The 144179-nt window shown below is 40.3% G+C and overlaps 1 protein-coding gene across 1 annotated transcript; it reads right to left on the bottom strand.

Moving 5' to 3' along the window:
* Positions 1–34275: 34275 nt before the first annotated feature.
* Positions 34276–143030, bottom strand: LOC130914391 (forkhead box protein O3-like). Its single transcript, XM_057833536.1, has 2 exons — positions 141710–143030; positions 34276–37642 (listed from the first exon to the last, which is right to left on the bottom strand). The coding sequence occupies exons 1-2, from the start codon at positions 142175–142177 to the stop codon at positions 35975–35977; spliced, it is 2136 nt and encodes a 711-aa protein (XP_057689519.1). The 5' UTR covers positions 142178–143030; the 3' UTR covers positions 34276–35974.
* Between the last annotated feature and the right edge of the window lie 1149 nt (positions 143031–144179).

Below are 144179 nucleotides of genomic sequence, written 5' to 3'. Positions count from 1 at the left end.
TGAGTGTGGTTGGTTTGTCTTTGTACAAATTCTAAGGAGCCTTTCTTCTTTAGTATGCAAGCCTCTACTGTTGTGCTTGCAGTCTGCTGCATTGTGAGATGGTTATAATATTTCATCTCATTCAGCTCCGTTATAGAGAGAGTGTGTTGTACCTAATGAAGTATCCATCATTGGGAACACATCACTTATTGTACTTGTACAAAAATGACAAAAATGCACCTCCATTCTATGGTGTTCTCTACTTCTTGTGTGTACATGCACATGTGACATCTCTCGTGGTAACCTGCAGTACACATACACAAGGTGCTATTTAATGAACAATTTGTATGTGTGTGTGTGCGTGAGTCGGATGGAAAGAGAGGAGGGCAGTGTGCTCCTTAGCAGCCATGCTGAAAGTCTGCTCCAGTTGCTGGGAGGCCCCGCCTTAGTTCTCTTCTTTTTGGAACTCTGAATCATTTTGTGTTGCGCCTCTCTCTCTTCTTACCAACATCTTCACCCTTTCCTCCTGGGTGACGCACACACCTAGGGTCATGCAAGGGAGCGAACAAGGTGACTCACCTTTTGCTCTGATGTCTTTGTGGGGATTTTAGCAATGGAGGCCAGTCACGCCAGAAAGGCCTGAACACTATCAGAAGTGCTGGAAACCACTGAGAGATGTAGGGCAAGGCAACAGAAGACAGTTTTATTTCTATTTTGCATTTGATACAAAAGATAACTGTTTTTTTTTCTTTCTTTTTTTTTTTTTTTTACATGATTACAAATACAGAACAACATTTACCGTAATTTTTGGACTATAAGCTGCTACTTTTTTCCCTCATTTTGAATCCCGCGACTTGCGCGTGGCTTATTTGTTGATTTCTGTGGGTTAATAGGTAACACTTTATATGACGGCGGCGTGATAAGACTGCCAAATGACCATCATAATTATGACATGACACTATCATGGGCATTAATGTATGCTTATGACAGATATCATTAAGTATCATCCGGCAAATTATGTCACTAACTCCATTTATGTCCAGGTGGATCTTTTACATTCTTATAGTAAAAAATTAAGGTAAATATATTTTAGAAAGAAAGAAAGAAAGATGCAAAGAAAGGGACAAAGACACAACATCATCAACAACAAAATTGTCTGTTGTCGGGAAATCCACTTACAACCCCTGCACGCTTCTGCTAAAAGTAGATCGCGTAAACAGATCAATATGTAACATGTTGACTGTCATTGACGAACCAGATCTGCTTAAAAAATGAACTGTTTTGACATGAACCACACAGCATTTTTGGCATTTTACCAGATTTGCAACATTGAAACTGGGGTGACATCAAGGGCGTAGGATTGCCTAGGGCAGGGGTTCCCAACCTATTCCACTAAGGCACACTGTGGGTGCAGGATTTCATTCTTACCAAACAAGATGACAACACTTTTTCCCCAATCTGGTGTTTTACAAGTGCAATCAGTTGATTGCAGTCAGGTGTGGCTTGTTTTAGCAGAAGCCTCATTGGTTCAACTGTCTCTGCTGGATCGGCTGGAACAAAAACCAGGACCCACAGTGTGCCTTGAGGACTGGGTTGAAAACCCCTGGCCTAGGGACGGTAAGGACATAACACTAGCAACTTTTCAGGATGCTCAAATTGTTTTTTAAGCAACCTAATTTGCATTATACAATTAGTTCAGCTATAAAGGTAATTTAGATTGTCCTCCCTTGTGTTGTTAGGATAGAATTGACCCTACCATTATTAAGTGAATTACTTTCATTATGTTCAGACTTACCCCTTTTCACTTGCGGAATGTGCCGGTCCATTATTTTTTCCCTCTACTGCACGTTTGATTGGCTGATGACTAGAACCCCCACATTCACACAATCCTGGCAGAAATACATGTCAATAGGCCGCTACCTCTGCCCCCTTTGAATAGGAGGGATTTTAGAAGTTTTTTTGTTTTTTCGGCCAGCAGCAGCAGCAGCAGCAGCAGCAGCCACTTTAAGTAATGTAAAAAGATGTCACTGTTGTGTAGCACTAATTTTGCTACTGAAAGTCCAACCTGCATCACAGTTAGCATAACATTAAACTGTAAGAACTTGCTAACCTGTAAAACTAGAGTAGAAAGCTCTTTAGAGAGGTGTTGTCCTGTGTTTTTTATACTGTCAACTTTAATTCAACTGTGCATTTTTACATTTTTTCATCAATTGAAATGTATTTATTTTCTACATAATTTTAAAAAATATTTATTTTAGCAGCCTATACACATTTTAAGCCCCCCCCCCCCCCCCCCCCCCCCAAAAAAAAAACTACCACTGTAAATGTCCTTTATATGAAGCAAGCATTTTGAAAAATGACTTTCTCCTTATGAAAATAATTTGAACTTTTTTCATTTTTATGTAGTAACCGGCTATTTTTTAGAAATGTACCCAATCTGTTTGGTCTTATTAATGTCCCGTCCCCAGCAAAAAGTGTACATGCAGGTTATGCGGTAATAGCATCCCTACCAATGTTGAGACCAAACCTACGCCCTTTGGGTAACAGATCAACAACCTTTCTACTGTCGTAACCAGTGTTGGGAATAACGCCGTTATAAATAACGCCATATTGGCGTTATTTTTTCAGTAACTGTGTAATCTAACTAATTATTTTTTCCGCCGTTACAACGCCGTTACCGTTGCTGACGGTCAAAAGTGGTGCGTTACTTACTCTGAATACATTGAAGAAACTGCCAGTCGTAGCGAGTCTGCTCTGTTTATTTGTCATCCAAGACTTATACCCCTTTCCCACTGAAACTAGTGGGTCAACCCGCGTTTTTCCAAGCCGATGCATCCCACTAGCAATTGGCATTTGGGACCTTTCCCATTGACGAAAAAAGCCGTGTCTTTTTTTTTTTTTCCACCCGTCTAACCCCCACCCCTCCTCAGCCGTGCGTAAGGTGCGTGACGTCACCACGCTAAGATGCGCTTCGACAAGTGCGACCGAATTCATTCAGTTCAAGGAAGTAAACAATGCAAAGCAACATAAAAGCCTCCTTTCCGTTTGTGTTCTCTGTTTTCATGCTTTTTAATGCCCTCAAAATGGTCGAAGTGCAGCATAGGATCAACACTCTGCTTGTGCTGAGGCAATGTAGGCGACTTGAATTTTGGCTTGAAACTGAAAGGAGTTGTGTACGTCACAGAAGGAGGAGCAGAGCCTTTGTTTCATCTGTTATGGCTATTGCTAACGCTGCTACACCGACTGTTCGCCGTATGTGGATCTGGGCTAGAGCACATGGTTTTTCTTTTTTGTTATGACGCATCACGTACTAGCCTACGCCACCACGTAGATTAGCGTGTTGACTGTTGACCCGGGGTTTTGCTTTCACACTGCATGGCGATCAGAGCCGAGGTGATTTTAACGCGGGTCGCTTGGCGGGTTGATTGACACAGGTCGAGGCGGGTCGCTGCACCTTTCCCACTGCCACCAAAAGCCGATTGTTAGCGGGTTGACACGGGTTTTTTGGCCAGTGGGAAAGGGGTGTTAGGGTGCGTTCAGGTTCGGGAATAGTGCACATGTTTTGTTTTGTGCTTTTTCTTAGCAAAGATATACCACACAGGACGTGCTGGCACTCTGAAAGAAATTTAATAGCACATATAACTTCAACATTAACACAAACGTACGGCTCTCGGCAGGCCGTGTCTCTAACTCACTCCCGCATCATGTGAGCAAAACAATATTGGCGCCGTGTGCACTTTAGGGTGCCTCGGATAATTCTGTGTCAGAATATTACAGCACGTACTTCTCATGACTCCAGGCTGTTTGTCCCTGCTCATTCAATTAGAAAAGTCTTTCCAAAGCTTGCTAACGTTTCTGTGTTTGCTACACCTGAATGCTAGCCTCGTTCCCGTCCCCCACTGTCAGCCAGCAAGAATGCTGCTTCCATCTTGAGGACGGCAGACGCTTTGAGGGTGACGGGAGCAGTAGGGGACGAGGCTACCTGAATGCACCACCTGGATAAATGCGATGGAAGTGATTGTGATTGGCTGAGGGTTAGTCATGTGTCATGGTAAGCCAATCAGAGCCGGTGTTTTCCCACACAAACCGGAACAGCGCATGCGGCAAACACACACACACGCAAAACAGATGCAGAGGGATATGATGGCAGAGCATTCAGAGGAAAATTTGTCCTCTACGAGGTGGAGGTATAAACACTATTTCAAGTCAAAATACTTGAAGTACAGTAGGCCATGTCTACTTGACCAGTTGTCTCAGGTTGTGAGAGTTAGATTTAATTGATTAAACTCACTTTATATTGTTTACTGCTGATTGTTATTTTATTATATTGTTTACTGTTTATTTTTGTTGCACTTCAAGTGTAGATAAATCTGTTGCTGGTGAGGTGCAATAAATTATTACAAGGTTTTATAACACAACTAACTGTTCTTCTCTATTCAACTGACTGAAACACTGCTCAGAAAATTTCAAATTCTTTGACATTCAACAACTTCTTTTTAAAGTAATGGAAATAATTACTTTCCCTGGTAACTAGTTACTTTTACTATAGAGTAATTCCGTTACTAACTCAGTTACTTTTTGGAAGAAGTAGTGAGTAACTATAACTAATTACTTTTTTAAAGTAACATGCCCAGCACTGGTCGTAACTGATTTAATGTTATTTCATTCAGTGCCGTTGATGGCGATAGACAGCAAATCAATTTGGGCGAGGGGGGCTGGCAGCAATGACATTGAAACCTGATCATTTAATGCCAGCCAACCACTTCAAATTGATCTGTCAATGGCAGTGAAAGAGTTAAGACTAAAACAGTAATTTGATGAGTACACTTAATAAAGAACATTTTTTAAAACTTGTCCAAGCAAGTGAAAAATAGTCAGTGCAACGAGCACTCTTCCTGGTTTCAGGACAAATCAGTGTATTGTATTTGTAACCTTGAAACGTCGTAAATCGGGATTGCGTTTTGCATCGCTGTTCTTGGGGAAAGTATTTTACCTAAGTTCACCTTGCTGCTGTCGACGGGGGGGGGGGGGGGGGGGGGGGGGGTTTGGGAGGGTGGTCGGGTGTAGGGGCGGGCTGTTAATATTCGGAGGCACTATTGCGTTATTTATGCGCGCCTGTGCGTCCCGCGGGAGGTCGCAAACAGCTCTTATCCGCCGCCATCGAAGGCTGACGCTCCAAAGCTGCTGCCATCAGCCACAAACTCATTAATTACTCTTTAGTATCAAGCCGTAATTAGAGACACCAATCAGGATGAAGATGTGCCCCCCTCATTCTCCATCCACCCCCCAGCCCCTATTAGCACACAGTGATCTAAACTAAAGCTGAGATAGGGGCGTGAGGAAGTAAAGGATGGTGAGAGGAGGGGGAGACGATGAGGGACCGAGGAAGTGGGAGGCGATGTCGACACCGACGAGGAGCATTAATTTGACATTAATTGTGTCATCTTGTGCTTTATTGACCCCCTACCTCTCTCGTGCTCTACTCCCACCCACATAAACACCTCTCATCCTTCCTGAGTGGATCAGGAGATGAGCAAAGATCTGATTAGACATGTCTTGGGTGGGGGGGCTCAGGATGATGAGGGTGACACAGGGACAACAAGGCGATGGGGTGAGAGGGTTTTCACGCCGTCATTAAGAGATGCACCGGTTGGGATAATTGTCTGTTAATCATGACGTAGTTGTGCCGACCCAATGATGATGTCATCAGGATGTAGGATTGATTCGTTCAGTAATTTTTATTGGTTGCTATTTATGGTTGATGGTAATCATTCACAGCCAACCCCTCCTAGTGAAAATGGACTTGAAATCTGTAGCACCTGTTTATCAGCTCCCACTCGTGGTATGTAAAAGAATCACTCAATTATACTGCTTCAGACTGAAGATTCCGACGCTGCCTTCACAGTCAACTTAATCCATCGGGTGAAATAAAACATGTCGCTCGCACGTAGCCAAAAGGCAAAAGTTTTGTGTTCGCACAGACTTTACGTCGCCAAAAGTTGACCCCAAACAACTTTCTACAACTCTCTATTTACCGGTCGATTTACGTTCCTACCCTCACCTATGGTCACGAGCTGTGGGTCATGACCGAAAGAACAAGATCCCGGATACAAGCGGCCGAAATGAGTTTCCTCCGTAGGGTGTCCGGGCTCTCCATTAGAGATAAGGTGAGAAGCTCGGTCATCCGGGAGGGGCTCGGAGTAGAGCCGCTGCTCCTCCACATCGAGACAAGCCAGATGAGGTGGCTCGGGCATCTGATTAGGATGCCTCCCTGGTGAGGTGTTCCGGGCACATCCCACAGGGAGGAGGCCACGGGGCCGACCCAGGACACGCTGGAGAGACTGTCTCCCGGCTGGCCTGGGAACGCCTTGGATCCTCCAAGCAGAGCTGGCTGAAGTTGCTGGGGAGAGGGAAGTCTGGGCTTCCCTTCTGAAGCTGCTGCCCCCGCGACCTGACCTCTGATAAGCGGGAGAAAATGGATCGATGGATGGTCACCTTAACTTATAAAGACTGGCGAACAGAGAAGGACCGCCAAGATCGTAGACATTCTACAGCGATATTGTCGAGCCAGTTCACGGACGCAGACACCACGCTCATATTTTCCTATCATTTCCAACTTCATTTCAATGACAAGCCTCTCCCTTTGCCTTTTTTTTTTTCACTAACATTGTTGGAACCCATGTTGATTTCTCCCACAAGAAAATTTGCCGTAAGTCCGTTTTGCCGGAAAACAAAGAAACTGCAGGTCTGTCATAAATCGTCGTACAGTGATACCTCTATATACGTAGTTAATTAATTCCAGGATCTTGTTTGTAAGTCGAAATGGTCGTATGTCGAGCAGGGTTTTCCCTTAAGAATACATTGTAATTCCAATAATTTGTTCCACAGCCCGATAACCTGTACTAAATCTTTAATAAATATTGCTGTTACTATTGCAATTACAAAGAGCAAAACAAATAAATTATGCATAAAAATCAGAATAATAATATAATAATAGCAATAATGATAATAATACCTATAATACTGTAACGAATCGTGTTCTAATGTGACTGATGTATTTTGCGTGGTGTACCTGAAAGCACCGCGTGGCTGGCGACAGAGTAAAAATGTATAACAGTTTACTTTCACTTTTCATAATCTGTTGTTGGGCGTGAGCAGGCAAGATCTGAAATAAATGATAAAAAACCTGACGAAGCTTTCAATTTCTATGGCGATTTTGCAATGATAATAATTGTCACTTTAACTTATAAAGACTGGCGAACAGAGGAGGACCGCCGAGATCGTAAACATTCTATGGCGGTATTGTCAAACCAGTTCACGGACGCGGACACCACGCTCATATTTTCCTATCATTTCCGTCTTCATTTCAATGGCCCTTTTTTTCACTAACATTGTTGGAACCCATGTTGATTTCTCTCACAAGAAAATCTGCCCTGCGTCCGTCTTGCCGGAAAACAAAGAAACTGCAATGCTGTCATAAATCGTCGTACAGTTATACCTCTATATACGAAGTTAATTCATTCCAGGACCTTGTTTGCAAGTCGAAATGGTCGTATGTCAAGCAGGATTTTCCCACAAGAATACATTATAATTACAATAATTTGTTCCACAGCCCAAAAACCTCCACTAAATCCTTAATAAATACTGCTGGTAATATTACAAATGGCAGTTACACATAGCAAAACAAATAAATTATAAATAATTATCAGAATAATAATAATATAATAGTAATAATTCCTCTAATAATGTAACGGATCGGGTTCTAATGTGGCGGACATTTTTTGTTGTACCTGAACGTTGAGAGCTTACTTTCACTTTCAATATTTTCTTGAGAACACCGTCAAATGCAGCACACAGTAGGCGTTTTGTGTTGGGTAAGTTTTGAAATAAATGATAAAAACCTGACGAAGCTAGCGATTTCTTTGGCAATGTTACCACAATAATAATTGTCACCTTAACTTGTAAAGACTGGCGAACGGTGGTCGGAGGAGGACCGTGGAGATGTATTGTTGAGCCAGTTTACGGATGCGCACCCCACGCTCATATTTTTTTTATAATTTGCGTCATCATTACAATGGTAAGCCTTTTTTCTTGTTTCACCACCAACATTTTTGAAACCTGTGTTGATTTCTCTCACAAGAAAATCTGCCGTGCGTTCGTCTACGGTGCAGTCATGTCGTCGTATTTCAAGCATGTCGTTGGATGTGGAAACAAATGGCGAGTTAAATTTTACGTCGGATGTCGAAAAGATTGTGTGTCGAAGCGATCGTATATAGAGGTTCCACTGTTTTTTGAACATGTCATCGGATGTACAAACGAATTGCGAGTCAAATTTTACGCTGGATGTACAAAGAAATGGTGAGTCAAATTTTATGTCGGATGTCGAAAAGATCGTGTGTCGAAGTGATCGTATGTCGAGGTACCACTGTAAGTAATATAACGACTTTAATCTCTTTTTTTTCTTGTAGTATTGCTTTATTTCCTAATTTTACGCCGAAAGCAGTTTTGTGTTCATACAGACCTTACGCCGCCAAAAGTCAAAGGCTGTGAAACCAAACAACTTCCGGTTCACATAATTAAAAAACCAAACAATGAAATGACTTTAATCTCGTAATATTACGATCTTTCTCTCATAATGTTACGATTTTAATCTACTAGTATTACGATGTATGACTTTATTCTCGTAATATTTCAACTTTAATCTTGTCATATTACAATGTATGACTTCATTCTTGTAATATTTTGACTTTAATCCTGTAGTATTTTGACTACCGTATTTTTCGTAGTTTTTTTCATAGTTTGGCTTGGGGTCCGACTTATACTCAGGAGCGACTTATATGTGAAATTATTAACACATTATTATATCATTTCACATGTTATTTTGGTGTTTTGGAGTGACACTGATGTTTTGGAAAACTTGTTAGCATGTTTTTTATATTGTATAGTTATCTGAATAACTCTTAATAGCTATGTTACGTTAACATACTGGCCACGTTCGCATTTCGTTATTCATGCATCATGTAACATTATCATACTGTACACTTATTCAGCATGTTGTTCTCTATTGTATTTTTATTTTAAATTGCCTTTCAAGATGACCTATCTGTTCTATGTGTTGGATTTTATCAAATTAATTTACCCCAAAAATGCAACTTAAATTCTGGTGCGACTTATATGTTTTTTTTTCTTCTCTACATTGCACATTTTTGGGCTGGTGCGACTTATACTCAGGTGCGACTTATAGTCCGAAAAATACGGTATTGTTGTTGTCCTTTTTTTCTTTCTTTCTTTGTGTAGCCGTTTGTTGACTGGATGTTGAAGAAGGTTCTGACTCCAGCAGCTGAAGTCACATGAATGAAGAATGTTTTTTTTTTTTCAAATCCGATACGTCTGCAGTGTGAAAACTCATCCATACACATCCAACATATAGGTAATCAATAAGGAAAACCAATCACCACTGTTCAACAAAAACAACATGCTTTGTGCACATGTGTTCCATTCAGCTAAAAGAAGTGTACAAAGAAATCAGAAATAACGAAATATCCAAATTGCGCATCACGCCATACAGTGTGAACATAGCCGAAACTGTCCTTATAGACCCTACCCACGTGACGTCACAACTCCGCTCTCCTGAATGGTACCGCCAGGGGCGCCGTATAGGGGGGAAAAGTGGTACTGATTCTAAGGGCCCATGGCCTGAGGGGGCCCACAAAGAAAATTAGAGCATTAGGTAATCGTTTGCAAATTTAAATATTAATCATTATAATTTTAAAAGGTTTAAAACGAAGAGTTTCTTTTTCTTGTTTTGTTTTTGGCAAAAAGTAAACATCCAGAGAGCATATGTATTGCCAGCAACCCCTCCCCCCCCGCGTACTTTCATTAATTGGTTTCGTCCGCCCTTCCTTTGATCAGACCGCGCGCAGGCTGAGCAGCGGTGCATTTACGCCAGTCAATGACTCTGAGTACTGTGCGTGCGGTAGGCTACATCAAAAATGTTTTCAAAACAGAAATCAGGCTATCAAAAGAGGAAATAAAATTAAAACAAAAGCAGGAGAGGGGTAGAAAAGGCCAACAGGATGTGAAAAAGTACTTCACAAAGGAAGGTTGGTGTAAATTGTGTCAGTGTAGTGCTGAAAATTAACCTGTTATTTTAGCTCACGCGACGTCTATTAGAAAGCTCAGAAGCAGGTCCCAGCTCACTCCGTAAGAAATACGGGATTTCCCCGACCTCAGTGAGCGACTTTGACCAATTCAAGAACATGAATTCCAAATAATGACGGCATTTTTTGGTATCATACAGATGTTGAAAGTTGGTGTGGATTTTTTTTTTTAATCTGGTTGAATCCAGTTTGTCAAGAATTTATTGAATTTAGTTTGTCATCAATTAAATTTAGTTAGTTAACAAGGAAGGGACCTGGCTTCTGAGCTGTAGCCTATAGTGGAGATTGTAAGTTTTCAAATGGGGCTAAGCCTACTCCATAATGAAATACTGTAATTGTTTGCTAGCTAGTGTTTGCTCCACTTTTAGCTTACATTTAATTAGTACAGCAGGTTAACCCTTTCGCAAGCTCTCCACACCAAAACAGTTGTCTCTGCCCTCGCCTGTTGTAATAGGCACAAGCACAACTCCTCTTGCTGCGTCTGGCTCAGCAGCCCTGTCTCCTGACACCCTTTATGAGCCAGCCTCATCTTTACTCCCAACTGAAGGAGGTGAGGAATCAACTTGAACACTGCCACACCACACATAAAATATCAGTGGCTAAGAGACAAATAGTAATAAGTAATAATAATAATTATTATTATTATTAATTAATGATACATAATTAATAATTAAATTAAGATACTAGAATAATATAGAAGATATTGTTATATTTGTCATTTTATGTACACTACAGAGCCAGGACCATCTTCAGTTTTGCCAGGGAGGAGTGTAGGGAGCCAAAAAGACAGTGCTGCTGGCCCTGGCAATGTATGCTGTAGTATTGTTAGAATAAAAGTTTTGTTTTAACTTAAGTCATTCATTGTGGTATTTGAGAATATTTCTTATAAAAATATATTAAGATTGTAAAAGATGGGCTTCAGTACATTTCTTAAAGATGATATCAGTCTATTCATTATTGCTCTATACGCTGTATGTTTACATAAATATATTTTCATCTTAAATTAATGCAGAAAATGCACAAATTAGTGTGTAAAGATTCACCAGAATGCAGGAAATTACGTAGTTGATACTCTAAATGTGTGTGTGTGTCCCGGCACTGATGGTGGGGCCCAAAGTGATATCTTTTCATGGGGCCCAAAATCCCTGGCAGCGCCCCTGGGTACCGCCCACTTGTCCGTCAAAACATAGTGTTAACCTGTTACGGCTACGTACATTTCTCCTATTTACGGCGTGTTTTTCTGCTCCTTAACATTAATAATCAAAATGGTGAAGGCGTGTGTGGCTGTTGGTTGCACTAACAGAGAAGATGGAAGGAGAGACTTGAAGTTTTACCGTATTCCGAGGGATCCAAAGAGGAGAGCGAAATGGACGGCTGCAATTTGACGTGAAAACTGGGCACCAAAAAATCACCACAGACTATGTAGTAGTCATTTTATATCCGGTAAGATGCATTTAAGGTATACTTAGAGGGTTTTGGGCTGACAAATAACCACAATTAAGATCATTGCGAAGCTAATCGCCGACAACATACGACGTAGTACGACATAGTTTCAAATTCAAGATGTTTGTGACTTCCCTTTCTTCCACCATCGTTATTTTTTGAATAATATTTAGCTGGTACCAAGTGAAAGAAACTGGCCTCGTCTACGGGGCTGACAAATAACCACAATTAAGATCATTGCGAGGCTAATCGCCGACAACATACGACGTAGTACGACATAGTTTCAAATTCAAGATGTTTGTGACTTCCCTTTCTTCCACCATCGTTATTTTTTTAATAATATTTAGCTGGTACCAAGTGAAAGAAACTGGCCTCGTCTACGGGGCTGACAAATAACCACAATTAAGATCATTGCTAGGCTAATCGCCGACAACATACACGTATGTATGTAGTGAGAGTGCTATCGCTAAACCATATAAACATTGAAAGCCTTAACTCCATTGACAAACGGCATGAAATACATTAGACTTGACAGTGGATGTTAGCAATAACAAAAGATTTTGAATTGAAAATTTCGTAACTCACCTTTCCAAGCACAAGATAGATTCCTGCCGAACGAGGACCTGTTTCACCCAACCAGCAACGAAGTATTTATAAGCCTCCAAGCTCTTGAAGTTTTTCAAATTTTCGTGGGAATAGGCTGATTTTGTGTGGACAAGATAATTGTAAATATCAGCGTAGCAGATGTCAGGCAGACAGGGCGAAGACAGTGGGTCGAAAAACATCGATTTGGGCATCAAATATGGATCTGGCGACTGTATAGAACGAAGCTTTTCCACATAACGCCTTTTATGCAACACATCCAGTGAGTTTACGGCATCAGAAAGCACCGGGTCTTCCATGAAATGCATTTTAAATTCCTCGATCAATTGAAAACAATGCTAATAGAGACAAAATGACGGACAAGTGGGCGGAACCACACAGCGAGCACGTGGTTTTGTGACGTCGGTGGGTAGGGTATATATGTGAATGGTTCATTACCTTTGTGCGATCTGTAATTCGTTGGCACACCAGCGACTTCAATCAGCATAATGTAACCCAGTGTTAAATAACAAGGAAATTCATGTTTTATAAAATCGAATTATTTCCAATGCACCTGAATGCACCACGGCGAAATGTACGCCATCTCTTGCTCGCCCACTCATTTGCGAGAGAGAGAGCGGGAACGTTAGTCGTTAGGAAAGCTTCCAGACGTTTCCACGTAAGTAGTATAGGACAAAATAGCGTTCCCTGATAATTTAAGTTTGTTTATTCACATTTTATTTTGGGCTCAAAGGTGTTGGAGACGACTGCGGTACATATTGAGCCAACGAGAGAAAAGTAGAAGCAAAACTATCCTGGTGAGTGTTCCCATATATGCTAATGGATTAGCTGTCGATGTGTGCTAAACAATTTGGATATATCCACACGAAAAGTGATAAGATAAAACCAATCAGGACAATTGTTATGGACTGATATGGACAAAAGATTTGTGATTAGAGTTCTGTTATGTCATTTATGTTGAGTTGTGAAAAAAGAAAAAAGTGTTTTTAGCGAACTTTTCAATGCGTTTTTTCCTAGCATTAGCACATGAGCTGTGCCTGTGGGGGGGAATAATGGTGTTAACTATGTATATGAGAGTCCAATATATATATATATATATATATATATATATTAGCTAATTCCTTACTGGTATGTGTGTTGCATTGTTTGCACCTTGAGTAATGAAACTGCACATTTCGTGCAGGCTGTTTTTTTTTTTTTTTTTTTTGGATTGATTCACTCGTGGAGAAGAGACTACTTGCTGCGACCTGGACTGAACCCCAACAACGAACGCCACCAGAGGCGTAGCGGGAAAAATTTACAGAGGAGAACACTGACGTTCCTTGACCACCTACGTTCGTTGATGGCGGTAGGACAAAAGGATTCATCAGCAGTCATTGAATTTTTTTACTTCTTGAGATCTCAGATTTTTTCATTTTTTTGGGTCAGGCCTGACACCAGACTAAAGGGGAAAACAAACGATCGGAATTTTATTTATTTATTTTTTTCCTCACTGACTCTAGGTGTCGCTATTTAAAAAGTTTTCATTGCATTTATTGTTTATAAATTGTTCAAATTCAAAAAATACAGTTGTGTTCCATTACATGTTCTTTTGTCAGTGTGTCTTATGTTGTTGAGTGCCGCTGCCAATCTCCTACGGAACCTAGATTAGTCGAACCCTAAAATTATACAATTTACAACCCAGTCACACGGGTAGAAGGGTTACAGTAAGAAGTATGGAAAAATGTGTCTTTTATTACTATTAGTTTTTTCAATTATTCCATTTTTTTAGAGTAAAAAAAAAAGTACATTCCAACCCTAGGAGCTCAGAGTACAATTCATCATAATCATAAATGTTTTTTACAGGTTCTTTTCAGTAAGCTTAAGGAGGTCACATAATTTTGCGAACGATTCAAAGTTAGCACTTTATAATTAACTGTAAGTAGTAAATGAGTGTAATTATCCCAGTTCAAGGACGTAGTTGTTCACGCAGTGTTAACCACTGAACTCGTTTCAACTCTGCTGGTAACCGAAACAGCCGAACGAAACAATCTCTGCCTCCCGGTTTCAATGTAATAGAAACAGTGTTGTTCATGGAAGCCCTTTAATTTTTTTGTCTTAGTCTTGGGCTAGGTTCGGATCGCAGGTCTCAGGGTTATGGTCTGATTTTTTTTCGTGTTTTTCTGACTAGAGTGAGGCATTAAGTTGACAGTCTGAATGTGACAACTCTCATAGAAGTTGACCATTTCAAATACGATCTGGGTCACTTTCGTTTGTGGTATAAATCTGATCTAGGCCACATTTTTCTGAACTGTCAAATATCCCAAACCGGAATTCATGAAGCAATTACGTCAGCAAAGAGCAAGAGTGGCAGGAAGGACTGCAGCGATTTAGCTGTGCAGTAGCGTAATAAATAAAATGAAAAAAAAAAAAATAGGCCTGATAGTGCTCAATTTTCCTTCTGTGTGCCAAATGAGCAATACTTCAGTATTGCTTACATGGCTCAGTCGGGGCAAACTGCACGCACAGTGCGTGTATGCGTTCTATCAGTTCATATAAACTTTGGATATAACACTAAACGAGGATTATTAATGTCTGTTATTTGTGTCCTCTTTTTGGAAATTAAATTATGATCACCCTGGAATGACAACAGCCAACATGTGTAGTTATTTGTTTTGATGCTTCTGCGCATGCGGGTCAGTTTGCTCAGCGCATGTCGAACTGCGAATTAGCGCACATGCGTAATACTTGAACGGGCTCAATAGACAAAGTCAGTCTGAACGGGCATGCCAAAAAAACAGATATGACAAAAAAATCGGAGTTGTGCATAAAACCTGTAATATGAACCTACAGTAGTCTTACTTTGGACGATAATACATATTAATCTTGGTAGTATTTTAGTCAACTCAAAATGTGTTTGTCTTCATCTAGTTTTTTTTTGGGGGGGGGGGGGGGGGGGCGAAAATTTTAGACTAATTTGGTCTACTTTTAATCGACTTTCACTAAAAATGTTTTCATCTGTAAAATTAAAAATATATGTATTCCAAAAATAAATAAATGAATAAAAAAAAGTTCCCAACTACTGTATTTCGGATGAACATTGACAGACAAGCACACACAGTAATATCTACAAGGATAATGTCAACTTGGTGATCATACACACTCAGCAGGAAAATAGTACATTACAGTATATTCAATATACCCACTTAGACGCCAACAACTGTATGTAAATACAAGTTGTTAGAGTTTAAGAGGACATTCGCCATTAGCATTAGCCTATTGCTAATGTGAACGCAAATGCTATGCTAATGCTACAAGTTTTATTTAGTGTGTGATGAGTATAACGGCATTACTAACTCTGTTATTTTGTCATTAGTGAGTAATCTAATTAATTACAACGCCGTTACTGTTACTGAGGATGTGAAGGCGTGCGTTACTACAATTTGGTTGAATGACGCGAGAGATGTCTGAGAGACACGAAGAGAGCAGAGCGGGGGGGGGGGGTTGTGACGCCGTTGCAAACGTGATGCTAGGTGGCTTGGAGCGTTAGCATAGCATTTTTTTTCTCCCTAGCATTAGCATTTAGCGTGGCGAGCGTCATCTCAAACTCTCGGGCAACTTTCTTTTTTTTTTTTCCCACAGTTCGTGGATTCAGGTGGGTGCAATTATTTGAAAATAATCGACTGTTTCCTGTTGAGTATACATTATCATCATCATCAAGTGGGCGTTGTCCTTGTAGATGCTACAATATAATAATAATTTGTTTTTTAGGACCAAACATAATCACTTGCCCAAACTTTTCTTGAATGACGTGTCCATAAACCTTGTGTGACTTTTTTATTTTTAAATCAAAACAGCTTGAGTAAAGATAGAAGAGGGAAAAAACAAAAAGGCTTTTTTTTTTTTCTCCCAGCATTTGAAAGTTAGTATACAATTACACTCTTATATAGGTGGAATTTAAAAAGAAATGTAAATGAAAAAGACAGTTCAAGTCAATCAGTTTATATAAACATATTTGATGTGAGGGACGTTATAGAATCGATCATGTAATAACGTGTAGAACATGAAAAGTAACGTCAGTTACTTTGCTGAGTAACCAATTACTCTTACATTGAGATGATAACTAAATGACTTTTTGGGAGAAGTAATTTGTAACTGTAACTAATTACTTTTTTAAAGTAAGAGTTACAACACTGGTGATGATCGCTCAGCACAGACCTTTGAAGGCTAAAGCAACATTGCATATTCTCTCTCGCCAAGAAAGCAAATTGATTGATTGAATTTATTTCGAAAACATGCATCACATTATGGATATACAAGAATACAAACAAAACATAAGACTCGAAAAGGAGTAGGAAGAAGTAAAAAACGTATATGAATCCAACCCCAAATCTTACCGTGTGTGCAAGCCTTCGTGGAGAATGGAGACAACACACTAGTGAGTTGGAAAGGTGGGGGTGCAGCACGTCAGGAATGACACAATCAGACTCTGTTAAGATGCAGGCTAACTACACATAAAATGTCACATATTGTGAACATGTGACGGAAACTATGGCGTATTTTCATCTCATGCGCCTCGTTGTTTTAGTCTCCAAAAACACGTTTTTAGCTTGTTATCGTCTCTTCATCGTTATGAAAAAAAGCGTTCGTTGACGAAATATTTTTGTTTTCATTGACAAAAACAACACTGGATAGAGAGAACTGGTTTTACAAATGTGGACATATTGTTCGTTAGACAGTGTCTCCGTCATTCATAAATGCCTCCCTCAAATTGATGCGTCCATTTTCCTAATAGAAAAAGACGGTAACTAAATTCAAAGATGTTATCATTTACACGCACAGACTGCCAAACTCATTTGAATTTTGTTCACAAAAAAACGCAGTGCATCATTATCTCATCTGTCAGATGAATTCAAGTTTTCAAATGTTGCATGGTTTATGTAAAACTTGCATTGTTTGTGTTGGTAAAGGCAATAATTGCTTATATTGGACCTCATTAGACTGTAGAGGTACCTAATCAAGTGTCCTGCATGTTTTCACTACAACGCCAAGTTCTATTCACCGCTGATTGGGATTCAAAATACTCCAGATTCCTCAGTAGAGTTTTTCAGTTAACTGCAGCAACAAAAACACACTCGTAAAGATTGTCATTGGCACTCAGTCAGGAACACGCACACATGTGTGAGTGTGATTACGTCGACTTTTCTTACCAAATATAGACGCTGCCATCAAGCCGCCATCTGCGACAGATTATTGGACTAGTGCGAAGTACCTGGCACCCATTTGGACTTCGAGTCCAAATGCTTGTCCACACTCACACACACGAGCTCCGTTGAGAAAGTTTTACCAGCCGGTGGTGACTACAAAGGGAATATATACCATGATGCATTGCGCTGATACAGAAAAAGCAACACGTTGAGCCTGAATAGTTTTATATCACTGATGAGTGAACCATGTAAGAAACAATTTACTGTATATAAAAACCTCAACAGTGAAAATCATGTTTATTATAACAGTCCACCTTGTGCAATCTTGTCTATTGTATGTGTGTACATTTTCTGCTCTGGCAATTGTAAATGATGTCCTGGATGGAAATTAATGAATGAATTGGAGAAATAAAATCATTAACAGAATACTCGATTTTTCAAAAATTATCGTCGTTGACTAAACACTGATTAGCAGTGTTGTTAATAACGGCATTAGAATATAACGGCGTTACTAACGGCGTTATTTTCTTCAGTAGTGAGTAATCTAATTACTTTTCTCATCTTGGCAAAGCTGTTACTGTTACTGAGGCAGGAAAGCGTTACTATGCGTTACGATGTTGGTTGACTGACGCGAGAAAAGTCTGAAAAAGACATACTCACAGAGACGAGAGAGCAGAGCAGGAGTGGGGAGAGTCATTGCATTTTTTTTTTTTTTTTGCACACGCCATTGCAAACGCGATGCTACTATGCTAGGTGGCTCCAATAATACCTGACTGTAGCCGATAGCCTACAAACTACGCCCACATGATGCTTCGGAAGATATCACATATATACAGAACTAGATGCAAATGACAGACACGGCGGCATTAGCAACATGTATAAAGAACTAGATGCGTTAGTAAACAGCCGCCATCTTAAAGCAGTAGACTTCTCAGGAAGGTTCTGTTGTAGAGAACCTTCCTCGCGAACCTAAGTAACTTTTTTTCTAAAAATGCTCCCAAATCGGCAAAACTTAACAAATCTATCTTTAAATGATGAAACAGTTTTAAAACTTACACATGTCAAAAACAGAAGGGAACTAATGCAATAACGGGAGCAATTTTAACAACTTTAACGGTTGATTCACAACATTAAATGACTTCCACACATACTAAAGGTTACTATCTAGTTGTCGCAATATCCGCAATACCCCTGTGTCTAGTTAAGTTTAGGGTAAAGAATTGGGCTAGTGAAAATTATCACCAGTTACTTTGCCAAGTAACTAATTACTCTTACATTCAGGTGAGTTACTAACGCAATTACTTTTTGGGAGAAGTCATTTGTAACTGTAGTTAATTACCTTTTTAAAGTAAGATTAACAACACTGCTGATTAGACAGTGATGCATGAACTCAAAAGCACTGTGGCTACTGCGTTTGTAGTTACTGACGCACTTTGAAGTTGCTTCCGGTGATTGACAGCTCTTTTAATACACGTACGTGTGCTCGACAACAACTCTTGTTATTAATGTTTGCCCATATTGTTTTCGGGGGCCTTGTTTACGTTGATGCGATGGAATTTAAGCCGTCAGAGGTAATGCAAAGTCCCCTCCCTGGTCGACTTGACGGGCGGCCTTAATAACTTAAATGGCGAGTGTCGCGTCCACAAGGACAAGTGAAACACCGACGTCTGGCTAATTGTTTGGGCCTTTTGCGCACGACTTGAAATCCCCTCAAGGTTTCTGCGATGACCCCCTGACCGTCACTCACGTGTCTCCGCTGATACCGTTTTACTGCTCTTTGAATGCTAAGCAAAAAAAGAAAAAACATAATCCAGTGTAAAAGTGCTCTTGTTGTTTTTTCAAAAAGATGCTTATCGACCAAAAGCTCCATAACAGATGAGATGTTCCACTTTTTTCATAACTTCAGTGATTTTGTACAGTGATAACCTATGTAACACTTTCCTGCCTTGCTTACAGTATTTTTATTATTGTGGCTGTATCTTTGACACTGAAGGTTATTTTGACTCATGTAGTTCAATAAGACGAAGCAGCCACGATCAACCACACAACAAAAATGTGAATACTTAAAAAAAAAAAGAAAATACTGTACCTGTCGTTGCATAAGTTTGCAAGTAGAGGCTTTAAGAAGTGAGGCTTGGTGGAATGTTATGCATGCAAGGCTTTATGAGTATTTGCTATGTGCTTGTGTACAGTATAGCCTGTATGTATATTTGTTTATTGTTTTCTCAGCATTCAATAAATCGTTGACAACTGCATTGTGACTGTGGCTCCCCTTTCCCAGATGTGAAGGCATTACAGTAACTAATGATGAATTTTTATATACTGTATGTCAGTGGTCCCCAACCCTTTTTTGTACCATGGACAGGTGTGATGTCGGCATTTTTTCACAGACCAGCAATGTGTGGCTGAAAGTTACAAATAAATATAAAATAACACGACAGGGCTAAAAGCGAACATTAAGCGCAAGGAAAATGTAACTCGCCTTTTGCTGAATCAACCTTTTTTAACAGCGGCCTCTCGTAAAACTTGATGGCAATATTTTTGGTCGCAGGTAGGCAGGCGAGTTCTTCTCCAATCGTGAAAGGTTTCTTGGCTTAAGCAATACGGTTCACCACGAGCAGAGGTGGGTAGAGTAGCCAAAAATTTCACTCAAGTAAGAGTAGCGTTACTTCAAAATAGTATAACTCAAGTAAAACTAAAAGTAGTCATCCAAAAAATGTACTCAAGTACAAGTAAAAAAAAGATTTGGTGAAAAGAATACTCAAGTAATGAGTAAAATTTTGAGTAACTGCAAATTTTTTTTAAATGGTATTTTTTTTCTCAACACAGTAATCTGTATGAACTATTTTTATAATGATACTGTATAGTAACCCATTACATAACCACATTAAGCCAAAGAAACACGAAAAAAAGAAAAATAGACATTGAATTCCGCCGAGAGGAAAAAAAAATGACAGTAATGAAGCATTATTGCTCCATAGAGCATGAGTGCCCCCTAGTGGATAAAAAAGCTCCTTGCTTGAATAGTAATTAGTTTCTTCATAGTTACTATAATGTAATTAAAACGATCATATCTCAGTTTTTCCGTGGTCAATCAGCGCCAAATAAAAACTGGGAGAGAGGTTTAAATCCGCGCTCTATTTCAAATACTTCATTTTTTACAGTGCTTTAAAGACGCCACGTGATTGAACAGGCTGGATTGATCATAGAACGGCAAGCTGAATGGTATAATTGAGTCATGTGATTATTGTTGCGGCCAGGGGTCGCGTTAACCGAATATTTTCCGTCGTTGACCGATTTTTTAAAACGGTGACGGAAAAAACTGAAGTCCATCCGTCATTTTGACAGGTTGCAATTCACACCCCAGACCACAGGGTGGCGAGTGAGCGTATTAATTAGCTATTGTCTCTCTTGATGCATGACGTCGTTGGCCTTACTCTGAAAAATGTCAAGGCAACTGAGTGTCCGAAGTTTCTTCAAAAAGCCACAAAACGACGATGGTGTTGATAAAAGAGGTGAAAAAACAGGGACTGCACAAGCGGGCACGCAATTCAAGTCCATGCGCGCCAGGAGGAAGGAGTGAAAACTACGTTCAGGCCACAGCAGGTGAACTGTTAATTTAATTGTTCCATATGCTACATATGGTAGGCTACCTACCTACTGGGGCCACAGTCAGCTGTTTTTGTCACTGCGGAGAAAAAGTTACATATTCATCTGCTTGATGTGTGATGGCACGGTGTGAATTCTCTGTTAAGCTTGTTCGGACAGAATATTAATTTAAAATGAATGAAAACTGTCACGTGACTGTGTCGTAGCCGCTAACGCGCTCGGCCAAATGGACACACAAGTACGGAGGTTAAATTATGCCAAACAAAGGGTCACCACAATGTCATTATCATGATTTTAAACATTTAAGTGACGGGTAAAAATAGATTATGACCGGATTTTTATGACCCTGTCAGTCAAAATGACAGACAACGAAAAAGTCTAGCGCAACCTCTGGTTGCGGCGTTGCTTTGGTGAAACTGGTAGAGCTACTCTTGGCATTGTCACATCTCGGAAGTGTTGTTAATGTTTTGCGTTGGTTCATGTCAGATTCTTTTATTTTGGCAGTGGCATTCCTCCTTGATTTAACTTTACTTCCTGCTCTTGCTAATCAGGCTGATCGTGCCCACCTGTGACCCTGTGCATAAATAGCCTGCATCTAACCTTGCCCTGTGTCAGTTTGTCTGCTTTCCTGCCATGTCCCATGCCACAGCCTTGTGTAAGCCCTTTTTGACCATGATTGATGTTTTTGAACCAGCGACTTTTGTTTTAGTGGAATTGACTCAGTTGATTGGTGTGCAGCTGTTGCTGTGATTTTTCGTTCTTTTCCTTTTTTTTTAACATTATGAACTGAAAAATAAACTTTTGTTTCAACTGAAAAGTGAGCATTTGGGTCCTTTGGTGCATCCTTGTCAGGCATCGCTGGCCAAAAAAAAAAAAAAAATCTAACATGTTGAATAAAATGTCAGGGTCCTTTTTCTTCACAAATCTACTCAAGTAAAAGTATGGCTTCGTAAAACTCTTAGAAGTATGTTTTTTTTCCAATAGTTACTCAGGTAAATGTAAGATGGGTACATGCGACGCATTACTACCGACCTCTGGGCACGAGGTGTGATATTCTCACTGCATTCACTTTTGTTGCCTTGTTTGCTAGCTTTTAACCACATATTATGTAAAATTGACTTGGTTGTAGGCACCTCTTCTGGCTCAGCAGTTGGCCTTTTCCCCCATATAAAAGCTATCCAAAGATGTTGCTGCCTGCAGCACAAATACAACAGCAGCTAACGTTACTGTTTACATTGATTGACGCTGGATTCGTTCCAGGACCGTGTTTAATGGTCGTATGTCGAGCAGTTGTTTCTCATAAGATTACATTATAATTCCATTAATTTGTTCCACAGTCCAAAACCTACACTAAATCTTTAATAGATACTGCTGGTACTATTGCACATAGCACAACAAATAAATTGTAAATTAAAATCGAAATAATAATATAATGATAATAATAATTCCTGTAATAATGTGATGAGTCGGGTTATAATGTGGCGGACGTTTTTTGCTGTACCCGAACGAGGCTGACTTGACAGAGAGAGAAAGGTGCGGTAAAGATTTTACTTTCTCTTTAAATGTTTTGTTGTTGGCGACAACTGCAGAGGACAGTAGGCGTGTTGTGTTGACAAGTTCTGAAAAACGTAAATGATTAAAAACCTGACGAAGCTGGCGATTCGTTTGGCGATGTTACCACAATAATAATTGTTACCTTATAAAGACTGGCGAACAGAGCAGGGCCGTCGAGATCGTAAACAATCTATGGCCGTTCATGGATGCGCACACCACTTTCATATTTTTCTATCATTTCCATCTTCATTTCAATGGTAAGCGTAACCTTTTTTCACCAACTGCACTAACCTTCTTGGAACCCGCGTTGATTTCTCTCACAAGAAAATAATCTGCCATGCGTCTGTCTTGCGGCAAAACAAAGAAACTGTGGCGCTGTCATAAATCGTCTTATTTCGAGCATGTCATCGGATGTGGAAACAAATAGCGAATCAAATTTTACATCGGATGTCGAAAAGATCGTGTGTCGAAGTTATCGTATGTCGAGGTACCACTGTATTTTGTTATCCAGAGGTGAAGACAGGTTCTCGAAAAAATGTTTTCAATGTCGACCCATCTGCTGCTCGCCTCTTTCTTTTATGTCTCGCGGTCTCAGCGTGATGCTCTAGGCCTTTTTGGCCCAATTGCCGCCCACGTACACCGTGCAGAAACCGTGGAACGAGCCTTGTGCTCTTTCGTCCATTCAAAGTTAAAAAATGTCCCCCAATTTGGCATATTTGCTAGCACTGTTGTAAAATCTCGGCGAGGAAATGATGTCGCCACAAGTGATGCTTTGTTTACATTTTATTGAACCAATGATATAGTACCCTATTAACTGTAGCCACTCTAGGCCAATCACAGACCAGTTGTGACAACCGTGAGGCTAAGTTGCAGCACAAAAACTGAACCGCGGCCCATTTTCTTTAAAAGGCAGAATAATGGCGTCCGAACACATCACTGAAAAGGTTGAGTGTCCGTCCTAAAACCAGACAGATGGTGACCCTAGTCCAAATGGACTGGACGTGTATCGCTGTTAATAACAGCTAATGAGTTAATGGACAGTAAAGTAGAGAGTAGGAGTGTTAAGAAAAGATGAGGAATAAGGATAGAAAATACAACAGAAGCAGAATTCAATTTACATGCTACATGACTAGGTTCAACGTTACAAAGTAATCGTACCAGTCCAGATGGATTGGATGTCTATCACCGTTAATGGCAGTGAATTAGTTAATCAATAGGGCCAATAGACTGTAAGGGCCAGGGGTTAATTTGTGCCGGAACAGGATCCGCCACCTCTTGATGTTGGCGTCCCTGCGTTCCAGGACTTATTTGGGCGGATCCGGTACCTTTCGTGTGTAGAAAATGATAATAATATAAAAACTTTTTTTTTTTTTAAATGTATTTCACATACTCCGAAACACAGGGAATGTCGCGGCATTAACCCGTGTAGCAGTTGTGTGTGAAAACAATTTCCCGACTGACACGGAGATTACGCGTACATTTCACGGGTCGCCTCCTAGTGTCATGTCCGGGACTTACCCGGGATGCGGTGTGCGTGAAAGCAGGCGTTAAATTCCAGGGTCACAGCACAATGGCTCATAAAGGTAAATATCATAGCGGGCCGATCGTCACTTCCTCCTTCTTCACAGTTTATATGTGAAGCGGTAGACAAACATCGCAATTATAGACATAGCAAGCGGGAAATAGCTAAATTAAACTGAAAACATAACGAAATTAAAATGTCCAAATATTACGTTCGTGTCGGACCGGGCTGGGGTTCTCACTCGCTAACTTTTTAAAATAAATATATATGTATACTCAAACGATTTATGGATGCTAAACTAAGAAATACTTGTTATAAGTAAATAATTTGGATAAAAAAGCGAAGGCGCTGTATGGTCATTGCAAACAGTATAAGTGTAGCGCCAGAGCGTCCCGTGCCCCCTTTTTGATCTTCTTCTTCATCATCTGTTTATTTATATTTAACAAAGTTTTCCAGCCTTATTTCATTGTGTAAATGCATTTAAAATGATCATAAAAATATGTAGACTATTTAAACATTGAGAAAACTTGCGATTTTTTTCTGCCAACTGAGAATTCGTTACCATAGACAGTGTTTTACGCACAGACATTGTTACAAATGTGATCCTTTTTAATCTTCCCCTTTGTGTGTCCGCAAAACCGCAGCTCTTTATATTTAACAAACTTTTCCAGCGTTATTTCATTGTTTAAATGCATTTATAATGATCATAAGAATATGCAGACTTTATAAACATTAAGAAAACTTAAGTTTTTTTTCTACCAACTGAGAATTCATTACAAAAGACACATGCAGGCATCGTCACAAATGTGATCACACAAAAACGACACCAGTCCGTTTTCCCAAGCAGCAAGCAGTGGTGTCCAGGCCTGACTGGCGCATCCCATCGTTCTCATCCTTATTCTGAGTCCTCACAAATAAAACAGAACATTTCGGGGGTTGGGGGTTTGGGCTTGAGCCTACAAATAAAATATAACATTTCGTTGTTTTTTCGGGCTGGAGCCTACAAATAAAAGATAACATTTCGGTGGTGTTTCGGGCTCGGGCCTGCAAATCAGGTTAATTGACCTGGCTCGGGCTGGGTCGGGCTTTAATGCCCGCCGACTGGCTCGGGTCGGGCTGGATTTTTTTAGGCCCCATTTTACCACTTGCCACCACTTACAGTCTTAATGAGCTTAAATTGGCTGGAGTTGCGACGTTGGGAACGCTCCCTCCGGAACAAAACATGATTTGACCAACGTTGTGACAGCCGATGCCAACCAAAAATGACGTATATGTCCGGTTTATAAAATCGCGTCATGCAGCAGCCCACCCCGCACAGAGAGCGCCACTGGGCAACACGGGACAAGTCTGTAGAAACGTCCAACACGATTCATTCTCGGGACATCTTTTGTAATACATTTGGTGATGAGTCCCAAGCCATGGGTTAATCATCTATAGCCATGTTATATCGCTGACTGTTTACCAGGGGTGGAAGTGGCTAGAATTTCTTGCCGGAACTCCTCGACGTGAAGTTCGCCACGGAGCCAGAAATTTAATTAATTAATCTATTTATTTATTTATTTTCTATTTATTTATTCATTTTTTTCTGAGGGGGGGGGGGTTGAAACCTCCTAAAACTACTAAAATGCAAAGAAAACTGTTTTGGTACAGTTCTTTCTAAAACACATTCAAAAACTGATTTTAATTGAAAAATTGTATTTTTTCAATGACTTGCAAAATAAAAGATAACAAAAACAGCAATAAACCTCCATCTCCTAATTTTTTTTTTTCCTCATTGCCTCACATACTAAATGCCAAATCTCAATTTTAACTACTGGTACTTAAGAACATAGGATATATATTAAAATTGAAGTCAATGTAAACATTTACTTTTTTTAAATTTTTTTTTATAAATATATATGTAACATACATTCAGAAAAATAAGTACAGATGACTTATACTATGCAGAGTGAAATGGAATATATTTTGAGGCTCGCGCAAACTTTGACTTTTTTAAATCATAAGGAAATGAATAAGTAGCCTAACATAAATGAACAAATATAAGTCCAAAGTCAACATTGACACTAAGATGTTTTAAACCTCCCCATCAGAGCAAATAAACTAAATATGATAAATAAGCCTCCTCAACTCTTTCTTTGCTCTTAAAGATTTGATCAGTTTTTTGTTGCATTCCCCTCTTTTTGTTGCATCAATTCACTTTTTTTTTTTTTTTTTTTTTTCTGTTCCAGAAAACATGCACATTTGAACAAATCTGACGTCATTTGACGTAATATTTTTGGAATCAAAGCACCATGTACCGGAACAGCATTCCGGCCCTGAATCTTATACCGGAACTGCGTTCCTGACCATTCTGGCCCACTTTCACCCCTGCTGTTTACTGTAAGTCCCACCTGTGTTTATATGGGCAATTGCCCGTGCTGTGCAGAGTTTATCCTAAATAATTGTAAATTGTTGTTATAACATTTATACCATGGATATTATCTGAAATTGAGGCTTGTAAGTCCCACAGCATGGCAAGTGGGCATTTTCTATGTATATTCCAGGATCTGTACCCTCTCGGCTCCCTTGTGCTGTCATATGTACTTTGCGTTCCGGCACCATATAATTTACAAATCAAGCACTGGTAAGGGCCAAGCTTAGCTTGATTTCTTTCTTTATTGAAAACAAATGGGTGACGTTGAGCACGGTGTGCCTTGCCGTTTGCGCATCTGCCTCGAAGTCCTGAGGTCTCAGCTTAGAGTTTTGGCTCTGGTTTGAAGTCAGGATGTTTTTTCCCATGCTTGCCATGCTTCCCATGACAGATGCAACTGATAATGTAGGAAACAGGAGAGAATTGTACAAAATCATTTGCATAGATGCACAACAACATCTGCAACTTGCTCAAAGAAATGAGAAACTGCTTTTTTGATGTGCACTACTGATAAGATGTGAGGATTTAACAAGCAGTTTTGAGAATTTCAATTCTGATCTGAAAAACGTACCAAAGCAATTGAGAAAAACTTTCCCAGTGAAGCATGGTGGTGCGATAGGCTCCATTTTACCCCTGAACCAAATTATGATGAACGCCATAGAAAATGAATGGATGTACTGTATATCTTTGATTAATTGACGTGCTACGGTCTGACAAACTTTCTCAAAGTCATCGTCACTCTGTTCATGGTTGGCGCTTAGCAGCATCACCATCTAGACCTTAGCTTGGAGAGGGGTCTACATTCACGACGGAGGAGGAAGGACCTGCTCCCAGATGCTTGAGTGGATGAGTAATGACGCGCTAATACTGCTTTGCTCACTCTCTTTCTCTCTCTCTGCGATAATGAGGAACAGAAGAGCAGACCCTCCCCGAGGCGCAGCACCTGGACCGAGCGGACTGGCTGGCTGTCTGCTACACCCCACACACCTCCCGGGAGAGTCTCGCTCTGGATCAACGCCAAACTCCAAAGCGGACGTTCTCATGCCCAACAGAGAAATCGCTTTAGAAAGTTGTAGCTTATCAAAACTAGATCGTTTTTGTCTCCACATTTTCATGTGCTCCTCTATCCTTTCCCTGCGGGAGGCCTTTGTCTAGCGGAGGTAGTAACCTGTTTCGCGCTGCTTCCGCCCTTCCCCCCACTTTCTTTTGGGTTAAATTTAATCATGTACATGAAATGCACTATAGCCTTTACACATGAACTCAATCTGACCTTCTTTAAGCGTTGCACATGTCTAACTCAATGTTTCTTTACTTCTTGCACAACAAGCTGTTTTTTTAAAGAGGAACTCGATGACAAAAGTCTCAATGAGCGTGGTGTAATAGAGCAGTATTTAAATACCAGTTCTCCAATTCATTAATCAAACACCTGTTTTGAATTCTGACATTTATATTCTTGTTAAAAAAACAGTTGTGCAAAAATACTGTGACAATAAACAGGTGGAGGTGGGAAAGTTTAGAGAAAGTCAAATTGAGTTCACCTGTACCACTTTGGGTGCTTGTTTACATGACAAGCAGGGATGAAAGTGGGCAGGAACGGTCCGGAACGCCGTTCCGGTAAAAAACTCGGGGGCGGAACGGGGCAGAACGATGCTTTGATCTCGAAAATATGATGGGAACTGTCAAACCTCCTTGTTAAAAAATGCCAGGCTGCCACATCTATATCTCCAAGAAGAAAATAATTTACTAAGGTCAGATTTACATACACAATTGTTAACAACAAGCCTAATAAAGTGCATGAAATGTAGCGTCATCTGTTTCCACTGATATTTAGTACGGTATTTATTCCACGGACAGCACGGAGCACCACAGCTGCAGCAGATATCTGAGTCTGACGAGTTGCGTCGATGTGCCTATGCGCTTAGCTAACGACCCTCCCTGATCTGGACTACAGTTATCCGTTCAATTGGCTGACATACTGTTAGCTATGTAGTTAGCTAGATAGTTAGCTCTGTTTGGTTCAAATATAATTGATTTCTGAGACGAAGAAAACAAAAAGAACAAGCTTATTGAATTAATGCCATAAAAAAATGCAATGGAAAGAGAGAAAATAAAGAACTGAAGAGACAAACCTAGGTTCATACTGGAGGTCTTATTGCTCATTTCTGATTTTTTGTCATATCTGTTTTTTTGGCGTGCCCGTTCAGACTGCCTTTGTCCATTGAGCCTGTTCAAGTATTACGCATGCGCCCTAATTCACTTATAAGCAATCTTGAAATATTGCTCATTTGGAGCACAGAGAGAAAACCGAGCATTCTCATGCTTATTCTTCCTCCATCCCATTTTATTTTTTTTATGACTGTTGTCAAGCCCGCCTCTTTTCTAAAAGCCACTTTCAAGCTAGGTGCTCGCTACCGTAGCGCCCTCTCTCTCTAGCCCCAAATCGGAATTCATAAAGCAATTATGTAAGCAAAGATGCTTACATAATTGCTTTATGAATTCTGATTTGGGGCACTTGACAGTTCAGAGCGCAGCGCGCATTCTGGAAAAATGTGGCCCAGATCAGATTTTACCCACATACGATTTGAAATGGTCCACTTTTATGCGACATTTCCCGTTCAGACCGTCAAGATAATGCCTCACTCGAGTTGGAAAAAACACGAAAATATGCGATTCGTGCATTAAGACCTGCGGTTCGCCTAGCTTTATTTTATTTTCTCTATGTTGGGGAGGTTCCGAACATCATGTTAACCCTATAATGCCTGACCCCAGAAAAAATGAATAGAAAATTCAGATTTTTTTTTCAATTTCAAAGCTTTATGTGGTCCTTAAACGTAATTTTAAAAAATGTGAACATGTTTTTAATATTAATTTGTACACGTATGTTCTCTAATTTGTATCATAAATGATACATTAAGCATTACATGCAGTTCTCGTAAAACAAATATAACTAAAGTGAGACTGAACACAATAAGGTTTCATTTTTATTTATTTATTTTTAATTTTTTTACTGCAATGAGTTCCAGAAATGCTTGTCTCAAATATGATACATTTGGCAATATAGTTAATGTGCACTTTGGACTTCTTTTTGTTCTTTTACCTATGTTAGGCTACTTATTTCCTTATAATATAAAAAAGTCAATGTTCTTCAAAATTTATTCCATATCACTGTACATAATATAAGTAAAAAGAAATCTGGCTCCGTGGCGACCTTTTTGACAGGGAGTTCCAGCAAGAAATTCTACCCCCTTTCGCCCCTGACAACGAGTAAAGTTTTGAGACTGAAATGCAAATGATTTTTTTTTACCCATCACCATCCTTTTAACCAAACTGTAACAATACCCACAAATATTTTTAACACGCAACTATAATTCCAATTCAAACACAGAATAATTTCAATTTTGTCTAAATTCAAAAGTGAACCTCGTTTTACAATTGCAAAAATTTTGCATCATTTACAAATATACTTGTGTGAATGTGTATTCGTGGGAGTGGGATGGGGGAAGTATATGTGTCGTTGGTTCCCCTGGGGCCTGGCAGTATGGCGCTGTAGTGCTGCTCACTCCTCCCGCAAAAACACCTCCAGTGGGAGCGGGACAGCTGTGGCCAACCTATCCCCGCTTCGTAGGCCGTAACGAGCCTCATGACACACAACTATTACTATGACACTGACAATCTGGCTGCCTGTTTTGTGTGTGTGTGCCTGTCTAACACATACATATGTAGTCACACATGCACATACAGCGTTTTTCACATAGAGACTGAAAAACAAATGATGCTCCCAGACTGTCACAGTTTTAATTCTCATCCTCACAACAATCTTGTACACTACAAACCCAAAGACTACACTACAAACCCAAAGACTAAGAGTGCCAGGTAAGGACAGCAAAGATTTATCTGATGGCATATCATAACCAGAAATTACCATGTATACCATTTATAATCATATTTGTTACAAATATGATTATAAATGTATTATTAAAAGTTATTTGAATGAATGAATGTATTTTTCTGACATATAATTATTGTCCTTAATCATTTTATGTTATATCCCAGTGCTGTTCATTTAGGGATCCAGATCAGTGGATAACTGTCAACTGTGGGCCTGTAAAGCCCTTTGAGACATTTGTTACGAACGAGTTCTGTTCCAATACTAGCGTAACCCAGATTTCGGCGTAACTCGGAACTAACCCTTTAAGTACCACTACAAAATAACTATCCAAAAAGTCCAAAAGTATTGTATTTTGTTTAGTGATGGAGGATACACTGCCCTTTGTTGACATGTCTCCAGCAAACTGTTTGCGGGCTTTCTTGTGTACCGTCTTCAGAAGAGGCTTCCTCCTGGGGTGACAGCCATGCACACCAATTTGATGTAGAGTGCGGAGTATGGTCTGAGCACTAACAGGCTTATCCCCCACCTCTTCAATCTCTGCAGCAATGCTGATAGCATTCCTGCGACGATCTTTCAAAGAAAGCATTTGGATGTGACGCTCAGCACGTACGCTCAGCTTCTTTGGACGACCAACCTGAGGCCTGTTCTGAGTGACTTTTAAAACTCTGGATGATCTTAGCCACTGTGCTGCAGCTCAGTTTCAGGGTGTTGGCAATCATCTTGTAGCCTTGGCCATCTTCATGTAGCGCAACAATACATCTTTTAAGATCCTCAGAGAGTTCTTTGCCATGTGGTGCCATGTTGGAACTTTCATTGACCAGTATGAGAGAGTGTGACAGCTGCAGTACAAATTTGAACACACCTGCTCCCTTTGCACACCTGGACCTAGTAACACTAATGAGTCACATGACATTTTGGAGGGAAAATGACAAGCAGTACTCAATTTGGACATTTAGGGATGTAGTTTCAAAGGGATGTACTCACTTTTGTTGCCAGGGGTTTAGATATTAATTAACTTAATTATTAGATATAAATTAACTTTATTATATAAACTCTAATATATAAGCTTTTGGCTCATCTCGATCAAATTATAATCAACAGATGGCTTTGCAGTGACGCTTTGTCGTGGCTCTCAGCTAAGGTACATGTACGTAAAGCGCGTAGCGGTTTACCCTGTGTAATAATTTAACTTATTTTTCTCGTAGTATCAGTACGACTTTAATCTCCAAGTCCTTTTTTTTCCTCTTCTCCTTTATTTGCCACTAATCCTCCGTCATACTCAAAAGAGACACCTCTGCACATGTGTCACATATGTCCATTAGTGGAGTTTGACTAAAGTGTAATGTAAAGATCCGAAGGTCTCTGCAAAAATGTTGATTATATGCTCTACCTATATCAAGCGTTGTTTTCGTCAACGATAAAAATATTTCATCCAAAAAAATTTTTGGGACGAGCTAAAAACGTGTCTTAAGAGGCTAAAACATAATAAGATGGATGCCAGTTGTCGTCTGACGAGACGAAAATTCGCCATAGTTTCCGTCATAAGTTCAAAAAGTGTGATATTTTCTTATCGCATGTGTAGTCTCTACACATTTTCGCAGTGGTCGTGTCACTCATGTGATGCGCTGGACCTCCCCCGACGCCCCCGACCCAACAACGGCTTAAGCGTGTGCCCGTTCCAGACTCCTTCTGTGAAACGCATGTGTCAGGTGCTGCTTGGTAAGTTTTGTTTACTTATCTTGGCAATACCATGTTTCTTTAGCCTTTAAAGGTCTGTTCTGAGTGAACATCACACACTATAGTAACTTGTAGCCAGTGTTGTCAGTAACGCGTTAGTTAGTAACGCGTTACTGTAATCTGATTACTTTTTTCAGTAACGAGTAATCTAACGCGTTAATTTTTCTACACTAGTAATCTGATTAAAGTTAGTTTCCTTAGTGTCTCTGCGTTACTATTTTTTCATTGCCTCATAACGTATGTAGAATAAAGAATATTGTAGTCATGTATGAAGAGCATTTTGAATAGAAAATGCAAAAATAAAATGTTCCCGGTACATGTTTCCATGACAACCTCTTAGCTATTTCCTGTTTTGGTCTCACGTTACGTGTCGTGGGACTGAGGCGGGTGGACATTCGCGCCGAGTGTTGAGACGTTGCGAGGGAATGTTGAGCTGTAGGTATCCATGAATGAAGGTGAGTATTTTTCCTTCATTCTGGAGGGTATCAGCAAAAGGTTGGACCCCCTACATGCGCAGTCGTTTCGTAGCTTTGCCGTAGCAACGACGGGCAGTCATGGCTCCCAAGTTGGCAAGCTTTGTTTACATCATATGCGTGTTGCACATTTATTTATTTATTTATTTATTGTTTTCGTCAACGATGATGATAACTAATTTTAAAATAATATTTTAAATTTAAATATTTCTTCAACGAACAAGATTTTTCATGACGATGACGTCATGATGACGCGCTGAAAACATGTCTTGGGAGACTAAAACATAACGAGATGGATGTCAGTTGTTGTCTGACGACACAAGAACGAGATGAAAATTCGCCATACTTTGTCATAAATTCACAATGTGTGGTATTTTCTTATTGTATGTGTAGTTAGAACACATTTAGCACTGTTTGGTCGTGTCACTCATGTGACGTGCTGCGCCTCCCATTGGAGCTTGGTGGGGTCAAAGTGCATCATTCTCTGTCGCCCTGTAAATCTAAAGTGCCCCCTGGGGCCTGGCATGAATAGTGCATCGTTTTCATGCGGAATTGCAACATTGTTCAAATGGAGACGCAAATGCGAAATTTTTCGCATTCTCGGAGAGTTACCATGTAAACGGCCCCTAAATCATCGTGAAAATGGTGATGTCCTTGTAGACTACAGTTATGCGCTCATTTGTCATGTTCATTTGAAATTGTTGGAAACCTTTTATTTATGTATTTATTTATTTATTAATTCATGGACTAAAACTTTTGAAGTTCGAAGACAAAAACATTTAGAGAATTGTCGACTTAAACTAGATGAAATTTGTCTGAATTTTCGTTGACTAAAACTAGACGAAGACCAACATATTTTGACTAAAATTTGACTTTAAGACTTATATGTATTTTCGTCCAAAAGACTAAGACTAAGACGAAAATTAAAAGGACTGCCAAAAACAACTCTGTAGATTACCTGATAAAACTTGTGATATGTGTGTATGTTCTGACAGTAATGACAAACAGAATGGAGTTCTTTCTTTTAAATGCATTTATTTAACAGTCACCAGATGATGAGATACATTCTCTTGAAAAAAAAAAAGAAATAGACAACAAACTGATATTCTTTTGAGATTTTTTTTTAAAAACTATTTTACAATATTCTTAATATATAGATTTTGTACAAAATAAATGTAAGTAAAACAGGAAGGAGGGGGGCGGGTTTGACATCTTAAAAAACAGGAGGGAGAAGAAGGATAGGAGTGTACAGGCGTTGACTCAAACAACTACCACATTTAGGATTCCAATCTCTTTCATAAATAAATATAGGAAAATTAGACATCACGTATAGCTCTCTTCTCGGATAGAATTGTGTCGCGAGTTCGAATAACACGACTTACCCATTTTGCTTACAAGACTCCTCACCTTATCCACCAGCATGTTTGACTGGAACCAGTTCTACCTAAAAGCTCTGCAATTGGAGGTGTGTTTACCTCACTTAATGGTCTGATAGTCTCTGCCATGTTTGACCTTTGGCTGCAACAGTAACCTCACCCCCGAACCCACCTTTTGCTTTTGTCAACAAGCCGAAATGCAACAGGGATCTCCTTGGAGGAGCCAGAGAAGAAGAAGAAGCAGAAACAAGGTGTCCTCTCCATGACTCCCTCAAGGCCAATGATAAAGAAGCTTCAGACTAACCCCCCCACCCCACCCCCATTCCTTTTTCTCCACCTCACACACACTCCAACACCCAGCCCCCAATCACAAACACAGACAATTGAGCAAAGCACACACGTGGGCAGGCGACCGACCGACCGGAGTCTGGGAAGAAGGTCACACTTGCACTACTGCCGACATCATTTCACCGACAAGAGCTTCCTCAGTGCTAATACGTCAGCGCTGTTGGTCTTTAGAATTAGCAACGACACAACGACAACTACACAACAACAGAATAAAGACACAGGGGGAAAAAAGTGGGCCAGGGGTGGGGAGTGTGTGCATGGCTTCTCATCAAAACTAGCCCATTTCACACTGGCCAATTCCTATCTTGCTGTTCTACGTGTAAGGTACCGACTGATGTTAGAGCGGGACTTCTTGGGCGTAACAATACAGGGTGTGAAGCTTGGAATTTTGTATCGAAAACAAAGTGTCGCTGCAAATACAGGCAGTGACGCTGGCAGTGATGTAGCCACGCATTTTGAAAGGGACAGATAAATAGACAAATGGCTCTGTGTTTAAGACTTTGATGCAGTAATCTGGCGAGACGGCAATGTGGGGTAAAAGTGTCGATTTGCTCCTCAAATCAATGAAATGTTAATGTTTAAGGCCGAACTTCTTTCACATTTGCCCAAAGTGGACACTGACTTTGGCATCACACTGTTTCGTCTAGGCTTTCTGAAACCCCTATCCACCCACCCCAACTCCGCCCTCGGGTGAGATATGGGAGGACAATGTGTTAGCTTCTCAATAATGACGCATCGCTGCCGCATCACTTTGGAGATTAAAAGCAAGATGCTGAATTTCAATCAAGACCCATTAATGGCTCGCTGTGAGTAATGGCCACTTTGTCTCCACTGGCAGGCAGGGAGAGAGAGCCACTTCCAGACAGTAGGACAAGAGTGAGGAAGAGCGAGAGAGTGAGTGCCTCCAGAGGCCCAGGTGAGACAAGGTGATACAAGTTTTTAATTCACCAAATTGCATGCAAGCGAGTAATGATAGAATCCATTTGGTGATGTAGTGACAACACGTCTTGGCCGAATGGCAAGAGGACATTAACTAAACATCGCATCCAACAGAAGAGTCAAAGTGCCAAGGTCTGGATGTATGAAGCTATAAATAACAGAAACGCAGCGCTAAGACGTTGGCGAGAATTGATTGGATCTCATGAGCATGAATTTCATTAGAGGAAAAACGGTTCCGGATCAAAAATTGATTTGCATTTATTGAATTTTCACAAAGGTTTCTGTGTTAACGTAGTGAGATCATAATGCAGCTAGGGGATTTTTTTTTTGTGTGCACTTTTTGGTCTCTACTTCTGACTATGACTCATTAGCGGTCCTGTTTGAGTTTGAATTTTGACAGTTTATCAACTCACAAAACATGCTGGGTTCTGCAAGAGCTGCTTTGTGAACACACTTGCGATAAAGTGCATGGAGAGTTCAGCTCTCATGGTAGATGAGAAGCAATGATGCTGAGAGATTGTCATCACAGTATAGCTGATATGAGGAAATATCAAATGAGACAAGAGCTAGTTCTCAGAGAGAAGGGTAAGGTGGGCGGGGGATCAAAAAAGAGAAAAAGGGTGACAGACAACAAAGAAAGACATGGTCATATAGTCTCTGTGTCAAGTCAGGAATGTCACAGTTGAGCACAGTGCTTTATGGGTAAGATTGTTCTTTTGTGGCCTTCAGATGGGTCATCTCAGAGTTTAGCCGGGCACCCAGCTCTGGTTGCTGTGGGTTTGCTGTGGACCGGCCAGTCCGCTCATTCCCATTCCCATACCCATGGTCACACCCATCCCCATTCCCATTCCGATGCCCACCCCTTGGGCAAGAGAGCAGTCAAAGTTGAAGTCCATCTCCTCTCCAGAGTCCATGATGTCATGGAGGAGGATAGACTCCACATCACAGTCCAAGCTGCCCTGGAACATGTCGATGTCCAAGTCCGCGGGTAGTCTCTCGTGCGGATGGGGTTGGTGATAGCCGTGGTGGTATCCCCCGGTGCCGTTGCTACCAACCATACCCTGACCGTGGTGGAAGGGTCCGTTCACCATGGCTTGGTGTTGTGGGTCAGGGTAATGGTTGTGACGAGGGTGTGGATGTGGCGCGGTAGCCAAATGGCAGGAGTCCTGGGGCATGCCGAGCATCCCCGCCGGGTTGGGGGGCAGGGTGGTAGACGCCGGTAAGTGGGCGTGTGCTGGAGGGCTGTACAGGTAAGGAGATTTGTGATTGTAGGTTTGCAGTAAATTACCGTTGCCACACGGATTCAGGGGCGGTACTCGAGATGTGTGGTTATGGCCGATGCCGTTGTGGCTGAGGCTGTGAGATGAGTTGTGATTATGAGCGTGTGCATGGCTGTGAGTTCTGTTGTGGCTATGACTGTGAGGTCCATTGTGATTCTGGCCATGTCCATTGTGGTGACTGACGTGGTGGCTGTGAGGGTTAGAACCATTGCAGGACATCAACGTATGACCTTCTCTCTTTAGACCCAGCATCATTTCCTTGGGGCAGTAAGGCTGCCCGGCTGCTCCCCCTGTAAGGAGGCTCTGCAGGGCATTGGTGCTGGAATACGTTCGCATTGTTCCAGAAAACCTTGCTGGCTTATTCTCTTGGATGGTTTGCATGGGAGAGTGATGTCGCATCATGCCCATGCCTGTCGTACCATACCCACTTGTACCATAGGACGTCTGGCCTTTCACTCCAGAACTGTAGTGGTAGACTGAGGTTTGGTGCTTATGTCTCCCAACAGAAGGATGCTGTTGGTGTTGCTGCTGTGAATGATGGTGATGATAGCCGTCCTCCATCAGCTGTTCATCAAGACTGATGGCACCTGTTAGGTTTGTCAGCTGAGGCAATTGCTCAAGGGGAGGACAGCGGTTGCCTGCCCCCATGGACGGAGAACGGGCAGTGGGTGACGGGTAGAGGTGGGGGGAAGTGGAACATGACAAGCCTCCCTCATCAGGTTCCTCCGGTTCCCCTTCTGCAAGAATTGGTGACAGACGGCCGCTCAGGGTAGATGCTGACGAGCTGGCTCTGGAGTGAAGATCAGTCCAGGCATCAAACTCACTGTCCGTACCTGAAGTCCCTCCAGAACCAGGTAGACCTTTATGAGGTGGGCTACTGTGGTCCGGGGATCCCTGTAGGCCCACGACAGTTGAACCCGCTCCAATTCCAGGACGACCAACCCGCTTGCCTCGAATGCGACCTTTGCTCTTGAGATACTTGGTGCTGTTGTCCATGGAGACAGCTCGTCGTCTTGGAGCCTTGCCCATTTTCCCTCCGTCAGGGTTCAACATCCACCAGGAGCTCTTTCCAGTGCCCTCATTCTGAACACGGATGAAGCGTGTGTGTAGGGATAGGTTGTGACGAATGGAGTTCTGGAGGGACATAAATGGAAAAAAGGATGTTAGCAATCGATTAAAGACAATCTAAATGACAAGGTTTAAAATATTGCTTTTATGTGAATTTCAGTTTCTGGCATTTCTGAGTTAAATATAGAGGGCGTTCAGTTTACAAAAGAGAAATAGTTCCAATGACAGCAAATTTTCCAGAAATCAGCTCATGCCAGTCTGCTATCAACCTATGCCAAAACAATTTAAAGTGATTACAGCTAATATTGCTATGTAAGATACATGTACTCTATGAATACAAAACAATGAAATAGAAAATTAGGTATGATAGTAACAGAAGAGATTATGTGTTCTTTTATGACTGTGCAAACCACTGCTTTGTGTGCAACCTGAAAGACTGTATATCAGGACAATTGTAAACCTGAGACACATGTTGTGCCTTTATTTCCCTGGGTGATTCAGATTCTAAAATGATAGGTGTGAACAGTTGTCCGATTCTATATCATGGTTCAGTCGAGGTTGTTTCCTGTCCGTCATACCCGTTAAGGTGGGATAAGCTTCTGCCCTAGTTATTTAAAAAAGGACGGATGTCTTCAATGAAATTGAAACATTCTGAGTGGCGAGTCCAGCTCTTCGGGTCACTTTCATATCTGTTATTACTGTAGTCAAAATTCTGTGCAATCAGTGTCAATCCAAGTCATTGTGTCTTAAAACAGTGAAAAACACAAACACCTTCAGAGGACAGCCAGAACTGACGAGGCGCTTAGACCCTGTCAGCCACCGCCAACCTGAAACGACCCGCAACTCTGTCTTTAGAAGCTCTCAGCACGCACGTCAGTCCTCCCACTTTCATTCCCATCAATCTAGCTGTCCTCCTCTACGTCTCTATTCAGACTGGGCCCTGATGTGGGCTGCAGTGGATGGGTGTACTGTATGTTTGAAGTCTGTGCCAGTCTGGCCTAGTGCCAGCAGCCGTTGCTCTCTGGAGCGCGCCTTGAATGGGAGGATGTATCAGGAGATTGAGCCAGGGGCAAGGAAGGCTAATGGATGTATCCCAATTTCCAATATCTATTGCCACTGCCAATCTCCTTCCTCACATCCCCTCTATTTTCTTCTGTCTCCATCACAATCCCCAGCTTCTATTTTGTGGCTGAGTGCTTTTTTTTTTTTTTGTGTCATTTCTTATTTCTCACATTTCTGTGCCCACAATAATCATTTTTGCGAGTCTGCTTTCAATCGCTCTGCCGTCAATTATGCAGTGTGTCACCAATTACTTTCCCATTATCCTGGCAGCGTGTACAGTCAGCGACTCAGTAATTCTGAGGATCTAATTTTTGTATTATCATTTACATTTCAAGGGTTGCTGGATTCTGAATTTCCCGATGCACAACAGAGCCACTCACTGCAAAATTTGGCTTTTTTTGTTGGCGTGCCAAGCGTTTTGGCGGTGGAGTAGGAAAAGAATCAAATAAAAAAAAACACCCCCTGTGGTTTGGGAATATAGTGTTACAATGGTTTTATTGAGATTGAGGGGTACGCACACTTGCACCATCTCCATTATGTCGCAGATTATTTGTATTCACGGCGAAGTGCGCGCCAGGGAAACAAAATAAATCAAATTCTGGCAGAGAACACACAGCAAGAGAGAAGAGATGGGGAGGCGAACTGAATTCAGGTGATCTGTGAATGCCTCCTTGGGTTATCTTGCTGTGACACCTCCGGCGGCGCATTGCCATGGCAACCGGGTAAACGTGCAACAGCAAAACTATATCATATTGTGGTGTGTAAGAGAGAGCGAGGGAGAGAGAGAGAGAGAAATGGAAGGAAATTGGGGGATGGGGAGTGATAGAGGATGCGAGAGGTTCTTTTGATGCCGCTGCTCCAACACTAAACAGCCTTTCATCTCGGCTGTGCAAAGGCCCGTAGGGGACGCCTGCTCTCTGCTACTGACGGCTTCTCGATGTGCCAACTTCCCCCCCAAAAAGCCCCTCATCTTAGCCCTCAACCTATCACACCACGATAAATTATCCCCATCATATCATGCTGAAAATGAAATATACCATCACCCACTGAACACAATCTTGAATGTCTGCTTTTGATGATTTCCAAGAACAGACTACACCTCCTTCATTTGCATAAGTGCCTTTACGCTGACCAACTATGACACTATTTTCAAGGTTCATTCTGTGTGTAAGATACCAATGTAGCATGGGCCCATTTTTGGAAGTTGAGGCCAAGAAGAGCTTTAACAACTCGTGAGCCATTCATTCAGTCCAGGATTCAACCACCTACCCTAAATTATGGGTCATCGAACAACTTCTTTAATCAATCACTGCAAATCACTGCAACCTTTTTGCAGTTTTGGTCAGTCACCACCAATTTCCCCTTGATTCGCTAATATTGGTTTATTTTGTCACAAATTTGTACACCAACTGACTTTATAGAATACAGTAATCTTGTGTTTGCAACTGTATTCATGTAGGCTATTGTGTTCAGACCCGTACCAAAATTGGATTGTTTCAGTATCTAAGGAATGGAGGTCTGTTATTAGGGCCCGAGCACTAAGCGTGCGAAGGCCCTATTGTTTTGCAAAGGATTATATATATATTTTTTTAATTTTTAATTTAATTTTTTTCAGGGCAAATGAAAACGGCCAATTTGGAGGCCTGAGCATGCACGAAAAGTCACCAAAATTTGCACAGACGTGCGGAAAAATGTAAATTTCGATAATTTTGCAACGTTGCAAAAAAAAAAAAAAGTAACAAAATGGCTCAGTGGCGCCCCCTTGAAATTTTAAAATTGGCCTATAACATTAGGGTCTGTCAGCGTAGAGCGATAAAATTTGGGGAGTCTATACCTTGTCCAAAACCGCTCCAAAAAAGCATTGGCACCCATATTCCAAACCCAACAGGAAATCAGTTATTTTGGATCGAATATGAAATTTTTAACGATTTACAGGGTGCACATCTGAGACCTTTTCGCCGAGGGAGTTAGTTGGATCATCTTAAAAATTGGTGAGACTGTTCAGGAGACATATGAGATCTCAAGTTTTTAAAATGGTGCGTTTTCATTCATGGGTCTGACCTGGGCATGGTGCCAAAGTCGACCATTTTTTCGGCAAAATGACAAATTCAGTAAATGACTAATAGCTCCTTGACACAACGTTCAATCTTTTTCATATCTGGTATGTATGTGCGGGTTCCCACCCTTTACACAAGTGCACTGAAACATTACCCATTAGGCCTAGTGCCCCCTAGTGAGAACAAGAAATGCCTTTGTTTACTAAACAGGCTCCCCCTCCAAGGAAAAAAAATATATTCACCTGAAACCTGCATCAGGGGAGCCATAAGACGTGTTCAAGTGCCTGATGAAAAATACTGAGGTTTGGTTGAAGCAGAAGAGTCCAACAGGAGAAGTGAAAATGACTGAAGCCATTTTGTCTCACCACAAGTTTTGAACAGTCATAACTTCTACAACATATCTGCACCAAACATCTCATGCTTGTTGAGTCATACTATGAAGGGTCCTGTAAGGGTCATTTGCATCAACCCTGCAGCGCCAACTAGTGGCAATAGAAAGTCACTCATTTTTCTATTATATGTCCAGTTCTTTTCAGGTTGGTCATTGTAGTTTCAAGACCTTTTGAAATACTTATTTTAGGGCCCATGTCCACATGTCTCTGTCTGTTGCCGTGACGACCCTTTATTCGCTCCTTTTTTGTAGTACTCTCTCCAATAGGGGTTTTTATCTCTTAGATGTGTGAATGTAAAGAGGCGACTTTCGAGCATGTTAGGTTCTAATGAGATGATTAGAGAGGACGATCTGCCACCACCCTGACCTGCACACTGTCCTAGTTGCGTGACGTCCGAGTTGCGCTAGATTGCGAGGGCCCGTTCAGTCCTGCTTGCCGGCCTAGTTAAATTGTGTTTTTCCATCTTTCAATACATAAAACAAGTTTTAAAAGCAATGCAACTTTAGCAACAGTCAGCTGTTTGAGGTCAATACAATTGTGGTCTTGCTATTATTACATTCACACATTCTGTACTTTACACATTTGTCCTTATTCTGATGTTTTGGAAGAGTCCAATTGCACGTTGAAATCTGTATTAAAACTGTCATTTGTGATGTTTTTTAGAAAGAACTTTATAGTAAACCTGGTTTTACATGTTTCTCATGAGAGTGAAGATGTGGTTTCAATGGTTTCAAGCCACCACAGCTCATCTGAGAATAAATGGGGCCAACTCTGGCCAAGCAGCACTTGCACTTTAGGCTAAAACTCTGTGTGACCCGTCTGATTCAAATCTCAATTTTATCCCCGTGTGAGGGAAGAGCAGCCATACTAAACTTGGAGGGATTTGCCATCATCCCAAACCCTCTTTATCTGATGAATCCACCTGCTAGAGAGATTTGGGAGATTTCGGACGGTGGTCAGCCGTGACCGTGATCATCAAAACCACTGAGGCTCTTTGCGCCGCATGTTCTGGTTGGAACATCTGAGAGTAAGACAGATTTTGTAGGTGTTTCCACAGTTTGAGTGCATGCTTCATTTCTGCTCCCCCCAAGACTGAGCTAGCAGGGGCAATTTGGCCAAACGATGGCCCTCACGCCCCCAAAACAGGCAGTCACTACTAATCCTTCTCTATCCCAGCGTAATCCCAGACAATCCAGGGCTAATCCCAAGTAGATTCAGGGGCACTCCCAGCTGGGTGTCTCACACAGAGCCATGCCAGGTCAGTTTGGATGCAGTGGGCGGCACAGCGACACATGGATTAAGCGGCATCAATGCATATACAATAACATAACTTTTCTATTTCATGGGATACTTTAATTGTAAACAATTGTCCTCATTCGGGGTCAGGTGAAAGGCAAAATTTTAAAGAAGAGACTGCACAACCGACTTTTAGGCTTGTTGCCAGCCAATTCCACGGGCACTTACTGTATTTTTCGGACTATAAATTGCAGTTTTTTTCATAGTTTGGCTGGGGGTGCGACTTATACTCAGGAGCCACTTATGTGTGAAATTATTAACACAATATGATATCATTTCACATGTTATTTTGGTGTTTTGGAGTGACACTGATGGTTTGGTAAACTTATTAGCATGTTCTTTATGCTGTAGTTATCTGAATAACTTAACAGCTATGGCCACGTTCGCGTTCTGCCTTTGGCAATGTGTGTTCAATTGTATTAATGACTTTTTTTTTTTTTTTTTCAAATTAAATGCATGCTTTTAGTTTGTGGCGCTTTCACGCCCAAGTGGGGGCGCACTCGCACTTGTTTACGCCAAGAAGAGCGCTCACACGCCAGAAGAAGACAGCTATGCAGCGTCTCTGAGTGAGTGGGCGAGAGAGCGTGAGAGAGAGAGAGAGAGAAAGAGAGAGAGAAAATCGGCTGCGAACCTACCTTCATTGTTTATGCTTGTAAAATATCTCTAGCTGCTAGCGAACGCGTGCTAACCGTTTGTCATTGCTGTAATAGCACCTAATTATCATTTATTTACGTTGATGCAAACCTGTTTGGTATCGAGGACGAAATTGATTCAGCAAATTATACGGAGGTCCAGCATTGTCATTTGGGAGTTTAGCTCGCTGTATAGCCAGGACCTAGTCGCAGCATCCTGGTGAGGACAGTATATTTGCATTTCGTTGTTCATGCATCATGTAACATTATCATACTGTACACTTATTCAGCATGTTGTTCTCTATTGTATTTTTATATTAAATTGCCTTTCAAGATGACATATCTGTTCTATGTGTTGGATTTTATCTAGTAACTTTCCGCCCAAAATGCGACTCATACACCAGTGCGACTTATATGTTTTTTCCTCTTAGTTGGGCATTTTATGGCTGGTGCGACTTATACTCAGGTGCGACTTATAGTCCGAAAAATACGGTATATACAAACATCGGCACTCTTTACCTATGGACAGAGTATTTATACAGTATGACCTAACATCCATCTTGTAAGCAGAGGGAGAACAAGCAAACTGAACACAGAATGGCTGAAGTGCAGGTATAAACCCACGACCACAGGTGGGTATTAACGCGTCATATGTACTCCGTTACATTTACTTGAGTAACTTTTGAGAAAAATGTACTTCTAAGAGTAGTTTCATTAAGCCATACTTTTTACTTTTAATTGAGTAGATATGTGAAGAAAAAACACTACTCTTACTCCACTACTTGGGGCTACACAAGAGTTGTTACATTTTATCTCTTTATTCTTCATATTATTATTATTTTTTTTTTTTGCCAGTGATGCCAAGAGTAGCGCTACCAATTTCCCCAATGAGACATCACAACAATAATCACTCCATTATGCCAATCACGCAAGCTTGCCATTCAATGATTACGCCAGCCTGTTCAATCACGTAGCGTCTTTAAAGCACCGTTAAAAAAAAAAAAAAAGTATTTGAGATAGAGCGCTGCTCTCAACATACTCGAAAGCGCAAATTTTAACCTCTCTCCTAGTTATATATTGACCACGGAAAACCGGAGGCATTGATCCTTTTAATTTCATCGTAGTAACTATGAAGGAACGATTCAGTTTCAAACTATGAACTATTTACTCCAATAGAGGGCACTCATGCTCTTTGGACGAATAATGCTTCATTTCTGTCATTTTTCTATCTCGCCGGGATTCAATGATTTTTTAAAATTTATTTATTTATTTATTTATTTTCGTTGGCTTAATGTGGTAATGTAATGGGTTATTGTACAGTATCATTGTAACAACTAGGAGTGGAGACCTCTTGGTACCTCAGGATACGATACGATTTGCGATACAAAGCGGACGATAACGATGATCTGACGGTATGGCGATACAACGATTATTGATACATTGGTCAGGAAATCATTCTAAGATATTCTACCAAAAAACAATAACCAGAAAAACAAGCTTCTGCTGTGAATTGGAATGAGTTTGTCACTAGTAGATGTCCAATCCATTTGACGCTGCCTCCCACTTCAAACAGATTGAACGTCTATGGCCGTCAATGCCAGGCAATGAGGTAATTTTGGGCCATTTAAGGTCATTTATCAGTTGATTTTGGGGTGTTTCATGGGTCACTTCCTATTTATTTTGTATTATAGCACAGGAAGTAATGATAAATGGTGTTATACTTGTATAGTGCTTTTCCACCTTTCAAGGCGCTCAAAGCACTTTACACTACATTGCCATCCACCTACTGGTGATGCAGCACCAGGAGCAATGTGGGGTTCAGTATCTTGCTCAAGGATACTTAGGCGAGTTCATCAGGGCAGAGAATTGAACCCACAACCTCTGGGTTGGGGGACAACAACTCTACCACTGAGCCACGCCATCCCAAGTGACCTGGGAATCACAGGAAATAACCTGCAAATGCCCTAAAATGAACAGCATGTCACCTGTAAATGCCCCGAAAATTGGACCGAATGACTGTGAATGCTCTGGTTTTGAATGAACGAACGTTCCCAGTCTAAATGGATTGGGCGTCGAGCACTGTCAATGGCAGCCTGTTTTTTTTTTTTTTTTTTTAATTATTAATTGACACCTTTTTAAAGCGATATCTCAATTCTTGACAGGAGCATATCGATAACCTTTGGGAAACAAAGTATCACGATATATCACCATTTCGATATTTTGTCACACCCCTAGTAACAACAGTAACAAAAGTTCAAATAGATACCTTTGTGCTGAGAAAAAAATCAAACAAATTTGTAATCAGTTACTCACAATGCTACTCATTATTTAAGCATTCTTTTTACCAAATACTTTTTTACTTGTACTTGAGTACATCTTTTAGATGACTACTTGTACTTGAGTAATATTATTTTAAAGTAACGCTACTCTTATTTGAGTACAATTTTTGGCTACTCTACCCACCTCTGCTTACGACCTCTGAACTGTGAGGCTGTCGTGTTTAACAGTTGTTTAACGTGCCACTGAAAGACTTCATGTTCGAAAAGTGAAAACAAATATAATTTGAACAATACCTGGAAAAGTGGAGGAATGCTCAAACTATCACCTGATTAGCACATTCAACAGGTGAACAGGTTAGAAAAAGGTAAGTGTCATGATTGGAAATAAAAGGAGAATCCCCACTTAGCTTTTCACAAGCAAGAATGGGACAAGGTTCACCACTTTGTGAACAACAACATGAGCAAAAAAATGAATTTTGGAATTTCTGCATTTTAGCAACCCAAAAGACCAAACACGGGCATGATTCGGAGTTCGTATAGTATTTCTAATTATTTTAGTTAACATTGAAGCTTGGCTTTGTAATTACAAAAAATTGATTTTATTAGTAAATAAATAAATACCCTTTTACAAGCACAGCACTAGTGCAGCCTTCCGTCCTTGAGAGGGGTCTAGCTAGCTTTGCCACATTTTCACCCCCTTCAGATTGAATAGAATAAAATCAAAAACTTTATTATGTATTAAATATTCATAGAATGGAAATTTTTCCTCCAGCCCCCTGGCTCGCCACAGCAGACAAATGAAGCCGCAGAAACATACAATGACAGGGGAACACACACATCACACGCTCGGGTCCGGGAAGCTACTTCCTATTCAAATCATTCCCTCCCTTTAATACAACGGGCCTTCGAGAAGACCGCTAAATAATTAATGAAGCGGTGGCGGGTCTATACAGATGCACTTTCTGCTCCCATAATATTTAGGGGAGGGGAAAAAAACAAGAGTTATAAGAAAGTAGTTGTTATGGTTTGAAGGCCAGCACACACAAAGTGAATTAGGTCAAGAGGGGATACTATGCCTATAACTTAAAAGCGGATAAAGTAATTGAGAAGGACCAATCACAGCCAATTAAAGTGAACAAGATTCTAGTAGCTGATCAGGGTCAACTCTCATTAGGGTTTAAACATCCAGATAGCTGATTTGGCTATAAAGAAATCCACCTGATCTGATTCTTCTTACTCAAATTAAAAGCCTGACAGCAAAAACGGAGGTCTGGAGATTTGCCCAACTATGGCGAAACAGACATTTCTATGCCTGACTAAGTAATGTAATCCAGCTGCTTTAGCATCACACCAATGCTGATGCTCAATATGACTAACATCGTAGAAATGCTCACCATGTTTGTCATCAGTTCAGGAATAGACCAAAATCCCCTTTGAGGTCTGAAGTTTCTTCTTTTTTTTTTTTTTTTTTTGTTTAAACGACTGTGGACAAATGTTCAAATAACTGGGAAACTGGATTTTTTTTAAAATCACATTGATATGATAGCAAATTTTCACCTGTCGCAGTTAGGTTGCAAACATAACGACCGTACAAATGGGCTCCTCTGAAAAATGCAAGCTTCAAATAATAAAAGAACTCACTACTGTTCTAATATTTTGAATTTCTTTAAATGTAATTTGCAAAATAAAACTTTATTTGAATTATTTGAAAGATTTTATTTTTGATACATTGGTGCCACCCAAACACAAAAAAGGCATTTATTGAGGAAGATATAAAGGCTTCATTATTAAAAAGTTTAGTGGTCACCTAGTAACAGCCTTACTCTTAAAAGTAAACAATCTTGTATTTTCATGGAAATGCCACAGAGTGACCCCAATTTTTTGAATAGTTTATAATACAGTATTAACAGAAATTATTATAACAACGACAAAATATGAATGATTACAAAATGTATGTGTACAGTTTTGACATTTTCTGTGTCTTTTGGTTACAATGGGCATACAGTTTTTACATTGCAATTCACCTTCAGCGAAATATTCTTGACAAATCGGTAAAATTGACGTTAAAAAAGTGCAAGTTTGTAGTTAAGACTGTTGACAGTCTAATTATATATTCAAAAACAAAGAAAATAATAGCTTCGTGTGGTCATTGTCTATGTTTTTGTTTATGTTTTACTGAATGAAATGCTTTGAGGTTGGACCTCGTGAGCTCCATTTTGCATAGTTCTGATTCCCAAGCATTCTTGAACAAACCAAAAACTCAAGTCTTTGGATGTGGGTGTCACAAGATAACAGAATAAACACTGTATAACTATTTGAGTCTATTTTTGAGCACTAGAAACTGATAATTACGTGTCCAATCTAGTGTTTTCAAAAAATGTAGTCGGCGTAACCTTAAGAGTCTGAATATACTGTTTATTATATTGTTTTCCAGCTTCTCTCGGTGTCAAATGCATCAATGACTGTACAAATCACAAATACACTTACCGCGCTTGTTTTTCTATGGAACCAACCTTCTCTATCCTTAATGTGCTAAGATGCTAAAACATGCTGCCAGTACCCTGGCTAACAGGAAAGTAGCAATACCTGTCAAGGAAGTATTTTAGAAGCGATATAAAGTGATCCCTCATTTTTTGTGGTTAATGGGGGCCAGAACCCACCGCGATAAGTGAAGAACCACAACGTAGTACCGTATTGGCCCGAATGTAAGACGGTGTTTTTTGCATTGAAATAACACTGAAAAAGAGGGGGTCGTCTTATATTCGCGGTCTAGACATTATACCCATTCACGACGCTAGATGGCGCCAGATATCATTGAAGTGATGTTCTGTCATGACAGATCTCAGCTACTCTCCCCATTCACGAGGCTAGATGGCGCCAGATATCATTGAAGCGATGTTCTGTCATGACAGATCTCAGCTCTTTTTAGTTTAACCAGTTTGCATTATTGTATTGCAATGTCTTTCCTTATTCAGATTTGTTTCAAGACTACAGTTACAGTTAGACTTCACTTTGATGGTTAATGCAGTTATTGCAATTTTGTTGTTTTATCACAATAGATTGGTTTATTTACATTTCAAAAATCAGAAGCCATTTATTTACAAATGTGATTGCACTTTAGTTTACGTATTTAAATATTCAGATATTAAGATTTGAATGAGGCAAAATAACATGCTTTTTCTTTCAAATATATTGTTATAATCATTTGTTTCGGATGTACTGTAATTATTTTCTATATAAAAACTAATTTGGTGTTCAAAAAGTCTTTTTTCAAACTTGAGTCTTGAAAAAGAGGGGGTCGTCTTATAATCAGGGCCGTCCTTATATTCGGGCCAATACGGTAATATTAGTAAAAATTATAAGTTTTAAACATGTTGCTGTCCCACCGAATTATTTTTAAACAAGAATAAAGTGGAAAAATGCTTGTCTTTATTAAATGCTTCATTGAGTGAGTCCACTCATATCTGCTCAAGCTGCTCACTTACACACAATGAGATGCCTAAGCAACTGCTTAACAAGTTAAACGATGATTGACGCATGCGGCACTTTGAAGTTTCGGCTTCCAAGCATCTCTGGCAAGATCAAACATTAATGTCTGTCAATCATAGTTAACTTTATTAAGCAACTCCAGTGCACTGCCTGACCAAGAAAAGCAGCAGGAGAGAGATGAGACTACTTGATCAGATCGAGACAGCTCATCTGTATTTATTTATTTATTTTGATTTTTTAAAAATCCGCGATGGACCGAGGGTGCGAAGTTTGAAGCGCAAAGTAGCGAGAGATCACTGTATTTCAACTGATACAAAAATATCTTTATAAATTGAGATTAGCCTGGGTTGTTAGTGGAAGTTACCCAAAATCTTTTTTTCCCAAAATCAGATCATTATTTGTAAGGATGGCATAAGATGAGTTTAAAGTTGTATAAAAATCTTTCGGCAATTTTAACTACTGTACAAATACAGCAGAACCTTGAAATAAAATTAGCATTCTTATTGTTACTCGTCCTAAAACTGCAATCTTATGTTGTTCTAGATAGATGACTTGAAACAAAAATCAACTTGGTGTCGACTCGTAAGTCGGAAAACTCATAGAGATTCATAAATGAAGCTTCAGTTGTTTCGCAACAGTCTGGAACTCCATTCATTGCAGTTAACAATTTGATCCGGGCCTGCCATGATGTTGGGGGGAGGCACCAAATGATGTTAGATCTGCAATTTCAAGGTCAAATGATCACACATTTTTGCTTCAAGTGATTGTCGCAGTGATTTGGGCAAGGGTCGCTTATGTCCGGTTCAATGATTTGTGTGGGATAACCTGACTGGCATGGCGGCAGCTGCGTTCCGAGGTACATGGGGGGTGGGTAAGGGATGGGAAAATTGAGGGACCGTAAGGGGCCCTGTCCCAGGCGCACAAAGGGGTGCCCTCGAAATGCCCCCCGCTCAACCCACTCCCAAAGAAGAACCCGAGAGGGGGCGAGAGGAAGCGGGTCAAACGCTCTCATCGGGAGGCGCCGAGGTCTGGGAAGAAAGCACTCGGCTCCGATTGAAGCCGGCTCAAGGGCGAAGCGGCGTGGCGCGGCAGGCCCCGCGCAGAAACGCAGCAGCTGCTCTTGTAGTGGCAGCGGGTAGAGCCGCTTGCCACACTCCACTGGTATTACTCCAGCCTTTTTCACACAGAATGGAGCCATTATGTCTTGGTCAAAAGGGGTATCCCTGCATGGCGCGCATTCATTTGACGGGGCTAAATCAAGAGGGACTAACACAAGCGCTAACTGTGTTTATTGTGAGTTTTTTCCATGCGCACAAGGCGGCAGGGATCAGGGGAACGGCGGAGGGAAGAGAGGGGGTTCGGTGGGGCAAGGGGGGTCTCAACACAGGCACAGTTTTGTTCTGCGCAGGAATGAGTTTTGTCAGCTAAGCCTGTCTCCGGGCTATTGGTGGAAATTAGCGCCGGCTAAATATTCGCTTTCCCTGATTGATGTCACGGCTGGCGTTGTCCCCCCCTTTGAAGGGAAATAAAGAATCTCGGGGATAAATAGGGACAGGGTCGAGGGAAAGGGGAGGGGCGGGGATTGGTGTCTGTGGGAGCCTTGAATGAGGTCTAAAGGGCCTAATGGTTGCACAGATATGACACAAAGGAGCCGAAACAATATGTTGTACCAGCGACAAGTGAGACTATGAAGCGAGAACACGGGGAATGTTTGTGTGTGCCTGTGTGTGTGTGAGCAAGCAAGAGATGTAGCTATTTGCCTGAGCAGCTCCGAGCGAGATGATTAAAATCCCTTTAGGAGGCTTCTTTAAGAGAGACAGATGGGCAGGGCGGCCTGTTTTTGGAATGCAATCAAATTGAAGAGATTAAAAATAGGCGAGTCGTCTATTAGGAGGTGAGAAACAGTTACTCCTCCGCCACACGACTCTGTCACCTTTGTAAGCGGCGTACAAGCCACGTAGGCCGAATAAACTGCTATTACTGGCATCAGGGGCCGAACTGAATCAGAGTGGAGTGTGACAATTGCTGTCAGTGGCCGGAGTATCTCCAGACATAAACTCTATTGAGCGTACATGAGGCATATTAAAACAGAGCAACGTTAGGTTGCTAACATCCAACAGATCCATTACGTGGTCGGTTTTTCGTCATCATGTTTTGACACTTTGGGCAAAATTTTGTCTGCTACTTTTTCCAAGAATTTGCTCGGACTGTTTTCTAAGTGAAATCTTTGAAATCAAATAAACTACCAACTCTGTTTTATTTCAAAGCCAGAGCTATTATCAGGCTTGACTTTCTTTTTATTTGACCTTTGTTAGTTGCATCGCACACATTTTTAACCCATTTTTCCTTGTGTATTCAACTTGTATTCTCATTACACATTAGCATTCACCACTAACACTGACATACAGTACTTGCAATAGATGGCAGTCCTGTGCTTTTAATGTGTCAAATATTTTTTTTTTGTTTTTTTACAATGAACATGCTTGTATTGGAAAATATAACATCGGAGGAGAAAATGCAAACTTCACTCAGAAGTATGAATAAGACAAAATGCCATTAAAAAATAACATGGATATGGCGGAAAACACTCAAGTGACTTGAAGTTCCGCTCTGAGACCCCCAATTTGGCCAAATTTCGAAATATTTCGATATGCACGTGTGATACATCATTGGAAAGCTTAAAATCTCAATTTTCTGTGGAAAGAAAAAATTTGAACAGCAGGGCATTCAAAAAAAATGTTTTTTAAACAGCAAAACCCTATCTGGAGGTGAGCGCACGCGTGAGCAGAATTACAGACGTCATGACTCTAACGACATATTATCGCGTACTTACCTTGTTTTGATCCAAAAACTCCATGTAGCATGTATCACTGAGTGTCAAGACACAGCTGTGAATGGCCATAGCTGGATTTTTGGGGGGATTTTATGGGTGAAACATGGTAATATAACAAAGGTCGCGATGCAGAAATCGCAGACATCAAGGAGAGGTCAAAATTTTCTTTTTCATATATTTACCCTTTTAAACATTTTCTTTCAATTTTTCTTTGTTCGGAGCGATTATTTATCATCAAACATATCAGAGAAAATGTGACAGTAACAAAAAAAATACAATTAAACGATAGTTATGAGGTAGATATCCGTGACTTTTTTACAGACGCCATTTGTTTCATTGTGACATAATTTGTTTAAAAGTTTAAAGTATGTGAGTGAATAATTTTTAAAGTCGTCTTTTTTAAAAAAAAATTTTTAAACGAAATATGAGACATCAAATAATGATTCTAAGCTAAAAATGATAGACATTTTGAATAATAAATATAATTAATTACCTTTGTTTCATGGCTGGGTTGAAACAAAGCGGTTGCGTGACATCTGTAAACGGGGGTTTTCAGGGTAAAACGGACAAATTAAAAATAGTTCGGGGGCTTAATGCACCATGAACCTGCTATGGCAACATATAGTCATATTGCTCTATCAGACACAACAGTTCTTTTGGCTTAAAATACAGCAGTTTATTTTATAAAGGAGTGCGAGAGCAGAAACTGCTTTTTCAGCCTTGTCTGTTTTCCGCCATATCTTTAAAATGTTTTTTTTTTTTTTTTTTTTATTAAAGAAAAATTAAATATGACTTACAAAACTACCCTTCAGTTACATTTTTTTACCAGGTGCAATACAAAAAAAAAAAGGTTTCCCATCAAAACCACAGCGCACATGACTGTTATTAGACAGCTTAAGCAGCAGATATGTAAATCTATCTTTTCACAGCCATCGCTTTTAATGCTTCTTAAGCGGATTTGCCTGCAGTGTCCGCTTCTGAACGAGGGTGTGTGCGTAAATGTAATAACGGCGTCCAATAACCAACTCATTCAAGTGCCTCTCAGCTTGTAAAATGACGAGTTAGCACAATTCTCACAATGTCATTAAAGCATTGCATTGATATTTGGGACCTAATACATTTTTCGAACAATGGATAGAATAAGCCTCACAACTCACTCAGTAGTGTTTTTACTGCAATTGTGACTTAAGTACTGCATTAGCGTTATTAATGATATAGTGCGTTACAACTTCAGTACATATGTATTTGAGGTTGCTACCATTGTAACAGAACTTAAACCCAGAGGTAGGTAGTAACTTGTTACATTTACTCTGTTACCTTTACTTGAGTAACTTTTTAAGAAAAATGTACTTTTAAGAGTAGTTTTACTCAGCTATACTTTTCACTTCAGTAGATTTGTGAAAAAAAGTGAGTCTTACTCCGCTACTTTGAGCTACTCTAGTCGTTACAGTTTTCCTCTTTATTCTATATATTAGATTTTATTCATTCTTTTTTTTTTTTTTTTGCCAGAGACACCACAGTGGCACTACCAGTTTCATCCATGAAATGTTGCAACAATCATCACATGACTCCATTATATCAGTTGGACTTCAGCTTGCCGTTCTATGATCACGCTGGCCTGTTCGATCACGTAGCGCCTTAAAAAATTAAGTATTTCACATAGAACGCTGCCGTCAGAATGACTGGAAAGCGCAGATTTTAATCTCGCTCCCAGTTTTTATTTGGTACTGATTAGCCAAGGAAAACTGGAGATATGATCCATTTAGTTTCATAATAGGAAATATGTTTTCTTCACTAGAAGTCACTATGCTCTTTGGATGAATGATGCTTCATATCTGTATTTTTTTTTTTAATCGCTGGAATTCAATGATCCCCCCCCCCCCCCCCCCCCCCTTTTGGCTTAATGTGGTTATGCGATTGGTTTTAGTCTTGTTCTTAAAAGTATAATAATAACAACAGTTCATAAAGATTATTTAAGATTTATTTAACTTGAGTACATTTTTTGGATAACTACTTTTACTTTTAGTTGAGTAATATTATTTTGAAGTAACACTACTCCTACTTGAGTAAAATTTTTGGGTACTCCATCCACATCTGCCAAAAAATACCAAAAAATACACATCACAACTCATAAATAACTTTTTGTGTCGACAAATCAGTAAAGAAATGACTATTCATTATTTTTTTTATGCTTACAGAGCCAAGCCTAATGAATTTTGTTGACGAATGATTGGATCTACAAATTGAACTGTACCACTTTTGGGAGAACCACTGTAGTAAAGGTGAGTAAATCGTCGAAAACAAATGTTATGATAGGTGTTTTAAATGGTGCATAATGAACTACACAGACAAAAAGAATTCTTCACTGAACTTGAAAGAAAAAAAAATCATGCAAAGAATTTCCACATAATTATCTGTGTTTTCCAGACTATAAGTCACAGTTTTATTCATAGTTTGGTGAAGCTTGTGACAGGTGCAATTTGTGTATATGCCTCTCTCCCCCCACACTCCCTTCCCCATTCTGACAGCAATGAGAAGGTCACTTCGAATTGAATGAATTTGGTCGTGATTTGGAGTGAGACCAAGTAATTGGGGAAAGACTTATGTTCCGTTGTTTAGGCTATATAGTTAATTGAATAATGGTCAGTATATTACATCAACAGACACCTATTTAGACTGGTTTTCTCCATTTTACTATTATTACTATCATATATGAAGCCTCTTCTTGGTCTCTAATGAAAAACAATTCCCCACAAAAATTCTACTTTTACTCCATTTGGACTTTGTTTTTGTTTTTCTTCGTACATGTGCATTTTTGGGCTGGTGCGACTTATAGTCTGAAAAAAAACGGTAAATTGGTTTCTCAAAACATTAAGCTATTGTTATCACAACTTAACCCTCTGATGTATGAATAATGAAATCCTTGGTCAAGATTTTTTTCTTCTTTTTAGGACATGAAAAAAAATGTTCAATTTTATATTTTTCAAAAAAATATATATATATATATTTTTTTTTTTCATGAAATTACAGACATGTCTAATCCAGTGGACTCCATGCACCTGCATACTCAACATAAAACAATGTAAATTTACTATCAAAAAATTACCGGTAATTAACTTCTACTGTGAATATGGAAACATTTGATCCCTTTTATGCTTTGATAAACATTTCAACAATTTTGGGGACATTTCAACACTTTCAACACTATTGGCACAATGTATAGGCCTGAATAGGAAAACCAATGAAACCTCTAGTTATGACAGCTACACCTAAGCACCAATGTCTCAGTTGTTGTGTGGCAGCCAGTCCTCATCACTGAAGCTGGATGTACCTTCCTGGGCTATTCTGTAAACGTGCTTTATTCTTTGCTGCTTTTGAAGTCGACAAAATAAGATAAAATGTAGGGCTGCAGCCATCGATTATTTTAGCAGTCGATTAATCTATATTAGTTAGTTCGAATAATCGAACACATTAGCTCAAAAAAAAAAAAAAAAAAAAAAAAAAAAAAAAAAAAAAAACCTTATCATGGTCTTAACAGGGAGCAGCTGGATTCAGTCATGTTAAATGAGTTGTCATATTCACTGTTGCCACTAGAGGTTAGTATATTTACCCTACTCAATAAAACTAAATGCAAACACTATCAAAACAAACCATTACCACGACACTCTAATTAAACTAATACTCGAATCAGCAAAATGTGGTTTTTCCTGAGCTTTTTCCTAATCTAATTACTCAAGTTAATCGATTAATCGTTGCAGCACTAATAAAATGCATATAGTAATGCAAAACACAATTATGTAACAAGTGCTCAAAAATATATTGGGGGGGTGCATGATTTCCACTTCATTTGACACATGGTTAGTCATAAATTTCTATCTATTATACACAAATACTGTATTTCATATTCCAAACAGATGTTATCATTCCCTAGATGTTACTGAATACCATTATACATTATACATTATATATATATATATATATATATAATATATATATATATATATGGCGGAAAACACAGACGACTGAAAAAGCAGTTTCTGCTCTTGCACCCCTCTTTAAAATAAACTGCTGCATTTTAAGCCAAAAGATTCTTGTGTTTGATAGAACAATATGTCTATATGCTGCCATAGCAGATTCATGGAGCATTAAGCCCCCAAACTATTTTTTATTTGTCCGTATTACCCTGGAACCCCCCTTTTACAGATGCTGCGCAACCGCTTTTGTTTCAAACCAGCCATAAAAAGAAGGTAAGTAATTATATTTATTAATCAAAATGTCTGTCATTTTTATCTTTGAATCATTAATTGATGTCTAATATTTTGTTTAAAAAAAAAAAAAAAAAAACGACTTCAAAAAATTATTCACTCGCATATTTTAAACTTTTAAGCAAATTAAGTCACAATGAAAAAAATGGCGTCTGTAAAAAAGTCACGGATGTATACCTCATAACTATCGATTAATTGTATAAATATAAATTAATTTTTTTATTATAAATAATCGATCCAAACAAAGAAAAATTGAAGAAAAAAGTTTAAAAGGGTAAATATATGAAAATGAACATCTCGACGACTCCTTGATGTCTGCGATTTCTGCATCGCGACCCCTTGTTATATTACCATGTTTCCCCCATAAAATCCCCCCAAAATCCGGCTGTAGCCATTCACACCTGTGTCTTGACACTCAATAATACATGCTACATGGAGTTGGATTGAAACAAGGTAATAATATTTCGTTACAGTCATGGCATCTTTAATTCTGCTCTCGCGTGCTCTCGCCTCCAGTTAGGGTTTTGCTGTTTAATTTTGTTCAGTTTTTTTTTTTTAAATGTGCCCTCCTGTTCAAAATTTTTCTTCCCCCAGAAAATACAGATTTTAAGCTTTCCAATGATGTATCACACATTAATATAGGACAATTTTGAAATTTGGTCAAATTGGGGGTCTCATAGCGGAACTTCAAGTCACCTGAGTATATAATAGTACGTTTCTTTTTTTTTTTTTTTGTAGCTCTTCAGGCATAGATGTATTGACAGGATATGCCAGTTGCACACAGTGGCAAATTGTAAGCTATCTTGGATTCAGACGATATTTACTTGCAGTTACACCAACTGACCTCTGAATTGACCTCAACAGAGTATGGCAGCAGAGAGCACTCTTGAGGTTGCTATGTATTTAAACCATAGATACCAATGCAGCAAAAAGAAAGGTACGTTTCAGTAGATGTCCACTGTATTGACCACGATGCACTAGAGGGTTAATGTACTTAATATACTCGATTTAATTGTACTCATCTTACTAACACGAAATTATTGAATGGCAATTACATATCATATCACTTTTTCGAGTGGAGTTACCAGCGTGGCGTGAGAAAATATTTCGCTTTCAGGTATGCGACTTATGTACATATTTAAAAGTCCCTTACTGAGTACCCCCTTGAAGAGGTAGGAGGAAAAAAAGATTAACGTGGCATAAGGTGGGCAATTTTATTAGACGGCAACAAATATTCTTCAACACAGCTACGACCCATTTAAAGCATCAACTGTTTTATCGCAATGCCGAATGTGAGCAGGTAAAAAAAAAAAAAAATCCCAATGCGGTTTCCCTGGGCTCCCATTGTACTCAAATTGACCGAGTTTGTACAGTTGAGTGATTCAAAAGGTGCTCCATATCCGACCCCATTATTCCGCAACACCGCGGGAGTGCCATTTATGAAAAGGCTCAGAATGGAAAGCCAAAAGCGTGCGCGTTTGTGCGCCGGATCAGGAAGTAGCTGTGGAGAGGGGCCTGTAATGGAGTTGGTGGGGGATTCCTGCCTGACTGTGCACTAATTGCAGCCAACGGTTGGCGAGCCGTCAGCGAAGCCCGCCCCCGGTGCCAAAGGGAAGCATTGGCATCGGGGCGGCGGCAATGGCGGCGGGGCGAAGGGCCGCCACAGCTTTGGAGGGTAAAAATAGACGCGGACAGATTAGCGGAGCATCTGAGACCCGGACAGGGGATCGGAAAATCCACTCGGCTAATGCCAGGGACAGCTGAGTGTTGCCGGTGGGCGTAAAGGGGACACAATCTGGGCCTCGCATCTGACGCCCACGCATGTTAAAACAGAAAAAAAGTGTGGTGGACACGCAGAGCGGCTTTTTTTATTATTATTATTTTTTTTAACGCTGATACCTGCAAGGGAGGCCGAGCTCACACCCACCCACAGAGGATTCACACAACAGGTGTTTGGGCTCGGCCACCTGTGGGGCCGGCAGCCTGCTCGCACTTCACACACTCTGTGCCGAGGGAGCAAACTAACATTTTCCACTGGGTTTGCCATGCCTTTGTTCACATAAAGCAACACGGAACTGGAGAGAAGGTGCTTTATAAGCCTTGTTGGGGTTTTTTTTGTTTTAACAAGATGGGCATGATCTGAACGTGCGAGCCTTCACGGGTCCGCCTGTGCACCTGTGTGTCCAAAGGCATCATTATTTATACATCAGAGTGCTATAATAGCCAGCAGACGCGGTGTGGATTTGATTACGGTGCCTCTGCATCTGCGTTTGCATACAGACTCAAGTTAATGCTGTTTTCTTGAATTTAGTTTAGTTTTAATCGTTATGTACAGTCATTCAGAACAGTGTGAATCGAACGCCTCACATTGTAAAGGTCAGCAACTCCATCACAAAAAGCTAAGCTGTTGAATGTGTGGATGAAAAGCCAGCAGAATAAACACTGTATGAACATGTTCGAGTTTGTACCACAAATCAACGCTTTTACAGTGATAGCTTGACTTAGGGCCACAGCACACCAAGCAAATGTTGACTGCACATAAATTTCAGTGATAGAGACTGTCGTACTTCACTTTCTAGGCACAGGTTCGGATGAAAACATAAATAGTATTAACTCATTTTCTGCCTCTGACAGCAGCGTCCTATCCGTTTGAACTGGGAGGGCTAGCAGTGAATAATCATGTTTGATTGCCATTCACAGCAATGGACTGGCAAATGGATTGGACGTTTACCACTATCAATAGCAACCAATAAATTGCACATTATTAAAAACACTACTGTATTTGTATGCTGGATATATTTTGTACTACTTGTACAGTTTGGTGGCATTTAGTGGTATCTCATTGTTAAAGATGTCAAATTCAACTCAGTTACTTTTCATTTCCAGGTACAGTGTATCACAAAAGTGAGTACACCCCTCGCATTTTTTGCAGATATTTAAGTATATATTTTCCTGGGACAACACTGACAAAATGACACTTTGACACAATGAAAAGTAGTCTATGTGCAGCTTCTATAATAGAGTTAATTTATTTTCCCCTCAAAATAGCTTAAATATAGCCATTAATATCCAAACCCCTGGCAACAAAAGTGAGTTCACCTCTTAAAAACTACGTACATCCCTAAAGGTCCAAATTGAGTACTGCTTGTCATTTTCCCTCCAAACTGTCATGTGACTCATTACAGTAGTGCTGTCAGCATTGCTGCAGATATGGTTTAACTCTTTGGTTTAACTGTCTGTGCTGAGTCAGTTGAAACAAAGACCAGGACCCACTGCGGCAGGCCCTTGAGGTACGGTTTGCCCACCTCTGTCTTAGGATGTCAAATTCGCCTCTTGAAGGACGTTTCGCCGGTGTAGCACATTTTGGCAGAACACCATTTTTTTTTTCCTACTCTCGTCTCGTCTCATCCCGTCTTTCCTGTTCATTTTGCTTTTGCTGCTCGTTTTGTGAAATATCGACAGTGCTGTCATGATCGTTAATGTTCCTCTCGGGTTTAAATTGAAAGGGTTGAACTGATGACATGTTTACGTCGCTAGAGTTATACTCTGGAAGCCCAGCAGCGTAACCATGTTACGTCACCGCCCTGCGACGTCAACTACAATAGCGACCTACTAGTTAAACTAATTTTACAAATGTGATAAAAATGAAAACATCAAGAGGGGTTTCAATATCATCCATCCTTCCATCCATCATAATAACGTTTATGTTCGAAGAACTACAAGTCTTTTTATCTGTACATCCCTTTAAGACTTTTTAGATTTTTTAAGAATGGGAACCCTGTAATATCAATATCATCAGCCACATTTTATGCATTTTATATTCTAATGGATTGCAAAACAAAGCAAGAACAACAACAACAAAATGACCAAGGGACAGCTCATATCTTGAAAGACAACATTCCACTGTCAGAAGGTTTCGATAATTTGTCATATAAACATTTTCCCTTCATGCTTTTTTAAGCCTCCCCATAATGTCATTTATAACGATGAGAATCTCATTTCCCACGTTCCAAAGGTCAGCGAACACCTCTGATCACACTTTAATGAACATCATTCTCAGCATTTAATTCAATTTCGTTGGCTGCTGACACGCCTGCGCTAGAATTCCTTGCATTGCCCCTTTAATCGCATTCCGTCATGTCGTAATAAAACAATACCTTTCGCGTGCACATATGCGCACACACCCATACACTGAGGGTGAAGATAAGTCACTCAAATGCTAGGTTTTGTTACGTGTTAATAAAATAAGCTTCTTAATTTTGCGCTCTAAGTTAAAGTGGCATGAATAAAACACACACACGCCGGTGTGACACAAAGCCTGGCACACCGGGCACACTCATTACCGCAATGCCAAGCTACTAGTTGCTAAGGAGACCTGTGGGAGAAGGAGGGTTCCGTGTTGTTGCCATAGCAGCCAGCTCGCTCCCTGCCAGCCTGCTCCCTCGGGGTGGGGGAGAAACAGCGCCAGAGGTGGTGGTTGAGGACGGTGGGGGTGTGCGAGGAGGGGGGCAGTGAAGAGGGTACAAAGGTAGGGGCACCAGTTTAATCGGGCTATGAGGTGCCACGAAACTTCATTAGGCCCATCCCACGTGACCACACGCACACAAAAAGAGGACGAAGGAACAAAGGAGGTCTTGAACAGAGGGGACCGCCTGCTTGGAAGTTTGTTGGGAAGCAGAGGTCGACCAAGGCCACACGGAAACCTGCATGTGTGCGTGTGCATGTGTTCGTCTATCTAGATGTCTGTCTTCCGCGCAATGACCTTGACCTTCATCAACAGGATTCTCCTCCTCCACCCTGAAAAGGCAGAAGTGGTCGCATATCAACACGTCAACGCACGCAACGGAGTTGTGCAGCGTCTCATATGTAACGACAAATAGTTTTAGGCATCTTCTGCTTGTCAAAATGTAGCATGTTTTAAATGCTAGCATAACATTATTGCCAAATTGATTCTTTCCCTCCATCTCCGAAAAGTCAAAGCCAAAAATTAAACATTAAGTGTTGCATTATTAATATTTCATTTATAAATAGAATAATAAGTATCGTTACTTGCAGTGATTTATTTTGAATTTTTTTACTTATTTCTGTATCATGACTTATTTATTAAGTGATTTTAAATGATTACTTATTTACTGTTATTTATCCGTTTAATATATTAATATCAATTTGCAGTTTATCACAAAAGTGAGTACACCCCTAGCATTTCTGCAGATATTTAAGTATATCTTTTCATGGGACAACACTGACAAAATGACGCTTTAACACAATAAAAATTAGTCTGTGTGCAGCTTGTATAATGGAGTTCATTTATTTTCCCATCAAAATAACTCAAGATAGCCATTAATATCTAAACCCAGGCAACAAAAGTGAGTACAACGCATGGGAACTACCTACATAACTAAATGTCAAAATTGAGTACTGCTTGTCAATTTCCCTCCAAAATTTCATGTGACTCGTTACAGGAGTGCTGTCAGCATTGCTGCATAGATTGAAGAGGTGGAGGGGTGAGGGGGTCATTCCCACCACCATGCTTGACTGTATGCACACACACTGATCTTTGTACTGCTCACCTGGTCGCCACCACACATGCTTGAGACCATTGGAACCAAACAAATTAATCTTCATCTTATCAGACCATAGGAGATGGTTCCAGTAATCCATGTGCTTTGTTGACATGTCTTCAGGAAACTGTTTGTGGGCTTTCTTGTGTACCGTCATCAGAAGAGGCTTCCTCCTGGGGTGACAGCCATGCACACCAATTTGATGTTGAGTGCGGTGTATGGTATGAGCACTAACAGGCTAACCCCCCACCTCTTCAATCTCTGTAGCAATGCTGACAGAACTCCTGTAATGAGTCACATGACATTTTGGAGGAAAAATGATAAGCAGTACTCAATTTGGACATTTAGGGATGTAGGTATTTACTAAGGGGTGTACTCACTTTTGTTGCCAGGGGTTTATTTATTAATGGCTATATTTTGAGTTATTTTGAGGGGAAAATAAATTAACTCTATTATACAAGCTGCACACGGACTACTTTTTATTGTGTCAAAGTGCCATTTTGTCATTGTTGTCCCATGAAAAGATATACTTAAATATCTGCAGAAATGCGAGGGTTGTACTAACTTTTGTGATACAGTATATGTCCGAATGTGGTCAATTTCAAATTCACCATTCATGAGAAATTTTTGGTCTGTCCCCATCGTATCTATTATTTTCAAGCAATAGAACTCCTTTAAAGTGTTGGAAATAGCTTCAGAACAATTCTGTTAACACTTTTGAACTGTATGAGTGTTGTAAACTTGCCCTCTTCACTCACTCCGTGGGAGCTGTGCGGCATGTTGTCTCCACATTGAAAGTCTGGATGTTTTTAGACAAAAACAACAGAATCGTGGATTTAGATATGATATGCTAAATATTACTATTGATCCTGAACGTATAGGTGACTAACTCTGCATTTGGTGATTTTTGTGCATCGAGTGTAAAAACTGAGAATTTTATAGCCATTTTAAGTTTTGTTGTACTTATATTAAAAAAAAATAATTCATCGGGATTTTATTAGGGAACGAACGACTGAATTGTTTTATGCCGCTGCTCATGGAGACTCAAATATGCCTAAGGGAGGTGCTTGTTTTGGTTTTAGGTCGCTAGCGGCTTTGATTTTGAAAATATTTGAATTTTAAGTTTATGAAAAAAGGCTCCCTACAGCCCATTTCCCATCAACTGATAGTGAAGTCTATGCTTAACTTGTATTTACTCACTTTCATCGGAATATAAGGTGTGGCAGACCACAGTTCCTGTTCAAATTTGCACGGAGTAGTGGACACTTTAGGGATGTAACGATTAATTAATCTGGGCCAATTTGAAACTGAAAATACGAAACATCGATCGATACAATCATCTTTTTCAAATTCCATTTTATTAAAAAGTTTGTTTTCATTCAAATGTCTGAAATGTTTCAGCTAAAAAATTGTCAAAAACATCAAAGTTGCCTTGTAATTTTTGACTGCCTGATTTGAACTTGAACTGATTGTGAAATATCGTATTAATTGATCAAAGGCCCTTCAATCGTATCGAATCATGGCAGACTTTGTAATATCGGCGAATATCGTATTGTTGTACTCAATATTGGATCATATCGTCATGAAAATGATGATTTACACCCCTGGTGCATTAGTGGTCAAGCATTCAGTAAACAGTTGAAAAGTGCATCGCCAGCAGTGGCTTTCTTTGCCCACATGCAAGGGCATTACATCAAGTGAATGATTTACTCAAGGGAAAGATTTTTTTACCAAATTGAAAGTAAATTTGGGTTCTCAGAGCTAAACTACCTTTCTTTAGTCCCCACTAATTAAAAGTTGTATTAATTTTAATTAGCTGGTGAAATGGGTGCACAAATTATCATCTCATCCAGTAAAGTCATTGATTTGAATTTGCAGGAAGCTTCTCGGGCCATTAATCAATTTTCCTATTTGTCCTTTTGTGGTCATAGCCGGGATTTTAATACATGGCGGAGATTACGGTAAACGCGGCTTCGTTAATGAGGTTCAGATCAACATGATAAGTGACTTGCCGCCACAGCGACTGCACTCATTATCTTTTCGAAATCTGATGATGTGCCAAAGCTTTTTCTGTTAAATTCTATTTTGTGTGTGTGTGTGTTAAAGGCTACCATCAAACAGAGGGAAATGTCAAAATGCCAAATGTCTCCTCTTGGACTAAAGCGAGAGCCTTAAAGTCAGCGAGCGGCTAATGAGAGTCTCCTTCTCGACAATGCCGCCGCTGCTTTTGTTTACGGGTTCCGAGACAAGAATTGTAAAAAACAAAATGGATGGTTGGGGATAATTCACGACAATGCGGTGGCGTTTTTAAGAGCCACGTTACAACACCAGAGCGGTGCATCCTTTGAAATGTGATATACGAGGTTGTTCTATAGTCATGATGAGAACATTTAGACTGGATTTACACTGTGTGGTTCAAGTGACATCATTCTGAGTTTTTGCTCTCAAGTGGCATAATTTGGATATGCGTTGAGGGGCGGGATTTCATATGAATGGATATTTTTAGATTGGAATGAGGCCTTTTCCAAATGTGATCCAAATCAGACATCTCTCAGTGCAAGTATACAAAAGTTGCGGACGGATATACTGAGCTTGAGACTCAGCAACAAAAATAAACGCGTTACAAAAACACACTGTGAATAAAAACAACAACAAAAGCAAAGACAGTTTTACTCATTGGCTGTCACTGGCGGCAATTGACGTCCAATCCATCTGAACCGGAAGGGCCTAATGGGAGCCAATGAGTTAATATTTAGGTGCGTCCATCATCCAATAAGCTAAATTACTGCTGACAGTGGCCAAATGGAGTAATGAGATTTTCTCATTTCAATCAATAGAAGTGGAATATTCAGCCAAGGTCAAAAAATGGCAAGTAACATGTCTTTGTTCCGGATATATTTGTGTTGAGTTTGGTGTTGCACTGACTAAAAGTGACGCTCAAGACGTGATTTACATAAAATTGAGTACCTCACTGTTTTCTGTCAGTTTCAAAACATTGTGTAACATTTGTTACTTCAACATGCGCATCGAAAAATTATATTCACTTGTGCCTTGAGAAATGAACCTTACTCAATCTTTGACCACCCTCGTAACTCAAAACGTATCTTAATTATCTTTCCCCAGTGAAATGAAGAGGCGCCATTATTCTGTTCCAGCTTCCCCTGAAAAAATAAGGCAAACCTTATAAAACAAGTGTGCAGATATATATGTTAAAGTGCTGCTCATATGTTCTCAGTAAACCAGATTACCGTATTTTTCGGACTATAAATTGCAGTTTTTTTTCATAGCTTGGCTGGGGGTGCGATTTATACTCAGGCGCGACTTATGTGTGACATTATTGACACATTATGATATCATTTGACATGTTATTTTAATGTTTTGGAGTGACACTGATGGTTTGGTAAACTTGTTAGTATGTTCTCCATGCTATAGTTATCTAAATAACTCTTAATAGCTATGGCCATGTTCACGTTCTGCCTTTGGCAATGTGTGTTCAATTGTATTATTGACTTTTTTACATTGAAATGCATGCTTTTAGTTTGTGGCGCTTTCACGCCCAAGTGGGGGTGCACTCGCACTTGTTTACGCGAAGAAGAGCGCTCACACGCCAGAAGAAGACGCAGCTCTGAGTGAGTGGGCGAGTTAGCGAGAGAGAAACACGGTGGCGAACCTACGTTCATTATTTATGCTTGTAAAATATCACTACAGAGGCAACGCCTGTGTGCATCATCTTTTCTGTTGTTGTTCTGTGTTTTCCACCCACGATCGGACACTTAGAGGCAGTTGTGTGGTTGTTTGAATGATGTGCTAATGCTAGCGAACGCATGCTAACCGTTGGTGTCGTTGCTTTAATAGCACCTAATTATCATTTATTTACATTGATGCGAACCAGTCTGGTATCGAGGACGAAATTGATTCAGCAAATTATACGGACATCCAGCATCGTCATTTGGGAGTTTAGCTCGCTGTGTAGCCAGGACCGAGCCGTATTGTCCTGGTGAGGACATATTCGCATTTCGTTGTTCATGCACTGTACACTGTACACTTATTCAACATGTTGTTCTCTATTGTATTTTTATATTAAATTGCCTTTCAAGTTGACATATCTGTTCTATGTGTTGGATTTTATCAAGTAAATTTCCCCCAAAAATGTGACTTATACTCCCGTGCGACTTATATATGATTTTTTTTTCTGTCCGTTGGGCATTTTATGGCTGGTGCGACATACACTCAGGTGCGACTTGTAGTCCGAAAAATACAGTAATTAGATTACTCACTACTGAAAAAAATAACACCGTTAAACTCTAACGCTGAGAGTGGTACCTCGACATACAAACGCATTGACATATGATCCTTTCAACAGCCAGCGTAAAATTTGACTCGTCATATGTCTCGACATATGACATGCTCAAAATACGACGGTTTACAACAGCGTCGCAATTTTATTGTTTCCCCACGAGACTGCAGCACGGCGAATTTTTGTGTGAGAGAAATCAACATGGGTCCCAAGAAGATTAATGCAGCTGGTGAAAAAAAGGAGAAAGGTTAGGCTTAACATTGAAATTAAGATGGAAATAATAGAAAAATATGAGTGTGGTGTATGCATCAATAAACTGGCTCGACAATACAGCTGGAATATGTCTACAATCTCGACGGTCCTACTCCGACTTCCGTTCGCCAGTCGTTATAAATTTAGCGACAATGTAGAACAATTTCATCGACTTATAATGTATTCCTATGGGAAAATCCTGCTCGACCTGCGACCATTTCGACTTACAAACCAGGTCCGGGAACTAATTAAATTTGGATGTAGAGATACCACTGTACTTTGTTTTAAATTTAGTTTGTCACCAAACCTGAACAGAATGGCATTAAACGGCCTCAAACATCTTTTTCAGTCACTTTAACCATTCAGCACTTGCATCTCAGGTTTTTGCTTGCAATTTAAATAAACAAATCTGTATAACGACAAATAAGATGGATCATTTGTATTTCAAGACACCCCTGTATAGGAATTAAATCAGGATCGGGTACTTGGCCCTGCAGACGGTGTACATCCAGCCTTTGATAAACCACTTAGCAGTGTCAGCAGGGTGAGAAAGGGCTCATTAAAATCTTGATTAATATTTTTCTCATCATATCAACGTTTTGAACCGGAGTAATGACATTGTGCACAAGGCATCCTTGACCCTGCTTATCATTTTCTATGCAGCTCCAGCCAACGTTTCTCCATTTACATAAACTGGCATATGTACTCGCGATGAGTCCTTTAATCAACTCGGGGCCCATGCAAGCCTCAGGGGACGATCCGATAAGCCACAATCGATCCTTCGCGCTCGCTATTTTTATCCACTGCTAGTATTTGGCTTTTTGTTTGCTAAACCAATTTTACGCAGATCAGATGAGATTTAGTTTAAAAAAAAAAAAGTTCGTAACAAGTTGTTGTTGCAAAATTCTCATTAGCCCGCACATCCGCTACACAGACAAAAAAGGAAAAAGCGGGGAATTCCTGCCAAGGTTGAATTCTGCTGTAGGCAAATTTTATCATGTGGTTGTCTGGCAGATTTTTCAGATAACATCAGATGACAAAGTACCACATCGCCAAACATCCAATGAAAGGACATTTTACGGCACTATATCTTAATTGATTGAATGCTACAAGATCTCATGCATCCATCAGTTTTTTTTTTCTGTGGCACATGTTTTTATAAGGGTTAAGACTGAACTCCTATTATATCTAAATTTGGCCGGGAAGTGGGTTACACTCAAGACAGGTCGACAGTCTTGCAGGGCACACATACACTGCTGGCCAAAAGTATTAGCACCCCTGCAATTCTGTCAGATAATGCTCAATTTCTCCCAGAAAATGATTGCAATTACAAATGCTCTGGTAGTAATATCTTCATTTATTTTGCTGGCAGTGAAAAAACACAAAAGAGAATGACAAAAAAATTAAATCGTTATAATTTTATTAGGGGTGTCAAACGTTTAAAATTTTTAATCGAGTTAATTACAGCTTAAAAATTAATTAATCGTAATTAATCGCAATTAATCGCAATTCAAACCATCTATAAAATATGCCATATTTTTCTGTAAATTATTGTTGGAATGGAAAGATAAGACACAAGATGGATATATGCATTCAACATACGGTACATAAGTACTGTATTTCTTTATTATAACAATAAATCAACAAGATGGCATTACCATTATTAACATTCTGTTAAAGCGATCCATGGATAGAAAGACTTGTAGTTCTCAAAACACAAGTTATAGAAATTTTATATCAAAACCTAATCAAAACCCCTCTTCATGATTTCGTTTTAATAAAATTTGTAAAATTTTCAATCAAAAAATAAACTGGTAGCCCGCCATTGTTGATGTCAATAATTACTTACACAATGCTCATGGGTGCTGAAGCCTATAAAATCAGTCGCACCCAAGCACCAGCAGAGGGCGGCAAAACCCCGAAAAACACAACAAGTACACCTTTCACTGTGCTCTCATTTTAATGTTTGAACGGGGCATTTGTGCGTTAATTGCGTCAAATATTTTAACGGGATTAATTTAAAAAATTAATTACCGCTCGTTAATGCGATAATTTTGACAGCCCTAAATTTTATACAAACCTACAAAAAATGGCACAGACAAAAGTATTGGCACTCTTTGAAAAATCACGTGATACTTCTCTAATTTTTGTAATTAACAGCACCTGTTACATATCTCTGGCACATAACAGGTGTTGGCAATAACTAAGTCACACTTGCAGCCCGTTAAAATGGATTAAAGTTGATTCAACCTCTGTCCTGTGTCCTTGTGTGTACCACATTGAGCATGGAGAAAAGAAAGAAGACCAAAGAAATTTTTGAGGACTTGAGAAGCAAAAACGTGAGGAAGCATGGCCAATCTCAAGGCAATTTCCAAAGACCTGAATGTTCCTGTGTCAACCATGTGCAGTGTCATCAATAAGTGTACAGCCCATGGCACTGTGGCTAACCTCCCTAGATATGGATGGAAAAGAAAATTGACGAGAGATTTCAACAAAAGATTGTGCGGCTGGTGGATAAAAAACCTCGACTAACATCCAAACAAGTTCAAGCTGTCCTGCAGTCCGATGGTACAACTGTGTCAACCCGTAGTATCTGTCGGTGTCTGAATAAAAAGGGACTATATGGTAGGATACACAGGAAGACCACACTTCTGACCCAGAGACATAAAAAAGCCTGGCTGGAGTTTGCCAAAACTTACCTGAGAAAGCCAAAGACGTTTTGGAAGAATGTTCTCTGGTCAGATGAGACAAAAGTAGAAGTTTTTGGGAAAACTCATCAACATAAAGTTTACTGGAGAAAAAACGAGGCCTACAAAGAAAAGAACACAGTCCCCACAGTCAAACATGGCGAGGTTCCCTGATGTTTTGGGGTTGCTTTGCTACCTCTGGCAGTGGACTGCTTGACTGTTCATGGCATTATGAAATCTGAAAGACTACTAAGAAATTCTGCAGCATAATGGAGGGGCCAGTGTGAGAAAGCTGGGTCTCCCTCAGAGGTCATGGGTCTTCCAGCAGGACAATGACCCAAAACACTCTTCAAAAAGTACTAGAAAATGGTTTGAGAGAAAGAACTGGAGACTTCTTAAGTGGCCAGCAATGATTCCAGACCCAAATCCCATAGAACACCTGTGGAGAGATCTCAAAATGTTTGGCGAAGGCACCTTTCAAATCTCAGAGACGTGGAGCAGTTACCAAAGAAGAATGGTCTAAAATTCTAGCAAAGCATTGTAAGAATCTCATTGGTGGATACCGGAAGCGGTTGTTCGCAGTTATTATGCCTAAAGGTTGTGCTACCATGTATTGGGCTGAGGGTGCCAATAATTTTGTCCAACTTTTGGAGGTTTCTGTAAAATTGTCTTTTTTTTTTTTCATTCTCTTTTGTGTTTTTTCATTGCAAGCAAAATAAATAAAGATATTACTACCAAAGCATTTGTAATTGCAATCATTTTCTAGGAGAAATTGAGCATTATATGACAGAATTGCAGGGGTGCAAATACTTTTGGCCAACAGTGTCCCTATACAACAGCACTGCAAAATTGAGAGTATTTAATGAACCGAATTGACTGCGGACATCAAAAAACGCAGTAGACAAACACTGGGAGAATGGAGAGAAATGGTGATGATTTAAAGAGAGGGGTTTTTTTTGCTGCCGTTGGTCCACTCAAGTCTGCATACAATGCAGTCATCTAGCAGTAAATTCTAATGCACATCATGCTTCCCTCAGTTGACAAGCTGTATAGAGATGATGATTTTATTTTTGAGCAGGACTTGCCACCTGCCCACACTGCCAAGGGTGTCAAAAGCTGTTTTAATGACCATGGTGTTACTGTTACTGTGCTTGATTGGCCAGCAAGCTGACCCGAACCCCATAGAACAACTTTTTTTTTTTTTTTTTTTTTTTTAATTAGGTTTATGCAAGATATGTTGAATTTTAGTTCAGAATATGTGCCTAATCTCGAGATTCATACAGTACAGGCCAAAAGTTTGGACACACTTTCTCATTCGTGCATTTTCTTTGCTTTCATGACTATTTACATTGTAAATTCTCACTGAAGGTAATTGAACTATGAATGAACACATGTGGAATTATGTACTTAGCAGAAAAAAAAGGTGAAATAACTAAAGACATGTATAATATTTTGGTATTTTTAAAGTAGCCACCCTTTGCTCTGATTACTTTTTTTTCACACTCTTGCAATTCTCTTGATGAGCTTCAAGAGGGAGTCACCTAAAAAGTTTTTTTGACTTCACATGTACACCTTTTCAGGGTTGATTAGTGGAATTTATTGCTTTATCAATGGGGTTGGGACCTTCATTTGTGTTGCATTGAATGAGGTGAACGTCTCTACATACAGAATTTTCAGGTTAAGACATGCCTCAATGGGAAAATCTTGCCTCTTTTTACGAAATACGATAAACAATACGAAAGGCAAAAATACAGTATGAGTGGTACTCGCAGCTCCTAGAGTTTACTGAACGTAACATACTTATAGCTGCTCTGCCATTGGCTGTTGCCTAGCATTCCTGGCATCCAGTTGGCTAAGAGGGGCCTCGACTGTATGTGTATGTGTGTATCCCAGCATCCTCATCATTCGTCCCTCGTGTTCCAACAGCTTTAAATGAGTGTATTAATTTTTATTTTTTACTTTATTCTTGGTTTTTTTACGGTATGCACAACTCTGATTTTATGTTAACAGTGATCCCTCGCTACTTCCCTCCCTCGTCCATCTCAGATTTTTTTCAATTAAAATAAAAAAGGGGAAAAAAACAAACAGATGAGCTGTCCAGAGCCGATCGCGTAGTCTCATTCTCGCTCCTTCCTTCCCTCTCTCTGCTCTTTGTTTGTCAGCCCGTGCACTGGAGTTGCTTATTAAAGTTAACGATGCTGACAGATGTCTGGGTCTGATCTCGCCAGACACGCTAACTTCTAAGTGCTGCATGCGTCAATCATTGCTTAACTTGTTAAACTGTTTTTGTGGCAACCAGGGGTGAAAGTGGCTAGAATTTCTTGCCGGAACTCCCTGACGTGAAGGTCGCCACTTAGCCAGAAATTTTATATATTTATTTTTCATTCAAAATTGTATTTTTTCAATGATTTGCAAAATAAAAGTTAACAAAAACAACAATAACTCCAACCTCCATTTTCTAATTTTCATTTTCCCTCATTTCCTCACTTACTAAAAGCCAAATCTCAATTTTAATTACTTAAGATAGGTTGTATATTAAAATTGAATTTAATGTAAACATTTTCTTTTCTTTTTTAGTAATAAAGATATAAGTAACATACATTCAGAAAAATAAGTACAAATGACTTATATTATGCAGAGTGAAATGGAATATATTTTGAAGATCGCGCAATGACTTTTTCAAACCATAAGGAAATTAAAAAGTAGCCTAACATAATGAATAAATATAAGTCCAAAGTGCACATTGACAGCTAAGATGTTCTGAACCACCCCATCAGAGCAAATACAATTAAATACGATAAATAAGCCTCCTCAACTCTTTCGTGGCTCTTAAAGATTTGATCCATTTTGTGTTTTGCCCTTTTTTTGTCGCATCAGTTCAACAACTTTTTTTTTTTGCTGTTCCAGAAAACATGCACATTTGAACCAATCAGAGCTAACTGTCTCTGCTGATCACATGTCAGTATGTCACCCAATTGAACGGATAAATGAGTCCAGGCATTTTGCTTTGCTGCGTGCATTCGCACATTGATGTGACTCATCATCGTCAGACTCAGATAAATGCATCAGCTGCGGAAACCTCCATGCCGTCCATGGAATAAAATAAATAATACATATCGGTGGAAACAGATTATGCTACACAAGCACCTCATTATGCGTGTTGTTAACACTTGTGTACGTAAATATGTTGTTGGTAGATTGTTTTCTTCTTGGAGATTAAATGCATGTGTGGCACCTTAGCATTATTATTACTTTTTTTTTTACTTAGCGTTTTGACAGTTGCTGTCATATTTTCTGAATCAAAGCACCGTGTACTGGAACAGCATTCGGGCCCTGAATCTTATACCGGAACAGCATTCAGGCCCTGAATCTTCTACTGGAACTGCGTTCCTGACCGTTCTGGCCCACGTTCACCCCTGGTGGCAACTCAATGTGTGAGCAGTTTGAGTGGACTCACACAGTGAAGCATTTAACAAAGGCAAGCATTTTTCTACTACAGTACTTTATTCTTGTTTAAAAATAATTTGGGGAGGACAGTAAAATGTTTAAAACTTATCATAATTATTACATTTGAAGTCTCTAAAAAATATTTATTAAAATATTTATACACATATTTTATATATTTTACATTTTTTAATTAGACTTTGGGAAAAAAAGTGGAAAATAAACATGTCTTATATGTATCTCTATCCAGTGCTAAATCTGAATGAATACATTTTATTCATGCTTATAAAACACATAACTGGTGTGATACTATATTCATTTGTTAGACTATTCATCCAGGTTCTGGTGTTGTATTTCTTTGATCATAAGACAGTCAACAGAACCTCTTTTAGACTACTCATCCAGGTTCTGGTGTTGTATTTCTTTGAACATAAGACAGTCAACAGAACCTCTTTGTATGATCAGATTTTAACTCCCTTTTGTTGCCATCCACGGACAGGTTCAAGGTTGTAAGTCACAATGTTTTTCTGTGAAAAACCACCAGTTGATACTTAAGTTTCACTTTCGTTTTCATAGGTATCGTTTCACAGGAAGCATCATTAGGTAACGCCCTTTCAACAGTATAAATGTCCAGCCTCTATTGTACTTCTTTGTACTTCTGGGTGATCACAGGACCTGACTGAATCACATCATTTTGTACCCTTGATATATCATGTTTATAAAGTCTTCGAAGTATGCAAACTTTGGTTGGTCTGATTCTTTTCTCATCGAGCTATCGAGTTGACACTTGTCTTGGAGTTCAAACTTGAGCTTCCCTGACAACATTAATACTTTGAGTTTGTGCCAGCTAATGATGAAAATGAGATTAATAAGTGAGTGATCACTGCCTTTAAAATAGAATGGACGTATACCTGTATCAAATAAGGCAAATGACTTAAATTCGGTAACTTCTCGTGGCACACTGGTTGGCAACCAACACTACAATTAACTGTTTTGCACCAGCAGATTAGTGAACAGGGTCTTTGACTATGGTTGTATCGAAGAAAAACAGTTTGATCTTGGCGTAGGTATGCCACAAATAAATGTGACACACTTACAATAAGGACTTGCTTGATGTTATTGTTTGCAGTAAAGTCGGAAGAAGATGAACTCGCTACTTTTCATCAAAGTGTTCATATTAGTTTTAGGGCTTTATAAAATAAAGTTGTCCTACGTGGTCATGGTGTGCAGCATAACCATCGCCTGACATCGTTTGATACCCCATCGGACCACTGCCCCCCGCCTCGCTTTTGCCCGTTTTCCCTCCGTTTGAAGCTGGCATGAGGACGATGAGATCCAGGGAGGCGCCTCTCATCTGAGAGGAATGAGGATACTGGGGAGAAGCGAGGGGGATGTTGTAAGGAAATGCACAAGTACCCCCTCCCCACTGAGCTCCATGAAACAAAAAAGCGCCCAATTAAGTCAGTTTGAGTTAGGGTCTTTTTGTGTGTGTGTTTATTGTGAGGGGGGCGGGAGGGATGAACTGTGGATGCAATAAATGGAAATAAGGGGGAAATACGCTAAGTAGCTGAGACTATCTAAAAGGCGGCAGTGTATATGTGTGGGGGGGATTGTGTGAGGCAAGAGGGGGGAGGCTTTCCCTTTGCTGTTGTGTACCCCCCCCTCCATTCTCCCGCCTTGGAGGGCCAAACTCAGCTCTCAGCTCCTCGACGGGAGACGCTGAAATATTAATCGCCACGCTCCAGCCGCCGACGAGCGAACACAATCGCTTCAAACTCCCACCCTAATGAGTGTGTTCATGAATGGCTAATGCGCACAGATGGGTGGCTGATGACGGGATGGCTTGCAACGGAGAGGAGGGGGGCATACGGAAGAAAAGGTGGGGGTTGTGGAAAGTGAAATTTAGGCGGGGGTGCTGGTTGTGTACAGGAGTGCGCAGGCATGCCGTGACCTTTTAAGAGCCTTCTGAAAAACTAATTAAGACTAACCCTTCTCTATACACTGACTAACGCACACATTGGAGCAAACTATAGTGGTAGCGTCAAGCCACCACAATAATGGAGTTGTACTTATTTGCAAATTACACTTTTAATGTGTAACCTAAACTTTTGTTTTTTAATCTTTCTATAATAATTAATCTTTTTATACAAAAAAATAGTGAGATCGGAAATAGGGAAAATATGGGTTTAGCCTGGGTTCTTTGTGGAAAAGCTCTTTTTTTTCCTGTAAGAGCAATGTAACATGACTTTCAAATTCTAAAGTTTTTAGATCATCATTTTAAGTATATTTATGGTTTAAATTATTAAACGAAGCGATTATAGTACATTGTAAAAATATGTTATTGTAGTCCAATGACTATTAAAAAAAACACAATAGAATCTGAACAAAATTGCAATGAAGAAGGCCCGCTTTCGCTTTCTTGGGACTTTTTCGAGGCTCTTGTTTTTTTTTTCGGTGATAGTTTCACTGCAGAAAAACATTATTTCAATTCACTCTGTGCCAGAGAGGTGTCAATTGCAAGTCTGTAGACAAGGTTTACTCATTTGCTGATATGGACGGCAATGGATGTTCAATCCATTTTAACCGGAAGAGCTTACAGTGATCATTCACTGCAAGCTCTTCCGGTTAAAATGGATTGGATGTCTATCGACATTAATGCCACTGAATGAATGCACAAAGCTATTCATTTGAATTTTTATCAAACAATACTGGAGAAAGTGATTCAGAATAAGCCTTATTTTGTCATTTTGTCAGAATCTGTGTTGTTAATAAAGACGTTGGAGTATTACGGCGTTATTTTGGTCAGGAGTGAGTAATGTAATTAATTACTTGTCCCATCTTTGCAAGGTCATTACTAGGGTTGGTCATCGAGCATCGATGGGAACCGGTGCTCCCGGAATCGTTCGAACTTTTAAATTTCGATTCCTCGTTTCGATGCCCTGAGCGCCGAGCGGAAAAAAATTGCTCGAGTTCAAAGACTGATATTTATATAAGAGTTAAAATTAGCCCCGTGAGAAGTTCATTTTATTTAAAAAATCATCGAGAAGTTACGACTTTGATATAAGCGATGCAATTTTTTTTACCCTGCATTTTTTTTTTTACCATGCCTCTTAAAAGAATCGAAATCGAGAATCGTTCGGAACCGGAATCGAAACTTGGAATCGGAATCTGAACCAGAATCGTTCAATTTCAAACGATACCCAACGTTAGTTATTACGGTTACTGAGAATGTGAAGGCACGCGTTACTACAATTTGGGTGAATGACATAAGAAACAAGGAGAGAGCAGAGAGGAAGATGGGAGGGGGTTGTGACACCGTTGCAAACACGGTGCTAGGTTGCTCGGCGCATGAGCTTAGCATTCACGTTCTCACTAGCATTAGCATTAGCAAGCGTCATTTTAAACTGACAATTTTTTTCTAACCTAAAGTTCGTGGTGTTCAGGTGGATACAATGAATTGAAAATAATGGACTGTTTTCCTGTTGAGTATGCATTATTGTTGTCCTTGTAGATGCTACAATATAATAATAATTTGATTTTGTTTTTATTACCCCCAAAAATCATTTGCCCTAAACTTTTCTAGAATGACGTATCCATAAACCTTGCGTGATTTTTTTTTTTTTTTTTAATTCAAAACAACAAGAGCAAACATAGGAGAGGGAAGACATTCGGAGTTTCACCTGCATATTTGAAAATATATCAATATGTATTAGGGGTGTGACGGTACACATAAGTCACGGTTCAGTATGTACCTCGGTACGGGGGTCCCAGTTCGGTGTGGGTACAGTACAATAGGAAAAACATGAAGGCTTTTTTCTCACAGCATTTGAATGTTAAAGTTTGTATACTATAACACTTTTATATAGGTGGAATGTAAAAAACAATGTTAAAAAGCGTGACCTATGTTTTTTGTTTTTTTTTTGAATGAAAAAGACATTTCAGTTCAATTCACTCAGTTAATATAAACATATCTGATGTAAAAGACGTTATAGAATGAATCATGTAATAATGTGTTGAACATGAAAAGTAACGCCAGTTACTTTGCCAAATAACTAATTACTCTTACATTGAGGTAACTGAGTTACTAACTCAATTACTTTTTAGATGAAGTCATTTGTAACTGTAACGACTTACTTTTTTTAAAGATTAACAACACTCCTTAGAATTCATGTACACTATACCAATACCCAAGAAACATGGCCATGACAATGACAGTTAAAAATTAACACGTTAGTAATTATTCATGATTAATTACAAATGAGAGTCACTAAATATTTGAGTATCACTTTTATTCATACCGAGATGACAATTAAGGCATAGACTGTTACACAAAAAGCAGCACGGTTAGTGTAGTGGCATATCTGCAATTCTGGGTTTAAATCCCAACTCAGGCATCTGTGTGGTGTTTGCATGTTCTCATTTTGCTCGTATTGCATCCTTTGAAAGGAAGTTTGTGTTCCCAGTATTTAGTTGAAGTAAAAAAAATTGTATTTTCAACTCATAACCTGAGAACATTCTGCACCGCTTCTAACACTCTAACACACACACACATCCCCTGCAAGTGCATACAGAGTTTAGCCCTTTGCCTCAGCCCTTCGAGTTGTCTCCAAGGACAAAACGTCACAAAAGGACTGGCATAGACTTTTCATGTTCTCATCCCGAATTAATTGAATACACTGCTCAACATTAAAACTGCACGAGCTGCTAAGTATGTCCTCATGCGCCCCCCACATGGCCCCAACTCAACAAGAAAAGGGAGATGACCGACTATGGAGTTTGTTACACAAACTGACGTTTTGAGTTGTTATAAACAAAGAGTTCCTTGGTTTATGATATTTCTGACATACAGTGTGCAATGAATATGTGCTAACGTGGCACAATCAGTTTGCATTTTATTTACCAGCTTTCATTTTAAATTTAATAAAGATATTCACGCGATAAATGATTTCCCCATGTAGGCTGCGTGATGTCACCATCGTAAACCGGAAGGGGGTCAACATAGAAGCGCGTTCGCATACAACCCATGCTAGTACTGCTTGTAATCTTTCAAAAAAGAACATGCCGAGTAAACACTGCTGCTATGGAACTTGTAGAAACGACTCTAGACATTACGACATATGAAGGATGTTTTCTTCATACGTTTCCCGAAGGCGAAAAATTTGAACAATGGATCAACTTGTACAGACGTCCAAAAGACCAGTTTAACGCCAGCAAGGTGAAGCCATTAACCTTCATATGCAGTGAACATTTTGTTGGGGGCCATGGTCCAACAGATGACAATGCTGATCCATTGCCTGCCACAGCCTGCCCCGAGGAGGTAAGCAATTTTAATATTTTTACTTATTTTTTAGTGTGGCGTTTTGAAGTGCTGTATCTGTCTGACAATGGATGACCTGAAAAAAATTAAAATGTCGTCTGACTGCCACTGCTGTCACCTTTTCTGTTTTAAAGGAACAACTTTGGTATAATTAATAGAATTAAGATTTGTTATTAATGAGAAAATTAACAGTGCTCGTTGGATGTCACTGAGTAGCAATTGCGATCGCTACACAAAATTAGCAATATATAAATTACCCCCAAGAACGGTCAGAGACGTAAGACAACCGGAGGATATAATATTTAAGAAAAACAGGGCATATGGTGGTAAAGGATAGCTTTTGAAACGGGAGGCAAATCACACAATTAAAAGGTGTTGATAAAAAAGCTACCTCTGGATCAGGTCTGCTCTTTTTCCCGTCTTTTCAGCCCTCAACACTCAAGCCATCTCTTCACCTGAGCATTTCATCTTCACCAGTGAATTTGGCACCAGGGGCATCATTTTCGAACAGAATTGGTAGGTTTAGCTCAGTAAACATCTCGTTCACACACTATTTACATGCATCTAGCACAGTGCTTCTCAATTATTTTCTGTCACGCCCCCCCCAAGGAAGACGTAAATGTTTCGCGCCCCCCCAAACTCTCTGCCGCCACTGTAAATAGTATCATTTGTCTATAAAATTACTATTATAAATACGCATCTGCCTAACATTGTGTCCTTTTTTTCTAATAAAGAAAAAAGTAACATAGATCAACTTATAATAAAGTATAACTTTATTATAAACATTGTTTTGTTTGTAACAGAGAAGACTTGATGTGCATCAATTTGCCTGAATTAAAAAAAAAAAATCACATCCAAACTAAAAAATACACTCAAGGTACATTTTTGACCATTTGATACAGAAAAATAAAATGTAATAAAATCAGTAAATAATACCAAATTAAAATTGATTAGAAACATTCACTCATGAGGACAATGTGCCAAAAAATTTGACCGAAAAAACAAATCTGATTAAGGGGGGGGGGGGGGGGGGGGGGGGGAGTGTCCTTGGACAGGACAGTTTTTATTTTTGCTGCTCACAGTATTTACCTCCTTTGCAATGATGTGGAGTTATTTTTCAATTAGCATGCTAACAATGCTCACTGGCTTACTGATATAACACTGACAAAGCAGGACGATTGTTGGCAATATTCGGCACGTTTTCACTGAAAAAATCAAGCGGCTTAACAATGAGATTGGGGTCTAATGTCTTTAAGTGGCGTCTTAATTGATTTGGCTTCTTGCTGTCTGCTATAATTATTTTTAGACACAGTAAACAGTGGTCTTTCATCATCACCCACTGTATTAAAAGTCAAAGCTAAAAGGCAAACGGCACGAAAAAAGCGCATTCACGATGGCCGAGGTAGAACCGTAGGTGAGGGCAGTCGTCGTGACGATCCCAAGCCGAAAATGGCACTTCTCGGGCGGCGACGTGAGAACCGGTGTTCTGCCAAAATATGCTACATCGGCGAAACGTCTACATTAGTCGAATTTGACACCTAAAGTACTACCGTGCGCTCTTAACTTGTTTTGTTTAGATGCATACAGGAATAAGGTACTAAAAAAATGCCTGCAGAAAAGACTTAAATGTAGTTATATAAAATAAGGACGGTTTAAACACGCTACGTGACTAATGTGGTTAACTGCTTCAAAGCTAACACAAAAAAACAATGGTTAAAAGTATGAGAGGGTAATACATGCAAAAAGTATCTTTGAGGCTGTGAAAAGGTTCTAAATAACTAAATAAAAACAAAAATAGTGAGTAATCACCGCCTCTAACCGATGTGCGCATGCGTGTGAATGCATGCGCAAGCGCCCTGAGCATTGTGTAGGACGTTTCGCCGCGTAGTAAGGAATGGCCGAACACCGGACAAGACAGTGGGTCGCTGCGTGAGTGAGTCCGGTCGGAAAACGGCTTTCGAAAACGGCGGTGGCACACTGCTCTTCATATCTGTTGTCTGTGTGTGCTGAGTGCTCTTCCTTAGTTCAAAAATACTGCGCGCACTCTGAAAATGAGAGCGCCACTGCCACCTACTGAGTGGATGTGCAAGTACACTTTATTCCAGTACGGCAAAAAAAAAAAAAAAAAAAAACACATAAAACATGTTCCCCGAGGTCACATGCGCCCCCCCTGGCATTGCTCTGCGCCCCCCCAGGGGGGCGCGCCCCACTATTTGAGAAGTACTGATCTAGCATGAGGGACAAACGCAAGTTTGACCCCCCTAGCAACATTTGCTAACGTCATTAATATTAATGAGCAAAGGTGACGTGTTACATGCGGTACGCTATTAAACTCCATTAATACACCAAGGTTTTCATAAACTGTGGTCATTTACTTCAGTCACACGACTTGACTCGAGTCAGACTTCATTAAAAAGATTTACCTTGGATTGGCATTGAGGCTGGCTTGACTTGAGCTAATCTGAACAGACTTTACAATTATTCCCTTGCTTACTTTTGAACTCATAATAGTCTCTGTCGTAGTGTGTTTACATATTCCATTTCATTCAGACAATTTGGGTGATGTTGGCGCCATAATAGGAGCGCAGACAGGGACAATAGATGGTGGATAACACGTTTGTTTTGGGGAGGACTTTCACCAAAGTGCCCTCACCATGAAAGCACGCATGTGCACTCATTTACATTTGGAGGTCATGTGCTCGCTGACGTCACGCGCAGAAAAATGCGGGTTAACGCGTCTTCCCAGGACGTTACCATAGAGGCCACCTGGGGATTAAGAGCAGCCACGCACATGCAGACATACAACACACACATATGCAACAAACTGCATCTAATTAGAGGAGTACGATGCTCTGACCTAATTTCTAACCTCTCCTACGTTGTCAGGGCCTCCACTCGTATCGGTTGGATTAGGCGGGAAGATGGAAAGTGACGCGCTGTGTGGGAGTGGGCGCAAGAGTGGTAATGGATTCATACGGAGGCCGTTGACATATTGTGAATATCATATTTACGTTAACAGTGGCCTGGGCTGTTACTCAAACTGGCGTTTATGGGGGGGTAGGAATAATGAACAAAATCATCAGTGTTGCAATTTATGTCAAATGAAACTGGAGTGTAAAAAGGAAAAAATATATTTGGCAGATTAGGTGCAACAAATAAGTGGCATAGATGACATGCACATACAACTCTTTTACAACCTGTGTACTATTTTTAAGAAATGCTTTGGTGCTGGTGTTTTGGTTAGCAACAAAGGTATAAAAAGACACTTTAGTGTCCCTGTCTCATAGTGGTACAAGCTGAGACAATTTACACTTATTCATGGACTTCGCTATCAGATAGCTCCTACAGATATTGCACCACGGCTTCCCCTAGGGGGGCCTGGCGAGGCAGAGCATCGTCGCAGCTTTCACTGCCATAAACTCAAACACACGCTGCGTTCTAACGCCGGGTTTAGGTGGAAAAATGACAAAAGTTTTGGTGCATACAAGCAGGCAGGAGTGTCTCAACAGTGATTAGGTCGAAGATATAAGGTAATTATTATGTAAATAGCACCATTCATGCACTTTGAAATGTTGTGGTGACACTTTATAATAACTATCCATTTTACTAGTTAATAGATCATAAGTAAACTGTTGATAAATGATTTATTATTGATTTGTGAAGTATTTGTTAATAGTTTGTTAAGCATTTACAGGGTGTTCCAATATGGTTGACCCCATTCTAAATGCCCATGCTAGTTGATGGATCTTAATAAAACTATATACACTTTATGTTTGTTGAAATTCGCCCCCCCCCCCCCCGGCCCAGACGCACCCGGGAACAGCACCAGCCAAAACAAGTGCCGCTCGGCTGACGCTGCTCCGTGTGCGCCTGCCGGGAAGGCCGAATCTCGCGCGTCCTCTTATTTTAACCCTTTGTACTGACTCCATGTTTCAAAAGCTTGAAGAACACTCACCGAAAACAGGTTGACAATTTATTCGTCGACAATGGTAAAAACAAGGCAAAAACAGACGACGGAGGGACAATTCTGGATCCAAAACAAGGCTACATGTTTCCGAGCAGAAAAAATCTGTGTTATCTCAGTGTCCAGTCTTTTTAAAGTCTTTGCTGAGGCGGGCCTTGTCGAAGGCGTTTCTGGGCGTTGCTTTTGGGTCATCCCCTCTGTGGCCGGTTTTGGGCGGCTTAGGTTCGTGCGCGGATTGGGACGCCCGCTATCAACTTTGCTGTCCGGGCTGGTTGTACTTGTTTTAGGACAAAGCGCTTTGTCCTTGGAGTTTGCTGGGAGAGCTGATTGCCAGAGTTGGTGCGTCAATCTTGTGATAAGACGGCATTGTGTATCTCTTCTATTCCTTCTCATTAAACTATGGTGTTCTATTTATTTTATATTAGTAGTGTAGTCCTACCGTAAATACGAAAAGGATACTATTTCCTGATTAATTATATTACGTGTGTTAGAGTAATGCAAACAGTTAGACGGTGCCTATGAGAACCTGTACCATATGTATGTGTTAGACTATATATATGTGTTAGACTAATGCAAACAATTATATGGTGTATGCGATGATGATATCCTTTCCCCTTCATGTTGAAGGTCATAAGTTTTATTGGTTAAATATACAAAGAAAAGTACAAATATTTGTTGGTTCTATGGCAGATTTTCATAAATGTGCAACATGAGCGCTGCCTGCAAAATGCATTATCAAAATGCCTTTTCTTTTGAGGTGAACGGCATTTCTTAACCTGAAAAGATAGATATGCCAAATGTTAAACACAAAAACTTGAAACGTTTCTACACAAACTGTGTTACAGGTTAAGAACACCCCTGTAAATGCTTAACAAACTGTGAACAAATACTTCACAAATCAACAATAAATCATTTATCAACAATTTACTAATGATCTATTAATTAGTAAAACGGATAGTTATTATAAAGTGTTACCAATGTTGTGAAAAATATGAATGGAAAAAATTAGAGTAACTTTAGCTTGAAATATTTACATAAAATGATTGATAACTGCCCGTTTAGAGTAACTTTAGCTTGAAATATTTACATAAAATGATTGATAACTGCCCGTTTTTTTGCTTTTAACCAAGAATGTAAACTGCTTTATGTTCATATATATAGAAATTCCGGCATTTACGCATTTATGTACGGGAATTTTCAACTTAAAAAGCTCTTTGTTTTGTGATGGCCACCATGTCGGATTTTGTATCCATACACAGTACTTTAACTTCAAATAATCAGGTAATTTTCAGCTAACTGCCCGTTTTTTGGGCAAAAAAAATTAAGAATTTAGACAATTCTGCGTCCATACAAAAAACAAATTTGGCTTTTACGTTTTATTTTATATAACATTTCAATCTAAAAATGATAAGGGCCTGATAGCCAGCAAGACGGGCTGAGGCAAGAGTGACATTGGAATTCAACCTAAATAAGTTGTGATTGTATATAGAAAGATGCAAAATTTGCTTTTGTTGAGTAAAATTAAGATGATTCTGCATGCTTTCCTCAAGTATTAAGTTTTTGATGTGAAAATGGAGTGATTTATTAGCTGTTGAAAACTTGCATCAAAATTGCACTAAATTAAGAAAATTTAAGTCGCTATTTGGGGCAAAAACTTATATGTTTAATATTGCTATGGATCCTGAAAATATAGGTGATTATCTCTGAATCTGGTGATTTTTGTGCATCTAGCGTTCTGAGAATTTTATAGCCATTTTAAGTTTTGTTATATGAAAAATAATTAATCGGGATTTTATTAGGGAACGACTTTGAATTTTTGGATGCCGCTGCTCATGGAGACTCATATATGCCCAAGGGAAGTGCCTGTTTTGGTTTTAGGTTCGCAAGCAGCTTTGGTTTTGAAAATATTAGAATTTTAAGTTTTTGAAAATGGGCCCCCTACAGAGCAGCCCCGCGCCCCATTTCCCATCAACTGATAATATAGTCTATGACTTATTATACACTTTGTTTTTGTTCGTAAAGGGAGTACAGTGATCCTCGCAACTTCAAACATTGCGCCCTCAGTCCATCGCGGATTTTTTTTCAATTTAAAAAAATGGAAAAAAAAAATGCAGGATTTTATAGACCCCAATCACGTGACGTCACAACTCCGCCCCCCTGACTGGTGCCGCCATATTGTCCGTCAGCTCACCGTGTTTGCATATTACCGCTACGTAAATTCCTCCTATTACTGTGTGTTTTTCTGCTTGTCTAAGGAATCACCGCCTAGTAAACGAACCCAAAAACCTTCCTGACAATCGTTAACATTGATTAATCAAAATGGTGAAGGCATGCGTGGCGGTTGGTTGCAGTAACAGAGAAGATAAACGGTCATTTTAGTAGTTGCTGTGTGCTCATTGTTAAAAGGGCAAATGTGTAAAGCAGCACGGTTTGTTTATTTCGGTCCATGATGCGATTGTGTCGACAGCCGTCAGAGAACGGCGACAACATCAATATAATGCCAACACGATCGCAGACATTATCAGACGGAGACTTCCACGGTCGTGCAGCAAGAAGGTGAGCGCAACAACAGGTGTTGTGCCGAAAAATAGCCGCCCTGCGTGAAATGTCCCCCCTGACGGGAGCGTCCACATGGATACGACTTTCTTGTACCGTGAATATGTAGTATTTTACTCTGCTTGAACTAATAAATGTCATACCTGTGTGATTGTCATTGGGATATGGTCGTGAAAACCTGTAGACTAATACATTTCTGTTCAAAGATGGTTATGTGGCCCAGTCCACAATTTCTTACTAAAATACAATAGTAATATTTTGTGTAATTTAATGATTTAAAACTGATCTTACAGTCGTAAATCCATTACTGTAATGCGTCCATGAAAACATTTGATGTTTTCACGTCAATAAAGCGTTATAAATAAGCGCTCCCGTCAGTGGGGACATTTCACGTGGGGCAGCTATTTTTTGGCACACACCGGCCCGTTGTCGATCAAGTTTCATTTTACAATCGGGACAACGGTGACGTTCAGCTGACCAAATGTCGGTTTATTTTCGGGCCGGTGCCGATTTTGGGTACCCGACTCCTCATCGTGACATAAACTGGAGTATGATTGGAAATTTTGTGGTCTCAGGACGAGCTCTGACGCACGGGACGGGACCGGACGGGAGGAAACATCGGTTTGGGCATCAAATATAGATCTGGCGACTGGATCGTCCAAATAACGGCTTTTATGCAACTCATCCAATGAGTTTACAGCGTCTGAAAGCACCGGGGCTTCCATAATTTGCAAGTGAATCCACCTTTAGAAACTACGATCATTGACAATACGGACCCACAATGACGGACAATATGGCGGCACAATACAGCGATCACGTGATTGCGTGACGTTGGTGATTGGGGTCTATAGAGATGTTAAAGTAAACGATGAGGGACAAGGGAGCTGCTTTTAAGTGGCCAGACAACTACCTTTCAAAGGCCGTTGCCTCGTTTAACTTTTTAAACATGGGCTGCAGTGGCTGTGGCAACTCATTGTGTTGTGTCGTGTGCTGTTCTAAGCAGCATGAGTTGAGGACTCACTCAATGAAGAATTTAATAAGGAATTGCTGTACGGAGTCCATTTTGTCCACACTTATAGAGTAGTTGTTGTTTTTTCTTTTATCACAGACAATTGTTTTAGGTTGTTTTAGACTCTCTGATGAAGGGGGAAGTATTCGCGGAACATATCATGTAATTAAAACAACCTAAAATAATTGTCTGGGATGAAAAAAATAAAAAATAAAAAAAAATTCAGTTAATAAAGAATTATACTTTGGAGGAAAAAGAGAAAAATCATGTCTTATATGTACAGTTGTGGTCAAAAGTCTCCATACACTTGTGAAGAACATAATGTCATGGCTCTCTTGAGTTTCAGTTATTTCTTCAACTCTTGATTTTTCTCTGATAGAGTGATTGGAACAGATACTTCTTTGTCACAAAAAACATTCATGAAGTTTGGTTCTTTTATGACTTTATTATGGGTGAACAGAAAAAGTGATCAAATCTGCTGGGTCAAAAATATACATACAGCAGCGCTAATATTTGGTAACATGTCCCTTGGCCATTTTCACGTCAATTAGGCGCTTTTGGTAGCCATCCACAAGCTTCTAGCAAGCTTCTGGTTGAATCTTTGACCACTCCTCTTGACAGAATTGGTGCAGTTCAGTTAAATTTGATGGCTTTCTGACAAGGACTTGTTTATTCAGCATTGTCCACAAGTTTTCAATGGGGTTTAAGTCAGGACTTTGGGAAGGCCATTCGAGCCATTCCATCACCACTTTTGATGTGTGTTTGGGGTCATTGTCCTGTTGGTACACCCAACTGCGCCCAAGACCCAATCTTCGGGCTGATGACGTTAGGTTATCTTGAAGAATTTGAAGGTCATCCTCCTTCTTCATTATCCCATTTACTCTCTGTAAAGCACCAGTTCCATTGGTAGCAAAACAGCCCCACAGCATTATACTACCACCACCGTGCTTGACGGTAGGCATGGTGTACTTAGGGTTAAAGGCCTCACCTTTTCTCCTCCAAACATATTGCTGGGCATTGTGGCCAAACAGCTCGATTTTTGTTTCGTCTGACCACAGAACTTTCCTCCAGAAGGTCTTATCTTTGCCCATGTGATCAGCAGCAAACTTCAGTCGAGCCTTAAGGAGCCGCTTTTGGAGCAAGGGCTTCTTTCTTGCACGGCAGCCTCTCAGTCCATGGAGATTCAAAACATGCTTGACTGTGGACACTGACACCTGTGTTCCAGCAGCTTCTAATTCTTGGCAGATCTGCTTTTTGGTGATTCTCAGTTGAATCTTCACCCTCCTGACCAATTTTCTCTCAGCAGCAGGTGATAGCTTGCGTTTTCTTCCTGATGGTGGCAGTGACAAAACAGTGCCATGCACTTTATACTTACAAACAATTGTTTGCACTGTTGCTCTTGGGACCTGCAGCTGCTTTGAAATAGCTCCAAGTGACTTTCCTGACTTGTTCAAGTCAATGATTGTTCAAGTCAATAATCACTCACAAGAAATTGCTAATTCGTGTTGCTGTATGTATATTTTTGACCCAGCAGATTTGATCACTTTTTCTGTTAAACCATAATAAAGTCATAAAAGAACCAAACTTCATGAATGTTTTTTGTGACAAAGAAGTATCTGTTCAATCACTCTATCGGAGAAAAATCAGAGTTGTAGAAATAACTGGAAACTTAAGAGAGCCATGACATTATGTTCTTCACAAGTGTATGTAAACTTTTGACCATAACTGTATGTCTTTTCAATGTTGAATCTGAATAAATACATTGAACACACACACACACACAAAATATAATATATATATATATATATATATATATATATGTGTGTGTGTGTGTGTAAATAAGCTACACCTACACCCCATTAACCATGAAAAACAAGGGATCACTGTAGTCTAATACAAATAGCTCACACGATGTCAAATGCCACCCCAGGAAGTGCTCAAACACTAAAACATTCACAGTATTGTGTGTGTCTTCATTTACATGAACAACGTGTTTAAAAGTGTGTTTGTGTACATATTTTTGTTAAGCTGTTAGGGGAAACCTCATATAATATGTCAGAGTATGGTCAAATTCACCATTCATGAGACACTTTTGGTATGTCCCCATTTTATTATTTTTAGGCAAAAGAACTCACTTAAGGTGTTGGAAATTGCTTCAGAACAAATCTGTTAACACTTTTGAACTGTATGAGTGTTGTAAACTTGCCCTCTTCACTCACTCCGTGGGAGCTGTGCGGCATGTTGTCTCCAGATTGAAAGTCTGGATGTTTTTAGACAAAAATAACAGAATAGTGGATTTAGATACACTTGAGTAAGCCTGTTTTTTTAAGGGATAGCTTTAATGCTTCGGTGTAGAGGGAACCGGTCTGCCACAAAGGTAAGTACATACAGATTTATTTCAGAGTATTAAAACTGCTTAGTCAGCTCATCTTTTTATTTATTGCATCACTCAGTTCTTTCAGAAAGAGTTTGGGAAAATTGCATAACCCCAATCGTTAACTTTTTGTGGAGTATTAAGGGATTTTTGTGGTCAGTGGGTCGGCAAGAACTTAGACTTTGTTGTGGAGGGCTGGCGATGTGAACAACTATTTTTATGAAGGTGTTAAAAATAGCTATTTAAAATGTTATTTATGTAAATCAGCAATTGAGAAAGATTTTGGGGTGGTGTTGTGTTGACGGGGTGGGATGGCATTATCAGTTACTTGAATAATGAGATGTTTTTGAATTACAGTATTACCTCGACATACGATTGTTTCGACACATGATATTTTCGACTTTTGACCTAAAGTTTGACTCGCCATTTGTTTCTACATCCGACAACACGACAGCGCCGCAGACGGACGCACAGCGGATTTTCTTGTGAGATAAATCAACAAAGGTTCCAAGAAGGTTAGTGCAGGTAGTGAAACGAGGAAAAAGGTCAGGCTTACCATTGACATTAAGATGGAAATGATAGAAAAATATGAGCGTGGGGTGGGCATCTGTGAACTGGCCCAACAATACGGTCATGAAAGTCTACGATCTCCAAGGTCCTCCTCCGACCTCCGTTTGCCAGTCTTTATAAGTTAAGGTGACAATTATTATTGTGATAACATTGCTAAAGAAATCGCCAGTTTCGTCAGGTTTTTATCATATATTTCAGAAGTTGTGCAACACAACAGTTTTCAAAATGGTGCGTTTTCATTCATGGGTCTGACCTGGGCAGGGTGCCAAAGTCGGCCATTTTTTGGGCGAAACGACAAATTCATGAAATGACAAATAACTCCTTGATACGAGGTTCAATCATTTTCATATCTGGCATGTACGTGTGATATCTCAGCCTGAACACGAGTGCATTGAAATGTTACCCATTAGGCCTGGCGCCCCCTGCTGGGAACAGGAAACTCCCTTTTTTACTAGACAGGTTTCTCCTCCAAGGGTCAAAAAATCAATTGACCTCAAACCTACATCAGAGGAGCCTTAAGACATGTGTTCAGGTGCCTGACTAAAAATATTAAGGTTTCGTTGAAGCGGAGGGTTCCAAACAGGAAAGTGAAAATGACTAGCCATTTGTCTCACCACAAGTTTTGAACAGTCGTAACTTGGCAGGTATACAATATATATGCGCCAAACTTCAGGTGCTTGTTGAGAGTCATACCCTGAAGGGTCCTTTAGGGGTCATTTGCATCAATCCTACAGCGCCAACTAGTGGCAGCAGAATTTGTGTCTTTAACAAGCTCGAAAACTCACCAAAGTTTTCACATACATACCGTTTGGCATATATTTCAATTATTTTGCCACCTCTCAAAAAAAAAAAAATTAACAAAATGGCTCAGTGGCGCCCCGTTGAACTTTTTCAAAAAGGCCTCTCCTATTAGGTTTTTTCAACGTAGAGGAAAATACATTTTGGTTTTGAATTAGGGCATGGCTGCACAGCTCAGTAGCGCCTCCATTTTTTTAGGACCGTCTTCAATAGGGTTTTAAATTTTTAATCCCCCCCAAAAAGAAGTGACTTTCGAGCAAGTTAGGTTCTCATGAGGTGATGTGAGGGGGACAATATGCCACAAACCTGACCTGCGTGCCCTACGAGTTTGCGTGACGTCCAAGTTGCGCCAAAGTGCAAGGGCCCTTTCAGTCCTGCTTGCAGGCCTAGTTGCCTTTTGTTATAGTACTAGCAGTATTTTTTAAGGATTTAGTGTCGGTTTTCAGGATGTGGAGCGAATGAATGGAATTATAATGTATTCTTATAGGAAAATCCTACTCGACATATGACCATTTTGATTTACAAACACTGTCCTGGGACTAATTAATTTCATATGTAGCGGTACTGTACTTGAAAAGTAGTGATCTAAAAAGAAATATAGGGATTTTGCCCAATAGACATTGCGTATCTTTACCTATTGCGCAAGTGCACGGAACTTTCACTGTACTTACCATACTGTTCAGACTAAAAGCCGCACCCACCAAATTTTACAAAAAAGACGGTATCCGTCTACAGTAATTTCCCGAATATAACGCGCACTTTTTTTCCCCAAAATCAACTTGTAAAATCATGGTGCGCATTATAAACGGGTACATGGATGGAGACAGAAATAGAAAAAAAAAAAAAAATATATATATATATATATATACAGTATTTATTTTTATATATACATATAAACCTTTTTTTTTTTTTTTTTTTTTTTTTTTTTTGACACGGACACGTTTTGTTGAAGAAACGTATGCGGCGATCCGTTGCCGACCATTACGGTACAAGACGTCACCATTTTGTTTTGGTAATACGAATGATTTCGTCTGTGTTAAATTCTGCTTTTTTCACTCTTCGTAAAGCACCGAATTTAGTTTCTTGAACTCATTTGAGTCAACGTTTATTGCAGCTCCGCAACTCGGACCATAACAAACGTAACAACACAGACTTCCTGTGTGTGTGTCCGTCAACTATATCTGTCCCTCGGGAAACTCAAACCCAAATAACAATAGTTTCTATTGTTACTGTCGTGTCGACAGCGATGAGCTCTCTCGGATTTACGACTCACGTTCTCGCTTTCATTTTACCGTATCAATCCATGAAAGAAACATTTATTCATCATGATGAAACGAGCAAGTTATACAGCAGCCTTTAAAAGATAAATCACATCTGTTTTGTTTTCTCCTAGATTCTGGTAAGTTGGAGAAGTTGTCAAATCATATTATTACTGTAAATATTGTCAGTTCATGGTAATGTTTTGAACTACCAATATGCTATGCTTGTGCTGTGTTTCACCTGTCAGTAAAATGACATTTCTGTATCTGTACTAGAGATGTCCCGATCCGATATCTGGATCGGATCGGACGCAGATATGGGCAAAAAAATGCGTATCGGTATCGGATCGGCCGACACGGAAAAATTCCGATCCAGACTTCCGATCCATTTTTTTTTGAAAGTCGGGTCTCGGTTTTCCAGTGCACCGACTTACATAATCCATTCCAGTTTTTGCTTTCCCTAAAATCCGGTCCGCATTTTATGCACACCTTCAACACAGTCTTACCGTCTCCCAAATGAGTGAGAGACTATCAGTAAAAATGTCAGCTGTGTGGGATTATTTCACTTTAAAGGACGACAAAGACGAAGAGGCAGAGTGCAACATATGCCACAATTAAGTCAAGCGTGGTGGTAAAGCTGTTAGAAGTGTTAATACAAACAAACTAATCAAGCATTTATCGAAATACCACCACAAACAATACAAGGAGTATGAGGACTATATGAGGAGTATAAAGAGAAAACCGAAGACAGAAAGAAAGGTCATATGCAACGAACACTGGCAGAAACTTTTGCTATGCGTGACAAACTGGCACTTGACAGTCGCAAAGCCCAGGGAAGAGTCATTGCCGAAGGAATCATTCTGGATGACGAGCCATTATCTCTCGTGAGTAAGTGGGATTTAGACGCATCGGGCAGACTTTTTTCAAAAAATATATATTCATATATTTATACTAAAACGATGTATGTATGTATGTACTTTTCCAGTGTTATTTCGCTGTGTAAATGCATTTATAATGATAAAAATATGTAGAGTATTTAAACATTGAGCAAACTTGCGTTTTTTTTTCTGCCAACTCGAGGAGATTAAAATAAATGTCAAATCCACTATCCACCTGTTAGAACACACATGCAAATATAAAATATATAAATGTTTATTGAATATCCATCTTACAGTCTTGTTTAACTGGGAGAATTTGTTACAAAAGACAGGCTATAATTTGTTATCATTATGCATATATGCACTGGCGTCACCAAACGTGATCACACAAAACGTAACCACGTATCGCTCCTGAGTCCTCACAAATAAAGCATAAAATTTTGTTTTTTTCGGGCTCGTGCCTACAAATAAAACATAAAATTGTTGGGTTTTTCGGGCTGGGCAAGCAAATCAAAGGGAGTGTGTAATAGTTAATAGCTTGAGGTTGTTTGTGTGTTTTGCTTTTTTAAGACAGTTTACAATATTATTAGCATGTTTTACTGTCTGAATATGTCATTTCTGTTTGTTATTTATAATGTTTTGTGTTTATCATTTAATAAACAGGTCAGTTTCTTGTTACCAACCATTATGTGTTATTCCAACTCACCTAATTCAGCTGGCAAGTTGTTATCAAGACTACTAAAACCCTTTTCAACATGAGTCTGACAACTAAGTAAGGAGGCTAAATAACTTTAAACTTTAATACATGCTCAGAGAGGCCGGTATCGGTATCGGCCAGTATCGGTATCGGATCGGAAGTGCAAAACAATATCGGTATCGGATCGGAAGTGCAAAAACCTGGATCGGGATATCCCTAATCTGTACACGAACTCTGTTTTCTTGTATTCTTCTATTTACTGGTGCTAAAATTAGGGTGCGTGTTATAAATGGGTACAATATTTTCCGTAGATTTTACAAGTAAATTTGGGGTGCGAATTATACACGGGTGCGCCTTATATTCGGGAAATTACAGTATATCTGAGCCACACTAGACTATATGCCGCAGGTGTTCATACTTTATTATAGGATAATGAAAACAAAAGATATGGCGCTAATCAGCCTGTAAAAATCCATATAAAAGCCGCACTGGACTATCAACCGCAGGGTTCAAAGTGGGGCAAAAAAGTAACGGTTAATTATCTGAAAATGACAGTAAATGTAGTCCAGATTTATGCACCATCATGCTTTCAAAACCCTCAGTGAGCTTGCCAGATCACCTTGATGTCCCTTGATTGTCCGTCTGTCGGTCACATGGAAATTTACTGACAAGATGTGAGTGTATTTATAGTGAAGGTGCGTGACAGGGTTGGGGGCGGCACAGGGGTGGGCAGCATGTGCGCCAAGTGAGAGACCCGGCGACACACATCTGTCAGCATCTTTGCATGAGCTGATACATGCATGTGGAAAGGTGCTGCACCTTTGCATCTCGGGCATGTGTGTGTCACTGTTCTCCTGGAAGGAACGGAGGGAGGAAAGGAAAGAAAAGGGTGGCTGTGCGGTTGGGGGGGTAGGTTGCAGCAGCAGCAGTTTCCGCCTGAGTGCGACTGTCAGTGGGCATCAGTCAGCCCAGCAGTGTGGAGGGACGCGGGGATCATTAGTGGAGACGGAGGGAGCGAGAGAGGACGGCAGAGTGGAGATGGGGGGAGAAATGGGGGTGAGCGGCTGTGCGAGTCGGCCGCCGCGTCTTAATATCCCGTCTTGAGAGCATTACGCACACGGCACTGCACTTTCCTCTCAGTCACGCAATCGGCCCCTCCGTCGAGACCCCGGCCTGGCCCGGGCCTCCATCCCGCCTCCCCTCTGTCGCTCTCCTCGTCTGCATCGCCGACCGACCACAACTGTCCTGGCTCCCTCTCTTAAGACATGCTCTCACTTAAGGAAGGGGTGCGTCGCAGGTTTGCGTCCCTCCCCCGCCTTCCATCTCGGCCCACAAAGCGCATTTTTGGTCCGCTCCACATCCCACCTTGCACTTATCCTCTCCACTACTTGACCTGCTCTTAACCGCGGCCAGGTGGAACAACTGTGCGACACATGTTCGCAGATGTACACCATGCAGACAGAAGTGATGGGGCGCCAGATCGTGACACAGACAAGGGAGTGAAAAGGGGATGAATATGAAGTGTTTGCAGCTGAGAATTTGGGGACTGTTGGAAAGATGAAGCTGTTGTCATTCAAAAGTTGTTGTCCAACATGAAACTCAATCCATGCTTTTTAAAGACTGTGCTGGGTGCAGAAAAGACCCACACTAAACTGTCCCTACAAAGTTATAACTATACAATTTCCCAAAATGTTTAAACTTAAATGTTGCCTTTGAAGTGTGAAATCCATTTGAACTCACATGGGGCTGCCACTGAGGTTGATAGACATCCGATCAAATTCAATTTGGGAGGAATTGGCAGATCATGAGTTGACTCATTCAATGCCAGCCCTCCCATTCAAAGCGGAAGTTCAGAATTTTTGACATTAGGCTTAATCCTCAAGTTAGCGGGGGTTTAATTAGACGGTGGAGTTGATTTCAAATGCTGTGCAGTTTGTTAGGTATTTATCAATTTCAGGGCGCCGGAGTGGTTAAGCTAGCACGAGACAATGGTCCAATTCTAGCATGATAATAAAAAAAACGACATTAACAGATCCAACATAGTCAAATAAATTCAAAATGCATATCGTTGTTCCAAATGCCCATGCGGCCAAAACAATGTCACACCAAACTGCCGTAATTAGTTTTGTTTCTGCGGGACAATTTTTTAAGATGCATAACGCGACCACAATAGAGAGGAGTGCTTCGGCCACTGGTGGTCATGCTGCATTTGAGGAACGTGGAAAGTCAGATTTATCCCACTCGGATGGTACCAGTTGCGACCTCAAAGTGTTCCAAGCGCTTTTTATTTTGGCCATCAGAAGACATGTTGACCTCCAGCAAATCTGCCTTCTTTAGTTTTAATATTGACAGTCTGCTTTTTGACTGGCAGCGCATTTTGTCGAGTGACGTCTGACTGAAGCAACTCGTGAAGTCGGGGTACTTTTTTTTCCTGACGTCCCGACTAGGGCCTCCCAGTTTGGGTGGTGTTCCAATTATATTTTTCCTGGTCGGAGGTTAGAAAACTCTGACTTCCTACCTTCCTCGAATTTAGCATCAGTCTACGGAGTCTTGACTGAGGAACGACAACATAGTGAAATGTGCATTTAGAAGCTGTGGAAACAGACAGAAGAAATGGGCAAATGAGAGTTTCCACAAACTCCAGATGAAGAACGAGGAACAATACAAACTGTGGATACTTGCTGCTGGCTACGGCATAAACACACCGATGCAAAAAATATCACTCCGCTCTGCAGCCTGTTACAAACAGAGCTACTGGATTACAAATTTTGTTGTTCATACAAGAGGCGTGCGAAATTTCCGATTCTTAGATTATTCACGATTCGACCGTGTAAGATTCCACAACGATTGCCAAACATCCAAATTCCGATTATTGAATTATAACAGGTAGAGCGGAACTAAAACATAGTCCGCGCGGTCTTCGGGACGCAATGAGGAACGGACCGGAAGTAAATATCATGTCCGACTCAAGCCGCTAGATAAAAAAAACAAAACAATAATACCTGACTGCGGCTGACAGACGCTACAAACAATGCCCAGTTGCTAGTTTCAACAAAAATACGGTCACGTACTGCTACGGTAGATATCCCACATAAGTAGAACTAGATGCGAAATGACAGATGACGGCGGTGTTAGAACATGTAAAGAGAACTAGATGCAAATTGACAGACTTGCCGGCGTTAGTAAACAGCCGTCATCTTAAAGCAGTAGACTTCTTTAGAAGGCTCTGTGGTAGCGAACCTAATTAACTTTTTTATCAAAAATACTCCTAAATCGGCAAAATCATGACTTGAATCTATCTTTAAATGATAAAACAGTTTTAAAACTTGTCGAAAGTAGACAGATGGGAAATTATGGAATAACGAGAGCAATTTTAAAAACCTTAACGGTTGATTCACAACATTAAATTAATTGAATGTAGTTTAAAGCTGCTGATACAGAATGGGGACTTGGGTATTTTATTTACTGTTTTGTACTGTTAACTTAATATTGAAATAGTAGTTTGGTTTAGCCTGAGAGGATTTTCGAACAATTTTGGAACTAATGTACCACCCATTTAAAGCGGCAGGAGTGCAACTTTAATCGATTCGATTATGAATCGAATCGGAGCCACTGAATCGTAATCGTATATTTAGCTGCCCCAACATTCTCACCACTAGTTCATACTACAGTTATTGACATGCAATGGTATGTTTCAATAACTTCATCCTGAAACATAGCCAATACAATTGATTCCATGGGTCATCGGTGATTTTCATGCGTGCATATGTTGTTTTTTAATTGGCATGCTAGGATGGGCCCATTGACGCGTGCTAGCTTAGCCACTCTGGAGCTCTGAAACTAATTAACAACTAACTAACTGCACGGAATGTGTTGAAATTGAATTCCACCGACTAATTAAAACTCCGCTAACTCGAAGATTAAACCTAATGTCAAAATGTCTTAACTTTTCCTTTAAAATACATTTGACAGGTATCAATCTATCAATAGAATGAGTGGTAAGAGTTGGGTCTTTGCAAAATGTACAGATTATGTTCACTCTTTATCATGGAAGATGCACTGTAGACCCACCAATAAACGGGGAAAATCTACTATATAAAAATGAACATATTGCCATGTATTTAGAGCAATTCCACATGCTTTAAAAACAGTTAACTCATCAGCTTTACGGTGATAGAAGTACATTCTATTTAAATTGGGAGGGCCATCAGCCCTTCAAGTTCAAATGGATCGGATGTCTACTAGTGACAAACAAATGTAATTCATAACAGAAGGATGAAAAGAGCCGCATGACTGAATGTCAATCACTGCCCATGGCACTGAAGGAGTTAAATCTATGAAGACAATTTTTAAGGAATTATAACTATGAGCACAAAAGAAAAGAACTGTACATAAGGCACTGCCAGTGTAGTTTATTTCTTTTTAAGCGCTGGCGGGATGCTTTGTGAGTGTCTGGGTGTGAGCTGTGAGTGACAGCAGCTCCTGCATGAGTGTGCTTGTTGTCTTTGTGTTTTATGGATGTCTCAGCATTCAATGAAGAGCTAAAAATTTAACCGGACGTCCTTTCCCACCTGTATTACAAGAGAACCATTATAGTATATGAACCAATTAAAAAAGCAATGGCTTAAAAACATGCAGTATATAGCATCTAATTGCAGTGTACCATCATGGCACACCACCTGTGTGCATCACATCCATTTTGAAGATAAATTTGAAGTCGATTTATGCATTTATGCGAGAGGAAAAAATGAGCAAGCGTACAATGAGCCTCAAACTTCTGAGAAACCTCATTAAAAGCTGATTATTCACAAGGCTCAAACATGGATCAAAGCCAGTAAAACATTAATGGATACACCTGACTAAAACTACTTTTACTTTTTGTTGGAAAATTGTACTTTATTTCTTGGCTAAATATTGTATACATACAGAGTATAACAAAAGTGAGTACCCCCCTCGCATTTCTGCAGATATTTAACGATATCTTTTCATGGGACAACACTGACAAAATGACACTTTGACACAATGAAAAGTAGTCTGTCTGCAGCTAATATAATAGAGTTAATTTATTTTTCCCTCAAAATAACTCAAAATATAGCCATTTATATCTAAACTCCTAGCAACAAAAGTGAGTGCACCCTATAGAAACCACGTACATCCCTAGATGTCCAAATTGAGTACTGCTTGTCATTTTCCCTCCAAAATGTCATGTGACTTGTTACAGGAGTGCTGTCAGCATTGCTGCAGAGATTGAAGAGGTGGGGGGTCAGCCTGTTAGTGCTCAGACCATACGCCGCACTCTACATCAAATTGGTGGGCATGGCTGTCACCCCACGAGGAAGCCTCTTCTGAAAACGGTACACAAAAAAGCCCGCCCGTCTCATCAGACCATAGGACGTGGTTCCAGTTATCCATGTGCTTTGTTGACATGTCTTCAGCAAACAGTTTGCGGGCTTTCTTGTGTACCTTCTTCAGAAGAGGCTTGACAAGCAGTACTCAATTTGGACATTTAGGGATGTACGTATTTACTAAGGGGTGTACTCAATTTTGTTGCCAGGGGTTTAGATAGTAATGGCTATATTTTGAGTTATTTTGAGGTGAAAATAAAATAACTTGATTATTTAAGCGGCACACAGACTACTTTTCATTGTGTCAAAGTGTCATTTTGTCAGTGTTGTCCCATGAAAAGATATACTTAAATATCTGCAGAAATGCGAGGGGCATACTCACTTTTGTGATATACTGTATTTTATTTTATTTTTAATTTTATTTATTTTTTTTATTTTTTTTTCGATGGATACACTTAAAATAGGAATTTCTGATTTGTTCTTTCCATCCTTAAACACACCCCTTACTGTTCACTACACTTCTTCTAAGGATGCCCACTGCTCAACTCAATTATTGACAGACGCTGAAGCAAACAAATCTGAAATCTTGTCAATATGTAAGATTACAAGTTCACAACACTTGACACATTGTGCCAATATTTGCTCATACGACAATTCAAATGTTCACAGATTAATTAACTCCCACTCAGTCCGTATGTTTATAATCCACTTCCTCCATTCACGGCCTTTAATCACTGGCTACACCTCCCCAGGTTGGTGACCTGTACCGCAATACCGTACGCTGAATACCAGAATCAACATCGCTGACATTTGCCAAACACAATGGTGTCTACACAGCTAACCGTGTTAGCACAAGTGGTAAATCCTCCCCTGGCTCACCATGTTTCTAGGTTCGCAGCTCTCATCTGTTTGCTTTGCTGTCATAGCATTTACTGCTATGCTACACGAAGTCTTTTAACAGAGATATATTGTATGTCTGGCACCTGGCAGAGTGCGGTGTTTAGCATTACGGCGTGTGATGTCACAGTGGTACAATCTGGCCACACACCAGAGACACTGGAAGATTAACGTTTTGGGAGTCAGACAAGCAGAGAATGTGTGAGCGAGCGAGTGTAAAAGGACGCAGACAGCTCAAAGGAATTAATTCCTCAAATAGATCATTGATTATTTGTAGTAGAAGGGACGCCGGAGAGTATAAGACTACTACACAGTTTGGCTCTGGCTTTCTGTAAGTGCTTCAATCAAGTTGTCTCAGAAATTGAACACAGTCTTCACTATGAAATTTTGATTGTTCTACTTCTATATAGCAGTTTACCATTCCAGTCCCTATTGTATCGCTCATTTATATGTGTTCATTAAGAACTTTGCATTGACTATTACTATCATCAATACCAGGTCTCTAATGATTTTAGTTAATAGATTTTAAGCAATCACACAATAACACCATGGCTATCATAGAGTTCATGCTGGCCAGGGGAAGAACAAGTTTATATTTTTTAAGCGATTGGTGGACAAATGAACTCATCATTGATAAAATCATATCAATGAGACAGGACTAGACATGTGCCAATTACCGTTTTTAATGTATACCATGGTATGAAAATATCAAGATTTCAAAACTGCAAAAACTGTCCGTCATACCGTCCATAAGGTATTAGCTATTTTTTATGTCCCAAAAATGCATGGAAAAATCCATCACTTGCAGCTGTAAGGCTCATCCCTCCCCCACTGGTTGTTGCTTGGTGTCAGTGAGTCAGCTGTGCTGCACGATGGCTGAAGGATGTGCAACTCCTGAACTTTTTCCCCCATTGAAGAAAACAAAAATCCTGGTATGGAAATACTTCGGCAACAGAAAAGTTATAGACGGCCGCGGCTTAGAAGAGGGGGGCCAACCAACATGTAAAACATGTTTGCGGAGGGTAGCTGCCGAGGAGGCAATACCTCTAATTTGATTTCACATTTATACAAAATTAAAGGTTAGTAAAAATTGTCATGAACATTTCCCACCAGCTACGAGAGTTAACTCCAGTGTGTTTAGTGTGTCTAGCGGTGGTAAAACGCGTTTTGAGAAAGAGAGTGTGTGTATAATGTAAACATTATACGAGTCACACACACGTGCTTTTTATCAAAAATAATTCTATTATCATTGTTCTGATGGTAAGAATGTTGAGATGCTGCTGTGGGTTTAGGCTCACCGAAAGGACTGCATTTATTTTAATTTTATTTAGAATATTTTGTTGTTTTATTTATTTTAACTTAGCATTATACTTATGTTCCAATTTGCTAATGTGTTTTGAAAAATAAAAATCCTGTTTACTGGAAAAAAGTTTTTATGTTGTTGTTGTTATAGTAGTAAATATATGGCGGAAAACACAGACAAAACTGAAAAAGCAGTTTCTGCTCTTGCGCCTTTCTTTAAAATAAACTGCTGTATTTTAAACCAAAAGAACAATATTTTGATAGAACAATATGTCTATATGCTGCCATAGCAGATTCATGGCACATTAAGCCCCCAAACTATTTTTAATTTGTCTGTTTTACCCTGGAAACCCCAATTTACAGACGTCGTGCAACCGCTTTTGTTTCAACCCAGCCATAAAAAGAAGGTAGGTAATAATATTTGCTATTCAAAATGTCTGCCATTTTTAGCTTAGAATCATTCATTTATGTCTAATATTTCGTTTGAAAAAAAAAAAAGTCAGGGATATCTTCCTCATAACTACGGCTTAATTATATATATATATATATATATATATATATATATATATATATATATATATATATATATATATATGTATATATATATTTTTTTTTTGTTTGTTTGTTACAGTCGCATTTTCCCCGATATGTTAAATGATAAATAATCGATCCAAACAAAGAAAAAATAGAAACAAAAATGTTTAACCCTTAAATACCTGCAACATAAAGCAATTATCAGAGAATCTCAAAATCTGAAAATAAGATGCTAATGAAACCTTATTTTCAAATTTGTAAAAAGAAAAGTCAAAATGAATATGTGTAAAAAGCGCTCATATCTATAACCCTTGCTAAATCCTGTTTTGTTTTTTCTCATGGAACCTGCAGATGCATGTGTTGACTTGCATTCATCATTTTTTTTTTTTTTTTTTTCAAAAAGAAATGTCAAAATTCGGAATTAGTCTCAAAATCATGAAATTTTAGATCAAATGTAATGCATTTGGCAATATAGGGTTAAAAGAGTAAATATATAAAAAAGAACATCTCGACCACTCCTTGATGTCTGTTATTTCTGCATCGTAACCCTTGTTATATTAACATGTTTCACCAATAAAATCTCCAAAAATTCCGGCTGTGGCCATTCACATCTGTATCTTGACACTTGATGATACATTGTACGTGGAGTTTTTGGATCGAAGCAAGGTATGTACGCGATAATATCTCGTTAAAATCATGGCGTCTTTAATTATGCTCTCGCGTGCTCTCACCTCCAGTTAGGGTTTTGCTGTTTTTTTTTTTTTTTTTAATGCCCTCCTGTTCAAAATTTTTCTTCCCGCAGAACATTGAGATTTTAAGCTTTCCAATGATGTATCACACATGCATATAGGGCAATTTTGAAATTTGGCCAAATTGGGGGTCTCAGAGTGGAACTTCAATTCACCTGAGTATTATCCGCCTTATATACTGTATATGTACATGTATCAAATGCCCCTTTCCCACTGAAACTAGTGGGTCAACACGCGTTTTTTCCAAGCCGATGCAACCCACTAGCAATTGGCATTTGGCACCTTTCCCATTGACAAAAAAAGTAGGGCTGTCAAACGATTAAAATTTTTAATCGAGTTAATTACAGCTTAAAAATTAATTAATCGCAATTAATCGCAATTCAAACCATCTATAAAATATGCTATATCTTTCTGTAAATTATATATATTCTGTAAAATAAATTGTTGGAATGGAAAAATAAGACACAAGATGCATATATACATTCAACATACGGTACATAAGAACTGTAGTGGGCATTTCACTCTACTGTCATTTAAATCTGTCTATGCTGTCCTCACTCCGAAGCGTCTACTTTTTCCAAAGCTAGACAGCTAGTGAACGACGCCTTAATAATCAGACTTCTTCCTTTTTCATCTGATTTATTAATAAAATGGCCTCAAACCATTGTCCTCTTTAGACCGTAGTGAAACTACAAAAAAAAGTACACAAGCATTGCATTAGCAATAACGTTAACTTAGCACACTATACAGGTTCACTAAACATAAACAAAAAGTGTCTCATGCAAAAAATATAACATTTCGCTTACTAACATTATATGTACATTCTTTACAACAACTATACTTACGGACAAATCTTGTCCAAGGATCATATAAGCACAACATTACAACGTAGGCGTCAGCCCGAGACGTCGTGCAGCCATATTGAACTGGCAAGAAAGCAATAAACCATGTCGCAAAGCGACCACAAGAGTTCGCTGTTAGACAGCACAAAAAACCTTGCTGTAAAACTTAACAAAAGGCAGAATACTGTCTGAGCGGGACATGTGCGTTAATTGCGTCAAATATTTTAACGTGATTAATTTTAAAAATGAATTACCGCGCGTTAACGCGATAATTTTGACAGCCCTAAAAAAAAGCCTTGTCTTTTTTTTTTCCCACCCGTCTAACACCCCACCTCTCTTCAGCCTTGCGTAAGGTTACGTGACGTCACCACGCTAAGATACGCGTCGACAAATGCGACCGAATTCATTAAGTTCAAGGAAGTAAACAATGCAGAGCAAAATGGAAGCCTCCTTTCCGTTTGTGTTCTCTGTTTTCATGCTTTTTACTGCCCTCAAAATGGTCGAAATGCAGCAAAGGATCAACACTCTGCTTGTGCTGAGGCAACGTAGGTGACGTGAATTTTGGTTTGAAATTGAAAGGAGTCGTGTAACTACGTTTTTGGGGCGTGTTAAATGGGAGGCAACTGGCACGTTGTTGTGACGCATCACGTAAGAGCCTACATCACCACGTAGATTAGAGTGTTGACTGTTGACTCGGGGTTTTGCTTTCACGCTGCATGACAGTCAGAGCCGAGGTGATTTTAACGCGGGTCGCTTGGCGGGTTGATTGACACGGGTCAAGGCGGGTCGCTGCACCGGGTTTTTAGGCCAGTGGGAAAGGGGTAAAAGTAACATATTTTAGAGCTGTAATTGCAATACCGTGAAACCATGATATTTTGGCTTGAGGTCATCATACCATCAGAATATCATACCGGCACATGCCTAGACAGGACTCATTGTTCCCATCTCTACTGTCTGAATCTGCCACATTAATATTACTTGCCACAAAGGGCTCAAAAGACAACTACATAGACATGTCAACAATTTGGAACATGAACAACAATTACCTAATCAAGTTAAGCAGCATTTACACTAACCTTCCTTTGACTGTTCTGTACACAGAGATACATCATATATTTATGCAAAGATCATTTTGGGGAGTAATTCCAAAGTGATGAACCCTATTTACAGTGTGCGCAAAACACAAGAAGTGTAGAGCAAGGTCAGTGAGCACCTCACGGTCACACACAAACTCTGCAACTCGCGCACAAACTTGCCCTTGTTCTGTTACCACCTCTTCCTAATCACTATTCCAGACGCACTGCCACCTTCTTCTAGACAAGCGCATACACACACACACACAAAGAGACACCCACGGACAAGCCTGACCCCCACCATTTCTTAGCGGCGCCCCCCTCGGCTTCCCTCTCGCACCTCCTTGCCACTCATCTAGATCCTCGCCTGGCCATGGATCACTTGTGAGGATTTAAGGAATACTCTACTAAGTTGATTGCAGCTATAAAGGGTCAGGGGAGCGATGGGGAGGAGGAGAGGGGGTTCAATTACTATTGCACACGTGGGGTAAAAACCTTCCACGATTTGCCTTATGTAATACATTGTGCGGCTGCTCCTGAAATACACGCACACACGAACGAACTTGCACACCCGCCCCTGCCCCCGCACCATTTACCCATTTGGCACTAATTGAGGGATCTTTTTTCAGAAGCTGTAATTGCACGCATTTAATTATTTATTTTGATGGGAGGCAATCTGGTGGATAGTGTGTATATGTGTGTGAGAGAGCGGTGCGAAAGAGCACGGGTGGGCGAGATGGCGGAGGTCAAGGCAGCTTTTTGGGTAAATGTGTGCGAGGGCAGTTCTACTGTAAGCTAACGCTCTGCTGGGATTTGAATGTATGAAGAGTATACGAGGAATGCGCTCAAATGTGAATGCGTGTGAGAGAATGTAGTGTGTGTGAGTGCACGATGCATCCCAAAGTGCATGAGCTTTCTGAGTGCAACGGGAGTGCACTAATGGACGCACACTTGAACTGAAGTGTGCAGAATGTAGCTGAAGTGCAGCCAAGTCTGGCTCGGAATCTGCGTGTCTCCACTCTCTAACTCTTCGTCGTCGTCGTCCATCAGGTTCATATTTTCATCTCCTTCTCATTGACAGAACCATAACAGTCACCCCTCCGCCTCCGCCCTCCACTCTCCCTGTTAAATCTCCTTTGAGAAGGCTTTGAGAAGGAGACTTGCGGATCAGGCTGGTGGCCGGCAGTCTTCCCGCCCCTCCCGCTGTGCTCTGAGCAGAATGAAATAAGAAGAGATGACATGCAACCACCAGTAGTCTTGACCTTTATCAAGCTCGGCCGCCCAAGGCAGTCTGAATGAGACATTAAGAAAATGACTGAGCATTATTAACCCCTACTTACTTACACACACACCAACATTTACACCAGCTGCAGTCTTTTTGTTTTTATCTCCCGCTAGTTAAGTCGAACAAATTGCGATTAGCACTCTTGACTTCCACACAAACTTAAGAGTCAACTGCTGTCACTTGGCTGATATTTTGTACTTTGCATTGGAGGCAAAAATTATTTAGAGGCCAGCAAATGGGGGGATAAAAAGGTTCAATTAAGGGGATGTAGAGCACTTGCATGTGGGCAAGGAGAGCCACAGTCGCCTATACACTTTCAAATGTTTATTTAAATAGGATAATCACATGCATGGATACAAAATGAGAGCACTCAGAGGGAGTGACTCCTACGCCATTCTCTGGGGCAGTTTACATGGCGACACATCGACACAAAGACGCAATGACTGAGTAGCGGACTCGCCTCGCGTGCATATGGCAAATTCTGAATCCTGCCTCCAAAGTGGAAGAATCCGATTGCGGGGGATTTAGGGGGGCTTCCTCGGCATGCAAATCAAAGGCTCCCGCGGCGCGAGACCGCGCCGTTAACGTCAGCGCTCGTACACGTCATATTTGGCGTACGCAGCGGTGCTACTAAACATTAAAAACAGCAAATATGGCGGAATGTCGGCTTTAATTTACAGTTTTAATCATATTTTTCAATTAAATATGTTGAATGTTTCAATTTTTGTGCATTTTTGAACAAACGAAAAATGCCATTGTTTCAAGTGGGCGGGCATATTTTTTTCCGGGCTGAGGGAGCTTGGTGGGGTCCAAGTGCATCATTCTCTGTCGCCCTGTAAATCTGCACTGCCCCCTAGGGCCTGGCATGAATACTACATCGTTTTCATGCGGAATTGCTACATTGTTCAAACGGAGACGCAAATGCAAATTTGAAATTTTTCATATTCTCGGAGAGTCACCATGTACAGGCCCTCTGATCCCCTTAAAGTTACACCTACAACACATGAAAACTACAGCACGTACAGGAGTCACATTATTAATAAAATCTGTTTCTGCACATTCTTTTCTTGCTGTTTTTCTTAAGGTTTGGAGGGGGCTAACATGGAATAATATGATGTCACTTCATATCAATGGGAACATTGATTTCTTCTTTATTGAGGCAAACGTGGATGTTTTTGGAATGTGGGAGCAAGCCAAGGAGAACATGAAAACTGCACAGAGGAGGCCCTGAACGGAACAAGTTCACAAGTTCGGAACTACGATCACCGTCTTCTTCTGCTGGCTAATTCGAAACCGACAGGCAACAATAAGTCTGTAATTGATATGATTAATCAACCCTGAGCCCTGAGATCTCCTACAGGACAATCGATATAAAAACTCGACTCAAATGATTTAACCATTCAAAAAAGGCATAAATGCACCACATTACACTTACAGCAATAGTTGTCAAACGTCACTCTTTCACTAACTCTCTATCAAGCCCGATACAGACGTATCAATTTAAACATCTTAACTATTCTTTCTAATGTGAGAATCGTCCTTTTATGTAAACTGCAATTCAGAAATCGTACTAAAACTGGCCTGGGAGAGGTAGCCCAGTCCCACTAAGCAAACTGTGTGGAAATTCAAACATTGTCATTTTTATGGTGATGAATGTCTTGTGAGATACTTGATGCAAACATTCAACACAGCCAGTTGGTCTTGTATTTGTGTCCGACAGCTTTGGGTAACTTCCCAATTGTCTGTCCTTTTGCTTCATGCCAAGGCAACACGGCATACCATAAATCCAGTATAATGACAACCTTGAGTCTTCCTCGTAACTGGCTATTGTACAATTTCATGTCACAATTCCAGAGTCTATGGTTCCGCCAAACTTTTGGTTGAACACAAACAGAGGGTTTTTTCATAGAAAGAATTGAACAGTTTTTGCGTTTAATATTTTTGGGCCCGATAGCTTTTTACCTCTTTAGAGGACAGTTATGTAACTAATTGACTACCATTGAAGGCACTCGATGTACAATCCATTTTGACTGGCAGTGAACGATCGCTGTTACAGATCCCAGTCAAACTAGACTGGACATCTAGTGCCATCAATGGCACTATAACATGAGGAGTGATAGCCAGTCATCCCCGTTTAAATTAATTGGAAGTTTATCGTCATTGATAGGCAAGGGGTTAAATATTATTCATTTTAAAAAAAGTTTAAAAATAAAATTTTAAAAAATCAACCTGAGAGTGTCATTGGAGGTCATAAATCTAGTGTATTGCTGTTTGTATTTTGATGTTATTAATTTTCAAAACATTCCATAAAAATATATGGCGGAAAACACTCAGGTGACTTCCAAGTTCCGCTCTGAGACCCCCAATTTGGCCAAATTTCAAAATTGTCCAATATGCACGTGTGATATATCATTGGAAAGCTTAAAATGTCAATTTTCTAAGGTAAGAAAATTTCTGAACAGGAGGACGTTTTAGAAAAAAAAAAAAAAAATTTAAACAGCAAAAATACTATCTGGAGGTGAGAGCACACGAGAACAGAATTACAGACACCATGACTTTAATGAGATATTATCGCGTACTTACCTTGTTTCGATCCAAAAACTCCATGTATCACAGAGTGTCAAGACACAGCTGTGAATGGCCACAGCTGGATTTTGTGGAGACTTTATGGGTGAAACATGGTAATCTAACAAGGGTCGAGATGCAGAAATCGCAGACATCAAAGAGTGGTCGAGATTTTCTTTTTCATATAGATACCCTTTTAATTTTTCTTTTTTCAATTTTTCTTCGTGTGGATCGATTATTTATCATCTAACATATCGGAGAAAATGCGACAGTAACAAAAAAATAAATAAAATTAACCAATAGTTATGAGGTAGATATCCGTGACTTTTTTACAGACATCACAGACCATTTTTATCATTGCGACGTCATTTGTTTAAAAGCTTAAAACATGCAAGTTAATCATTTTTTTAACTTGTTTTTTTTTCTTAAACGAAATATTAGACATAAATTAATGTTTCTAAACTAAAAATTACAGACATTTTGAATAAGAAATATAATTAATTACCTTTGTTTTATGGCTGGGTTGAAACAAAAGTGGTTGCGTGATGTCTGTAAATGGGGTTTCCAGGGTAAAACGGACAAATTAAAAATAGCTTGGGGGCTTAATGCGCCATGAATCTGCTATTGCAGCATATAGACATATTGTTCTATCAAACACAACAATTTTTTGGCTTAAAATACAGCAAATTCTTTTAAAGAGGAGTGCAAGGGCAGAAACTGCTTTTTCAGTCTTGTCTGTGTTTTCCGCCATATATATATATATATATAGATATTCGGGGATCACACTCCTCAGCCTCCCTGGGAAGGTATACTCAGGGGTGCTGGAGAGGAGGGTCCGCTGCAAAGTCGAATCTTGGATTCGGGAGGAGCAGTGTGGTTTTCGTCCGGGCCGTGGAACAGTGGCTCAGGTCTATACCCTCAGTAGGGTTCTTGGGTTCATGGAAGTTCGCCCAACCATTCTACATGTGTTTTGTGGACTTGGAGAAGGCGTTCAACTGTGTCCCCCAGGGAGTCCTGTAGGGGGTGCTCTGGGAGTATGGGGTATCAAAATCCCTAATACAGAGCATCCAGTCCCTGAATGACCGGTGTCAGAGTTTGGTCCATGTAGCCGGTTGTAAGCCAAATCCGTTTCCAGTGAGGGTTGGACTCCACCAAGGATGTCCGATGTCACTGCTTCTGTTCATAACCTTGATGGACAGAATATCTAGGCGCAGCCGAGGCATTGAGGCAGTCCGGTTTGGTGGCCTCAGTATGGCATCTCTGCTTTTTGCAGATGATGTAGTGTTGTTGGCTTCATCAAGCCGTGACTTTCAACCCTCATTTGAACGGTTCGCAGCCGAGTGTGAGGCAGTCGAGATGAGAATCAGCACCTCCAAATCCAAGACCATGGTCCTCAATCGGGAAAAGGTGGAATTCCCGTCTCCGGGTCGTGGATTAGGTCCTTCCCCTAGCGGAGGAGTTAAGTATCTTGGGGTCTTGTTCATGAGTGATGGAAAAATGGACCAGCAGGCGGATCGGTGCCGTGTTTGCAGTGATATGGACTCTGCACCGGTCTGTTGTGGTGAAGAGGGAGCTGAGCCGAAAGGTGAAGCTCTCTATACACCAGTCGATCTATGTTCCTACCCTTTACCTATGGTCACGAGTTGGGGGTCTTGACCAAAAAAACAAGATCCCGGATACAAGCGGCCGAAATGAGTTTCCTTCATACGGTGTCCGGGCTCTCCCTTAGAGATAAGGTGAGAAGCGGGAGAGGTTCAGAGTAGAGCTGTTGCTCCTCGGAATCGAGAGGAGCCAGATGAGGTGGCCCGGGAATCTGATTAGGATGCCACGGGGTGCCTCCCTGGTGAGGTGTTCTGGGCACGTCCCACTGGGAGGTGGCCGCAGAGCTAACACAGGTCACGCTGGGAGACTATGTCTCCCGGCTGGCCTAGGAATGCCTTGGGATCACCCAAGAAGAACTGGATGAAGTGGCTGGGGACAGGGAAGTCTGGGCTTCCCTGCTGAGAAGCTACTTTCTCATTCACTTTACCCGGTGACACAGCGTCAGGAGCAATGTGAGGTTTAGTGTCTTGCTGAAGGACACTTCGCCATGGTCACCATAGCGGAGAAATCAAACCCACAACCTCCATGCCGCCTCATGATGAATAATAATACAAAAAAAGATTTATATATAGTAATACTTGAGAGCACTAGAGGCAATACACTTGAATACCTAATTTTAATGTTGGCCTGCATAACCGAAAATGTGATGTCCATGTATGGTGAATGGTGTCTTTATGCGGTTCAGATTCTTTTTTTTAACAACCAAATATAGTGACTTGCCATTAAAGGGTTACGCAAAATTTCTGTCAGGCGCATTCAGTGGTTAGGTACTTTATTTTATGTATTTATTTATTTTTACAGATGTTATCCTTTGTTGCCTGTAGAGTTGCCTGTAGAGCTAATAAAGGTTTTATGATGGTGACATTTTGAGGCTGCATGAATTACTTCATTCAAAATTCTTTTCAATAGGAAAATTGTTTTCAAATTGGAATAACTTAGAAGTGAACCGTTATCAAAAAACTGAGTTTGGAGTTTCCACTATACGCTTACGTTTCTAAAAACAGAATTTTGGGTCATCTTCCTTTTTAATAAGAACGGAGTGACTCACTTCAGATTGATCCCGCATGTGAAGCCCGCCGTTCCCCTCTATTGAGATCTTTTATGAACTCGTGAGTCGCGAGTGCTTCAAATTGATGCGAAACCTGTGAGGGCCAGATGTGGACCCTGGCGACCCCGTTGTACATTTGACAAGAGAACATTTGCCTGCTTTGCTTTCCTTCTTCCTTTTTTTCTTCTCATTTGGCAGCGTGCATGTGTGGCCGCCCTGCTGCTCCACAGTCAATCAATGAGCGGAGACAATTCCCATAGTGACATTTACACAGAAGAAAGCCGGGCATTTATCACTTTAGTTTGGAAGATGGGACAAGAATGAGTGAATGAGCCCATGTTCGTGTGTGGGTGTGTGTGTGTGTGCATGAGTTAGGGTGTGAGGGTTGTAGAAAGAGAGAGAGCTGGCAAGAGAGAGTGCCACAGATGAAAAGGGGATTTCAAACTCACATGAAAGCAGCAGGAGAAATGAGCGAGGAACGAGGGAAATGAGCGATAAAAAGGCTACTTTGTGGGGAGGAGTGCGAGTTTGGATCGGAACAAGTGAAGAGAGAAGAGGAGGCCCAGCAGTGACTGACAGTGGCAAAGAGCGAGACTAAGAAAAAGAAGAAAGAGGATAGGCTGAGAAAACCCCTGGTTGTGGAAAGGAGGCGTAAAAAGAAATGAGAAAAGGCTAGGACAGAAAGAGGATAGAAAAAAAGGGTTGCGGGCAAGAGGGGGGAAAGAGGAGGAAGAGAGATGAAAAAGGGAGGTTTTCTGAGGGGGAGTGGCGAGAGACAGAGCGAGCCAGACGAGCTGGGTTCATTCAAGGCAATGAGCAGCCTCAGCGCTCAGACCTCACATGGTCAGCATACTAAACACGGGTCCCGGTCCTGACCCAGATTAACGCCAATGATATACAAATCCAATTGGGAAGCATTTGCCCCACCACTCTGTCCACTCCTTCGATGACCGTAACCTACCCTCTCCCTCTCCGTGTCCCAGCTGCACTCACATGCACCTAGTAACCCATTAGCTTGGGCCAACTACCCCACCAGATTGGCTGGAAAATGCCCTAAAAAGTCAGCTTTTACACAGAACAGTACAATTTAGTTCATAGGGTATATTAGTACACACAAACCTTACAATAAGGCATTAACAACATTACATACGCTATTCGAAGCACAGACATGAAGCGGGCTCTTCCACTTGTATATACTACCGCAGGAAACTGAAAACCAAGCCAGCTCCAAGCTAGTTATATCTCTGTGTCAAGTCAAGTGATATTTATTTATAAAGATCCCTAATGGCTTCACAGACAAATACAGTGGGGCAAATAAGTATTTAGTCAACCACTAATTGTGCAAGTTCTCCCACTTGAAAATATTGGAGAGGCCTATAATTGTCAACATGGGTAAACCTCAACCATGAGAGAAAGAATGTGGAAAAAAAAACCAGAAAATCACATTGTTTGATTTTTAAAGAATTTGTTTGCAAATCATGGTGGAAAATAAGTATTTGGTCAATGCCAAAAGTTCATCTCAATACTTTGTTTTGTACCCTTTGTTGGCAATAACGGAGGCCAAACATTTTCTGTAACTCTTCACAAGCTTTTCACACACTGTTGCTGGTATTTTAACCCATTCCTCCATGCAGATCTCCTCTAGAGCAGTGATGTTTTGGGGCTGTCGTTGGGCAACAGGGACTTATCCTTTTCTACATTTTATTTTTTATGACTGTGGTCAAGCCCGCCTCCTGCAGAAAAGCTGAGTTGATGCAAACGCTAATGCACAGCTACAGTACATCGTTGCTGTCCTGCCTGCCGCTCTCGCTCTTTGCTGACATTATTGCTGCATGAACTCCGATTTGGGAGACTTGGCAGTTCAGACCGCCACCACATTCTGAAAAAATGTGGCCCAGATCGGATTTAAACCAGATACGAAAGTGACCCAGATCGGATTTGAAATGGTCCACTTTTATGCGACCTGTCCCGTTCAGACTGTCAAATTAATGCCTCACTCGAGTCGGAAAAACACGGAAAAATCAAATTTGTGCATTAAGACCTGCGGTAGGAACCTAGCCTTAGTTTACCAATCCATTCTGAAATATTTCCATTATGATATATTTAAATCACAATACAGTATGTGTTATTTGTAATGCAGCTACAGTATGTGTCTCTAAGTATATCGTACTTACTGTTTGATGCACATGTATTTCGATTTATTTGTATTTGCTCGTTTTACTATGCTGTCTGTAGCCACATTGGTATTGTGATTCTGTTCTCAATCATCTTAGCTGGAAAAATGAAGGTTGGATAAATAGATATTATGTATACGGTTATTGTGGAGGCTTCATTTCATACAATGATGTAAATTAATGCTCATGTTGACCAGTCCTATTGTCCAGAGCTAATACACAACAATAAAAGACAACGAGGGTCTCCTGTATTTACTTCTTAGTAAAAAGAATACATTAACTGAGGAAAGACTCTGGTCGGCAAGCAAAACTGGCCACAGCAGGAAAGTGGAAACTTTGGATTATATTACAGCAGAGTCCAGAGTTAAGGCAACATAACAATGAAGGTAAATAAAGGCCTCTTGTATTTGTTTTTTTGGGAGGCCAAAATTACTTGAGGGGACAGAGGGCAGCAAGAAAAACGAACCGCTTTAGCAAAGTTGAAACTGCTGAATATTAAACTACAGAGGTAAGACAAGGTAGGAAAAATGTGTCCCACATTTACTTCTTCTATACAACTGCATAATGTTGGCGAACATTTGTGAGCAGTTTATGTGACAATTGCAATATATATAAAACGCAATTAAAACAGAGGAGGCAGGCTACACTTAACGAAAACAATGGAGAGCATCCAACAGTGTGGACAGTATATTTTGGTACGTGTCAATTTTTGATAATAAAAAAACCATGACTACCACGCTGAATTTAAGTGTACTGCTTTACTTAAAAGCTACATGCGCAAAGTGATTTCTTTCCAAGGTCGGCTCCCTCTTTCCGGCTCAGGTAAAGCTGACATTAGTGCTCTCAGCGGGGCGCTAGGCAGCCGCTACCCCGAGGTGACCTCCGCTCCATCCATCAGCCGCGGCTGCCTGGCTCAGCCGCCATCCATTAGCATAACAAGCATCTCTTCTGCACATAACTCTTGCTGCTCCTCCTTTTTCTATCAACCTGCTGCAATCAGTCACTGCTAACCACATTTCCCTTTGTGATGCCGCTTTTCCTCGTCATCCAGTCCCCTCCTTCCATGATTCCCGAGATCAGGTAAACTGATGGACATGCCGGGCGTAGGCTCCCCCCAATATGCCCGACCGCAACCCCTTTGCGCTCCTGACAGGAGCTTGATGGACAGCGAGCACACGAAGGAAAGGTCCGGAGACGGACGCCGTTTGGCTCGGCATGCATCATCGCCTTTCTCGGGGAAGGGCGCGACAATGTGCCGCGTAAACACACGTGCAGGCAGCCATCCATCCCGTGCATACAGGAGAAGAGAGATGAAGGTGGGGTGGGGGTGGGAAAGTGAATCAGGAAATGGGCACCGTGATTTGTGACAGGACCGTTTTGTGTCCGGGAGAGCAATCCGGCTCAGGGTGCACTTCATCTCGCGGCGAGGACGCATCTGTGTTGTTTATCTAACGCTCCTGCCATCTTGTTACATTGAAATATTCATACACATGTATGACAAGATCAGGCCCATTATGGCTCTCTCTCCACAGGGGGGGGTGGGCTCCATCAGTCAGAGTAAATTATGAAGACAAGGCACATTTCATAATCCTATAGATAGGCTTCAAGTGGAGCATTATTGTAGGCCGACATCAATCACGGCTGCACATACTGTATAGTGTCATCAGTATGATAATGCGCAACGGGCTATTTCAAGGATAAACCGGCCATTATAATATTTCACGAAGCATGTAAGCAAAAGAAAACACATTAGGACTTACGTAGTGTGCATCATCAGGCATCACATGACTTATGCTTCAAATGGATTGGCTGCAACAACAAAGGGTGCGTCAATCACAACGTGCTATGAATCGCATAATACATACACGCTGAAGATGAAATATTTTTTCAATTGATTAATCCTTAACTGCAAGAGCAGTATTAACCTTTACAAAGTGCAAATTGGCAAAGCCAAAGGGTACGTTTCAGCAGCATTTCCCAACAAAAAATGCAAATCTGCTTCCATTAAACTTTTGGTATGAATTCTTTTTTTTTTTTTTTTTCACTTTTATGGTCTGGACAAAGAGGTAAAGACAATGCTCACCATTTATACCGCCCAGAGGGAGGTCAAGTTCATGCTCACTGTGTTCTTGTTGTTCATCTTCTTGTTCTTGATGAGGAAACTAACTAAAATTGTTCGTGGTAGGATCAGAATGGAAATTTTGTAGGTAAATTCTAGGGATGAATAGGCATTGATTATCAGAGCCAGATGTCATTTTTTTGTTTCAGGGCTGATTAATTAATTAATTGCTTAAAATTGGTACTCCTCCATTTTACGTTGATGGATAAGAATATGGATGAACACATATTGATTATCTGAGCCCATGTTTTGAAATTTATGTCTCAGAGCTGATTAATTAGATGAGTAAACTAGGGACTTATTGTTGCCTGTTTGCCTGGCACGGCCAGACTGTTCTCCCTGTATTTTTCAAACACTGTGAGAATAGTCTGGGACCCAGCCCATTAACAGCCTCTCGAGCAAGAACAAAATCAACAGTTCATTCAGATTCGTTTATTTCCGTGACGTGTTCTTAACGAGCAACGTCACTCTTCCGCGTCGGAAGTCTTCTCCACAACAACACAGATGGCAAACAGGACAGCTGAAAATATGTTCCGATCCACGGTAAAATCAGTTTTTAATTACCAAAAACACATCGACACAAGTCATTGACAAGTCTGTCTCACGCTAGCTATGTTGAATAAACTCCGCTCTCCTCGTATGTTTACTTCCGCACGCAAGTCCCTTGTCGCTTTACTAACGTCACGTCCGCCCGTCGCTGATTGGTCCACCCCGTTGTCTGTTTGTTGTGGCTTGCTCCGCCCTGGAAATTTTATCCGCTGAATGGTGGCTAGACTCAATAGCTGGAACAGCGGTGAGTCTGGTGTACCAGGATAGTTGCTTGTAGGTTCCGTGTAGGGCTGAACAATATTGGAAAAAACTGACATTGCTATTTTGGGGGGGTTGCGATATATATTATGATATTAAAACTAGAAGAATTTTCACCAGACTTGAATAGCTCTGTTTGGGAAGACTTTGTTTGACTCACTATGACCACACTGTATTCATTCGAGATGTCCCGATCCCATGACATGATGGGAAATCAGGCCGATCGCGCCATTTTTCAGAAGATCGGAATCAGGTGAAAAGGATCCGGTTTTTACCGTATTGGCCCGAATATAAGACGGCCCTGATTATAAGACGACCCTCTTTTTTTCAAGACTCAAGTTTGAAAAAAGACATTTTGAACACCAAATTAATTTTTATACAGAAAATAATTACATTATCTGAAACATGATTATAACAATATATTTGAAAGAAAAAGCATGGTATTTTGCCTTTTCAAATCTTAATATCTGAACATTTAAATATGTAAACTAAAGTGCAATCACATTCGTGAATGAATGGCTTATGGTTTTTGAAATGTAAATAAACCAATCTATTGTGATAAAACAACAAGATTGCGATAAGTGCATTAACCATGAAAGTGAAGTCTAACTGTACCTGTAGTCTTGAAACAAATCTGAATAAGGAAAAACTGTTAGGTTTTGTGTTGGTTTTTTCCTAGTGTGACTTGTCCCTGTGATTACTCATTGATTTCACCTGTTGTGCCTGCTCCTAGTAAGTCCTCCTGTATTGCCCAGCTGTTCCTCGTTGTCTCGTTACCCCTTGTCTGCATGTGTGTATATAAGCACCCAGTTTCTTTTCACTCCTTGTTGCATCATTGTCAATGTCAGTGTCTATGTCAATGTCCATGTGCACGTCCGAACCTGTTCTCGTCAGTTTTTTCCAAGCCCTTGTGTTCCCCTCTGTAAGTTTTTGATATCCAGCCTTTTGTTAGTGACCTGTTTTGTTTGCTGCAGTGTTTTTCCCCACGTTATTTGTTGATACTTTGTTTTTTGCTTGCCTTAATTAAATCATTTTTGCACTGTCTACCTGCCTCGCCTCCCTTTACCTGCATTTGGGTCCACACACCACCCGCCTGCCCGCATTCGTGACAAAAACATTGCAATAAAATAATGCAAACTGATTAAACTTAGTAGAGTAGCTGAGATCTGTCATGACAGAACATCGCTTCAATGATATCTGGCGCCATCTAGCGACGTGAATGGGTATAATGTCTAGACCGCGAATATAAGACGACCCCCACTTTTTCAGTCTTATTTCAATGCAAAAACCACCGTCTTATCTCCGGGCCTTACGGTCATTTAAAAAAATAGGTTTTTCTGCTTCCTCGGTCACCAGTGCAGCTGGCGTTTGGTACTTGAAGGTAACAATGACTGACAGGTTTGTAGCTTTGATCTGGCCAGAGACTCCTCGTTAGCTCTACGATCAAAGGCACAAATGTGTGACTCATAGTTAAATTTGGTACACAGTCTGAAGTGTGCTGTGGCAACTCATTCATTGTGTAAGGGAGACGCTGTTCTCAGCAGAGTGAGCTTCAAAGCACAAAAAAATAACTTTTCTTCGGTATCAAATCAGGACTCGGTATCAGCAGATTCTCAAAATCAGGTGACTTGGACTTGGGTGCAAAGATATGTGATCGGCACATCCCTAGTATTCATATAATACTGTTTAATTCAGGCTAAAGTGGTTTAGCTGTGAATGATGAAGATTGGTGAATATAAAATAGAACCAGGAAGCCATGTCTCTGCACAATTGCTGCTTTTACATAAAAAAATAGAATAAAATTTAAAAAATTAAAAATCGCTGTCCTGCGATGGGACTACTGCCCATGCCCACATTGCGATGGCGATGTTCAAACGATATACTTGTATTGCGCAGGCCTAGTTCCGTGCTAGCCATTAGAGTGCATGTGCATTATTTAGTTGTATTTTTCATGTCTCCAGGCCAGGGGTTGGCATACTGGTGGGTCCTAGTCTTTGTTACAACTGATCCAGCACCGGCAGTTTAAGAAATGAGGGGTCCGGGGAAACAAGCATTATGACTGCAATCAACTGATTGCACTTGTAAGACACCGGATTGGTGAAAAGGTGTCCTCTCGATGGGTTGCAACAAAAACCCGCACCCACTGCAGCCCTTAGTGGAATAATTTGCCCACCCCTGCTCTAGGCTGATGAGACGTCTAGGGAACAAGCCAGGCGGTCGTTGTTCATTTTGAACTTGTTTTAATTGCTAAGGCAAGGCATTACATAAAAACGCTAAAATCCAACTATGATGAAGCTCAAATGTGTGTTTTTTTTTTTTTTACCAACAATTAATTTTCATTACAACATGGAAAAAAATATACTTTTGTTACCTCTATCAAGGTGAGTGATTGTTTCCATTGCTGTTCAGACTTGTGGTAGTGCAGATCTGCATAAAAGAGCTATTCAATTTGAATCTTAATGTCTGTAAACTTGTAATGTCATAATCCTCTGGAAGTTGCCTGCTACCTAACAAACAAATAGGGATGTAACAATCGATCTGGCTCAATATACAGTGCCTTGCAAAAGTATTCGGCCCCCTTGAACCTTGCAACCTTTCGCCACATTTCAGGCTTCAAACATAAAGATATAAAATTTTAATTTTTTGTCAAGAATCAACAACAAGTGGGACACAATCGTGAAGTGGAACAAAATTTATTGGATAATTTTAACTTTTTTAACAAATAAAAAACTGAAAAGTGGGGCGTGTAATATTATTCGGCCCCCTTGCGTTAATACTTTGTAGCACCACCTTTTGCTCCAATTACAGCTGCAAGTCGCTTGGGGTATGTTTCTATCAGTTTTGCACATCGAGAGACTGACATTCTTGCCCATTCTTCCTTGCAAAACAGCTTGAGCTCAGTGAGGTTGGATGGAGAGTGTTTGTGAACAGTAGTCTTCAGCTCTTTCCACAGATTCCCGATTGGATTCAGGTCTGGACTTTGACTTGGCCATTCTAACACCTGGATACGTTTATTTTTGAACCATTCCATTGTAGATTTGGCTTTATGTTTTGGATCATTGTCCTGTTGGAAGATAAATCTCCGTCCCAGTCTCAGGTCTTGTGCAGATACCAACAGGTTTTCTTCCAGAATGTTCCTGTTTTTGGCTGCATCCATCTTCCCGTCAATTTTAACCATCTTCCCTGTCCCTGCTGAAGAAAAGCAGGCCCAAACCATGATGCTGCCACCACCATGTTTGACAGTGGGGATGGTGTGTTCAGGGTGATGAGCTGTGTTGCTTTTACGCCAAACATATCGTTTTGCATTGTGGCCAAAAAGTTCAATTTTGGTTTCATCTGACCAGAGCACCTTCTTCCACATGTTTGGTGTGTCTCCCAGGTGGCTTGTGGCAAACTTTAAACGAGACTTTTTATGGATATCTTTGAGAAATGGCTTTCTTCTTGCCACTCTTCCATAAAGGCCAGATTTGTGCAGTGTACGACTGATTGTTGTCCTATGGACAGACTCTCCCACCTCAGCTGTAGATCTCTGCAGTTCATCCAGAGTGATCATGGGCCTCTTGGCTGCATCTCTGATCAGTTTTCTCCTTGTTTGAGAAGAAAGTTTGGAAGGACGGCCGGGTCTTGGTAGATTTGCAGTGGTCTGATGCTCCTTCCATTTCAATATGATGGCTTGCACAGTGCTCCTTGAGATGTTTAAAGCTTGGGAAATCTTTTTGTATCCAAATCCGGCTTTAAACTTCTCCACAACAGTATCTCGGACCTGCCTGGTGTGTTCCTTGATTTTCATAATGCTTTCTGCACTTTAAACAGAACCCTGAGACTATCACAGAGCAGGTGCATTTATACGGAGACTTGATTACACACAGGTGGATTCTATTTATCATCATCGGTCATTTAGGACAACATTGGATCATTCAGAGATCCTCACTGAACTTCTGGAGTGAGTTTGCTGCACTGAAAGTAAAGGGGCCGAATAATATTGCACGCCCCACTTTTCAGTTTTTTATTTGTTAAAAAAGTTTAAATTATCCAATAAATGTTGTTCCACTTCACGATTGTGTCCCACTTGTTGTTGATTCTTGACAAAAAAATTCAATTTCATATCTTTATGTTTGAAGCCTGAAATGTGGCGAAAGGTTGCAAGATTCAAGGGGGCCGAATACTTTTGCAAGGCACTGTATCAATAGGTTAAGCACAATTGAATGAAATCGATCAAACCATCAATCAATATTGTCATCTTTAAAAGAATGCTTTTCATTCAGATGTCTGAAATGTTTCAGCAGAAAATTTGTGAAAAACATCAAAATTGCTTTGTATTCCTTATATCTTTAGGTTAAATGGAACTGACTAGGGTTATGACAAAATATCGAAATACTTTGTATCCCAGAACGTTATCGATATGCTCCTGTCAAGAATCGAGATATCGTTTTAAAAAGGTGTCAATCTTTTGTTTTGTTTTATTTTGTTTTTGTTTTTTTTTTTTAAAAAGGAACCATCAAGTTGCTACCAAAATCTTCCACCATAATAGTGCTTCAGTTAACTCTAAGGCTGCCATTGACGGTGCTCGACGCCCAATCCATTTAGACTGGGAAGGTTCGTTCATTCAAAACCAGAGCATTCACTCATTCGGTCCGATTTTCGGGGCATTTACAGGTCATTTGTTCTTCATTTTAGGCATTTACAGGTCATTTCCTGTTGAGTTTGAGTCACTGCCTATTCATTTGGGTGATTCCCAGGTCACGTCCTGTTCTGTAACTCAAAATAAACAGGAAGTGACCCATAAAATACCCCCAAATCAACAGGAAGTAACTGTGAAATTAAACAGGTAAATGACCTTAAATGGCCCAAAATTACCTCATTGCCTGGCATTGGCTGCCACTGACGGCCATAGACGTTCAATCCGTTTGAAGTGGGAGGGATGGCAGCGAATGAACGAATGTTCATTCGCTGCCACCCTCCCAGTTCAAATGGATTGGACGTCTACTAGTGATAAACTCATTCCAATTCACAGCAGAAACTTGTTTTTCTGTTTATTAGTTGTTTGTAGAAAATCCAAGAATGATTTCCTGAACAATGTATCGATAATCGTTGTATCGCCATGTCATCGTTATCATGAGCTTTGTATCGCAAATCGTATCGTATCGTGAGGTACCAAGAGGTTCCCGCTCCTAGAACTGAATGTGTTAAAAGTGCGCATAACATCAAAATAAACCGATCGAAGGCCCTTGACTTGAATCGTGGGAAACTAATATCAGTATCGTATCACTGTCCAAAGAATCAATATCGCATCACCATGAAATTGGTGATAAACACAGCTACAAACAAATAGACCACGCTTCACGATTCATTGACTTTTGTAAAAAATTTGGCCTTGGAGGAGGTCGGTACCCTATTGAGTGAGTGCAAGCCTAGTTTTATTTATTAAGACAGGGAAAAGAATCCCATTTATCACCTATGCCAAGGCAACAGATCATTTCAAGTGACATTTGTTTGTCAGTTGGTTTCTTAGTTAACAGGAGCATGTAAAACTTCAGATCCAAAGCACTGGCCATATAAGAAGCCCTAAAATTTTGGTGAAGTTCATTGTGTTGTGAAATTAATAGACCATGCTTGAAAAAGGTTTACAGTCAACCCCAGGCCATACCAGGTTAAATCTGTTTTTTCATTACTTCTTGGGTAATGATTCCCGCGAAAGGTATCCACTTCTGAATTAACAAGAATACTCAGATGACATTTATAATTTCTGTATGTTATTAACAATAGGTGGTATACTGTGGATGTTAAAATCATGATGTGTCGGGGTTTCTACGGGTGAAATTTAAGACTTTTTGAGATCTTTTAAGACCACTTGGAACAGAATTCAATAACGATTCGGGGCAAATTTCATGGTGGAGGCTTCATGGGCGTGGATAAAATTGATCCCTATAATTCCCTGCTCAATAAATGGTGTCTTATCTGTATGGGTGGAAATAAACGTTTCTTTGCCGCTTCGATGTTTCTTAAAATTTAAGGGGTTTAAGACCTATCAGATGAATTTAATGCCTTTAAGACACTTTAGAAAGATGAGCAGATTCAAGACTTTTAGGACTTTTTAATACGCCGCAGGAAGCTTAATATATCAATTAACACTTTCAAATGACCGTTTACACAATAATATATACCATATTGGCCCGAATATAAGACGGCCCTGATTATAAGACGACCCCCTCTTTTTTTCAAGACTCAAGTTTGAAAAAAGACTTTTTGAACACCAAATTAATTTTTATACAGAAAATAATCACAGTACATCCGAAACAAATGATTACAGCAATATATTTGAAAGAAAAAGCATGGTATTTTGCCTCATTCAAATCTTAATATCTGAACATTTAAATATGTAAACTAAATTGCAATCACATTCGTAAATGAATGGCTTCTGGTTTTTGAAATGTAAATAAACCGATCTATTGTGATAAAAACAAAATTGCAATAACTGCATTAACCATCAAAGTGAAGTCTAACTAACTGTAGTCTTGAAACAAATCTGAATAAGGAAAAACATTGCAATAAAATCATGCAAACTGGTAAAACTTGAGAGTAGCTGAGATCTGTAATGACAGAACATCGCTTCAATGATATCTGGCGCCATCTAGCGTCGTGAATGGGGAGAGTAGCTGAGATCTGTCATGAGTAAGGGTGTAACGGTACATGTATTTGTATTGAACCATTTCGGTACGGGGTGCTCGGTTCGGAACGGAGGCGTACCAAACGAGTTCTGACGTAATGTAACCCTTACTTTTCGAGGGTGTGAGTCGATCGGGTTACAGTTTCTTTGTGTAGATTATATTTACTCCGTCTTCTCTACTATAATGAGGACCAACACGGTAGGACAGTATATAACCCAGAAACGTCAACGGCGCGACAACATGGCTGCCGCAAGAACGCAGTAAAACGCGGGCGTTAAAGTCAATCAGCCAATGCACACCAGTCGCAGTGCGGCCGCGTGTTAGACGTGTCCCAGAAGCGGCTCAACGCGACGCACGCGAAAACAACGGCAGAGTTTATTATTTGACACAAGACGCGGCCCTCCTGCGTCAATACTACTACCGGTAGCTAGGATCGGGCAGACCGGAAGTCACTCGGGTAAAAATAAGGTGGATCCAGTTGATTTTCAAACTAATATGCAATCGTAACCCACTTTTTGAGTCCATCAGATCTCTGGAGTGGTAGATCGGGGCACAGTTGACTTGTCTTTGTTGATTTACTGCTGTCTTCTCTGCTATAATAATAACCGACACGGCCCCGTGTTCAATACAAACCCTCCTACACAACAAAACAAGTAGGAACTAATATTCACATAGAAACTAAAGTTATACAACATAAAATATACAATATAAATGAATACTACATCACATTTGTAAAATATAAACACATAATAAAGTAAATAATAGCCCATTTAAATAAAATAAATTGAAATGAGCTAAAACACCTGTAATTAAATAATAAGAATAATACACAGATCCTGCTTACAAAATTAAATTGATTAATTTTCTGTGTGGCGTTTTAACTTGAGAAAATCCACCAATAAAGCTTTTGAAAACCGTTCATAACAAACAAACAAAAAAAACAAACAAAACAAAAAAAAAGATTAACTGAAGCATTTCATTTCTAAAATTCATGTTAAAATCTTTGTCATTGGGATTGCTTTTCTCTTTAGCACAGGACTTCTTTTTTTCTTCTTTCTTTTAGAAAGAAAGCTGACCAATACGCGGGGTCTGAAAGGCAAATTGTTAATGGATTATTATCTTTAGATACCCGCTACTTTTTGAGCAGAATTCTAGCTTTGTATAGGCTATAGTTCCTATTGTTGAAAGCAAAAAAGTGTGTAATAAACAACTAGCACATTTATATTTTGCATATTGTTTCGTTACTGTACCGAAAATGAACCGAACCGTGACCTCAAAACCGAGGTACGTACCGAACCGAGATTTTTGTGTACCGTTACACCCCAGGTCATGACAGAACATCGCCTCAATGATGTCTGGCGCCATCTAGCGTCGTGAATGGGTACAAGACCGCGAATATAAGACGACCCCCTCTTTTTCAATCTTTATTTCAAGGCAAAAAAACACCGTCTTATATTCGGGCCAATACGGTATGTATATCGCTTGCACTTTTAACTCACTGGCCGCCATCGACAATGCTTGTTTGTTTTTACACTGACCTCACAGTAACTTTTGCCATAATACCACTTACAACACTGAACTAAGGAAACACATCAACAACCCTTCTACTTTTCTAACAGCTTTAACATTCTTTCATAAATTAACTCATTGGCTGCCTGGTTTTCATGTCTAGTACCCCTTTCCCACTGGCCAAAAAACCCGTGTCAACCCACTAACAATCGGCTTTTGGTGGCAGTGAGAAAGGTGCAGCGACCCGCCTCGACTCGTGTCAATCAACCCGCCAAGCGACCCGCGTTAAAATCACCTCGGCTCTGATCGTCATGCAGTGTGAAAGCAAAACCCCGGGTCAACAGTCAACACCCTAATTTACGTCGTGACGTAGGCTCTTACGTGATGCATCATAACAACATGCCAGTCGCCTCCCATTTAACACGCCCCACAACCGTAGTTACGTCGATGCTAACAACAAAGCTAGTAGAAGAAGAATTCACGTCGCCTACGTTGCCTCAGCACAAGCAGAGTGTTGATCCTTTGCCGCATTTCGACCATTTTGAGGGCAGTAAAAACCATGAAAACGGAGAACACAAACGGAAAGGAGGCGTCCATAATGCTCTGCATTGTTTACTTCCTTGAACTGAATGAATTCGGTCGCACTTGTCGACGTTGATCTTAGCGTGGTGACGTCACGTAACGTTACGCACAGCTGAGGAGGGGTGGGGGGGTTAGACGGGTGGAAAAAAAAAAAAAAAAGACACGGCTTTTTTTTGTCAGTGGGAAAGGTGCCAAATGCCAATTGCTAGTGGGTTGCATCGGCTTGGAAAAACGCGCGTTGACCCACTAGTTTCAGTTGGAAAGGGGCATATCACTGTCGATGGCAGCGACTGATTTAAAAAATGGTGCCCCAATGGATTCTGTGTGACATTAATAAACCTATGTGCGAGTGTCTTGTTGTGAGCAGTGGCCTACAGCAGCTGCAGTCGTCTCCCAACATTCGATAAACCGCATCAAAGTGTGCTGACAATATATTGAGGGAGCAAAAAATGCCCTACTGAGTGCTAACCTAGCTCTGTTTACTACATGTAGCGAGGAAAAGGAGTCATGCAAATCCTTGCTGGCCAACAAAAGAAGTCAGAAAGGCACTCATGAAAAATATATAAGGCATCTTTAAGTACAAATAAAAAATAGCGTGTTCCTACTACGTTATGGCTATTACGAGGTACGCTAATAAGAAGTATAGGCCTGCCCGGGGGCCAAGACGGTTGCATTGCGTAGACGAGGCAGAACCGAGTGGGGCAAAACGGGCCCTGTGGTGGTGGAGGAAGAAGAGGCAGCGTGACTACCGCCTGCCTGAGTGCAGCAGCCTGCCCGCAATTAAGGTGGAATCAGGGAGAAATCTGCGCTGCCTTGATAATGAGCCTCGTCTGAATTATTAACGAGAGCTGCTCCCCCGGGACCCGGGCTCCCGCTGAGCCCATCAAACCCACCCCAGACCCCCACCGCACCACCCTCGCCCCCCTAACACACCCACATACACTCACACGGAGAGACAGCGCAGAAATGCATGCATAAAAACTCCGAAACACCAGAACAATGCATGCACACTGGCACAGACACACATGTTGACTCAAATGTTCACTTTATAGGGGCTTGACACATTTCATCTAAAGCGGCATGTGAGTGAAAAGGGAATGCCTTTTTCTGTGTTTATGAAGAAGCACTTGAATGTTTTTTTTTTTGTATTTGATAAATATTTCACAGTAGAAGTGTGTCTGATATTGAATTCTACCCAATCAATGCATTAAAAGAGCCACTTAGAAGGTGTTTTCCTTTTTGGCACGCAGTGGAGGTTATTAGAAGACTAGCCCTTTATTTCTTACTTTTATTTAAAAAAGTCATTTTTGGCAGGTATTTCAAGTCATGAATAACATAAAGCTTGACTCTGCTTGTTGCCATTGATCGTCTGTGCTGCAATATGCACAGCCCTGTATAATGCCTTGGCATTGAGTTGGAATTAACGCACTATTACAGTCATGTGGTGTTGAAGTTATAAAGCAATGCCAGTTTAGTGACATTTAATACAAAAAGTATTAAAATCAACAGATAATGCTGTTATTTGGTGTTTCGTAAAATTTGAAAGTAATGAACAGCAGCTTTTATTTGTAACCTTTTTTACTGAGGTCTTCAGTTACAAAACCTCCTTGTAAACTGAGAATGCAGGATTAGTAAAGTAAAAAAAATGGGGTAAATCACAATTTTCAGTGTCACAATGTCTATATATGTGAAGTGAATTTGTTTTTTGTTTTTTAAACTTTACCTGGTTTTGTTTTCTGACTAAAATCACTTCTCATGACAATTCCTGTGAACTGCACCTGCACTGACATTTAGGAAATTTGTTGTTTTATCCCACGGTGTCCCAAAATAGTAGTTTCCCAATTGTTTGGAATGTGTGGCAGGGGCTGGAGGGGCACTGCAAGCCACTCAGACAAACAGTGTCCTATTTTTGCCGCTACCAGAGGAGTAGCTGGAGGATATCGGAACAGGGACACGGGGATGTTTATTCCCATTTTATTGAGATGTGGTCTGTGTGTGTGTGGTGAATGGAAGCCCCCCAAGTGCATCCAGCAGCACTGGCGTGACTCACAAACCCCTCAACTGTCCCTCTCTCTGTTCCCCTCCCCTGCGCCCCAATTTCATAACGTGTTTCCTGGAAACATCCAAGCAGTGGTGTAACACTCGGGGCCGTCGACCCTACCATCAAACGTCCGTGACATCAAACTTTACACACAGCAACACACGGCTGCAGCTGCCAAGGACTTTTGCACCCACTCCACCCAAAAAAAAACTAAGAAAAAAAATCCTCCAAAACAAGTCAGACAGCAAAGCGGGCACCAGAGGAGACTGTCTTCACCCCTCCCAAGAACACAGTGTTCCTCCATGGGTGGTTCCAGTTTGTGTTTCATGCAAGTGTGCGTGAAGAGTGGAAACCACCACACTACTACTGCAGCTTTTCCCAAAACAATAAGCCATGCACTCTCTGAATGATCCCGGAAGATTTGGCAAACCATTTTAACCCCGTGCAAACCCTTACAACAAATATCTAAACAAAGCCTGCCATTAAAAACAATGTTATTACCATTTTCATGGCTTTTATTTCTTCCAGAACAGAGTACGTTAAGCATATTCATCCTTAGAAAAATTTCCATTTGGTAGTGATTGTAAGTTTGACCCTTAATAATTAGCTTTATAGCCATCTCTAGATTTTATGGAATAATTTAGCCCTTGAAGCCAGTTTTTTCTGAGGGACGTGAAATCTGGTTGCCGTTTTTTTCATGAGTAGAAGACCACACAAAAAAAGCCTTTAGAAGTCATGCCCAAAAAGTCAGCCTAATTGTTTAAAACCGCCAAATTAGGGTTTTGGACTTTTCCACCGGTCCTTAAAGGGAACCACGGATAGAATGACTCGTAGTTCTTAAAAGATAAACGATAAATATTAGATAATAATTTGACCCCTCCTGATGTTTTCATTTTTGTACAATTCGTAAAATTAGTTTAACTAGTAGGTCACCATTGTTATTTATGTCGCTGGGCGGTTAAAACCCTGTTATTACCATTTTCATGGCTTTTATTTCATACAGAACAGAGTACGTTAAGCATATTGATCCTTCGAAAAATTTCCATTTGGTAGTGATTGTAAGCATGACCCTTAATAATTAGCTTTATAGCCATCTCTAGTTTATATGGAATAATTTAGCCTTTGAAGCCAGTTTTTTCTGCGTGACGTGAAATTTGGTTGATTTTTTTTTTTCATGAGTAGAAGACCACACAAAAAAAGCCTCAAGAAGCCACGCACAAGAAGTCAGCCTAATTGTTTAAAACCGTAAATTAGGGTTTTGGACTTTTCCAGCGGTCCTTCAAGGGAACCACGAATAGAAAGACTTGTAGTTCTTAAAAGATAACGATAAACGTTAGTATGAGTTGTAATAATTTTACCCCTCCTGACGTTTTTGTTTTTATACAATTTGTAAAACTAGCTTAACTAGTTGGTCACCATTGTTATTTATCCTGCAGGGCGATGACATCACTGGACTACGCTGCCGAGCTTCCAGAGTATGACTAGCGACATAAACATGTCCTCTGTTCAGCCCTTTCAATTTGAACCCGTGAGGAATATTACTAAGCAGGACAGCACTGTCGATATTTCACGAAACAAGCAGCAAAAGCAAAATGAACGGGAAAGACGGGGTGAGATGGGACAAGAGTAGGACAAAAGCGTTTTTCTGCCAAAATGTGCTACACCGGCGAAACCTCTACAAGAAGCAAATTTGACACCCAAAGTACTTCCGTGCGCGTTCAGCTTGTTTTGTTTAGATGCATGCAGGCAGAACATATTGAAGATGCCTTAAGAAAATACTTAAACGTAGTAATATCAAATAAAAGTGGTTTAAATAAGCTACGTGACTAATGTGGTCAACAGATGAACAATCTGCTTTAAAGCTACCACAAGAAAACACAATGCGGAAACACATGCAAAAAGTATTTTGGGGCAATGAAAAGTTGATAAAAAACTCAATAAAAAGGCAAATAGTAAGTACTCACCACTTTTAACCGATGTGCGCATATGTTGGACGTCTCGCCGTGTAAAAAAACGAGGTAAGCAAAGAAGGGATCAAGAATACAAACTGTCAAATGGCAGCTAGTCAGTATCTGGGCAACCTGCCTAGGATCGGTTTAAAGACACTGCTGATGAGCTGGAATTGGATGCAAGTACTACGTCGGGAACTCATCCCACAGCTCTGTAACAAAACAATCTGACCAACCACAGAATGTGACAAAATTATGCCAGTCGTCATACTAGCTTTGCTTGCTAACCAGCACAGCTATTCTCCTAGTGCAGGCCAACTACGTCATCACCCCGAGCTCCCATTGCGTGTATAAAACACGGCGCCCTCTTTAGGTCAAAACATGGTACTAAATATTATAGATATTTAAATCAATAGCAATATTTTATGTGTTTCTAACAGCATATTTAATAAAAAATTATGGCTAATTAGAGCCTACAAGTCTTTCAGTCTGAGGTTCCCTTTAAAAGAAGAGTTTGTAGAGATATAGTCTGATTACCACATTACTATAAGAACAAGTCTCCTAGACAGATGGCCGATGCAAAACTGACAGACATTGGCGTTTCTGTCCTTATTAATGTGTTGGGGAGGTGCATAGCAGTGAATCATGATGACTCACCAGAACACCGGAAACAGTCATATCTGTACCCTGTGACTTGAGAAAAGCAGTTTCAATTAGCAACTTTTTCTATGCGTTTGCCAGCAAATTTTAATCTGTTGCATGCTTCAGTTCGAGAGCCCCTGCCCTACTAAGGTCAATTTTAGCAAATCGAATGCTCAATATAACATGAAATGCATGAAATACACTGCGAAATGTACTCACAGCGGTACCTGATGAATTTATTTTTCAAGCAGGCATCGCTAACAAGCTTGGTAGGAAATGCTCGAAACCGATGAAGCTCTATTCAGCTGAAAACTACATCTAAATTAGTTCAAGCCTGTCGAATCGTGAACTTGACGCTCTCATCCCCTTGTGTTCTGCTCCAAAAGCCCCAGCAGCTCAAGGGAGAGGAGCGGAGGGGAAATCCGGCATTGTTATCCTATTATCTCGGAGATAATGTGAGATATGAGATTTCCTCTTAGATTAGAGTAGGCGTACTGCTTAAGGCAGTCTGCGAGCTCGCAATCCCGAGGCCATGCCGCGTCTCCAGAAAGACTCCTCACCCGGCGTGCCCTTTGTGCCAAAAAACACCGAGACACAAAGAATGCATAGAATGTCTGGCAGAGGGAGGGAGGGATGGATAAGATGGATGGATGGATGGATTCAGTGGTGAAAGAGGAGAAATTGAGAACAAAACGGATGGAAAGAAGTTGCAAAGTGGGCAAATTCACATTGTTTTTCGTTCTGCCGCCCCCTGATTGCCGTCTTCCGTATTTGAATGCATGCCCATGCTTTGGTAATTTGCATGTACATTAATCATTTTCAGTGAGAAATGAACTGCCTGAAGGCTTCCAGGGAGGGAGGGCGCTGGGGTGATGGCACCGTGCATCTTGGCATCCGACCCGCGACTCAAAGCGAATATACTGCCTAAATTCAACCTGGCTCACACTGCTTCAGCCGAGGGGAGACGTAAGGTGCTCATAATCCCTCAACATAAATCTGTCCAACATGCATCATATGCTCTCATTTTGCAAGTGAGTGTGTGTGTCGCACTCTCAAATTACTTGGCTCCCTTGAGCCAAGACGCATGATAAAATATGAATCAGCTGATGTCTCGGATAGTCTCCAGTCTCTCCAGGCTTCCCAGCCAATCATCAAGTGACATAAGCCAGCACATAAAGAATCCCATAGCAGATACACACCCTCAAAGACATATACAAAGATTGGAACTTCTAAGGTTGAACTGCAATACGTTCAAAGTTCTTCTTTGTCTCCCCTTGGAGACATTTGTCTTGGAGTAAGGGACGGCTGAAGACGTGAATAAAATCATACATCAACGTATAAACATCAGATCCACATTACATTATTGCAAGAACACCTCCCCGAACACCCACCTTACAAACCTTACACTATCTGTTGTTAATGTACATTAACTTAATTGACTGAATAGTGAATGAGTTTTTATGTTGCTTCATATCGTAGGCCAGACTTTAACAGGTCATACTTCAGTATCATTGTATCATTCGTTCATTCCATATCTGTTTTAGAATCCAAAATCGGAAAACGGATAGCGACTTTTTATTTCATTTCTCGTTTTCAAATTTAAAAAAAATATAGAATGAACAAATGATTCACTGATATTTTTTTTAGAATTCAAAATCGAAGAACAGATGATGTCTTCATTCTTTTCAAATCCAAAATCGTTTTTTTTTTTGTTTGTTTGTTTTGTTTTTTGTTTTTTTTAATTAAAAGTAGGATTTAAATCTGGTTTGTATGTGTAGTGTGACACGCTTCTCCTCTTTAAAAAGCATGTACACATCCCCCATCCTTGTCATAAACGTAAGGGGGAAAACACAGACAAGACTGAAAAAGTAGTTTCTGCTCTTGCAACCCTTTATAAAATAAACTGCTGTATTTTAAGCCAAAACAACTGTTGTGTTTGATAGAAAAATATGTCTATATGCTGCCATAGCAGATTCATGGCGCATTAAGCCCCTGAACTATTTTTGATTTGTCCATTTTACCCTGGAAACCCCCGTTTACAGACATCGCGCAACCGCTTTTGTTTCAACCCAGCCATAAAAACAAGGTAAGTAATTATATTTATCATTTAATATGTCTGTCATTTTTAGCTTAAAATCATTCATCGATGTCCAATGTTTCGTTTAAAAAAAAAAAAAAAAACTGACTTTAAAAAATTATTCACTTGCATATTTTAAACTTTTAAACAATTACGTCACAGTGAAAAAATATGGTGTCTGTATAAAAGTCACGTGTATCCATCTCATGACTATCGCTTAATTGTTTTGTTTTTTTGTTACTGTCGCATTTTCCCCAATATGTTAGATGGTAAATAATCGATCCAAACAAAGAAAAATCTAAAAAATACGTTTCAAAGGGTAAATATATAAAAAAGAAAATCTCGACCACTCCTGGATGCGTGATTTCTGCATCGCGACCCTTGATATATGACCACGTTTCACCCATGAAATCCCCCAAAAATGCAGTTAAGGCCATTCACAGCAGTGTCTTGACACTCGGTGATACACGCTACATGGAGTTTTTGGATCAGAAAGAGATTAGTACGCGATAATATCTTGTTAAAATCGTGGCGTCTTTAATTCTGCTCTGGCGTGCTCTCACCTCCAGTGAGGGTTTTGCTGTTTCAAAAAACTTTTTTTTTTCAAAATGCCCTCCTGTTCATATTTTTTCTTCTCCCAGAAAATTGAGATTTTAAGCTTTCCAATGATGTATCACACATGCATATAGTACCTTAAGTCACCTGAGTGTTTTCCGCCATAAAGTAAAAATAACTGAAAAACGTTAGCTATCGTGCTGTTCGATTCACTCATCAATAGAATCACCCGGTAGAGACTGACTGTCTTTCCAGAGAAGAAAAAAAAAAAAAAGTCACTTCCGGGTCACAACAAATGATACAAATAAAAATGATACCGGATAAAAATACCATGATAATTCCATTCATTACAAAACAAAATAAAAACAGCAAAAACTATGCAGTCATTTGTTTTACGACTTTTGATTTTAAAACGAGAAAAACAACAAGTCGTCATCCGTTTTCCGATTTTAGATTCTAAAACACATATGGAATGAATGAATGAATGATACAGTGATATTTTTATTTAAAAACGAGAAATAAAATAAGTCGTTATCCGTTTTCTGATTATAAAACAAGAAATTAAATAACATCTTATCCGATTTTAGATTCTAAAACAGATATGGAATGAATGAATGATACACTGATACTTCAGTAATGGAGGGGCTTTACGATTTTTTGACTTCCCAGATGGAGGGCTCAAGATCTCACTCGCTTTGTTTTCTCCTTCTTGGCGAGGACACCAACTAAAAATGCTACTCCTCCGTTACTCGTCGACAGATATTGATGAAATTTGTTAGGTTTATTCTTGGGACATATACGCATTGATCCTAATAGCCCGATTTTTTTTTTTTTTTAGGGCTGTCAAACAATTAAAATTTTTAATTGAGTTAATTACAGCTTAAAAATTAATTAGTCGTAATTAATCGCAATTCAAACCATCTATAAAATATGTCATATTTTTCTGTAAATTATTGTTGGAATGGAAAGATAAGACACAAGATGGATATACACATTAAACATAGGGTACATAAGTATTTTATTGTTTTATTATAACAATAAATCAACAAGATGGCATTAACATTATTAACATTCTGTTAAAGCGATCCATGGATAGAAAGACATGTAGTTCTTAAAAGATAAATGTTAGTACAAGTTATAGAAATGTTATATTTAAAACCACTCTTAATGTTTTTGTTTTATAAAATTCGTACAATTTTCAATCAAAAAATAAACTAGTAGCCCGCCATTGTTGATGTCAATAATTACACAATGCACAATACACAACAAAATCAGTCGCACCCAAGCGCCAGCAGAGGGTGACAAAACTCCAAAAAAACACAAGTAACAAGTGGACATTGCACTGTGCTGTCATTTTAATCTGTTTGAGCGGGGCATGTGCGTTAATTGCGTCAAATATTCTAACGTGATTAATTTTTTAAATTAATTACTGTCCGTTAACGCCACAATTTTGACAGGCCTAATTTTTTTAAACTGTCTCACGGCTTATTAATTAATTGCTGACCTATTGGTGCCTGTAGGTTCCGAGATAGCCAGTTGAGGGCATGCGCTCTTCTGGTGTGCTTATCATGTCGACTGGCTTATGACACGTCGAGGGAGCAGGGCAGTCATAGTTCATTTGAATGTTTTGCAAAAGCATGCTCTTGTAATTTGTTTCAAGGCATACAGAAAAGAAAAAAAAACATTTTTAGAAGAGACAATGGGGGGCGGGGGGGTAGTCAGTGCCAGCAAAATGTCACGACCCCTTCTTCATCCAAGCAGTACAGAAGATGAATGAATAATGTTTTTTCTATTTGTCAACTAATGACCTGCAGGGTGTATGAAATGGTGTTGTTTATCCAAACATTTAAAAATAGTACTTACTATATTTGGAATTGCAATACTGCAAAACCGTAAACCCGCAATATTTATCAATTTCATCATGTCATCAAAATCTACCTTTACAAGTTAAAGCAATAAACACTCACTGTTTTATAGTTTTACTGTATTTTTTTCCTCATCAATTTTAACTTCAGCGATATCTTAATGAACCCCAGTAAATTCTAATGAATTAAGACTGCGCAACGGAACTTATTCCAACTAAAATTTAGTGGACCGTGCGACGAAATATTACAGTGCTTACAACACCCTACTTCAATCCAGTGTGACGACTATGAAATAAAGAAAATTAGGGCTCAAATAACTGATGGGTACACCTCCCTACAGTATATCTACTAAATATCATTACAATTTGTCCACGAATAACAGAGGAGTAGCAATTTTATTTAGTGTCCAGAACAACAAGAACAAACTGAATAACATTTTGAGCCCGCCCCTCCAAGCAGTCAAAAAAATAAAATAAAATAAAGTAAAATAAGCTTTTATTCATTACTATTTTTCCATATAGTTGTCAGCAGTCAGGACAGCAGCGCATATGCAACTTCCATCACTATGCAATCAATGCTTATGTCCAAGACTTATTCATGATTAAATAATTGACATCACAGTTTCAATTTTGTCATTACTGGTATGCAGTGACTTCCAATCAATGTGTGAGATATCTTCAAGTGATGCAGGAAATTATCCGATTTCATTTGATTGGTCAGAAGAACTTTAGTAAGCTACTACAGATAATGTATCTTTTGGTTAAATAGCCGAGTCTCACAAGACACCTAGCATGCACCCTGGTGGCGCAAAATGTTTAGCTGAATGGCTTACACTTATGTTTCATACGTATATTACATTCATGCTTATTTCTAATTGTTAGGTAAGCTGAGTAGCTGTCTATCACCATTGCCAACCTGCTGCACAATATAAGACTCCTGTGGTGTTGGGAAAAGCCCTGCGCGAGCATAAGAAAAGGGATTGGAATGACGCAGTTTTGAGGAGAACGCATGAAGTGTCTTCTGAAAACGCCTTTCCACATCGTTACGCATTCTATACAGTAGCTGACATATACATTAATGCCAAGTCTTACTGTGGTGACATGATATGACGCCTTGATGAACTTATGCGTACCTTCAGGCCATCTCCCACCCACTCCAACACATCCATCCAATTCCATTCCAATCCCACCATTAAACAAGTCAGGAGCAAAAGGACGCTCTCAACGTTCTCTGCAGTGACATGCTGTCAGGCCAATCAGGCTGTCGGCGCATACACGCCTATGGAAGGAGACAGCCCCTCCCTCCTCAACTGCCCCCACAAAAGAGGCAACAAACACAACACACAACGTAATGCTTCGCTTTAACTGACAAGCGCCTTTCCCACGCATTGATGCAGTATGCATTCCAGATGCACCTGTAGATGATTCCTACTGCATGGGAATACAAAGCACATAGTGGCAAATACATCACCTATTGTTCCAGATAATACGTTACCAATTCTTTGGAAACCGATACGATAGCTGCTGATATTATAAAGTCTTCCAAAGTTCGATTAAATTCAAGGGCCTGTGAAAAAATTGTTATTATGTACACTTTTAACCAATCAGTTACGTTTTAGCTAAAGCAATAAAAATACATGTAATTTGATGTTTTTGCTCATCTATAAGGTGATAAAGTTAGGGCTGCAGCTATCGAATATTTTAGTAATCAAGTAATCGACTGAAAATTCTATCGATTAATCGAGTAGTCGGATAAAACTTTTTTTGTAGGTAAATAGCAATGATAAATACACATGAGAAAAAAAGACATTTAATCCAATATTGAACCATTTTCAGTCAATCAATGTCTTTATTATTTATGTACGTTGTTGAAAACAGCCAACAATTGCATCTCAGATGTGTCTAGAAAAAACTTTTAGATCTTATAAAAAAAAAAAAAATTTTTTTTACATATTTCTTACCTAAGAATGCAATTACACTTGATAACACACATCACTTAAAAGCTAGGTATTTTTCCCAGGTGTTTCAATTGAATTTCCATTTGTGTCAAGCTATTTTTAAGTTCTAGTTAAGTTTTAAGTTAGTCTAAACTGTAAGTACCGATAGGATTTTGAGTTTTTGCTGTGTTCAAAATAAATGTATGATACCTGCTGTATTGAAGCACATCAGGGACCAGTGCTACTTGGTGTTTTATTCAGCAATGACTACTGAGCTAAAACTAAAAGTTAGCTTTATTATGTTTTAATTTTACACCCTCATCACTCCACAGCGCTGTGTTTTTTCAGATTAAATAAAGCCTGTATGTAAGACACGCTAGCCACGCATCGACAGTGGTCATAATCAAAAGAAACCTAGCCCTCCAAAGGGCTAACGTTACGTGAGCGAGTGACAGTAACGTTATGTTTAATAGCGCTGAGAAGTCTACTGCTTAAAGATGGTGGCTGTTTACTAACGCCGCCCAGACGTGGCCGAGTCTGTCATTTCGCATCTAGTTCTAAATGCATGCGATATCTATGAGACGCATCGGACACTACCTGCTACCACACTAGCATCATGCGGGCGTAGTTTTTAGCAACGTCGGCGTAGTTTGTAGCGGCAGTCGGCTACAGTTTTTTTTGTTTGTTTTTTTAATTGCTTCTTCCTCTACGCACGTGACGTGATGTCAGCGTGTTGTCCCACATTAAAAGTAGTCCGGGCAAAATGTGATGCTTAGAGCTGGCAAAACTAAACGATTCCTCAAGGTGAATAAAATTACTCAAATCAGTTTTTAAACTTGAGTTACTCGAGTTGCTCGAGTATTCGTTTCAGCTCTAGACAAAATTAATCAATGTTTTGCGTTTTGATATGACTGACTAATATGATATGACTTATTTGCATTTTTTCTGGTGGACCCAAGGGCACTTCCAACTTAGACCAAGATGACCAGGGTCCAGTTGGAGAGCAATATCTCAACAACACTTGCAAATACAGTAACTTGTTGAAAATGTTCAGTATTCACACCACGCCAACCGAACTTTCCGACGAGCTTCATGTGGATGAAGGGCGCACTCATTGATTGGACAAATTCAGAAGAGCATGTAATCTAACAGCACCCTGTTCTGCTTGTATTCATAAACGAAGCAGGGTGCGCTTAAAGCAGACAGAGACCCACGATTTTTGAGCGAACCACAGTTCGTTTGGTTGGTCCAAACTAGAGTTCGGCTGCGCGTTAACATTTACAAAACAAAGCGGACTATCTGAGAAAAATAACTCTTATCAGTTTAAAAAGGACCTAACAATGCTAGTGTAAAATGGCCCTAAGATATTTCCTGAAATCTCAACTATTTATTTATTTTTATCTTTCCATAACACTCAGTCATTGGTGTCAAGGAAGTATTTTAAAGTGATGTAATGTATCTCAGCTGTTCTAAGATCTTTGAATATCTGGGAGGAAATAAGTTTGGCCTCGTTTGTGAAGTCTTTGTCGCTTATAGGATTTTGAATGAAGGAATCTTGCAGTGTATTTAATACAGAGCAGTTACTCAATTGTATAATTAGTTAAAGTCAGGAAATGACCAATCAGGCCTTAGTCCGTCAATCAAAAGAGCTAGTGGGCGTGTGGGTTTTCACCGCCACCGTCCTCCAGCTACAGTTCCAGATCCGGCCTAGGTGCACGTGTTTCTTCAGTTACCTATTGATGCCACGATTGTGAACACTTTAGTTGTTGGTGGTGATTTAGTTAGCGATTATTAATGTCTACACAGGAGACTTAACACGATCGAAGAGAAAACCATATCAGTGATTTCCCATAAGCTGTTGGTGGGCTCTTTCCTCGATCAAGGTGAGCATCCAAACACGCTGAATTGGTTTAAATTGAGGGATTTTGTGGATCCGGAAAGTTTTTTTTTTTCAATACTTTGTTGAAAATTTCATCCGAGATTTCAATTTTCCATCCGAAATGTTTCACTCACTAGCACAGACAACCTATATGTATAGATCAGAAATACTAGCCTCACGATGTAAATAGCGAGATGGACCGGAAACGGAACACTCGGCTCAGGATGTGCGGGCTTAAGGCTCAGAAACCAGATGCCCCGTCAAGTTTTTTAACGAGAATCGGGCGTTTCTCCTTGTGGGTGGAGCACCTGATACTGTGAGGCTACTTGAGGGGTAGTCAGCCCTAACTCCACTTGGCAGCAAATGGCTAAAGAAGCATGACGAGGAAAACAAACCTGTGAGACTTTTTTTGTTTCTGTACCTTATTTAGGATGAAGTGTCAATTATTTTTTGGTATATGGCATTTTGTGGTGACAAGGGATCTTCTCAAAGGTGAGAATTTCTTTCAAGGACCACCTAATATGTTTAAAAGCAATATAACAACGGCCATGTAAACACATGTCATGAGTTCGTTTATTCAGATCCAATGCATTTTTTTTTTTTTTTTTTTTAATGGGGAAGAGGTAAAAGGTGCCTAAGGCTGATTCGGCCCTCATTGATTTAGTATGTTTGTTTTATAGTTGGAACAGTCACCAAATGAATGTATGCAGTTTGTAAAATAGAAATTTGTTTGCCAAATATTTTCAAGTCATGACTCGCATACGCCCGGTGGTCCAAGGATCCTAGTTCAAGAACTTCATCATTCTCTGTGAATTATAAACGCTGTACATGGCTCGCTCCCTGTCCTATCAGTACAATATGGCTAACAACAAGAACATAAATGAGAAAACTACAGCTTTTCCAAGTACATATACTACCTTAATGGTTGGTATCCCAACAGTTTCTTCCAATAAACGCACCACAGAAACCGTGACAGCAGATCGGATTACTGCTCAACTTTGGGGCGTTGGACAATAAAGGGCCAATTAATCTCCCCTGTGGTGGCGACGAGTACAGCTAGGAGGCGTAGGAAGGGTTCAAAAGTGCACAGCGCTTCCTAAACTCCCTCCTGTAAGAAGGTAATTGGGAAGTCATGACCCGAGGATGCTGCAGTCTTCCAAGAAGTCAGAAGCCATCAGGTATTTATAGGAGCTTAATGGCGGTGTCTAGGTGTAGCTCCGGTTGGGCACTCTGATCCCACAGCAATTGCCTCTATTGCAGCGTGACTCATAGCGGGAATAATTTACCACACGCCTTACACCTTTGAGGATTGTTTTTCCCAGAACCACTATGTATAGTCCAGGTTCGAGATCCGGTCCCGAGAGGGAGCTTTGCTTCAGGATGGACATATAACTGCCCACCCTGCTACCAGCTGGCCTCCCACACAAACAGCCAAACTATAGCTCTTCATTTCATTCCATTTCATCAGCAGCTCACCAACAATTATGTGCTGCTTTTTTTCCACCTCCAATTCCCTGCTATGTTAGAAAAATCTGATTTTGAAAGCAAATGTTTTGCTGGTGGTTTATATTCTTTCATACTGCTGCCCATCTCTAATTACCAAATATGAATAAGGCTAGGTTCATACTGCAGGTCTTAATGGACAATTCTGATTTTTTTGTCATACCTGTTGTGCCCGTTCAGACTGCCTCTGTCCATTGAGCCCCTTCAAGTATTACGCATGCGCACTAATTCGCAGTCCGACACGTGCTGAGCAAACTGACCCGCATGCGCAGAAGCTTAAAAAAACAAATGACTACACATGCTGGCTGTACGTCATTCCATCCTGTTCATATTTTGATTTACAAAAAGAGGACACAAATAACAAATATTAATTAATAATCCCCGTTTAGTCTTATATTCAAAATGTATATGCATTGATAGAACGCATGCACGCACTCTGCATGCATGACGCACACACATAAGCCTTACGTGTGTGCATCAGTTTGCCCCGACTTGGCCATGTAAACAAAACTGAAACACAATTGCTTATATGGCACACAGAAAGAAAACCGACCATTATCAGGCTTTTCCTCTTCTGCATTTTATTTTTTTTATGACTGTGGTCAAGCCCGCCTCCTGTGTAAAAGCAGAGTTCAAGCTAGGCGCAAACGCAGCTAGATTGCTGCTGTCCTGCCAGGCGCTGTCACTGTTTGCTGACGTAATTGCTGCATGAATTCCCATTTGGGAGACTTGACAGTTCAGACCGCCACCACATTCTAGGAAAATGTGGCTCAGATCGGATTTTAAACCACATACGAAAGTGACCCAGATCGGATTCGAAATTGTCCACTTTTATGCAATCTGTCCCTTTCAGACCATCAAGTTAATGGCAGAAAACACTCAGGTGACTTGAAGTTCCGCTCTGAGACCCCCAATTTGGCCAAATTTCAAAATTATCCGATATGCATGTGTGATACGTCATTGGAAAGCTTAAAATCTCAATTTTCTGGGGGAAGAAAAATTTTGGACGGGAGGGCTTTTTTTTTTATTTTTATTTTTTTTAATGTTTTTTAAACAGCAAAACCCTATCTGGAGGTGAGAGCACGCGAGAGCAGAATTACAGGCGCCATGACTTTAACGAGATATTATCGCGTACTTACCTTGTTTCGATCCAAAAACTCCATGTCGCATGTATCACTGAGTGTCAAGACACAGCTGTAAATGGCCACATGGAAACATGGTAATATAATAAGGGTCGCGATGCAGAAATCGCAGACACCGAGGAGTGGTCGAGATTTTCTTTTTTATATATTTACCCTTTTAAACGTTTTTTTTTCTAATTTTTCTTTGTTTGGATTGATTATTTATCCATATCAGGGAAAATGTGACAGTAACAAAAAAATACAATGTAGCGATAGTTATGAGGTAGATATTTTACAGACGCCATTTTTTTATTGAGATGTAATTTGTTTAAAGGTTTAAAATATGCGGGGGTTTTTTGTTTGTTTTTTTACACAAAATATGAGACATCAATTAATGATTCTAAACTAAAAATGACAGACATTTTGAATAATAAATATAATTACTTAACTTGCTTTCATGGCTGGGTTGAAAAAAAAATGGTTGCGTGACGTCTGTAAATGGGGGGTTTCCAGGGTAAAACGGGCTAATTAAAATAGTTCGGGGGCTTAATGCGAATCTGCTATGGCAGCATATAGATATATTCGATCAAACACAACAGTTGTTTTGGCTTAAAATACAGCAGTTTCTTTTAAAGAGGAGCGCAAGAGCAGAAACTGCTTTTTCAGTCTTGTCTTTGTTTTCCGCCTAATGCATCATAGGAGTCGGGAAAAACACGAAAAAAATTGGTTTTGTGCATTAAGACCTGTATGATCTTTGCCTAAGAGACTGCTTTGGAGAACTATAGTATGCAAACTCTAACTTACTTCTTTTTAATGCTATCAAACACAACCTGAGTGAATGTAGAAGATTTGTATAAAAATCTGAAAATGTTTCATGTAAAATAGGCCTTCATTAGGCATTCATGCAAACTGCGAACATTTACAAAATGTGGTTGCAAGGGCCAACATAGGAGGTTGCATCACAAACGGCACTGGAATTGCATGGAGTGAAACCATTTCCTCTTCCTGTTTATTTGCTCCCAGCAGTGGCCGCATGTGACCGTGCACCAGGTCAGTCAGCCTGGCCACTCGCGCATTAAAGCAGTCCGCTTTAAACATCTTAGCTAATGCACCCCCCTCCATCACGTACCTCCAAAGGGCCCCTTGTCTGGACAGTGGCCTGAATTAGCCCGCCACTACCACCTTCGAACCCCTTAAGATGCATAAATAGCAAGTTGCCTAAGCTTAAGTGGCCTGTACGGTTCAAGGAGTCACCTACTCGCTTAGGAGTTGGAGCAAAGTAGGACTTAATGTCTACCTGGAGACATGCCTTAGCAGAGTTCACTTTAATGGAGCAGGATTAAAGTGTCAGTCAGGTGCTTGCTGTCTGGACTCTCCAACAGTGACTGAGTTCAGCCTTATGCAACTCACAATTTTGGTAAAAAAGGCACATGCCCCTCGTAAGGGGGGAGAGAAAAGAAATGAATGAACATGCATTATGATAATACTGTTTCCGTGACACACCTAGATGTAGTAATGGGACAACGTGACAGCTCCATGGGATAAATTTAGCAATGGCCACATGAATACATGTTCAATAACGAGATTAGTGAGGAGAGGAGGCGGCCATCGCTAAATCCTGCTTTGTAGTGAAGGCAATCCTACAAACCCAGATATCATGTCAAGTATTTGACAGGAATCCCTGTAGCTCGACAATGCGCCCACAGACCGGCCTTCACCATGTACGTTCTCACACATCGCCATGGAAATGCGACTCTATTCACATGTAAATGTGACAAGCGAGACCCGAGACCACCGCTCAGGAAGGTGAGCGATCTTTTGCAGGGCCTCCCTCTCGTCGGCTCAAATGGTCACGGTGAGGGGCGACGAGGCGAGGCAGCGAGCAGAGGTTGATAACACGGGCATATGTCTGGGGGTGGAGGATATATGCACGGGGGGGTATTCTAGGCTCGCAGCCAGATAGTCAGCAGTGGTTGCGGTGTGCGTCAAGTGTATGTGCTTGCTTCCCAACATCCATTTGAATATTTACACACTGTGGCCAGCTGACCTACTGTGCTCCCTCCCTTACAAGTGCGGAGAGCCTCATTCGCTTCGAGAGGCCAATGTACAGTAATAGAGTCTACACCCATGGTGATACGTAAAACCTCCCATTACTTTGACGTGTGCATCACTGTCAGAAAGAGAGGCACTGCACAGTCGAAAGGTCTCAAGATACAGTCTACACTAAATGGACCTCATGGGACCAATTAGTGGACACCAAGGTAACTTTTGTATACATCAGCAGGCCAAAAAGGTACAGTATATTCCAAATGTACTGTATCAGGGGTGGAAAGAGAAAAGTCTATTGAAAAAAAAAAAAAAAAAAGACGGTAACCCTAAAATACTGCTACAACTGTTTGCCTGAAATAACATTTTGTAGCATTCTCACTTCTTGTGCCTATATAAGAACCCAATGATTGGCCTTGTACACTATGAGCTACATGAAGCAACGCCAATCAAAACCCTATATTTGATGAAGACATCAAGATGTAATTACTAGAACCTAAGCCTCTCAGAAGTGTATCCAGTATATCATACCCTTTAAAGTACCATGATGCCACTGTATGTACTCCTAATTTATGATTTTTTTTCTCTCATGAGAGTTGGCCTAATTGATACTGATTTTTTTTAACTCAAGGGACAAAGATGGTCTACCAAGATGTCTTTCAAAACTTTTTTTTTTTTTAACTCTTACAAGTGCCATTGACGATGATAGACGCCCAATCATGATGTGGCTCTTTTCATCCTTCTTCTCTGAATTCAACTAAGTTTGTCTCTGGTAGATGTCCAATCCATTTGAACTGGGAGATTAGCAACAGAGTTAATTCGCCACTCGCCCTCCTATAGTTCAAATGGATTGGACGTCTACCGCTGTCACTGGCAGCCAAAGAGCTAAGGACTTGAAGCCCAATACAGGATATGAGCGTAATGGCTTGTGACTGAAACAATGTGAGCTTTTTTTGTACCAACATTTATGAGGCCACAAAAAAAACTGTACTCTGAATGCACCCCTTATTTATTAAGAAAAAAAAACTTCATTCAAAAATCACTGAGTTGTAGGCATTAGTCGTCCACATTTCAAAAGTGTCAAGTGCACACCACGCTGACAAATGAATGAGCCGTTAAGGTGTATTAATTGACTTTTTCTACTTAAAATGATAGACGGGCCATATAAAAGGGGATGTTCCATACACACTACTGCCGGCTGCCAGGCTCGTTACACGCACGCTGCAAGTGGCTCCTCTCCAGTTTGAAATCAATCTGCCATCGATGATCTATTAGAATGATTGGCGGCCTTAATGAAGCGGGATGAGCACACGCGTGGTGTCGTCCATGCGTGAACTCCACTCACACCTCTCCCATGTTGCTCAGTGAAAGCCTAACAAAGGCTTGGTGAATGGCGTGTGCATACATCGCAAGCGTGTACGGTTTCTACGGTATCGTTCGTGGCTTTTACCTTCCATCCGGCCGAGCTGTTGCTGTCGCCTTTATCCTTGAAATAGGGCACGTAGCGGACCATCCAGTCGTAGATCTGCGACAGCGTGAGCCTCTTCTCCGGGGTGCTCTCGATGGCACGCGTGATGAGGTCCGCGTAGGACTGGTTCCCCCACGCGTTCCTCCGCGACGACTTGGCTTTGCGCAGCGGTCCGCTGGCGTCCATGCACGGGTGCGTGGTGCCGACCGGTGCCGGGGCGCCGGCCGGATGCTTGAGCTCGCCCGGTGCGCCGCCCGCCAGCAGCCCGGCTCTGCACGCCGGCACGTCCTCCGGTTCCACCTTGATGCCAGCCAGCGGGAGTCCCCCGCTGACCTCGGGGAAATCCTCCGGGCAAGGCAGCGGCCAGGTGCACGAGCGAGGCCGGCTTTGCGGCTCAAAATCCGAATCAACCTGATGAGCGTCCAGTTCGTCGTCCTCCATCATCAACATTTGCGTGCAAAGTAGAAGAAATCAAACCTGCGGGGCTGTCGTGGCGTGGGGTGGGGGATACATCCACGTTATTTGGGGGTTTGTGTGCGTGTCTCGCCCGATCACTTCACGCCGAAATGCTCACGCGTCTATTAAACTTACGGCGTGGATCAATGTGGGAGGGGGGGTCGGCGGCATAGACGGATCATAATGAATCGAATCACAGCAGCGGGATCGGAATCGCGTGTAAGGACAGCAGCAGCAATAAAAGTAACAACACCTTTTCGTCCATTTTTAGCAAAGAACGCTCCAAAATATGTCTTTTTGTATCATCACATCAGAGATGCCGGGAATGATTCTCCTCCGGTAACGGCGGCGGCGGCGGCAGCAACAGATGATATTCGAGATGCGTGCGCAGCTTCAACGGTCGATAAATCCACCGAGGAGACACCGGGAAGGTACGGAGAAAGGCAGGAAAGGATCACCCGGGGATGGTGGAGGGGGCGAAGAGGCGTGATTGGAGCGTGAATTATTCAATCTTTCCGATGGAGCAAGTCGGCGGGCGCACAAGTGTCTGCAATTCTAATAAAGAGGCGTGACGAAGCGGTGGACTCCCAAGCAATAATAAAAAGCAGTCCACTTGACAGCTTGAATTTATAAAAAGACAACAATTGTCAATGAACTGCTCTCCTGCTGCTTAGATGACACACATGTTCTCGGCGAGGACGAGGATGTGACGCGCGCCGTGGCTGTGGAGTGCAAAGCGAGAGATGCTGCCAATTGTGGAGTGCGCTCAGCAAATCAATACACTCCCCATCGCGATCGCATTGAGACCCCCAACTCTCCCCTCCTTGCTTCCCTCTCTCTCCTCCTCCTTCAATTTGAGGCGCCACAATCCTTCAATCAAAAAATGAAAAAGAAGCCTGGTGAGTGAGTGTTCGTTCTGGCGCTGCGTCGCTTTGTGTGTGCCAGATTCCACGCCCAGCCGTGATTTAAAAAAAAAAAAAATACACGAGGTGGAATGTGTGCACAATTCCAATCATGCATACGCGAATAAATAGGGGGGAAATAGTAACAATGCAGTAAAAGGGGATTTGGGCCTTTGTGCGTGACTACATGCGTGTGTCCAGGCCGAGTGTGCAGTGTCCAAATGTCCTCCACAGGGGACTGAGAGCGCGCAGGTTTCACCTCAGCTGATTATTTGGCGGCTATACCCCAGTGAGTGTAATTTTCTATGGCGATTAGACAGATTTAGCTCAGATTAAGAGAGATTAGGTAACCCTAGATTTTTAATCCAGAGGAAGTGAGGTGAAATGGGGTCTTTAACCAAATTAAATGTCCACGACACACGCCTCGACGAAGAAGGAAAACACTTGATGAGAAATCCACTGCAATCGTCGTGCAGGCTCTGTGTGAGATGTGTCTTGGATGACCGAGGGGCTTCTCCCCTCCCCTTAATCCTTCATCAACTACCCTGGGAGGCTGCTGCCACAGGTGCTCCAGAATGATTGGCTGATGAGCTCACATATCATTACAAGCAGTGTTTTTGGGTGGTCCCGGTGGAATATTGAGCTACTCGGAGGGAAGTGAAAAGTCTCATCAGAAACTCATGAGAAGAAAAAAAGTTATAGATTAGTTGATTTTTTTTCTTTTATCACAGACAATTGTTTTAGGTGGTTTTAGTTACCTGACATGTTTCGGCGACTACTTCCGCCTTCATCGCCGAAACATGTCAAGTAGCTAAAACCACCAAAAACAATTGTCTGTGATAAAATAAAGATTCGACTACTCTATAAGTGTAGACAAAATGAACTCAAAAGAACAACTGAAGTTGTTATACCTTACAAATAAAGCAAAATTATAACAAATCATTAGTGTCATCACGTTATCTGAAAAAAACGATTCGTAAAGCAAGGGCGCAGGTTTGGTCTCAACAATGGTAGGGACGATATACCAGTATAACCTGCATGTACACTTTTTGCTGGGGACGGGACATTCATAATGATCAATGCAAAATAAATCT

Source organism: Corythoichthys intestinalis, chromosome 4 (genome assembly GCF_030265065.1).
Source record: "Corythoichthys intestinalis isolate RoL2023-P3 chromosome 4, ASM3026506v1, whole genome shotgun sequence".
Taxonomy (NCBI): Eukaryota; Metazoa; Chordata; class Actinopteri; order Syngnathiformes; family Syngnathidae; genus Corythoichthys; species Corythoichthys intestinalis.
This window is presented reverse-complemented; position numbering and strand designations above follow the sequence as displayed.

Coding starts and splice junctions, on each gene's coding strand:
- LOC130914391 (XM_057833536.1), bottom strand. CDS start 142,177: ATGTTGATGATGGAGGACGACGAACTGGACGCTCATCAGGTTGATTCG. Junction 37,643..141,709: donor ACAGCTCGGCCGGATGGAAG/GTAAAAGCCACG, acceptor ATGTCCCTCCAG/AACTCCATTCGTCACAACCT.